This window comes from Callospermophilus lateralis, unplaced genomic scaffold (genome assembly GCF_048772815.1).
Source record: "Callospermophilus lateralis isolate mCalLat2 unplaced genomic scaffold, mCalLat2.hap1 Scaffold_182, whole genome shotgun sequence".
Classification (NCBI taxonomy): domain Eukaryota; kingdom Metazoa; phylum Chordata; class Mammalia; order Rodentia; family Sciuridae; genus Callospermophilus; species Callospermophilus lateralis.
The window spans coordinates 1,373,141-1,517,319 of NW_027512854.1; the positions used below are offsets into that span (position 1 = coordinate 1,373,141).

Below are 144,179 nucleotides of genomic sequence, written 5' to 3' on the forward strand. Positions count from 1 at the left end.
GCTCCTGACCCCGCCCTCACCTCCGCCCCGCCTCCTTAGTCGAGCACACAAGTACGCATGCTCCGTTTTAGTCTTCTTAACGTGATGACACAGGCGACGTTGACGTGGTAACGTAGGGCCAGTGGAAGCGTAGATTGCAGCGGAGGGGCGTACTTTTGCTAGTAGTGCGCGGCAGTGGGTCGTGTGGTCCGCCCAGGCGCGCGGTTTGGTTTTGGCACTTGCTGAGTGTGCCTGGAAGTGGGGAACAGAGACGGTCATTTTGTAGAGCTGGGGGCTGCAGCGCCTGAGGACAGGGCTGCGACCGTGTATAGGGGAACAGCTGAGAAGGAGGGCCGTTGCCGGCAGGATCCGAACCCGCTGTGGCCGGGGCTGGTCGCGTGGTGACCTGGGGCGGCCGCGAGATGCTCCGGGCCCGGTGTCTGCTTCGAGCCCTGCGCTCCTGCTCCACTGCTCCCTGCCCCAGGCATAGGCCTTTCGCCAGACTGAGCGTACGGGACGCTCTCGGGTCCCAGAACGTGAGTGGGGAGCGCGTTAAAGTTCAGGTGGGTGTAGGGAAAGGGATTTTTTTTCTTTATTTAGGGACTTATGTGGCACATCCACTCCTAGCGTTACTTTGTGTTGTTGGGTCAGACAGAACGACCAGCAAAGAAAAGTTAGAAAGTATAGGTATAGCGCGAGTTCCTATTTCTCCATTTCCTTGGATACCTGCCGTTACTTTTTGCAAAACTGCTGTAATGACTGTGAACTTGGTTTTCAAGATACCTGTAAACTTGTTATTCATTCAGGAAAGTGTAAGCGAACAAGGCCCCTTTCTCTTTTTACATCTCCTGATATCCGCGGGCATATAGTGGTTGCCTTGCCCTGGCCCCTTGAGGGGAGAAACTTTGTCTTACCTGACTTGATGTTGACGTGACTGGCAGTAAATATTCGTTCTAATAAATCGAGGCTTTGATTCAGCTTTTAGCCACCTTAGTGCCTAAAATTGAGCCTGCGTGTAATTTATGTTTAATAAATTAGGAGAAAGAGTGGAATGTAGCAGTTAGAAAGAGCCCTGGGGTGAAGGTGTGTAAGTTTAAAGCTCTCCCACTAAGTAACTTAATTATGAGCATGTTAAGCGCTTAAAACTTAAGTTTCTTTTTATGAAAACAGATAATGGTCCCTACTTTATGGGACTATAAAGAGTAGCCCACAGTCAATAAATGTTAGCCACTATTATTTCCTTCACTTCTTAAAAGAGCAGTTTAAGCAAGGTAGTTGATTACTTTTCATTAGATTACTAAAACGCATTGATAACAGTGGTTTTGATATCATCATATATCCTTGCTGTTATTATGATCTGCTCCTCCATACATTTATTGGGTTTCATATTCTTTCCATGATCCAATTCAAAAAATTGCATTTATCAGTTAATTTAGAATGTATAAATGACACCTTTTGTGTGCTGGTCAAAAGAGAAATCAAAGATGGAAAGAACAGAATTTAGTGCTTACCATCTAATATGGTAGATATCAACCACTTGTGGCTTCGAGCACTTGAAATGTGATGAGCCTGAATTGAGATATGTTGTAAGTTTAAAATACATAATAATTTTGAAGAACAAAAAAGATTGCAAAAATCTCTATTTTTTTCTCTCTAAACACACATGTGTGCATGTGTGTCTATCTATGTATGTACATCTGTGGGGCTTGTGTTTTTTATTTATTTGTTTGCAGTACTGGGAATTCAATTCAGGGCTTCACACAAGCTATGCAGGCACTCTACCACTGATACACCAACCGTTTTTAAAAAATTAATTTGCCCAGGTTGGCCTTGAACTTGTGATCCTCCTGCATCAGCCTCTTGAGTAGCAGGGATTATAGACAGACATGTGCCACCATGTTTGGCTTCAATATATTTAAATATTGATTTCATGTTGATAGTATTTTGGACATAATTGGTTAATAAAATAAATTATTAACTTCATCTGTTTTTTTTTTTTTGTTTTTTTTTTTTTTTTGTTTTTTTTTTTACTTTTAATGTGGCCCCTAAAAACTTGAAAATCACTAATGTAGCTCACATTATGTTTCTGCTGGACAGACCTAGTCTTCAGCAGTGTGATTATTATTAATGATCAACATAAGAAGCTATGAGAAAACAGAGATAGAATTCCTCCTATGAGTAGGTAAGGAAGACTTCTTATATGGAGTGACATTTGAACTATGTCCTGAAGGATGTATTCCCCAGATAGAATAATCTAGGATGGAGTGGAAATTGTACAAGGATGTGTCCCCCAAACAGAGGAACTGGGAATGGGGTAGAAATAGCATTCCAGAAAAGTTCATTGATAAGAACATAAAGTTGAAGTATAACTTGTATTTGAATCCCAGCTGAACTTGTGTTTTAACTTCTCTAAATGTTTCTTCATTTCCAAAAAAAGATAATTATAGGGCTGGGGTTGTAGCTCAGTGGTAGAGTGCCTGCCCAGCACAGTGAGGCACTGGGCTCAATCCTCAACACGACATAAAAATAAGTAAATAAAGGCATTATGTCCATCTACGACTAAAAATAAATTTTAAAAAGATAAATATAACCATGTCATTTACTTCTTGCGATAATTAAATAGCATAATATTTATAAAGAACTTTGCACATTAAAAAGTGCTTAATGAATGTTGAATTTTACTAACTAGTAAAAAAGAAGAGAGCAGTGCTTTGGAAAGTACTGTTGATTGAGCATGCCCCAAATGCAGGTGCCTTTGGTAAAGTGTGACGAGGTGAAGTACCTTGTGCATGAGGCGGTGACAATTTATACTTCATTCTATGGAGCCCTCACAAAGATCAAGGGCTTTCTAATCAAATAGACTTGGGTTCAAGTCTAACCCTTACCAGCAATCTTCAACAAGTTACTTTCTCTGAGTCTCAGTTTTCTTGCTTGTAAAATGGGTATGACAATCCTTAGAGCTATTATGTGAAGGAATGAGACACTATATGGTGGTAGTAAAACATTTGCAGAATTTCAGCTGTGTACTTGGCAATCACTTCAAAATAAGTAAACAGTTTTCTTTCCCTTAAAGCATTATGGATATGCAAGTAAGTGATAGAGAGCTTTAATAAAAGCATCTGTAGGTTATGGCTACAACAGAGAATGGTCAATAGTTTTTCTGGTTAGAATCAGCTCTTGCTTTTCCTAAGCATGAATGTCAACCTGTATTCATTTACTTTACATTTGTGGGACACTTCACAATTGTTTGGTGTCTACTAGAAAACTAGTTATTCCCTCCTAACTCCTATAGTAGTTAAATTTAATTTTGGCATATCTGAGAGCTGTTTTAATGTTACTGGCCTACTTAAAAGCATCTCTCATACTCTGATGTACCTGTCATTTAAATTAAGACTGTCTTTGAATGTTTGTATATTACTTAATATGTGTTTATAATGAGACATTTGGGGGAGTTTTTTTTGTTTGTTTGTTTGGTACTTTGTGAAAGAATAAAAATCCTATAAAGATATTTCTAGTCTATATTACATAATCTGGGAATTTGATAAAAGGGAAAAGGCACCAAGATGTAAACCTTGTTATTTGTCATTGTCATTAGAAAAGCCAATATTGAAGAGATTGGTTATATAAATTACATACATCAACTTGATGAATATTTGGCAAAAGTTGAAAATGATGAGCTTCATTAACAAAACAGAACAAAAGGTAGAATGGCAAAGGGTGTATTTCCCTATAAGAAAAACCATTTAAAATTATTTGTACATATTGGTAAACTGAAAGCAGTTCATTTTACGCAGCTGATAATGTTAAGGCAAGATTGATTTTTTTTCTTTCATTTAGCTTTCTTTGTATGTATAAAGAAAATATAGAATGTTTTAAGTATTTTAAGCTCACATATAGAAATCTTTCTCTTTTTTAGGGATGGGTTCTATCAGTCCGATCCCAGAAGGAAGTCTTGTTCCTACATGTAAATGATGGGTCGTCTTTGGAAAGCCTTCAGGTTGTTGCCGATTCAAACTTTGACAATAGGTAAGTTGTTAAGTTTTGAGTCCTTTGATTTTTTTCTTCTTCTCTACTGTTCCCCGCTTCTCTAATCCAATATTCACATTGCCCCTTTGACCTATCTTCCTAAACACATCTATGAAAAATAGCTTTGAAGAAAGTCCAAATACTTGGAGTCAATATCCTTAGCTCAGGCTTCTCTTTCTCTAACATCTTCACATGCCTGTATCCCCTGCCTCTACTTTCCATCTGTTTTCCTTCTCTTCTTGCAGCTCCTCTAAGCTGTTCTGCTCCTTTTTACATTCAGGCTTCTAGTCTTGTTGCCACTCTGCCTAATAAACCTCTTCTTCCCTGTCTTTCCAATCCAGTTTAGCCATCATCATATGATAGCCATCATCATCCCACCCCTTGACTGTGGTAGGTGACTCTCCTCTTTGGTCCCATACATTCTGTGCCCAGCTCTGTCCTGAAATGTATTTATCAGATGGTAATCAACTGAATTATTATTGGATTGCTTCTTTGACTAAGAACTCCTTGAAATTATGAATGGTATTTCATTTGTTTTTGTGTTCTCAGCTTCTGACACAGTGCTGACAAAGTTACCAATTATTATTTGTTGGATAAATTGAAGAAATTTATATGATTTTGTTGTCAGATGTTAAAACTAACACAATTTTTTTTTCCTCCTAGTACTGGGGCCCACTACCACTGAGCTGAATCCCTGACCTTTCTTTATTTTTTATTTTATTTTATTTTATTTTATTTTTTGATACTAGGGATTGGACCCAGGGGAGCTTTACCACTGAGCTACATCCCCAGTCCTTTTTATTTTTTATTGTGAGACAGTGAGTTGCTGAGGGTCTCACGAAGTTTCTGAGATTGGCCTTGAACTTGTGATCCTCCTGCCTTAGCCTCCTGAGTCACTGGGATTATAGGCATGTACCACTGCACCTGGCTATTCCAAACCCTTTTTATATATTTATTTTTATTTTGAGGCGAGGTCTAGTTAAGTTGCCTTGGCTGGCCTTGAATTTGCACTCTTCCTGCATCGGCTTCCCCAATAGCTTGGATTACAGGCATGTGTCATGGTGCCCAACAAAACTAACACCATTTTCATGTTAGGGTATAAGTTATGAAGAATAGAATATTATACTAATTTGTTAAAATAAGAGTGCTTTGGTATTCCAAACATGGTTAGGATTAATTCCACATATTGAATAGGCTCATGGGTCTGAGACAATAAAATTGTTCTGATGTGAAAAGTTTGTAATTTTTTTGATAACATATATCAATATGGCAATTAAATGGGTATGTCTAATAGTATCTAAATTTTAGAGATTCTGGAGGATGACTACCCACCTCTTTGAGATATTCTCAGTGGCCCCCAGGAGAAAATTCATCATATCAATTAGTGCATATGTGAAGTCAGAGCGTCTTAAAACACTTTCAGGTTTGGTGAAAGATTTATCAGGTTTTCTCTCCTTGATGTAATGGTGGACAATCTTAGTTATATAAATTACATATGAATACATTTTAAAAGGAAACAGTTATTTTGCTGAGAAAGAAATCGGAAAAACCATTTCATTCACAATGACCTTAAAAGATAAAATACTTGGGAATTGATCTAACCAAGGAGATGGAAAATCTCTACAATGAAAACTATAGAACACTGAAGAAAGAAATTAAAGATGACCTTAGAAGATGGAAAGACCTCTCTAGGTGGAGTAGAAGACCGAGATTGAGAGGAGGAAGGAGGGATGGGAAAGGGGAGGAAATGCAGAATGATTTAACAAAATCACATATGTGCATATATAAATGTACCACAGGGAATTTGGTCTCTCTATGTGTGGAAAGCACCAGTCAAGGATGGATAATAGATGAGCAAGGGGAAGATTTTAAAAAAATAAATTTTAAAATATTAAATATAGCCAGCAAACAAAACTGGGGAATTTCCTGATAAATTTAGTTTGATACAGTTTATTGTATTTATTGTATTATATTTTTATATACAGTTTATTAAGGTTTCAATTTATTTTTAATACAGTTTATCACAGCTTTATAAGCATGCCCAGTCATCCACAATGCAGAGCCATACCAGAGCATTTATCATATTTATTGTAATTATGAAATGTTAGAACTGGAATAGATACATAATCACTTAGTTCACTCTCCTTCTTAATAGATAATTCTTAAAACAAATGAGTGTTCATCACTTTCTCTAAGAGTCATACAATAAATTTGTGGATAAACTTGCACTAGAACATAGACTTACTACCCTGAAGGTGGTCTGTGTGCTCAAGACCATCAGCTGGGTAAATTAAAGTAAATAACTTGATTAATTTTAAAAAATACATTGTAGAAAAAGTACATGTACTTTTAATTGTCTTAGAAATAGTCTCATGTAATTTTTACCTGGCTTTCCCAAGGATAACATGTTGCTATAGTGTGTTCTCAAAACCAGGTAATTATCAACAGAACTACAGATCTGATTTGGATTTCATCAGACCTTACATGTAATCTACAATATGTTAAAAAGCATTTTGACCAACTTACATTTGATACAGATAATAATATAACTTCTTAATTCTAAATAGCTATATGTAAATCCTCAATTTCTTTATTCCCATTTAAAAATGTATGGAATTCATTTTTAAGATTTGGGTATACCACAGAGCATCCATAAACTTTGAAGATTCTTTAACTCACTTGAAGGTAAGTACTCTATCATTAATGTTCTAATAGCAAGATTTATATTAAGACAAAAGTTATACTTAATAGCAAGATTTTTATTAAAAGAAAAGTTATATATAATAATATCTTGATTTCTTTGTTATTATAGAGAATTGACTTTTGGGAGTTCTGTAGAAGTCCTCGGGCAGCTGGTACAAAGCCCTTCCAAAAGGCAAAATGTGGAACTGAAGGCAGAAAAAATTGAAGTTATTGGAAATTGTGATGCCAAGGTATGCTTTTGTTCAGGCTATTTAGGCTTAATTTAAAATATTAACAATCTGTTTTAAGTGGGATTATTGGAAAGATGGTACTTAGAACATTTTTCAGTTATGCTTCCCTGATAATTGAAACAGGGCATAGATCCTGTAGAGATAGTAGTAAAAGTATTACAAAGATGACTTAGTCTTATGAGAGCTGAGCATTAATCTGTGCATCTTTAGTGCCTGTCACAGTTGAACCTCACAGCTTTTATAAGCATGTCTAGTCATCTACAATGCTGGATATAGCCCATACCAGGGATAAGAAGTCCAGTTCTTCAGTGGCATTTTAAAAGGAAACAGTGAATTTGCTGAGAAAGAAATCGGAAAAACCATTTCATTCACAATGACCTTAAAAGATAAAATACTTGGGAATTGATATAACCAAGGAGATGGAAGATCTCTACAATGAAAACTATAGAACACTGAAGAAAGAAATTGAAGATGACCTTAGAAGATGGAAAGACCTCTCTAGGTGGAGTTGAAGACCGAGATTGAAAAGGAGGGAGGAGGGATGGGAAAGGGGAGGAAATGTTCAAATGTTACTATTGTCTACCGTATTGGACAGCATAAGTAGAGAACATTCCCATTTTTCACAGAAAGTTCTACTGATAGTGCTGACCTGGAATGTTGTAGTGCTGAACAGACAAGAAATTCTATATTAATGCATGTTTATACTTGTTTTTGAAGACTGTGTTAGTGCTTTATATATATAAGCCTGGTAGAGAGGTTAGAGGGAATAAAATAAAAAGTCATCAATCCAGTTCTTTAAATTTACAAAGATGGAGAAAATAAGGCCCACCCTAGTAAAATTGGTGGCACATCTGAAATTTATATTCTAGCTATTTGACTCCTCCTGTCTTTGCCATAATTACCTTCAAATGTTCAATATGCAAAAAATGAGAAATTTTAAGAAAATTGCATCATTTAAATTTATTTTGGTATTTTAGAATAATAGGAAAAATTAAATGTAAGGAAGTAAGAAAGAAAATGCACTAATTTTCTTTTAAAATGTCCTTCTGAATTATTTTCCAAGAAATTACAATTGAAAAATTGTGAAATAATTTAGAAATCGAGAGGAATAGAAAAGGTAAATATTTTTGCTTTTGCTTTCTTAGAAGAATCTATGATTATTTAAAATTTACTATGTGTTTTATTGTTCTTGAATTATTCTCCCTTGGCTTCTGTTGCTGTTGTTACCTTCTCCTTGCCTTGTTTTTTTTTTTTTTTTTCTTTTTTTCAAGTCACCAACTGTTTTATTAAGTAATTATTAGAACCAGAAATCTATAGCCATTAATTACATTACTAAGGCTGTTTCTTAGCTGTTTTTCTTTGCATATGAGAATTTATACTTGAAAAAATATAGGCTTTATTGAATAAGATGTTTCTGAATTGTAAAAGTATTTTTTATGCATGGTATACAAATGAGTTTATTTTAAACATAAATAAAATTGACAATAGTTTATGTTTCTAGTCAGATGCATTTGTGGAAAGGAATTATAATTCATCCAGAAAATTATTTAGGAGTTCTCCATTAGTATCTAGTTTAAATAATGAGATAAGACATTTTATTTATGTATAAATTTAATTTCAGAACCTTATTAAGTACTTTCTATCCCAAAGACACTTTTAAATAAACTTTTATAGGCAAAGAAACTCCATGATATTGTCAGATTTTTCTATGTCAAATTTTTTGCATATGAATACCAAACTTTTATTTTAGCAAAATAAAGTTTAATGATTTAATGGCTTCTCTCAGTCTATAATGTTTACAAAGTAAAACTTTTAGGCAGGGTATGATTTTGTAAACTCTTTACCTGGAAATAACTTAAAATTTTATGTCACTAAGCTAAATTTCTTTCAATAAATAAAGATTAATAACATATTTAACCACTTGGTAACACCTAGTTATCATTACAATTCAGATCTAGATAGGATAGTTTCCTTTGAGGTAATCATATTTCTAAATTTCTGATTTGTTGTTTGCAAATCTCACTATCACAGGTTAAGCAAAGCTTATCAGAATGATGAACACTCACCTATTAGATACAGATATTTCCATGTTAGGGTTTCACTTGCATAACTGTATTTTTTATGTAAACTAAACCAGTGTTTTTAAGGAACTATCTATACAAAATAATCAAGGATATGAAACAACCTCCAAGGAAACAAACTTTGGGTTCTTACAATTGCATGATGGGGAAAAAAAATTGAGAAATGAACATTTTAAAATAACATGGACTACAATTAGTACTTTATGCTTTCCTCTAGGACTTCAAATGGAGATTATTCATAAAATAAAAATCAGACTTTTATAAACACTAAAATCTGTCATAGATTGGTAACAACTAAGCTTTTTTCTTATTCTCTCAATATAAATAATTAATGAATCAATAATTTTCTTCCTATTCTGAAAACCAAGACAATGCAGTTGATTTTAGATTTAGCATTTATGTTTTTTAAGAATCACTCAAACATATACAACACTAATACTTTCAGAGACTCATAGGAATATGTTTAATTATCGCAGTTTTTACCTTTAGAGAGTTCTAAGACTTAAAAAGATGGTTTTCTTTTTCATCAATATAATAATAATAATGTATAGAAAAAAAGATGAGAGATTTTTGTTATGCAAGCAAATAATTGTGCTTCAGACCGGAATCACTTTTGAATATGTTGTTTTTCCTCTAATTACAACCAGCAAGAAGGCAGTTTTGTGAACTAAAATATCATCCCCATACTTTCAGACAATTCTTTTTTGTATGATGAAGCCTAAGCAATCCCCCTATAGACACAGCTCTTTGGAGCAGTTGAAATCTGTCTTTCACCACTCTTCTTCTGGTAGACACAGTGAAATCAGCTGTAGAAGTCTATATCTCACGGGAAGGGACTTCATGAATGGAGAGGCATACATCTCCTCTAAAGGCAGTTGTATCTGTGCAGTTTTCTTCTCAGGGCCAAATTAGCTGGTGTCTGTCTGTTGATAAGGAGACTCATCATAAAAATTTAAAAACACAAAATAATTTGTTGAAATCTCATTTTCCTGCCACACGCAAGTGGAGCAGTTGCTCTTAAAGTAAACAAAGCAATCTGTAAATAGTCTCTGCAATCTGTGTTTCTGTCCTCACATTCTAATGACAAACCTCAGAGAACTGCCAGCTGCATTTTCCAGAAAGGTTAATGATCACAGCAGACACAGTTACGGTACACTGTGCTGTGGTCAGAGGCTCCCTCCTCCTTCCCTTCTTCAGTTCAGTGTCATTTAAAGTATTTAGGCTTTAGGGATTCTGAACCCCCAACAATTCCAGTTATATTCTTGTGGCTACATTTTCTTCTTGGCAAGCATGGTACTTGTTTCTGCGTACTATAAAAATCAGTGTGTGCACCAGACCTAAAAAGACGAGACTAAAGCAGCGTGCATGTGTAGCTCTTATTCAGCTTTTGTATTATCTTTCTTTTGAGTCTTTGGTTTCTGTCTAAAAGGATATGACTTTTTAATCTTGTAATATAAGTGTGGACATGGAGAAATATTTCAGGTTGGAGCCTTAAGTTCCTTTAAACTTTTTTTGTAGATTTTTAGTACTCTGCTAAATGAAAGATAGCTATTGACTGTTCCTCATGTTCTTAGACCCAGTGACATGTTGATAAACAGTAATAAATTGGCACTAGCTGATATGATTGTGGGTTTTCAAGACATTTGTGTGATTTTAACATTGAACCCCAGCTGTGTGTGTACAATGGTAGAAAACGTAATCTTTAATATCTACAATATTCTTAACTCCTGTGTGTCAAACAGTGAATTGTTTTGCATAATTATATGCTTAACCTCTCTATTTGTAAGAAGTCACAGACAGCTAGTGGATAGAAACTTGGTAAATAATAGATAAGCCTCAGTGATATTAATTAATTTAGCTAATAAATACTAAAATTGGCTTTAAACCCACATCTCTCTGAATCCATCCCACCATTCTTCTACCTGGTAAAAATTATGTGGACTATATAAATCTGTTATATTAAGAAATAAAGGAGGAAATCTTCTTATTTTCTCTGAAGCGCTACTATTTAGGAAATGCTCTGGAAACTGGTTTTATAAAACAGGTTTTTTTGTTTGTTTTTTTAGCTTCTAATTTTTTCCTTATTTATTGGCAGGCATTCCCTACCAAATATAAAGAGAGGCATCCTCTGGAGTACATGAGACAATATCCTCACCTTAGGTGTAGGACTAACACTCTGGGTTCTATATTGAGGGTTCACAGTGAAGCCACAGCTGCTATTCATTCCTTTTTTAAGGTAAGATACCTTACTTCCAGGTATTCTGTCTTGTGAAGAGGTTGGATAATTGTAACACTGGAACATTTTCCTGAAAGTTCTGTTGTTTGTTCCAAGTACCTTTATTTATTTGTTTCAGGATCAAATGTCACAGGTGTACATATATAGTTTAAGAGCTTATTAAGGAATAAATACTGTAAATATTTAAAGTATATAATCTGATAAATTATGAACCTATGAAATCTTCACCACAACTGAGATGATGAGCATATCCATGACCTTGAAAGTTTATGTGTCTGTAACATCTTTATTTTATCTTCATTTTTAAATGATACTTTTTCTGGATACAGAATTCTACATTGACAAGTTTTTTTCTTTAAATACTTCAAGGTTGCCATGATACTGTCTTCTCATTTGCATTACTTCCAATGAGAAATCTGATGTCATACTTATCTTTAATTCTCTATGCACACCTTGTCTTTTTTTCTTTTCCTGACTTTAAGATTTTTTCTTTATCATTGATGTTTTAGTCAGCTTTTTTTGCTACTGTGACTAAAAGACCTTACAAGAAAAATTTTAGAGGAGGAAAAGTTTACTTGGGGTTCACAGTTTCACAGATCTTGGTCCATAGATGGCCAACTCCATTGCTCTTTGCCAGAGGTGAGGCAGAACATCATGGTAGAGGGTGTGGCAGAAGAAGGCAGTTCAAAACAGGACAATCAGGAAGCGAAGAGCTTTACTCGTCAGAGAAAATATATACCCCAAAGCTGTATATGTGACCAGTGACCTGTCTTCTCCAGCCACCACCCTACCTGCCTATAGTTATTACCCCATTAATCCACTTAAATGGGTAATGCACTAATTTAGTTAAGCCTTTCATAGCCCAATCTAAACTTTCTTGCATTGTCTCACATGTGAGTTTTTGGCGAACACCTCATATCTAAACCATAACAACTGTTTTTTTTTTTTTTTTAATCAATTTGTGATGTGCCTTGATGCAGTTTTCTTTGTTTTTCATTTAGGGTTTATTGAATTTCCTCGATCCTAAGTTTATCATGAAGTTTTTGGTTTTGTTTATGTTTTTTTAGCAGTATTGGTACAAATATTTTTCTGTTACTTTCCTCTTTTGGGAACTGAAATTATCCATATATTAGTGCATTGATGCTATCCATAGCCCACTGATGTACTTTTCTTTTTTTAAAATCCTTTTTTCCATGGGGCTGGGGATGTGGCTCAAGCGGTAGCGCGCTCACCTGGCATGCATGCGGCCCGGGTTTGATCCTCAGCACCACATACAAACAAAGATGTTGTGTCTACTGAAAACTAAAAAAAAAAATAAATATTAAAATTCTCTCTCTCTCTCTCTCAAAAAAAAATCCTTTTTTCCTGTGTTTATTTCTTTTGGATGTTTTCCCTCCCTTTTTGATGGTTTCTATTGGTTTTTCTTTATGCTTACTAATCTTTTTTCCTATCCAGTGTATTTTTTCCTCTGAAACATTATACATTTCATATTTATTTTTATTTATTTATTTTTAAATATTTATTTTTTAATTGTAGTTGGACACAATATCTTTATTTCACTTATTTATTTTTTTGTGGTGCTGAGGATCGAACCCAGGGTCTCACATGTGTGAGGCCAGCGCTCTACCGCTGAGCCACAACCCCAGCCCCTACATTTCATATTTAGAATTCACTTTGGGCTTTTTTATTATTATTATTCCTTTTGTGTCTACTTAACTTTTTGAGCATATGGAATACAGTTTTAATTTGAAAACCGTTTTTATGTCCTTTTAATTTTAACATGTCAACTATGGGTTAGTTTTGATTGATGGATGGATTAGTTTCATGGCTTATATTTTCCTGTCTTTTTGCATATCTGCTGATTAATGCCAGACATAATGAATTTTACTTTGGGTGCTGAATATTTATAAAGCTTCTTGAGCTTTGTTCTGGTATGCAGTTGTTAGTTGAAAACTGTTGATCCTTTTGGGTCTGCTTCTGGTTTTTGTTTAGCAGGTTTGGAACAGTGTTTAGTCTAGTACTAAGTATTTCCTGCTATGAAGTACTATACCTAGTGCCTTATGAACTGAGTTTTTCTAATCTGGCTTGTGAGAACATCCAGCCAGCATGTAAACACCGTGTGCTGTTCCCTCTAAATTTTTCAGTTCCTTCCCCAGTTTTGGATAGTTTCCTCCATGTAGGCACTCATCAGTTCTCTACCTAATACTCCTGGGTGACCCTCTGCAGATCTCTGGAGTTCTCTGTCCAGTTCTCTCTTCATTGATACTATGTCCCATGAATTTCAGCCACATTGGTCTCAACTGTCTCTCCTCAAATTAGGGAGTCTTCTGGGCTTTACCTTATCACTGTCTCCCTATGCTGTGACCTGAAAGAGCTCAGTATCATAAGCTGGCTGACTGGTAGGGCTCAACATTCGCTTCCCATCCCTCAGAGATCAGTATCTTTTTTTTGTAATATTTATTTTTTTAGTTGTACACAATACCTTTATTTTGTTTATTTATTTTTATGTGGTGCTGAGGATAGAACCCAGGGCCTCGCATGTGCTAGGCAAGCGCTCTACCACTGAGCCACAACCCCAACCCCAGATCAGTATCTTTTATTGTCTTATATCCAGTATCGTGAAAATCATTGTTTCATCTGGGTTGCTTTTTATTTTTATTGTTTTTTTTTTTTTTTTGCTTTATGATTGTTTCAAGTGGGAAAGTGAATTCAATTCCTGTTTCTCCATCTTGATCATAGATCATAGATATGTATTATGTGAATATTAAGCATTAATTTTAGGGTTATTGGTGTTACTCTAGTGGGTTGCTGTAATGAATGAAGACATTTTGTCTCACCTCTGCATTTTAACCATTTCCCTCCACCTGGGAAAGCCAAAGGGGAATGTGGTCAACAAATTGTTGAGTTGAAGGGCCCCTCCTGTCATGTCAGTGGGAAGGCACCAAAAGGCCAGGATGATATCACAGAGAATACTCAGTGTTATTTCATGTGGTTTTGGAACTTGGCCCTTGCTCCTTCTTTGGATTCAACTAATTTCCCCTGGTTGCTTACCAATGTAAGCTTCCCCTGGGCTATATCCAAATTCATGCAGTCCCAGTACATCTGTAGCTCACCAAGAGAGTTCATGCTCTTTAAAAAGCTCCATCAGCTGGGCACAGTGGTAAGTCTTAAGTTTGAAGTCAGCCTCAGCAATTTAACGAGGCCCTAGCAATTTAATGAGACTCTATCTCAAAATCAAGAAATAAAGCTGGCACAGTGGCACATGCCTGTAATCCCAGCAGTTAGGGAGGCTGAGATGGGAGGATCAAGAGTCAGCAAGGGCAAGGCATTAAGCAACTCAGAGAGACCCTGTCTCTTAATAAAATATAAAATAGGGCTGGGGATGTGGCTCAGTGGCTAAGTGCCCCGAGTTCAATTCCTAGTACCAAAAACAAATACATAAAAGTTAAGAATAAGAAGCTCCATCAGAGTTAATTTCTGTTGAAACTGACAAAGAACACCATGCCTTTAAGGCACCTACTTAAAGAAAAATAAATCACATTATACAATGTTATCCCATTGTAATTTGAAAGGGTCTGTTTACATATGCTCTCAGACTTTCTTATGCAACTTCTATATGGCTTTTCAGTAGTGCTTGAACCACACAAACATAAAATCTGTTCAGATCTAAAAATATAGTGTTTCAACAGTTGATAAAGATTTCAACAGTTGATAAAGTGGACCTGCTTTAATACTGAAACAATTTTATGGATGTTTTTGGCCACAAGGTGGTAGTATTGGCAATCCATTAACAAGTTAGACTTCACCTCCTTCGTACATTTCTTTATTACTTGTAGCCTTAATAGATATAAATAAATAAGAGAATAAACTAGAAAATGTAAAGTAAGAAAAGTGCTTGAAAATAATTTGAATTTTAACACTATTGGTGATAGTTATAAAGGTAGATACTTTTTGCGTGCTATAAATGCATTTTTTAATTGTTATGCCCTGAAAAATATAATCCTGATGTGTCATTCTATGTTATCCACTTGTATGTGAGACATTTAGAATTGACTTGTTTAAAGTAGTCACTTGTAGCACTCTAGGACATATAAAATAATAATTACATATCATCTATTTGGTGCAGTTTCTTCTACTTTAAATTCCCTAAAAGATATTAAGCTTTAAAATATAAAATTTTCATACATTTCAAATTTATCAATAAAAATTGAGAAATGTAGGAAGAAATAGAAACTTGAGAGGTACTTTAAGTTAGGATGTTTTGAAAATCTAGAGTTATCTTTTGTTTTAGTATTGAAAATATTTTGTATTTAACTTGGTTTGCTCATGAAATTGACACACATGCCATGTGCTAAAACTTGGCTGTCTATGATCCTCAAAATGAGTCATTTAGAAGAGCCAAATTTTTCAAATAACTGAAGTTTTTCTCTTTGGGCCCATTTTTTTTCTAAGTGTTCCTAGAATGGATTGCATGCTTGCTTATCTTTTTCAAATGAAGCAGTAAAAGACTGCTGTGCCTTTCAGGGCTTGTCTCCTCTGGATGGCAGTCCTTCAGAGCCTGCCATGGAGTGGAGTGGTTTTAAACCCCTGTGTTGGATGGCCTGTGTTTTGGAGTGCCTGTGACTGGTTTTTATGTTTGTTTGTTTTTTTTTTAATGGGTTTTTTTGGACTCCTCTTGCTGTTGATTTTTGTTGCCAGTGGCATGCTAGTGTCTAGCAATTACTGTCACATTTCTGTTGATGGTGATTAAATAATGATATTTATTTAAGTTAAGTGTAAAGGGAAAATATCCACTAGTTTTCTGAGTGATGTGTATGGGCCTTAGTATACGAATTTTGTATTTTTTGGATACTCAGAACCTTCTAAAATACCTGTTTCTAGAATGTGTATCAAATTGTTTCAATCTGGAGGTGGCAGGTGGAGTCTAACAATTGGGTAAAGCATTTACTTCCACTTTTGGCTCCTTTTCTGGCCTTCATACCTCTATTTAGAAACCTCTTTGCTCTGGAGTGGTATAAGTACCTAATACTGGTAGCCTCTCTGGAGCAGATACTGACAACATTCCTCCTTTCCTTGCTCTTGACTTTCATTTTATCTGTTTTTCCTCCCACTATCTCTTTTTTGGACTTTGTGTACACTGCTTTATTGTTCTTCCTTTGTATTCTCATGCATAGCTCTTTGGTAATGTTAGAGACTTTGATAAGCTTTGCTAGCAGCATTAAAGCTTAAAAAGCTATAGTGACCCATTTTGTAAAGGTTTGACGTTAAGTATTAAAAATGGTTCCTACTCCTGTGTGACTTTTGTTTTGAATCCCATAATTATTGACCTCAGGTTTACAGTGCTGTTCCTGGTGGCATTTGACCAGTTCTAACTTTGATAATTACATTCAGCCATTAAATTTTCTCCTCTCGCTCTACCTCCCCTTCCCCACCCTCATTTCCTTTGAATTTTTCACTTCCTTTCTTTGTTTACTTCATTCATGCTCATAGTTGCTTACATTCATGTGGAATAAATGATTCATGTTCATAATTCTTGGCTACTAGGAGATAAAAATTTTATGAAGTAATGTTATTGATTGTATTTCCATGGTTCTCTATAATGTGCTCTGTGCAGCACTTCTAGGCACATTGCTCTCAGGTTAAGTACATATTTGAATACTTTCTGGGGCTTAATTTATAGCTTGACTATTTAATCAGCCTATATCATAAGTCATTGGCTTAATATAATTATAAAAGTTCATATTTGGGAGATCCCTGACAATGCCTGGAGTTGTTATATTCTACTGGTGATAGGCAGAATCTAGCATAGTTGTGAGTGTATTGTATTGATTTCAAGGCTAGAATTTTGCGTTAAACACATGCTATTCTGGCTTTGTATTACAAATTTATTTTTAGCTACCTTCTACATCTATACTGACTATAACCTTTGCCTTCATACATAGTCACAATGAAAGAAGTGTAGCCTTGAAGTTGATGGGTTATTTCAGTCCTACTAGCAACAGCTTTTGTGGTTTACTAATGGAAATAGTCTCAGTTTTGATGGGAAGAACTGCCGTTGGGCGCCTTGGTGATGGATGGACTTGATGCTGCTCAGAATACTCTTCAGGCCAAGGAAGTACACTGTCTGTGCTACATGCAGTGCATTGTGCCATGGATCGAATGACAGAGACTTCCCACTAGTCATTTCTGCCTCTCTTGTTGTGCATTTCTTTAGTCCCTATTAGCCTTAATTTTTCTTTTGGATGGTTTATCACCGTTGAGGTTTTATTCCCACATAACTGAACTTCATATTGATTGCTTTGTATTCCCTGAATAATACGGGCAGCATTGCTATGCATTAACCTTGATTGAGTGTGTGTGAGTGTGTGTGTGTGTGTGTGTGTGTGCGCGTGCGCGTGCACACGCACATGCATGCATGTACATGTGTGTTTGTTGAACCAACACCAGTAACTTAGAGAAGTAGAAAATGAGGGAATAGCAATACAGAGCCTGAGCACGGGGTTACAACCCTGGCTTAGCCACTGACTATTTATGTGGCTTTTGGCAATTTACTAAATCTCTCACGTACTCAGCTTTCTTATCTTTGAAATAAAGATATTGGAGAACTTAATTTCTAAGTCTGTTCCAAATCTAAAAAATTTTGTGCTTCTGTGCATAGTAAAATACTCAACCATCTTTCAATAACCTCATATTTGGAAGGTTGGGGGGATTTGATGTGGCATTCTCAGTTCCATTTTAATAGTATAACAACACAGTGTATATTCTTGGAATTTTTTCATGTGCAGATATATTGAAAAGAGTGTTTTTTCTTTTCCTTCCAGAACAGTGGTTTTGTGCACATTCATACTCCAATAATTACATCCAATGACTGTGAGGGGGCTGGAGAGCTTTTCCAAGTTGAGGTGAGTTCTGTTTCCCATCTTGGAAAAATATTGTTGTTTGATATTTTTCTCCTGAGGGTTTGTTTCAATTTATTTATTTATTTGTTTGTTTACTTATTTATTTATTTATTTTTGTAGTGCTGGGGATTTTGCATTCAAGGGAAGCACTCTACCAACTGAGCTATATTCCTAACCCCTTTTTAAATTCAATAAGAAGACCATAGGTAGCATCTGAAATTGATTGTAGAATTCTTAATACTTATTACAACTGCTCTGACTCCCTATCCCACTAGCCATATTACTAATACTGTGACTAAAAAGAGTGAATTTTTAATTTAGTACTCTACTTGCTTTCCTTAAGCCACTGAAATGGTTAATTAGAGAAATTTAGAGATTAATAAGGATTATAAGATATTCTGCAAATTCAACCATCAGTTGATGCTTGAACATAAATCATGTTTTTAAAAATGGATAAAAGGGCTGGAGTTGTGGCTCAGCAGTAGAATGCTCACCTAGCATATATGAGGCACCAGGTTCCATCCTCAGCACCACATATAAATAAATAAAATGAAGGTATTGTGTCCACTTACAACTAAAAAAAGTATTTAAAAAGATAAATAAAATAGAAAAGTATACATACAAATATCATTTTCTTTTTCAGATTCTTTTTTAAAAATTACATTTCCATAAGAAATGATTTGTGTGTATACCCCATTAAGGTTTTTATTTTAATTCTTTGTTTAACAACCATTTTTGGATTTCCTACTATGTGTCAGGTACTGTCAGCCTGCCCTTCTTGCAGGAAAAAAAATTTTTCCAACTTTTCTTAGTCAGTTGAAAGCCTTTCATTTATTAGTTTTACAGCTGAAAAAGTCATTAGCTAGTCACATACTGATGGACAAAGAGAACTAAATTGATGAGTTGTGCTTTTTGTATGTTTTTTATTTGCTGAATTTTTTAACTCTAGTAAATATCAAGGTGGTTCTTTAAACATTCGGTTGATTTTATTAGCTGACAAGATGTGTATATAACTGCTTTCTCAGTGTTAGGGCTTTCTGGCTCTTGATAACCATGCTTTCTCTTTATATTTTTGAACAAAGTTTTCTTTGGAAACAGTTGTTCTGACGTATTGAAGTCATTATTATTAGGAATAGTAATCAAATGTTGTCTTTCTTCATACTTGAAGAAATCTGGATGGCAGTTAACCTTCTGGAAAAAGCAGAATTAAAAAACCTGTTGAATGTTTAAAGTGGAAGTGTTAGCATCTATATATGAGTTCAAAGAAGTTAGCAAATGACAAAATAATAGTGTATTGTAAAAAACATTATTTTCTAGGTGTTTATTTTCTCTTTGTGAATATTGAAGTGAAGAAAAATTACTTAACCTTAAATGCATTTCATGATCCTTTCATCTAAACTATGGAATATTAAAAAACAGAGAAGCAAAAGTATAATTTCAAGGAGTTTTTACAAATAATAAGGGAATTTTAAAAGAGATCCAAATTAAACAAACTTAAATAATGATAAATTGGGAAATAATTTCTATACTACCAGGAAAATCTAAGTAGATCTGAGTGATTACAGTTTGTGTATTTTGGTTGCTAAACAACCAAAGGAAAGTTACTGCATAAATATGAATAGAAAGAGAGAAAAATATATTTCTGAAGCTAAATAAATGAAAAATGAAGTTCATATCATTTCAGGGCCAGAGAGAGGAATTTTACATAATGGGATTAGAGTACTAGAAAGACATGCTCTTGAATTCATTGATCCTACTATAGTCAGGGTCTAGATCAGATTTCAGCATCTGTGACTTTTGTGTTATGTATGGCCTGCCATCTTTGTTGTTTTCAGAAGTTCAGATACCAAGACTCACCTTTTGCTCTGCCTTTGTAAGCAGTATTTTTTTCTTATTCTCACCTCATACACCTTACACACCTGTGTCCTTACAAGATTCATTCTTAATTTCCTCCTGGCTACTAGTAGAGGCATAGGGGTATGAATGTTGGCAACCACTTTTTAGGAAGTAGGTCTGAAAAAGTGGAACTTTTGTATTTAAATTCTTGAATTCTTGCTTCTCTACCAGGTGTGGTGGTGCACAGTTGTAATACCAGCTATTTGGAAGGCTGAGGCAGGTTCAAGGCCAGTTTGGACAATTTAGCAAGAAGTCCCTGTCTCAAAAAGAGCTGGGGACATAGTTCAGTGGTTGAGTGTCCTGGGTTCAATCCCCAGTACCACCCTGCCTCAAAAAAAAAAAAAAAGAAGTTGATGAGGAATAGGGGAGACTACATATATTTGAGGTTACAGTGTTACCAATTATAAATGATATGAAATCTATAGCAAAATGTTGTCAGGGAGAATTGAGTTGGTCAGGAAAATCTTCAAAATGAACATGTGATTTAACTATATCTTAGGGAAGGTATTCCCAGTAAGGGGAACAATGTGAGAAGAATTGGAAAGTTAAGTTGAGCTGAAGGGGTTTTATTAGACTCTGAGTGAACAGATTTGAAGGTTCATATTGGCAAATTATAGAAAATAAAGGTGGCTAGCTTTAAGAATGAGGTTATGGAGCAGTTTGGGGTTTTTGTTGTTGTTGTTGTTGGTTGGTTGGTTGGTTGTTGTTGTTTAAGGAAAAAAATGTTTTGAGACATGTTTTACATACTATAACATTTACCCACTTATATCTATACCACTCCCTGGTTTTTAGTATATCCAGAAAGTGGTGCAGCCATTCACCACTTTCTAACTTGAAGGCATTTTCATCACTCCGAAATAAACCAATGTATTTATTAGCAGTCTCTTCTCATTCTTACTCCCAGCTCTGACCACAATGCTACTTTCTATAGATTTGCCTCTTCTGGAACATCTCATATAAATGGATTCATATGACATATGGTCTTTTGTATCTGACATCTCTGATTTAACACAGTTTTTGAGGCTCATCCATGTTGTTTGTGTTTCCTTTCTTCATTCCTTTCTATAGCAAACTGGCATTTCATTATGGGGATGTACTATTTTTTTAATCCATTTATCAGTTAATGGACATTTGTGGTGTACTACATTTTACCTGTTACGAGAGTAATACTGCTGAGAACATTTATGAAAAGATTCTATGGATGGAGATAAACATTATCTCGTTTCTTTTGGAAGAAATTTAGGGGTAATATGGTAACTGTGTTCAACATTTTGAAAAATTTCCAAACTATTTTCCAAGGAGGCTATACCATTTTACATTCCCACCAGCAGCATATGAGAGTTCTAATTTCGTTGTATCATTGCTTATGCTTGTTATCTTTTATGTCTTTGGTTTATAGTCATCCTAATGAATGCAAAGTGGTATCCCACTGTGGTTTTGATTTGCATTTGCCTAATGACTAAGGGTGTTGAGCATCTTTTCACATTGACCATTTATATATCTTCTTTGGAGAAATATCCAAGTACTTTGCGCATTTTTTAAATTGGGTCCTTTGTCTTTTTGTTGTTGATTGAGTCACAGGAATATTTTTATGTATTGAACATACAAGTCTCCCCAACCCTCAGCAGTGTAAAGGCTGTAATGTTGCCCTCAGACACAGGCTTGGTGTGCCCACAATCACCCAGAAATGGCACTTCTTTGGATAGGGTTTCCTTTGGCTGTTTCTTCCCCTGACCACATGTAGTATGATTGCTCCAATGCTTTAACAGTGTCCTAGAGCATGAAACTTTATCTCAAACTGATCCAGTCAATTTCAAACTCCTTTAAGGGGATAGTTTTCAAAATCAGTGTGTGGGATTTATTGTGACCTTGAAAGCGCTCTTCTAGCTTTTCCAGTATGTCTCTGGCACACCAATAGATCTACAGTTTAACCTTTATCTCCAACGGATCTGCCAATCTCTGATTATCTTTTACCAAATCACCAGTGTTGGAGAGAACCCTTCAGTTAGAGAAGTTTTCCACACTCTTTTGCAAATAAAGTCAGTGCCTTTGAGGAGAGATCCAACCTCTATTTTATGGCCTGATACCCTGCCCAGGCAAAATCTTAGAGCCAGAGCTCTAATGCTAGAAGCATGGACAATGGATGATTCTCTGCGTGACATCTTGATTTAGAAACTGGATACTCAGTGGAGGGGGTGACAGCAGCCCCAGGTCTCTTGGGCTTGCCTCTGCTGACCTGGAAACCATAGCCCATGCATGGTCTGGGGACAGAGCCTTCCACCTGGGATTGGCGTAAACAGAACCTTTGTTCTTGGCTATATCATCCTGGAGTGGAGTTTCTGTAATGCCATGCTGTGAGGGGATTAGGAGGGAATGGGCTCTGGCTCAAACAAAGCAGACACCTTAGTCTTTATCAAGTTTAAAAACTTTTACCAGTTTCACAGAGGAATGGGTCTAAGAAGCTTCCCACACAAACATACCAGAAATTAATGGGTCAAAAAAACTAGTCAGTTTTTGAGCCAGGTGAGGTGGCACATACCTGTTACCCCAGCAACTCTGGAGGCTGAAGCAGGAGGATCACAAGTTCAAAGCCACACACAGTGAAAGCAAGGCTTTAAGACAAGGCCCTCTCTCTAAATAAAATACAAAAACAGGGCTAGGAATATTGCTTAATGGTTGAGTTGAGTGCCCCTGAATTCAATCTCCCACCTCCCCACACATGCACACAAAAAGACTAGTCATTTTTTGACTTATTTTTACTACCAGGATCCTCAATTTCCTCAGTTGCAAAATGTAAATAACACTGTATTTATAGGTTGTAAGGTTTAAGTGGTTGATATGTATGAAAATTTCAAAGAGCTAATTAAAAATAAGGAAAATAGTATACAAGATCAGGCTGATGTAAACACTAGCATTTCTCCTTTCTAAACGAGTGTGCATTCTAGAAATGATAGTAAGAAGTTACCACCCCTCAGGAATTTGGGTTGTTGTAAATTTTATGGAACATATCATGTTTTGGATTCTGCTTGATGTTTTCACTTTTTAATTATTCTAACCCATTTTCTTTTAAACTTCCCCCCACCCCTCCTCTGTACTGGGCCTTACACTCTTAAAAACTTTTTAGATGATATGTAGGCTAACACAAGTCAGACCTCTTCTGAGAAAAACAAAACAAATAAACAACTTTTTTCAGCTAACATTAAACTCTTTATCTCCAACTCCTGTTGTACTCTTGTATTCAGTCACAGTGGCCTGTTTTAAGATTCCATTGTTTTTCAAAATGTTTCTTATTCATTACTTTGTTTCCCCATCTAGATTTTATATATGCTTCTTTGGGGGAAAAGCTGAGTACTTCCTAGAATATATAATATATAAGTACTTACTGATTGATATCTCCCCCACCCCACCCACGTGTCTGGCCTTGAACTTGGAATCCTCCTGCCTCAGCCTCCCAAATCACTGGGATCACACACGTGTGCCACTGTGCTGAGCTAATTAATAATTTCTAAAGACTGTTTTAGTTTTGCAGAACTTTCAACTTTAAGATTAGTCATTTTCAATCCTGTTGAGATGTCTGTTTCTACTAAAGAGGTTCAGATTCTACATGTGAAAAATGCCTAACCCTTGAACATGTTGAGGAAGATAGACTCTCAATTACATTAACCTTGGGGCATGGGGTCTGCTCTTTTATATTCTTTGAATTTTTTATCCTATTCATATATTACTTTTAAAAAAGATTATATATGTATAAGGTACACAATTCAAAAGTGAGGAAAAAAAGCACAAAGTGAAATGTCAGATTCCTCTCTTCCCAATTCCCAGCTGTCCTGTTCCTCCTGTAAGTAATCATTGTTAACCATTTCTTATTTAGTCATCCAGATATATTGTTTGCTTACACAAAGATATACAAATATTTTCATATCTTTATTTATTACATATATGGTAGCTTACTAATTACAACACTCTAGGCCTTCCTTTTTTTATTTATCAGTAATTCCTATTGCTCCTTCCAAGGGTGTGTTTTGTTCCAGTGTATCAAGACATGTGTTTTAATGCATTGACCATATTCTTTTACTCATGGAATTTTGTTTCCATTCTTTTAATATTATCAGTAATGCTGCATTGAATATTATTATATATACTCAATTTGCACATGAGTAAATATAGTTATAGGGTTCTAGAAGTAATTACTCAGAAGAGATATGTATTTTATATTTTGATTGACAATTTGTTCTTAATAGAGGTTGTACTAGTTTTTATTACTGCCAGTAATACATGAAGGGGTTATTTATATGAATCAGCTTTCAGAGTATGTTACCAGTTTTTTAAATTTTTCTCAATTTTAATTTGATACGTTACGTTTTAATTTTATTTATTTATTTATTTTTGTGGTGTTGGGGATTGAACCCAAGGCATTCTGCATGCACCGCAAGTGCTCTACTACCTGAACTATATCCCCAGCCCTATTATTTTTTAATTTTAAAAAATTTAATTAAAACAGGAAAAGAAAATACCACACTGGATTCAGAGAAGCAAGTTTGTTTTCTAGGACACTGAAAAAAGAACTGACTCAAGAAGCTATTGTGCTCCTGACCATGTTGTGTTTTTGCCAGTTCCTCTGTGAAGTGAGAATCTTGTGATTTAACACCGCAGCTAAAAGAGAAAAAAGCCTCAGATTGTGAACTGATAGAGCCTAGGGCTACTTCTTTCCAAAGACTGAACTATTTCTTCCATTCCACATATTCACCAAGTGGAGTACATTCTTAAAATGATTCAGCCACACAACTGGACTAAAATTATAGGATTGATTCATCCTATAAATATTTGTTAAGCCTCCTTTTTTTTGTAAAAAGTACTGTGCTAATGCTCTTTGATTTACAAAGTTATTTCCATTTTCCCTCTCAACAATGTGAATTTATATTTTTAAGAGAAAAACAAGATCCCACTATAGAAAATGTCACCCAAACAATGTGAATGTGAAAGCTAGCCATATTAAAACCAAACTGTGAGCATTACAAGGATATATTTTAAGTCAAATCCTTATAAATATAAAAGATACTATGAAATCTGAATCTATTTATCCTTGGGTTCATAATTTTAAAGTACTTCTTATTTTATTTAGACACCAACATTTAACCTGAGAATAGACCTAAGCTAATAGCAATATCCAACATTGGTATAGTATGTTATTAAGTCAAGTAATACTTGCATATAATTTTGCTATCATTTATGTTGCTTCACTCATGTGTATGTATATTATACATATCATACATAATATGTAATAATATATAATGTGTATGTGTGTGTGTGTGTGTACCACTAAACAGAAGGAGCTTATTAGCTGTCATAACTCAAGGAGAAAAAAGAAAGAAAAGTAACATTTATTAAATACCAAATATATTTTAGGTACCATGTCAAGTTCCTTTATTTTACAGATAGATAGTATGTGATCTCTGCAGCAAGCCTTTGAAGTAGGAATTATTTGTCCTTCTGGGGGAGCAGAAACAATATATATTCCTTATACATCATACCTAGTATACTGGTAGGTGCTATAGGTGCTCCATAAATATTCATTGATGGATTATCATTGTTGTTTTAGATGAGGAAACAAGGTTCAGAAAAACTTATCAAAAGCCATGCAGTAAAGGGCACAACTGTATTTTAAACAAAGTCTATTGTCTGTAGAGTAAATAGATAATAGACAACTCTGAAGAATGAGTGCCTCACTGAAATAAAGCTTCCTTGCTCTTTCTTTTGGGTCACTCTTTACACATAGCCTTTTATATTCCCAAGGGAGAAAAGATAACATTTACTCAGCCTACTGATGGCAGCCACTATACAGTACTGCTTTTGTTTGGTTTCGTTTTTGTTTTGTTTTGCACAAGTAACCTATTATTAATGCTTAATTCATTTGTATTAAATATTGTAGATCTCTCAAATAATGCAAACTGTGTAGACAGTTTAGAGTGCATACCTATACCAGTATTGAACTTAAGAACAGGGATATTATTAGTACCTTTGATCCCCCCACTTCCCCATTCCATCTCTCTTCTCCCACTATCTTGAATTTTGTGTTTATTTTTCCCATGCTTTTTCTTATTTTAAAAAGTTTTATCACATGAATGTACCCCTAGGCTAAATATTTAGTTTTGCACATTTTTTAGTTCATACAAATGGAATCATAGCTTTTGTGGTGAGGTCCCCCCCCTCAGTACTATGTTCTAATTAAATCAGAATCTCTGGAAATAAGACTTAGGCATTAGATTCTGGGTGATTTCAGTATACCTTCCATGGTGTACACAGGGTGGGGGAAGTGCATGTTCTTAACTTCAGCTTTACTAATAAATAAATCCAAATTTTCACAGGAAGGGAAGAAAGAATTTAAACTCCCACCAGTAGGGTATGCTGTTCCACATCCTTCCCAACATCTGCTATTTTCAAAGTCTTTTAAATTTGCTAATCTCATGGGTAGAAAAAGGAACCTTAGTGTGGTTTTAATCTGTTTTTCTTGGATTACTATTGAGATTATGAATCTTTTCTTATAAATATTGGCCATTCATTTCCTCTTCTGTCTGTTGGGTTGTCTTTTCATAGAGATTTGTTTTCATATTCTGGATATTACTAATCTGTTGTTGATGGTGTTATGGCAGATGTCTTCTCTGAGTTTGTGCCTTGCCTTTTTCTCTATACTATCATTTAATGAAAAGAGTTCTAATTTTAAATGTAATCAAGTTTTAGTCTTTTATGGTTTGTACTTTATTTAAGAAAACCTTTCTACATTACTTCCTAAAGTTCTGTAGTTTGTATGAATATGAATACATAGGTCTTCCAGTTTACCTAGAATTGAGTTTTGGATATTATAAGTCTAATTTTTTAAAAATGGATAACTAATTATTCAATTATTTATTGAATAGTTCACTTCTATCTGGTGATTGGAATGGCCAGCTGTATCACAAATCAAAATTCCACTTATAAAATATGTCTATTTCTGTATGCTCTGTTCTGTTCCATTGGCTTATTGGAATATCCCTGTGCCATTAGCTTACTGTCTTAATTGTCATAGCTCTTCGATAAGTCTTGATGAAAGGAAGACAAATCTTCCCTCCTTATTTTAGTAGTTTCTTGCCTATTCTTAATTCTTTCCCCTCCATATAAACTATGGAATTTCTTGTCAAGCTTCGAAAAACCCTATTTGACCTTTAACTGGAATAATATGGATTGTATAGAACAATTTGAAAAATGTGGTGTTTTAATGGTAATGAGTCTTCTATCTCTGGACATGATATATCACTTTGTATACTTAGGTTTTCTTTAGTGGTTTTTCAATAGAGTTTAATAATTTTCTTTATCAAGATTATTAATATCTTTATTATATTTATTTTCAGGTACTTAATATTGTCTTTTGGTATAAATGTTCTGTGTGCCGGGTACAATATTCAATATATGTCTATTAGAAAAAGGGTATTAATTGTATGATCAAATCTACAATGTGCTCACTGATCATTTTTTTAAATATTTTATTTTTTAGTTACAGTTGGAAACCTTTATTTTATTTATAATTATATGGTGCTGAGGATTGAACCCAGGGCCTCACACATGCTAGGCAAGTGCTCTACCACTGAGTCACAACCCCAGCCCTAATTTATTTTTATTTATTTATCTGTCAATTATTGATCTGTTATAATCCTTTGGTATGTTTTTTAGTTTTTTCTCATAGTGTTTGCTCTTTATATTTTTGAGGTTATGTTATTAGGTAATGCAAGTATAGAATTGTTTTTTGATTAATCATCCTTTATCATGTAGTGGCCCTCTTTTTTAGCAATATTTTTTGCCTATGGTTTATTGTCTGATATTCATTTAACCATGCCAACTTGTTTGTTTCTACTGTGCTAGACAGCTGAACCCAGGGCTTCATGCATGCTTAGGCAAGTACTCTACCACTGAGCTATACGCCTAGCCTCCAACTTGTTTTGATCAGTATTTATCTGATAATTTTTCACCATCATTCTTACTTTTCTTGTAAACCTTTCTTTGTCTTATGTTGTAGATATGTCCTGCAAACAGCATATAGCTCAGATGCTTTTCAAAATTAAATCTGAATCTTTGCTTTCTTGTTGGTTTAACTTAGTCCTTATTGTGATTGCTTATGCATTTGTTTTTTTAATTTAGCCATCTTATTTTGTGCCTTTGTTTTAAAATAAATGCCCCCTCCTTTTTTTGTCTCCTTTTAAGTAAATTAAAATCTTTTTTTAACTTCACTTCCTCTCCCCCCTCCCCACCTTAGAACACTAATGATGGAGATAAGGGAAAGGGAGAGTTTAAGGCAATGATTCTCAATATTTTTTTGGTACTATGGTTTGAACTCAGGGGCACTTAACTACAGAGTTACATCCCCAGCCCTTTTTTTCCCATTTTACTTAGAGACAGGATCTCACTGAGTTGCTGAGGGCCTTGCTATGTTGCTGAGGCTGGCTTTGAACTCGTGATCCTCCTGCCTCAGCCTCCTGAGATTACAGGCATGCATCACCACACCTGCGGTTCTCAATCTTTTTTTCTTCTAATCAGTTATACATAACAGTAGAATGCAGGATAGTAGAATCAACTTGACTGCATATTAAATTTACCTAGGAACTTTAAGAAGTATGAATACCTAGATACCACCCCCCCAGAAATTTGTATTTAATTGGTCTCAGATGCAGTGTGAGCATGAAAAATTTAGAAGCATACTAAAATGCTAATAGAAAGTCAATATTGAAAACATTAATGAATTAAATTGAACAATAACTAAATATAGACACAGAATTTATAGGCTAGGTGATTGTGATCAATACCTTTTTTTCTTCTCAAACTTCTAGCTTCTTTGCCTTTACCAATGAAGAGAATTAATTAGCTAGTTGATTTTTTTTTCTATTACATAGTAGTATGCACAAATGAGTATTGGGTCCTCTGTTGAAGTTTATAGTTTTTTTTTGTTGTTGTTGTTTTTTGGTGGTGCAGGGGATTGAACTCAGAGCCTTGTGCATGCAAGGCAAGCACTCTTCCAACTGAGCTATATCCCAGCCTTTGAGAAGTTTATTTTAAAAATTGTTTAATTAAAATAAGCTGGTCCTCAAGAAATGTACAGTTTTTTTTATCCACACAGAATAATTAAATATTTAATTGGGTTTTACCTTTTATAATAGTAATTATACAGAATAATTTATACAGAATAATTAAATGTCAAATCATGATTTGCTTTTTGTAAGTGCTTTAAGAGAGCTTCCTGACAAGGAAAAACTAGGTACTGGGGTGATCAGAGAGATGTCCACAGGACCCTTTTTGATGTTTCCGTCTTTGATTTTTGTCTCAATTTTGTCTTTTACTATCTGTTTCCAGAATTAGCCACATTTACCCCAAATCCCTTTCAGAAAGTTAAATTAGTAGGAGTTTGGATTGTGGTGAGAAGCAAGCAGATAAAGTGAATTATTGATGCATATCTAATTCAATAGTTCTAATTAATATTGAGTATCTAATATGTTGAAAATATAGTACTGAACGAAGTACACAGAAGTTTTTTTCCTTGTGAAATGTACATCCTTGTAGAAGGAAAATAAAAAAATTAAAAACTAAAATAGAGAGTATGATAGATTTTGTGGTCACTATCTTCAAAGATAGCTTCCTAGCTAGCATACTATGCTTCCTAACATTTGTACTCTTCTCTTGTCCCCACCTACACTTAGGTTGGGCTGGTTTTGTATATCCTATAAAACATGGTAGAAATAAAGTTTCCTTGTCTAGGTCATAATCCCCACAGCTTCTTCCTTTGGTCTTCTGCAACATGAGTTCTGGGAGCAAGTCACTATCATATGAGCATTCTGCCTATCGTGAGGCCATCATCCTTTGAGCACACTCAGAATAGTCATGTGGGAGGCTGTGTGGTCACATGCCTGGCTAGCCACCAACTGTTTGAGCTCTACCATCTGAGGTAGTACACTTATTATGGGAGAAGTTACTTTGAATATCTAGCTCATTAGAGGAGCCTCAGATGACTTCATTACCAGAACTCATTTGAGTAACCACATACAGAGAATCCATGCAAGAACCTCCTTGCTAAACCCAGGCAATCCACCGAATTGTAATATTGTTTTAAAGACAGTAATATTGTTTTAAACCACTATTTTAGGAAGATTTTGTTTTACCAGGCGGTAGGTAATCAGAACAGATAAATGAGTAGTACTGTAGAGAAAAGTATACTGGGAAAAAGAGATTGAGTGGGGAGGGCATTCTAGTTTAAATTGGGTGGTCAGGGAAAGCCTTGCTAAGATGTTCAAACAAAAACGTGATGATTTGAGGAAGTAAGTAGTGTTGGTAACTGGGAAAGAACATTCCAGTTAAAAGGAGTAGCAAGGGGCTGGGGTTGTGGCTCAGTAGTAGAGAGCTTGCCTAGCACCCATGAGGCCCTGGGTTCGACCCTCAGCACCACATAAATAAATAAAATAAAAGTATTGTGTCTATCTACAACTAAAAATATATATATTAAAAAACTATTTAAAAAAAAAAAAGGAACAGCAAGTACAAAGTCTCTGTGCTAGAGCTACCTGAAAGTTTCACGAAATAACCTCAAAGGCAGGTGTAAATGGAACACAGCGAAGGAGGACAAGAACAGTAGGAGCTGACGTCACACAAGTATGGTCATACACCACCTAGTGATGTTTATGTCAGAGACATACTACATATATGATCTCATAAGGTCTCATAAGATTATATTGGAGCTGAAACATTCCTATCACCTGGTGATATCATTTATGTCAAAATGAATCCTACTGTTATGTATAACTAAAAAGAACAATAATAAAGATTTATAAAAATAAATGTAGGGGGCTGGGGATGTGGCTCAAGTGGTAGCGTGCTCGCCTGGCATGTGCGGGGGGGGGGGCACTAGGTTCGATCCTCAGCACCGCATAAAAATAAAAATAAAATAAAGATGTTGTGTCCACTGAAAACTAAAACATAAATATTAAAAAATAAATTTTCTCTCTCTTAAGAAAAATAAAAATAAATAATTGTAGGAAGGCTATAGTTTGGTGATGCACCCTTCTCCGTATTTTTAATCTTGACAGGTCTTATTGCTTACCTGTATGGAAATAGCTGCTACCAGCAAAACTCATTTTGTGCTTACATTACCCACCTCTTTCTTGCATTCCCTTGGCATCTGGACATCCCTATTCCTTCTTTTTCACTATATAATCCCTATATTGGATTTTTTTCAATGTGCTACTTCTACTGATATCTTCTAATGATGGAGATGGGAAGAGCTATAGAATTTCTCTGAGAACAGATTTCTCTTTTTACCCAAAAGGAATTATTAACTCAGAGAAGTCATTAAACTCTATTGACACAACCATACCATGATCATAATAGCACTGCATTCTGGTTCTTCTAACTTTAAATCAGTTTTCTTTCTCCTTCCTTCATCCCTTGTTGCATAGGCAAAACAAACAGAGTGTCATGTGATCTATTATACAAATATATTCTTAATTATGATGTCATACTCTTTTAAATTGAGAATTGAGTATCTTAATTCCTCCATCTCCCACAAGGCTAGTATAGGATTCATTAAGAAGACATTCATTGAGAAGACACCTCTCTGATACCTATTATTTACCACCATTTAGAAATATTTGTCCTAGAAGAAAAATATCACATTTTATTAAGGATGTTGTCTATTTAGTGACTAGAGCTCAACAAACAAATTTGGTGGCAAAATCAAGTCATAAGCATGCAGTTAACTTCCTGAAAAAAGACAACTTGGAAAGGGGAAATTTTCTCTTAGGACCCAGTTTGTCTTAATAGAAAATACATTATCTCACAAATAGGAGTTTGTTTCATGCTTTCTGCTAAAAAGGGAGCCAATGTTGGAATGAAGGCCTAAAGATTGAAAAAATGAGTGGGACAGTTCTTTGGCAGGCTACCTGAGGGATTTGGCTTCTTAACAGTGAAAATATCCTCAACTATATAAATTATTCAGGTTGGGACAGCCTGAGTCTTAGGCTTCCTTGATGGAGTCATATGGGAAACAATGTCTAGACATCAGAAATCAAGATTTTGCTTTTACAACTCACTGTTTGAAAAACTGCTAAGAGCAATACCTTCAGTGGACTCTAATGTATCATTTTTGTAACATCTGTCAAATGTATGTCAGCAGTCATACCAAGCAGAAATTTTGACCTGTTGGAAAAGAGCAATTGCTATAAATGGCATCACCATTTGGAAAAGTACTACTTCTTGTTTGTTTGGAAAGCATAGACTCTTAAAATAATGCTTAAAATAGGAGAAGAGATTTGTCAGACAATAAGCTCACCTCTGCTATGCCTGAGCTCTACGGTCATAAGCCTTCCCATTGTCCCTCAGGAAAATAGAGCCTCTCTTTAGAGGTTTCTGGTATCCATTAGAAGCATTATGATATGCAATAAACAAAACTATGGGCTAACATCTGCTTAAAGTGACTATTATAGTTAAGAAAAGCAGTGAATATTTTGGATGGAAAAAATTTCTGAAGAGAATTTAAGGTCTGCAATAACAGATCCAAAATATATTCAGTGTAGGAAGAATCAATGCAAAGGCTTGCATTTTTGTTCTAAAAGTCAAAGGCCCAAACACAGCCTGAGAAAGGCTTGCTTCAACAAAAGCACTTCTTAGTTTTTCAGTTTACTACAAGAGCATCAAATGCAATTCCCCATCTAAACCTCAGAACACAGAAAACAATTTCAATGACACTTAAATGGTATACACGTGGTACCACTCCAGATGCATAGGAAAAATGTAAATTCACTGCATAAAGTGAATGCATTTGGGCACTTGGACTTGATTCTTTCCTGGAATTCCAAATGAGAAAGATTGCTAGACTCTGTTGTAGACTAAACTTTGCCCCTACTTCCTCCCTCATTGGCACAATTGAGTACAGTGACCTAAAAAGTTGCTGGGATTTAATAGCATTCTGATTTAAATTCAGGCCTTTAACTAGAAGATGAATCATGACTCTTCACTGTTTCTTCACTGTGTCAATTGAACAAAGGGGTACAGATTCTCAGGAAATATAATGATGTGTTTAATTCGCAAACTAGGAGATACTTCCTGAAGGCAGCACTTTGTAATTGAGTCTTAACTATATGATATTATTTTTATTCAGATGAGAAAGGGCAGGACTGGTAAAAATAATTGAGATGCATCCACACCTGTATTATACTGAAATCAAAGGCTTATCAAGGAAGATCAGTTGTGATAATTTGGCATAGGAGTTAAACAAATCTGAAACATTTGGGAGGCAAAAAAGAAATCATCAGAAATGAGCATTGGAAATTAAACTTTCCAAAATATTGTTGCATTGGGTGAATATACAAGAACATAACACATCCACTATTAGGTATAATTAAAATGCACCAATAAAAATATATAAATGTTTTAAAAACCTCCATCATAAAGAAAATCAAAAGCTAGAAAAAATAAAGAGCATTGGGATGAAATCTCCAAAATTTCTATATCTAATAGATTAAATGACAATGACTTAAGCATCTATGATATCATTCAGATCACAAAAAGCTATCACACACCTGTGACATCCTTGTCAGGGTTATGGCAAGCAAAAGTGGATCCGCTTAGGTCCTTCCTAAGGGAATTGATATACATGGGAAAGCAATAAAGTCTTCTGTCTGAGAGCAATATCTGCAGTCAGATAGTCTTGAGTTCACATCCCTACTTCACTGCTCACTGCTTGTGTAAACTGCTAATTGTGCTCTCGGCCTCAGTTTCTGTTTTAGCAAAATGGGTTTTAAAATACCTGAATTAAAGTTATTTTTAACTTTTAAATTATATAATGTGTGTGTGTCTGTGTGTGAAGCCCAATATATTACAACTTCTTAATAAATGATGATGATGATTAGTCATGGAGAGAAAAGGAAACAGAAATGACAGGCACAGGATTGGGTCATTAATAAACTTGCCATAAGATAAAATGGAGGGGTTAGGAAAACAGGTTGAGAGGGCAGTCTAGCTTAGAACTTTCAAATATATGTAGCTGTGAAAATGAAAGTTCCATTAATAGATTCAAAGCCACTAGTCTATGACATACTCAGATTTGAAATGGAAAAGAAAACAAATTTGGAGACTTTAAGAGGGCATGATATCACCTCTCCAACACACAAAAAAATCAGTGCCATTTAGTCCATCCAGAAGAATTCAAAGTTCTATTACAAATGTAGTTCTCCAGCCTTTGGCAGCTTTGAACTTTCACTGTTCTCCAACGCTCTTTGCTACTCAAATTCAGTCCACAAATGAGAAGCATCTGAGTCCTGTAAGAGCCCCATAAGAACTTGCTAGAAATGCAGAAAGTCTAGCTTCTTTAAAGGCCCTCTCAGTCAGAGTCTGCACTGTTACCAGAGTCCAAAGTGATTAGAGGCTCTGCTTCAGTGAAAAGTTGGAGTAGGAAGAAAAATGTCAGTTAGTTAATTAGATGACTTAACTTTCAACTGTAAACTATTTATACTAATCTGATTAAAGAAACGTTGCTGTGTTTGTTGACTACATGAATGGACTAAAGAAACTTATGACATAGCTTCATTCTGCCATGTTTTTTTCCCCATTTTTAAATTTATGGGTCCTTTACAGGTCTGGAGAATAGACCACAAACAGGAGATGTTTGCATTTTTAGACATCAACTCACTATGGAACTGAAATATTCACAAAGTTAATAAAAGTTATTATAAAGTTATAGCATTTTTCCTCATAAAGCAAAGATGGCTTGGCTCTTAGTATTATGCTCAGCTTTTAAAATAAAAACTCTTCTATTTAATTTATTCAAACCATATGTTAGATTTTATTTAGCACATTTGCCATTTAAACCCCTTAAGTTTTCTTCTGCATGGTTTAGGTGTAATGTATCCTAGAGCTGTATATAAAGCAAATTATTTTTGACAGTGGTGATTTAGAAGAAGTGTTCAAAATTATGCCACATTAAAACATCTGGAATTGCTCAAAGTCATAGAGGAAGTATTTATTTTTATTGTCACAGTAAATTGTCTCTATTACACATTTTGAAATGCATTAATTTTGATTTGAAAAATTATTTCAGAGGTAGTTTAATGCTTCCCCCAAAAAAACCTATAAAGAGAAAAGTTTTAAATATAGACATGAAAAACTTGAATAAGATTTTTGGAAACATAAGAGGTTGACTGATATTTATCTTTTCATACTTTTGTTTCCAACAGAAAGGGTTAAGTTATAGCTCAGTTATAGAGCATTTGCTTATCTTAAATGAAATCCTGGGTTTGAGCCTCAGCATGAAAAACAAAAGAAGTCATAAATTATTACCCATATTCATCTAATGTAACTGAATACTTCTAATTACTCATTAAGGAATATTTATTGAGTACCTATTATGTGTGAAGGTACTTGATCCTGTTTTCTGCACACTTAAAAAATAATACTGGATAGGAAATATTTTCCTTGAGGGAGCTTATAGGAATCACAAATATTGTGCAATTATGAAAACTGTCCATGATGCAGTAAGACTATATGGTATGGACATTTGTAATTTTCTGAAGGAGATATCCTGAGGCAGTTATGAAACTGGTAATGGATGGAAGGAACATATGGCTTTAAATCTAGGTGTTGAGGATGACAGAGAGATTGGCCAGAGAGGAGGAAGCAGTCAATAAGCAATGACTAATGTTGGAGGTTGGAGCCATCCCAAAGGTTAGACCAGCAGGGTATTGTGAACCATGTAAGGGTGTTACTCTTCCAGCTTGAGGATCAGCAAGCTTGACTTAAGCAAAAAGATGTCATTTGTTGTATGTGTACTTATGCAGAAAGAATAAGGAATGAATGAGAAAAGACACTTTAGGAAGCTAGTGCAATAGGACCCATGAGTACTCTAGAATCTAACCCCCCAAAAAATCAGTGTTATGACAGGTTAACCTGTGACTCCTTCCAGAGATCTTTTTTTAACCTTGTCTTTCTGTTACGTCTGTTACTGATGTCTATCTTAATACAACCATACATCTTATCCTTACCACTCTTCCAAGAATGTCACATCTTCTTTGCATCCCAAGTCTTCACACAGTGCTGCTTCTACCCAGAATGCCACTGCCTTTCTTCAAAGCCCCCTTGACAGTCTCCTCAGGAAAAGCTCATTGTCCCACCTCCCTGCTGGCATTAACTCCTGATTACAACCAGACGATGTAACATTTACTATGTTTTGCAGTGATTATTTTTTTATTTTTCTTCACCAACAGATCAATGGATTTGGAGCTGTTTATTTAAACCATCCAAAATAATCCAATGCATGTGAAAGACCAACATATAACACAGAACTAAAGGGTTATTATTTTTTCAACTCAGAGGCAAGGGGAGTTCTGGTTCCCCTCTAGATTTTCTTGGAGAAGAATAAAAAAAATCCCAAGTTTTCAGCACCTCAAGTCTAAAATAAATGAATAAAACACACATTGTAGCTCTTATATTGGTGAAATTACTTTCCACCACATCTATCCAAAGATGCCAGGAAGCCAGAATCTATTCTTTTTTTTTTTTTTTTTTTAATTTTATTTATTTATTTATTTGTTTTGTTTTTTTTTTTTAAATTTTTTTTTTTTTTCAGAATCTATTCTTACCTTTACAGATTTCTAGGCATAGGTCTAGCAATCATTTCTCTACCTGACAAACTCCTGGACTAGGTCAAACTCCCTACATGGTTCTTTTGAAACCATTCTTACTTGGCTAGAGATGAAAGGTAAGCTGCACACTCCACCCAACTCTGTTCAGAAGATATGGGGACGGAAAAGAAAAATAGAATTTGAAGTCCAACAAACATCTCCAAGAAGTTATTTACAAAAAGATGCCCTCCCTCTTGGTATCTGCAACTTCTGAAGTATCACTGAGGAATCTGTTGAACTGAGAATTGGAAAACTGATTCTCAATTATTTCCTCTGTTGATCTGCATAGGTGATCATTATCTCAGTGATGTAGGAGTGCTTAGAATTTCTGACTTTATCATTAGTCTTTATAGTGTCAACCAACACTAGAACAAAGAGTGTCATTATACCATTCTGTTGAATATATAAGGCTTATTCTCTGGTAATAAGAAAATGATGTTGTTCATGTTCAGGAACAAAACTGACATGAGGCTTACATTGCATTGCATGTAATTGACAGTCCATAAACAAATAAATATGTGGTGATAAGTGTTCCAAAATTAAAAGAAAATAAAAGAACCCTAACTATTGATTAAAGAACAATATAGGGAGAGAGCTTGCTCTTTAAATTGAGTGGTCCATCAAAGCCACTTTGAAAATATATTTGAGCATAAATCTTTAATAAAGTGAGGGGGAAAATCTGATGATAACTTGAGGCCTTCCTAGAAAAACAAAATGCATGAGCTGACAGCAGACCTGGTGTGTCCAAGAAGCATCAGGGAAACCAGAAGACTCACTGAGTAGCCTAGAAAAGAAGTTGTAATAAAAGATGATTCAGAGAAAAGGTGGGAGAACAGGTGAAGCAGAGCCTGTAAATCTGGCTCTGAGGAAGACAAGGCCTTAGAATGCTATGAGCAGGAACAGTGGCATGATCTAACATTTTTAAATTGTCATAATATTTTTACATACATATATTTTATGAATAGTTGACCCATGCATAAAATATGTAATAACAAAATCAGGGCAATTAGCACTTCCATATCCTTAAACATTTATTGTTTCTGTGAATTGGGAAAATTCAGACTCCTCTGGTTGTTTTGAAATATATAATAAATTGATATAGACTGCAGTTATTCTTCTGTGCTATAGAATACAGAACTAGCTCTTCTTAGGTGGTTGTACTGTGGTACTCATTATCAAATCTCTCTTGATCCCCTCTCTCCTTTTCTTTATAGCCTCTAGTGATCACTCCACTCTTCTATGAGATTCAACTTTTCAGCTTTCACGAAAGAGTGAGAACTTTCAATGTTTTTCTTTGCCTTGCTAATTGTATATAATATAAGACCCTCCAGTTCCATCCATGTTGCCATGATGACAAGATTTCATCTATTTTATGATTGAATAATATTTCTTTTAAATGACTGCCCTAATTTCTGTCTTAAAAAAATAGCCTCAAAAGGAAAAGTTCTTTAGCAGGAAGATCAATCTAGAAGTGCTGCTATAATCTAGGAAAGAGATGATAGATTTAGAAGCCACTGAAGGAGCCATGGGAAAGGGCTGGATATAATTTAGGAAGTGTTGATATATACTGTAGGAGGCTGAATAACAGTTATCCAAAATATCAGCTCTTAATCCTTGAAACCTGCTATATTATTTGAAAAAAAGGATCTTTTGCAGATCTGGTTGAAAATTTTGAGAAAAAAGGTTATCTTGCTTTATTGGTGTGGGCCCTAAATGCCATCACAGTGTGATGAGAAAGGTACAGGTAGCCTCAACATGAAAACAGAAAAAGAGAAGGCAATGCCACCACCAAAGTAGAGGTTGGTTCTAAGTCAGAAGTCAAGAAATGCAAGGACCCACCTGAAGAGACAAGGAACAGATTCTCCTCCAGATCCTCTGGCACCTTAATTGGTCTGTTAAACTAATTTTGGACTTCTAGACTCCAGAACTGTTAGAGAATAAATTTTAAGGCAGTAATCTTGAGATACTTGGTAACAGCAGGCTCACAAAACTAACAAAGGCTTGATGTCACATGTGAAAGTAAGAGAAGAGCCAGAGACAACTGGAGGCAATTTTGTTTAAGTGAAGATGTGGTGTTTCCAATTCCCAAGATGGAGACATCTGGGACAGGGACAGCTTTAGAGGAGAAAAATAAAATTATAGTTTAGACATGTTTTGTTTGAGATTATTATCGGCATCTAAAGGTAGCAATTCAGAAGACTGTGAGTCTGGAATTGAAAAGACGATTCAGGGCTGGAGGTGGATGTGAGAGTTATTAACAACACCAAAAAAAAAAAAAAGAGTCATTAGCAGTGTATAAGTGGTAATTAATGTCATGATACAGAATGAGCTCACTTAGGAAGCACTGGAGACAGGGAATGTGTTCAATGACTGAGTTCCAAAAATTCCTCGTTCGGACATCAAGAAAATCAGAAGGACCTAGCAAAAGACACGGAGAGTAAGCTGTGACTAATCTGTGAAAAGAACCAAGAGAAGATGGTGTCCTAGATTCCAAATAAAGAAGATTTATCACAATGCTGGGAGCAATTCTGTCAAATGCTGTGGAAAGAATATAGGTTGGGGAAGTTTAGACAGCTAATAGGAATTTTGGGGGAGTGGAGCTATAAGTGAAGGAAATAGAAAAAATAACAGAGTATCAGGTAGGAGTACGTTTTTAAGATGAAAATTGTCCTAGCAATAACATCATGGTCTTAATAGGGTCAATGATCAGAGGATGATGAGCATATGAGCTGAGTCAAAGAGGATTATGAACATAATGTTGGGAATGTATTCTGCAACAGGGAGAATTTAATCTTTGAAATCTAAGAAGATAAATCAAGTCTGACATGAAAACAAGAATATATATATATATATATATATATATATATATATATATATATATATATACACACACACACACACACACACACACACACACACACATGAACACAATATCTTTATATTCTTTATTTATTTTTATGTGGTGCTGAGGATTGAACCCAGTGCCTCACACATGCAATGCAAGCTTTCTACCCCTGAGCCACATCCACAGCCCCTAAAAAGAAGTTTTTAAAGAAAAAACATTTGAGAAGGATGACATGATAACATGTTTAACAACAATAAAAATAAAGAAAATATATGTTTATAATAATTTGTAATTTGTAAGGTCTTTCCTATGCATTATCTTTTTTTCCGTTATTACAACTTAATTGTGATGTTAAGTGGTGTTGTAACCACATTTGATAGAGGAGTGAAATAGTGGAAGTGATTTGGACAAGACCTAGGAAGCTAGTAAGCCAAGACATGAAAATGTTTAAAGAAAAACAGTTTTGAGTTAATGTAGCACATACGTCATTAGGAGAGAATAATAAATAGAAAAAGGAAAAGAGAACGTCATAATCCAAATAGAATATATTAAAGATCCAATAAAGACAGTGGGTGCCAAAATGAGCAGAGTGTGTTTATGCATATATGTGTGCAAGTGCATGCACTTATTTTTTTAGTCTTGGGCCATGGTTTATTACTGGAGTGTGATTTTGCATCATCACCATCACAATAACACACTCCCTTTCATATCTACATTTTGTTCCAAATTCGTTTCATATTTATTACTTCATTTTACAATTGTATCTAAAATGAACTGTAGATCACTGATATAGATACGAGAATCCAATTTTCACAATGTACAACTTGACCAAAATTATGAGACTGGAATATAAATGAAAAGTTACTCAAAATTCAAATTTATAACTCTAGACCCAACCTAATGTGTTTTTTTTTTAATGAGGAAAATAGAAGAATAAGGAAGAGAAGAATTAAAGTAGACTGGAGAGGTCCAGGGGCATTTCACAATAATGAGTCTGGAATCATACCTACCAATTAGGTCAAATATTTATTGGAAATAATATCCTCAAGTAGCAACTACATGTGGGAGACTCAACTGCTCCTAAGTAGATCTATCCCAGAGAGCATTCCTGGATTTTAGACCTATATATCCACTCTACGTGAAATGCAGTGTAGCATCTTTAAATCAGCATGCCCTAAATTCCCTTCCCAATCATGCTTATCTTTTTGGATTCCCCATTGGGATAAATGTTAATCCAACAGAAGTCTGACACAGAAATCTTAGAGTTATCTCCAGCTTTCCTTTCTTTACTCTCTGTACCTAATCAATTATGAACACCAATGAAATGTATACCTCCATTTCTCTTGTCTGAATCCTCGTTGCTACTCTTTATTTATAACATCTGTCTTTCTTGCTTCCTTTCTGCAGTTTCCTCCAATTTGTTCTCCTTGATGCTGGTCTTTTTATACTACAGTAAAATCTCTACATTGATATACTTGTAATTCTAAATTGAAAATAATATCATATCACTCTCTCAACTTAAACTTTTCAGAATTTTTTTTTACAATCTATAGTTCAAGCTCAAACCCATCACACAATATACAAAAACTTGTCATCTTACTGCTATCTACACTTCATCTCCTTTCAATTCATGTAAACATTGCATAATGTTCAAATCAGGTTAATATATTATCACCTCATTTATCATTTCTTTATGGTAAAAAAATTCAAAACTCTTTCTTCTAGTTTTTGAAATATACAGTACATTTTTGTTACCTATAGTTGCCCTACTGTGCAAAAACAGCATACTAGAATTTCTTACTCTTAAGTAACTCCAACTTGGTACCCATTGATCAACCTTTCCCAAACTTCTGCTTTCCCCAGCCTCTTACAACCACCATTCTACTCTCAACTTCTATGAGATCAACTTTTTAAAAGTCTGCATATGAGTGAGATTGTGTGGTACTTGGCTTTCTGTGCCTGGCTGATTTCATTTAATATAATCATCTTCAGTTCCACTTGTATTGCTTCAAATGAAAGGATTTCATTCTTTTATGAATACTATTTCACTGTATATATATATATATATATATATATATATATATATATATATATATATATATATATATACATCATCTTTTCTTTATCTATTCATCAGATGATGTTTAGATTTTTTCCATTTCTTGGCTATTGCAAACAGTGCTGTAATAATCATGAGATCACAGGTGTCTCTTTAACATGAAGATTTCATTTCATTTGATATACATACCCAGCGGTGGGCTTGTAGTTCTGCTTACAATTTTTTGAGACACCCTAAGCTGTCTTCCATAAGGTTTGGACTAATTTACATTCTCACCAACAATGTACAAGAGTTCCCTTTTTCTCACCAGTTCTCATCACTACTTGCTATCTTTAGTCTTTTTGATGAAAGCCATTTTTACCAGAGTAAGGTAATATCTTCTTGTGGTTTTTATTTGTAGTTCCCTGATGATTAGTTTTTTTAAAAATATATATATATACCTTTTGTCCTTTTTTACATCTTCTTCTGAGAAATGTCTATTTAGGTTTATTGCTCACTTAAAATTTTTCTTTTGTGGCATTGAATTTTTGTAATTCCTTTCAACCATTGTCAGATATAATCCCATTTGCTTAAATATAGCAACTTTTTAAATGTTCTGTTGGGTTTGCAGTTATTGTTTTTTCTTCACCATGTTATTAAACTCCTTGAGTATAAAGGTTTTCTTATATGTCTGTCTTTGTATCTCCAGTAGGCTTGGCACACTGTATGTACTAAATAGCTAACTGATAAAGAATGGAAAATGATATATTAATGGAATGCAATGCCTGAAGAACTGAAACTCAGAAGAATGAGATCAACTCACAGCATAAATCTGAATATCTTTCTTTTATTTTCAGACGTTGGTTTTCCTATCTTTAAAATCATGCCTCTTGACTAAATACTCTGAGGCCCCTTCAGCTCTCCAATGTTCCAAGCATGTCTGTTTGAAATTGGGTTATGTTAATGTAGTTCTATTTTTTCTGCAAAGTCCCAAAGCATGCCGAACCCTCTAGCTACCTGAGAAAGTCAATTGTTTTCAAAACAATGAACAATTTATTTCCTAACCATTGGCTGAAACACTGCAATCTTTTATAAAAAGAAATCTTCCAGTAATATAAACATAATAGATTGAACCCAGAGATTGAGGTTTTGGAAAATATGAACAGCTCCCTCATCACCTTTGGAAGATGAATATGATTTTGAGAGATTTCTTCTGAAGTCAGCTTGTACATGAAAATCACACTTTGGATGTAAATGGCACTCAGGCTTGGATTCATTCTACTTAACCTCTAAAGTCCTTTGCTAATTTCAAAAATGTTTAGCAAAATAAGGATTTTTGGCAGAATCTGTGTTTTTCTAATGTCATTTAGAACTAAAAAAAGTCTTCTAGCTAATGCTTATGATACCCTGGGTGCTGTGGCAGTGTGGGGAGCTCCCCCACAAACCCAGGTTAGAGGAGCCTCCCCCCTAGAGGGGGTAGTGCCCCTCTACCCTGGGTGTGGTGGCTGTGTGGGGATCTTCCCCCCAACACACAGGTTAGAGAGGCCTGCGCTCTAGAGGTGGGAGAGCCCCTCTACCCTGGGTGCTTTGGCCATGTGGGGAGCTCCCCCGACACCCAGGTGAGAGGGGCCTCCCCCCTCGAGGGGGGAGTGCCCCTCAACCCTTGGTGTGGTGGGGAACTCCCCATGCCACCCAGGTACAGGGGCCTCCCACTTGAGGGGCGAGTTCCCCTTTGCCCTGGATGCTGAGGTGAGCTTCACCAGACACCCAGGTTCCAAAGGGCCTCCTATTTGGATGGGGGAGTATCCCTCTGCCCTGGGTGTGGTGGGGAGCTCTACAGGACACCCAGGTTTGAGGGGCCCTCCCCCCTCTGGGGAGAGGGCCCCTCTACCCTAAGTGCGTGATGGTGGTGTGGGGAGCTCCACCCGAAAACCAGGTTCAAAGGGCATCCACCCTTGAGGTGGGAGTGCCACTGTGCCCTGGGTGCAGTGGGGAGCTTCACTCAACACCCAGGTTAGAAGGGCCTCACCCCTGTACAGTGGAGTTCCTTTCTGCCCTGGGTGCATTGGGGGGCTCCATTCTACACCCAGGTTAGAGGGGCATCCCCTCTGGAGGGGGGGAGTGCCCCTCTGACCTGCTCACCCCTGGAGGGGGAAGGCCCATAGAACCTGGGTGTTGGGGAGAGATCCCCACACCACCACTGCCCCCAGGGTAGAGAGACACTCCCCCCTCAAAGGGGGAGGCACCTCGAATCTGGGTGTTGGAGGAACTCCCCACTGCACCAAGGGCAGAGGGCACTCCCCCCTTGAGTGGGGAGGCCCCTCTACCTGGGTGTCCGGGGAGATCCACACAACACTTGGCACCCAGGGTGGATGCCACTCCCCACTCCAGGGGGGAGGCCCCTCTAACCTGAGTGTCAGGGGGAAGGTCCCCACACCACTACCGCAACCAGGGTAGAGTATTGTCACTCCAGCAGTAGAGAGGCCCCTCTAACCTGGGTGTCCAGGGGAGTTCCCAACAACACTACTGCTTCCAGGGTAGAGGGCACTCACCATCCAGGGGGGAGGCACCTCTAACCTGGGTGTCAGGGGGATCTCCCCACACCACTAGCGCAACCAGGGTCCAGGGTAGTGCCCTGGAAGTAGAGAGGCCCCACTAACCTGGGTGTCCAGGTGGAGCTCCCCAAACAACTACTGCACCCAGGGCAGAGGCCAATCCCTCCAGGGGGGAGGCCCCTCAAACCTGGGAATCCCAGGGGAATTCCCCACACCACTCCAGCACCCAGAGTAGAGGCCACTCTCCCCTCCAGGGTGGAGGCCCCTCTAACCTGGGTGTCAGGGGGAGCTCCCCACACAACTATGGAAACCAGGGTAGAGGCCACTCCCCCCTCCAGGGGGGAGAAACCTCTAACCTGGGTGTCTGGGGACAACTCCCCACACCACTACCACACCAAAGGTAGAGGCCACTCCCCACTCCAGGGCAGAGGCCCCTCTAACCAGGGTGTCAGATGGGAGTTCCCTGCATGAATACTGCACCCAGGGTAGAGACCAGTCCCACCTCCGGGGGAGAGGCACCTCTAATCTGTTTATCAGTGGGGGAGCTCCCCACCGCACCCAGGGCAGAGGGGCAGTCCCCTCTCCTGGGGGGAGGCTTATCTAACCTGGGTATGTGTGGGAGAGCTCCCCACACCACTATAGCAACCAGGGTACAGGCCACTCTCCCCTCCAGGGGGGAGGCCCCTCTAACCTGGTTGTCAGTGGGGAGCTCGCCACACTACTACCACACACAGGGTATAGGCCACTCTACCCTCTAGTGGGGAGGCCCCTCCAACCACGGTGTTCAGGGGAGTTCCAGCAGGAATAACACACCCAGGGTAGGGACCACTCCCCCCTCTAGGGGGGAGGCCCCTTTAAAGTGGGTGTCAGGGGGACCTCCCCACTGCACCCAGAGCAGAGGGCACTCCCCTCCAGGTGGGAGTCCCCTCTAATCTGGAGCTCCCCACCAACACCCAGGGCAGAGGGGCAGTCCCTCCTCCTTGGGGGAGGCCCCTCCATGGGGAAGCCCCTCTAACCTGGGTGTGGGGGGGCGTTCCCCACATCAATACTTCACCCAGGGAAGAGGCCACTCCCCGGTCTAGTGAGGAGGCCCTCTAACCTGTGTGTGGAGGGGGAGTTCCCCACACCAATACCTCACCCATGGTAGAGACTACTCTTTCCTCGAGGGGGGAGGCCCTACTAACCTGGGTGTGGCGGGGAGCTCCCCACACAACCACTGCACCCAGGATACAGGCCACTCCCCCCATTAGGGGGGAGGCCCCCTAACCTGGGTGTGTGCAGGGGGAGCTCCCTACAAAACTACCGCACCCAGGATAGAGGCCACTCCCCGCTCCATGGGGGGAAGCTCCTCTAACCTGGGTGTCAGGGGGGAGCACACCATCCCACTATGGCACCCCGGGTAGAGGCCACTACCCCATCTAGTGGGGAGGCCCTTCTAACCTGTGTGTGGAGGGGGAGTTCCCCACACCAATACCTCACCATTGATAGAGACTACTCTTTCCTCCAGGGGGGAGGCCCCTCTAACCTGTTGTCAGGGGGGAGCTCCACATATCTCTACTGCACCCAGGGTAGAGGGCACTCCACCCTCCAGGGGGAAGGTCCCTCTAACCTGGGTGTCTGGGGAGAGCTCCCCACACCACTACCACACCAAGGTTAGAGGCCACTCCCCCCTCCAGGGGGGAGGCCCCTCTAATCTGGGCGTCAATGGGGAGCTCCCCACCGCACCCAGGGCAGAGGGGAAGTTTCCACTCCTGTGGGGAGGCTCATCTAACCTTGGTGTCCGGGGGGAGCTCCCCACACCACTACCACAACCAGGGTAGAGGCCACACCCCCTCCATGGGTGAGGCCCCTCTAAACTGGGTGTCACAGGGGAGCTCCCTACATCACTACTGCACCCAGGGTAGAGGACATTTCCCCCCTCCAGGGGGGAAGCCCCTCTAACCTGGGTGTCTGGGAGGAGCTCCTACACCACTACCTCACACAGGGTAGAGGACACTCCCCTCTCCAGGCTTGAGGCCCCTCTAACATGGGTGTTGGTGGGGAGCTCCCCAAACCACTAAAGCATTCATGCTTTAGCTCACTCCCCCCTCCAGGGGAGAGGCCCCTCTAACCTGGATGTGGAGAGGGAGCTCCCCACACCACTGCTGCACCCACAATAGAAACTTCTCCCCCCTACATGTGGGAGGCCCCTCTCCCTGGGTGTCGTGGGGGAGCTCCCCACACCACTACCACAACCAGAGTAGAGGGTAGTCTTCCCACCAGTAAAGAGGCCCCTCTAACCTGGATGTCCAGGGGGAGCTTCCCACACCACTAATGCACCCAGGGTAGAGGGCACTCCCTCCTCCAGGGGGGAGGCCCCCCTAACCTAGGTGTCAAGTGGGAGTTCCCTGCACCAATATACCACACCCAGGGTAGAGACCACTCCCCACTAAAGGGGGGAGACCCGTCTAATCTGGTTGTCAGTGGGGAGCTCCCCACACCACTACCACAACCAGGGTAGAGGGTAGTCTCCCCGCCAGTAGAGAGGCCCCTCTAACATGGGTTTCCAGGGAGAGCTCCCCACACAACTACTGCACCCAAGGTAGACACCACTCCCCCCTCCTGGGGGATGGCCCCTCTAACCTGGGTGTGTGGGGTGAGCTCCCCACACCACCACCACAACCAGGGTAGAGGGTAGTCTCCCCACCAGTAGATAGGCCCCTCTAACCTGGGTGTCCAGGGGAAGCTTCTCACACCACTATTGCACCCATGTTAGAGGGCACTCCCCCCTCCAGGGGGATGGCCCCTCTAAACTGGGTGTGTGTGGGGGGAGCTCCCCTTACCACTATTGCACCCAGGGTAGAGGACACTCTCCCCTCCAGGGGGAGGCCCCTCTAAACTGGGTGTCAGGGTGAGCTCCCCACACCACTATTGCACCCAGGTTAGAGGGCACTCCCCTCTCCAGGGGGAAGGCCTCTCTAATCTGGGTGTTGGGGGAACCTCCCCCCAGCACCCAGAGCAGAGGGCACTCCCCTCTAGTGGGATTCCCCACTAATCTGAGTATTGGTGGGGAGCTCCCCACAACACCCAGGGCAGAGGGGTAGTATCCACTCTAGTGAGGAGGCCCCTCTAACCTGGGTGTTGGTAGGGAGCTCCCCACAGCACCCAGGGCAAAGGGGCACTCCCCACTCTTGGGGGTTGGCTCCTATTACCTGGATGTCTGGGGAGTTCCCCACACCAATACTGAACCCAGGGTAGAGACCACTCCCCGCTCCAGGGGGGAGTCCCCTCTAACCTTCTTGTCAGGGGGGAGTTCCCCAAACCACTACTTCACTCAGGGTAGAGGCCACTCCCCCGTCTATTGGGGACGCCCCTCTAACCTGTGTGTGGAGGTGGAGTTCCCCACACCAATAATGCACCCATGGTAGAGACTACTCCTTTCTCCATGGGGGAGGCCCCTCTAACCTGGGTGTGGCAGGGAGCTACCCACACCAAGTCCGCATCCTTGGTTGATGCCACTCCCCGCTCCAAGGGGGAGGCCCCTCTAACCTGGGTGTAGTGGGGGAGTTCCCCACACCACTACCACACCTAGGTTAGAGGCCACTCCCCCCTCCAGAGGGGAGGCCCCTCTAACCTGGGTGTGGGGGGTGGGAGGGAACTCCCCACACCACTACTGCACCCAGGGAAGAGGCCACTGCCCCGTCTAGTGGGGAGGCCCCTCTAACCTGTGTGTGTGTGGGGGGGAGTTCTGCACACCAATACTGCACCCAAGGTAGAGACCACTCCCCTCTCCACGGGGGAGGCCCCTCTAACCTGGCTGTGGGGTGGAACTCCCCACACCACTACTGCACCCAGGGTAGAGGCCACTTCCCCCTCCAGGGGGAAGTGGGAGCTCCCCACCAGCACCCAGGTCAGAGGGGCACTCCCCACTCCAGTTCCTTCTTGCTTCTATCATATTATGCTGCAACATGGCTGAGTTGGTGGATTTCATGTGAGACATTTGGAATACACGAAGATATTTTTAAACTATTATTTAGTCATAGTCAATATATAAGAAAAACTGACAATTCAAGACCCTGAACATGATAACCTTGTGAATTCCACAACTCTAATTACATGTGTCTCTGAGACACAAGCAGCTAAGTCTCAGAATAAAGTCACTGATGATGTATGGCAGAAATTTATCTTGCAGGGGATGTAATTCCAATTGTTGCCTGCTAAACATAACCTTTGGCCACCATAATGTCTGCAGCTGGTGTATAGATGTGGTTCGTGTCATAATTAATACAAAAGCAATTTAAAACTTGCTGTAATCCAGTTATTTCTAAATGATAGTTTTTAAAAGGAAAGTTTAAGTTAAAAACATCCTAATGACCCCAATTTATTTGTGTAAAATTTGTATTTAATTTTTTTAAACAAGGATAGGTTTCAGTACAAGTCCCCTTTATACACACATAAGAAGTTTGGTAGTTGATCAGTCTGTTTTTCTGGTAGGTATCGTTTACACTGGCACAAAGTAATAATTTGGAACAATGTTAAAAGAAGTTGGTTGGTGAGCAGTTTGAACTATAAAAACCCTATGTAATTTAAAGTAATAAATGACTATTTGGATAATTTCTTTCAGTGGTTAAGAAGCAATGTGTAAATTTGGATAAAACAATGCTCATTTTCTCATTTTGGATGCTAACATTTGTTAACATTTCCCTGCCATGTAGTTGAAATGAGTAATTTCAATTATAAAATATTAAGCAGAAAGGATCTGAGCATGAGTGCCATTTACATCTGAATTGGGCTTTTCATGTACAAGTGTAAATATGCTTTACCCCGAAGCACTTCTATATATTCCTAAGGAAAATTAATGCACTTACAGCACAGAACTATAAAGGGGTATATATCTTATTTCTAAGAGTGTATTGGCCCATCTTCCAAAGTAAAAACGAGTATTTTCTTCCCCCTTCATTGCACAGTGACTTTGCCAAGGCATTGTGTTTATGAGTATTAGCATGGAGGCAGCTACTGTAACAACAGAGGCCTCCTACCAAATCCAATTCCTTAAGATCTAACAGTGTGGATGATGAGCATGAAAAGAGAAATGTAAATAAGATACAAGTGTTTGGGTTTTTGCTTGTGAAAGAGAGGAAAATCAATGATGTGTTCAGAAAGAGCATGTTTCCCAGGAAGCAAAAATAGAATTGCTCACTGTATAGGTTAACTCTGCAAGAGAAACAGATGAGTTCTTGCAAGCTGAAGGTTCCCAAGTGCCACAATGTGTTCTGCCCAGATGGGAAAATGAGAGGAAACTGTCCAGCCTCTTGAACCTGATTCCTGTTTTCTTTCTCCTTGCAAAATGTTCACTCTTCTTTCTTCCTCAGCTTCTCACTTCTTTCTACTTGCTTTCTCGCTCTTTAATAGTTATTGCTCTTCTGCCCATTTTCCAGTTTCGTCCATACCTATTAGTTTCAGGCACTGTTCTATACAATGCAAAAATAACTAAATTAAAATTTAAAACTCCACAGACTTATATTTTATGATGTCAAAAACTTTTGCTGAAAATGAGAAGGCATGAAATATATCTTCACCAACTACAGCCCACTAGCTTATTACATTCAAACTCAAGATTTTAATCATTTATAAATACACATAAATAAACCATTATTAAGTAATTTCTATCTTACATATTTAAAATTAGAAGTGTTACCTACAAAGGAAATTTCTCCATGTTTGTACTGTTATCAATAAGATAGTTTGCCTGACATTGTAGAATATTTATAAGCACCTGACAGACAAAAATAGCATTGTATGTCAGTGTCTCTGGGTCATTTCCCTGAAAATCCTTGACAACAACCAACATGATACTGAGTTGTATACTTTTCATCAATGTTCTTATAGCTCCTTGTGCATTGCTATCTTGTGACACATAGCACTGATGACAAACTTGGTGTGAAAAATAGTCTCCTTATATTAGTAAATCTAAACATTCCCCTATTATGAATATCTATTATCAATGTGTTGCGCCCATATGCCACATAGCTAATGAAATTCTTTCTCCATCATTTTGGGGCATGCTTACTCTTATAGTTTGAATGTGAAATGATGCCCCCTGAAAAATTCATGTTTTAAAAGCATGATCCTCAATTTGGCAAGGCTCAGAAGTGGGACTTTTATGCAAAAATTGAAGCTTTGACCTCATCAATATATTAATGCATTTTCTGGATTAACCCATTGATAGATGAACTACTGGACAGTAATGATAACTGTGGGCATGCAGTTCATGGCTGAGAACTATATCTGTCCTTGACTCTTTTCTTTCTTTCTCCCTGCTTCCTGGCTGCCATGAGGTGAGCAGCTTTCGTCCATCTTGCCTTTCCTCCATGACGTTCTGCTTCACCTTAGGCTCAGAGCAATGAAGTTGGCCAACCATGGATTGTGATCTCTAAAACCATCAGCCAAAATAAACTGTTCGTTCTCTAAGTTGTTCTTGTCACGTTTTTTTCTCACAGTGATGAAACCCTGACTAGAACATCACTATATCTAGAATCCCAAATATCTATGAGTTTTATGGGATGACTTAACATTCCCTCAAATTCATATGTTGAAGTTCTTATCTCCAGTTCTCTTCTCCTCTTATCTCAGCATTGAGGCTGTATTTTGAGATAAGTTCTTTAAAGAGGTAATTAAATTGAGACTCTCAATGTGAATTTCAATTCAGTATTATTGGTGTCTTTATAGGAAGTAGAGATTAGTACACATGTACTCACACAAAGAAAAGATCATGTGAAGTCAGCCATCTGAAAGCTGAGGAGACAGACCTGAGAGGACACTAACTCAAGCAGCACTTTGATCTTGGACTTAATCTGTGGAACTGAGAAAATAAACTCCTGACCTACTTGCTCCAAAGTCTGCCTTATTTTTGTGGCAGCAGCACTAGAAAACTAATACAACATGATATGTTTCCCAAAATGCGGGAAGAAGTATTTGACCCTCTAATATGTCATGGTCACAACTACGTCACACCAGGGGTAGATCTTGTGATACTTTCTTTAAATATGAAAACTCCACTACCATGTGGCAGCCCCAAGCCAAAGGTTATCCAGCTCTTTGGCTCTTGAGATTCACAACATCTCTAATCTTCTCAAGTGGAAGCAATATTTTTTATTAGATATGATGTCCTTTAAAGATGATTTTCCTCTCCCTCTCTTATAAACCTTAATTATCTGTTCAGAGGATTTTACTTCTACAAAACTTAGAGGCTTGAATTTTAAATGCTTCTTTTTTCTTCTAAAATACCTGCCAGAATCATGGCATTACCATTATCAATTATCCATATAAGAGTAGAAATATGAGAGGTGAGAAGATTGTAAAAATTATAGAAACAAACACCAATCAATTTATCCCATAATTATTCTATTCAGAAACCAATATGGCAAAAATCTAGAGGCCTAAATAAACTGGATTTATTTAAGAGAGAACAAAAATATCACTGCAGCTAGAGTGAGGCAACAAGAGCAGGAGCAGGGCAATCCACACAGTATTGCTACAGATGCTCAGAGAGATGATGGTGGCTTGAGGTGGATGAGAGGTGAGGCAGGATGATGTGCCCACGGTTCAGAGATACTGTAGGGATCAGGTAGTCATCATCATGAATCTTCACTCTCTTTATTGGATGAAGAATGATAAAGGATAAAAGCCTAGCCCTTCCACTTCTGGATTATACTTCCCAGGAGATAAGATGATGGTAGGATCATTGAAAGAGTGCTACAAATGTCATTAAATCATCTGAATTTAATTATCATCAGAATTTGGGTGATCATTTACCTTCTCACCTGGGTTTCATCTCCTATCATAGCTGTTACATTAAAAGGAGTGCTGTTACATTTAAAAAAGGAGAAGGAGAAACAGAAAGAAAAGGAAAATAAATAAAGACATAGATTTGCAAAACTTCTTTATGTTGGCAGGGTCTTTGATTTTCCTTCATCCTTTAGCCTGATTTGTAGCCATGGTTTTGACAGTTAGACTCTGACTTGGACCATGAACCATATCTGAAGTGCCCTCCTATACTACCTAGATTCCATTTCTGATCCTCCTGTTAAACTTTTGCTAGTTTGTCCTCTAATTACTGTCTTTAAGCATCCTGTGTTCCCAACTCACATTTAATAGTCCACCATGGGGCTGGGGTTGTGGCTCAGTGGTAGAGCACTTCCCTATCATACATGAGGCACTGAGTTTGATTCTCAGAACCACATATAAATAAGTAAATAATATAATGGTCCATCAAAATCTAATAAAAATATTTAAAAAATAGTCCACTATGACTGTTACTTTTTAAATGGTATTGTCCCTAATATAGGACTTCTTTTTCATTTCATAGATAAAATATAAGCATCTTTTCCTTATTCTCCTCTCTTCTATGGCTCACTTTTAGGGATTTTTGCTTTGGAAATTTTCTTCTCAGACATGGTGATGTTCTCTCACCAAAGGGCTGAAGTGGGAGATCATCTTCTTTCTCTTTATACCCATGGTTCTCTGAGCCCAGGCCTGCAGATTGGTTGATGACACTTGCTGTGTGAAATTAACAATATAATGAGACTAAAGCATTTATAGAATTAGATGATGATATAAAGATAAATAGAATTATTGTCATTTGTATAGTACTTACATATAATAAAAATACCATATATTTTAGGAATAAACATCTATCTAGAAAAAAGATGTTTAAATCTCAAGGCAGGTATAACCTTCAGCATGGCCCAGGTGTTAAATAAATAAAAATATCAATTAATACTATATTTCAAATCTTGTGAAATTTTGGATTTTTAATTAGAAAAATTATATGTATTTGTAGATCTACATTTAGCTTTTGTGTTGAACATTTATTCATTTATTCATCCATCCATCCATCCATTTAAAATATTTATTGAACACTGATCTTTGTAATGCACTGTCCTGGGCACTAGACAGACACTGCTACATGTGGTAGTTAATTTAAGTGTCAACTTGACTGGGCCATGTAATGTCCAGGTATTAGGTCAAACCTTATTCTAGGTATTTTGAGAGTGGATTCCGATGAGACTCACATTTAAATCAGTAGACTTAATAAAGCAGATTGGCCTCCCCAGTGTGGGCGAACCTCCCCTAGTCAGCTGAAGGTCTGAGAAGTACAAAAGGCTGAGCCTCCCTGAGCAAGAGAGAGTCCTCCGTTAGATGTCTTTGACCAGGGACATCAGCTTTTTCCTGCCTTCAGACTTGAACTCTTGAAGAACACGGGTTCCTCCTGGGTCTTGAGACTGCTAGCCTTCAGAATACAACTTCACTATCAGCTCTTTTGAGTCTTCAGCTTGCCGACTTACCTTCAGGTCTTGATACTTGGCAGATTCCATAATCACATCAGCCACTTCCTTATAATAAATTCTTACAGACATATATAGATGATAGGTAATAGATGGATATTGATATTTATATAAAAGATTTTGTTTTTCTGGAAGATCTGGATTAATATACTATGCTAACCTATCAGTATACACAAAAGTCAGAAGGACCTAGTTTCTCAAATCTGGTATATAGAACAACTTAGCTATGGTCTTCAGTACCCTACCAGAGTTTTCACAAGATGATATAATGTTGTTCACATAAACATATTGGGCCTAAAGTTTTAAAAAAACTTTGGCAAAACCTAAAAAGTTTTTATTTGAAATTTAAAAAATTACAAATATTAGAATCTTCAGAGTTACTACTCTAAATTTAAAAAGACCACAGAACTAGAGGACACTACAGGACACAGAACTACAATACTTATAGAGCACATGTGTGTTAGTTCATTTTCTGTTTCTATAACAGAAAATACCAGAGGAATTTGTGAAGAAAGGAAGTCTACTTCACAGTTTTAGAAGCTGAAGGTACAAGATTAGAGAGCCTCATCATCAGCCTTTAGTGAGGGTTCCCTCAGCTGTGTCACAATGTGGTGAAGTGGAAAGGCAACTAGCTTCATACAGAAGGAGCAAGCACGTGGAGTGGATTCACACTTTAACCATCTGCTCTTGGGAGAACTCCCTCACTTTGTGAGACCAGCATTAGTCCCTTCCAAGAGCAGTGCCCCTAACAGTCTAACCAATTCTAGCTAGGCCTTACCTCTTCAAGATTCTACCACTTCTCACACTGCTACTCTGGGGACCAAGCTTCCAGCCTGTGAATCCTTAGGGGACACACTCAAACCATATCTAAAGAAGAGCACTAACTCGCTAGCTCAAACTTTTTTTTTGTCCCACGGAGTGAGGTCTGAATGCAGGCAAGACTAACCCCATAAAGAAGGATTGACTAGAATCCACTCAGACATATGCTTTTAAAAAGTGAAATTTTGTAAAACTTATCAACAAGCATCAGTATCTTATTTCTTGTCATATTTCATATTTGCTCAACACATGTATTCTAGGACATTCCAAGTTTAAAACCAACCATAGTGTACACGATGATTTGTGAACATAAAACAAAGAGTTATCCTCTCCTACAGCTACTAGGAATGATCAAACTTAATGTCAATGTCGATGGTCTAAATAACTTTCCAGTTACTTTGTGTCTACAATAACTTAGCAGTTTGCTTCCTGCTTACACATTCTAACTATTGTTCAAGGGTATTCCAGAGCTTTTGGATGTTCCAGTTTTAAACTACAAACATCCTCTACCCACCCACCCCCACTGACCAGCAGTGTCCTATGACCCCTGTTGCTATTTATATGACTCTCCTGACTAAACACAACTTAATTTCCATGTGCCATAATGAAGTTAGTGGTGAATTTTCCTGCCTTTCAAAGTCATCTGCACCTGGATGCATTTCTTTAACAGCACCCTATTAAATTATATTTCTCCAAAAACTACCTGGAGACTCGGCTGTAACCACACCTGTGATTTATAAACAAATACACCATAACACATTTGGGAATTTAATCTCTCCAAGCTTTATTTAATACCTATGTGCAATTTACTCTGAGTAAAATGCTATGTTTGACTGCAATAATGGTTCTTGAGGATCCAGGGTTTTTTAAAGAGGAAGACTTGATTGATGTACAAAATAAACTTTTCTGAAATCTAGAAAATGAAATTGTATAGCTTGAAGCACACAATAGATTTACAAAAATCTCCCCTAAGCATGAAAAAAAGGGTTTCTGATTTGCTTGATTATGTTACTTAAAGATTCTAATATTAGAAAGAAAAATAAATACTTTGCATTACAAGAAGTCCTACTTTTGCCATAATGAAAATCCTACTGGAGCCAAAATTAGCCACTTGTCCACCTGTTTCAGTTTTCCTCTGCCCCCTCCATTTTTTACCTGTGTCTCTTCCTGTTTCTCAAATTGCTCAAGAGGGAAGGAAACCCATTCTGATTTCCATAAAGAAATGGGCACATTTCACACCCACTCACCTTGATCAGGGAGTGGGAAACTTTTCTATTCTGGAATTTGCCTGTGTCCTGGTTTTACCATTAAAAAAGATAGCAGTTCACTTCTTTGGAGAAAATGACTCTATATGTCATAAATCAAGTGGAGAAAAAAGTCCTAAGTGTTTAGATTTGATTGGCTACAAAATGCCTAAAGAATTAAGAAATGAAAATTTCAAACACAATTGGAGGGGGGGTATTATGATGCATCTCTGCAGAGTCATTTCTTTTTTTTTTAATTTAAATATTTATTTTTTTTAGTTTTCAATGGACACAACATCTTTGTATGTGGTGCTGAGGATCGAACCCGGGCTGCACGCATGCCAGGCAAGAGCGCTACCGCTTGAGCCACATCCCCAGCCCTGCAGAATCATTTCTTAAAGGTTTTTTTTTTCTTTCTTTCTTTCTTTTCTTTTTTAAAAACAACTTGAAACAGAGGGGTGGTAACACAGACCAATATCCTCACTTTCTGGTACTTTGTATCCTGTCCAACTGTCAAGATTTTGACTGGAATACAGGACACAAGGCCCATTTCCATACTGAGTATCCAACTGTGAGAGACAAGAATTGGTAACTTTGGAAAGAGCAATTGCAAAGAAGATTATTTATTTTGTAATGAATATGCAAATTATTCCCTTGCTGTTTAAAGTCAAGAGTTTAGGCACTTAATGTAAATTAAATATAGAAAATCCCCAAACTTATCTTATGCTTTGGAGTAAGCCTTATTTGTTTGGCTTATTTGTGGGAGTGGTGGCAAAGGGTATGGGAAGTGGCTCAAAATTATCTGAGAAAATGAAATGGAAATTAAAAAGAAACAAAGCATGAAAATAGCTTCTAATACAGAGTGAGCAATAGTACATATCCAAGAATCCTCAACACTGCAACTGAACCTGGTTTTCAGATCATAAAAAATTTAGGGTATAAATCTGAAGTCAGGTAAAGTGTATGTGTGTGTGAGAGCTGATACTAATAATCAAAAATGGTATTTGCCTATGAAAAATCACTCTATTTTCCACTAGTTACTGAATAGTAGATTTTCACAGTAGGCAGGTATTCAGTTAACAGTCAGAAAAGAAATAAATGAAATAATATAAGAGTCTTAAACCTAACTGATAAGCACAATAAACACTTATATGTTAAAAAAGAAGAAGAAGAAATAAACAAGATTTTTTAAATGTAGTTTAAAAAATTGGAGGCTCTAAAATTCAAAATCAGGCTGCACCCTATGAACACCAATAGCCATGGAGAATTTGGAGCTGCACTTTTTCTGGCAACTTCCGCCAGCTGTGGAGAGGGGCATTAAGCTCTTGCAGCACTTCTTGATGGCAACTGGCTGTGACTTTTTCCCGTCTGCCTGTCCAGGAACACAATCAGTATTAATTCTACTTGGTTATAATATTGATTTTTGTTAATAAAAATGAATTTATAAGAAAGAAATACCATAAACAATGTTATCAAAAGTTTCTGTTATTTCACTACCAAATAGGAACCATAAAAACCTCTACCATGTATATTCATTAAGAGGCTGTGCAGAGCCATTGTTTCTAAAGAATTAACTAAATCAAAATAAATTCAAAGTGCACATGTGTTTATTCTAAATTAGAAAAATTTGTTACTTGAAATTAGAATCATAGACAATCTTTAATTGTCATTTTTCATCAAACATATTTTAAAACTATTAAGCATTCTCATTTTAATTTTTAATTTAATTGTTGTACACAGAATTCTTTTCACTATTCATTATGTTATGGAATTGTTATTAAGATACAATACTCCTAAAATTGGATCAGAAGAATAAGTAAAATTATCCTCATATAATTTTACTCACACTCATGATTAATTTACCAATAGAATTAAACATATTTTACTAGGAGAAAAGATAAAAGCATTTGACAAGCTAAACATATACAGAGATGCAAATGTATGTGAGCCTATACATATGTATATACATGTGATAAAATATTAATTTAATGTATTTAAAATAAAATTCACTACCTTTTAGTTTTATACCAGGATTTTTTAGAAATATTATGTTTTGTTGAATAGACAGTTTCGTGGTTAAAAAAACTTGACCTATATCTAGGGGTCTTGAGTTAGAATTCCTCTCACACTACTTTCAGCTATGTGTCCTTGGGCATGTCATTTGATCTTTCTGCAATACATTTCCTTCAGCTGCAAATTGAGAAGGTTGTGGTTGAAAAGCTCTAAAGTTCCATCCTGTTCTGTGAGTCTCTGAGAGAGAAAGTTCATAAATATTCCATAATCTTCCTTTTACCAAAATGTTACTTCCAAAATAGATAACCTTTCATGACACAAAGCAACTGTTATGACAAGATACCTTTCAATTAATGCAAATTTTAAAGTTACCATTTAAAACAATTCAAAAATAGAGAAGACTCTATCAAGATGTTGTGATTTCAGATTTTTTAGAACACAACATGGGCATCACATGCCAATCAAAATAAATCTGAATGAAGCAAATTATTAAGTATGAATGTTAGAGTTCTGGAATACTTCCAAATTCCTGCTATCATTTTCAAAATAAGCTTTTCATAAAAAGAAATATAGCCTAAATTAAGCAGAATCCATTAACTATATACAAATTAAACATTATTTCTTGTATTCCAAATTCAGAGCAAATGCTTAAAATGACAACAAAACAAATTTTTTATCAGTCATTTTTCATTCTCTCCTAACTTCCAGACTACGGCCTATCACAGAACCTCAAAATGAAAATTTTAAATTCAGAAAAATATTCACCCAAATTAATGCACAGTCCCTTAATTAAAAATATAATGCCATTCATTAAGTTGTCATAATAGCAAAAGTATCCTAATATGCTTCATACAGATGTGTAATAATCTTTATAAGAAAATAAAATAGGTTTCTGGTTAACCCTACATGACTTAATTAGCCAGGAAATACCACTCTACAATGTTGATTAGTTAGTTGAGAATTCACTATAAAATCCCCCAAAATAGAAATTATAATTAATGGGAAATGAAGAGAATGCATTCATATCCTCTCATGATATGACTTTACTCCTATAGTTTATTCATAAGTTCTCTATCCTGAAATTGTGAATATGAGATTATTAAAAATTTTAATTTCCTGCCAGTAGTCAGTCACCATTAGCAAATATGGGATAGGAAAGTATAATATCTATGTTTTGAGAACCATCTTACTTAGTTTTGTTTTCCTCTCGGTGGGATGGTTTGACCTTACGTATTCATTAGAAAAGGAAAATCATCACCTAGGTCACAAACTTCTAGATATGAAAGAATAAATCAAGTTCTGTAACAGGTAATTGATCAACAGTGAGGAAGCCCACAAAATGAGCTACTTGACTGTTTCTAAGTTTTAGGGCATCTGCCTCTGCTAGTGGCCTCTTGCTTCTGACTTTACAACTGTTAGTGAAAACTCTTTTAAAACATAATGATAAATATGTATCAGCACTTAAAAATCAATTCAGGCTTTTATAATTTTGGTTAAGCATCTCTAATTAAGTCTAATTTCTGTCAAAGATAATATGAGATACTTTTTATAGTTACACAAATGTTGAGTTAACATTACTCTGGACATAAGAAAACTGAAAAAAAATTAAAGGTAAAAATTATGTGCAAGGGGGAAACTAAATCCAGCATTCAAGACATGTACACATCAAAACTAGGCATCCATTAACTAATCCCATGACAAATATTTTTGAGAAAATAAATAATGACAATAACAAAGCTGAAAAGCTCTACAAGTTTGAGAATTAAAAGCAGGCCAAACTAAAATGTACTACTCTCTAGTACATTTATCATAGAAATGTTTTAGAAAAAATCTAGCTTACCACACCACAAAAATCAAAAGCTCATCATTTCAAGGACTTTTGAAATGTAAATAAAAAATAAATAAGTAAATAAATGTAAAGAAATATTTCCCTTATAAAAGAATAATATATTTTCTGAAGCAATGCACCTAAAGTTAAAAAGCAAATCTAGACTTACAACATCTCACATCTAATACCTACAGATATTGTGTTTAAAATCTGGATCTTTGCTGTGATGGTACAGAATATGAGATGGTATGAATATTCAAAATGGAAACTGTCCCATCGGTGATATGATATAAAAGACTCTAGAAACACTATTACCTAGTCACTGAAAATGACAAAGGACTAAACCATAAAGAGCCCAATGTGGGAAACACACGAGGAGAATTGAATAAATGACTTAATAGGTGTGTCACAATATGCATGCTATCATGTTGATACATACTAAAACAATCCTGACTTTACAAGTACAATTCATTTCCCAAATAGTTTAAGAGTTGCAAATAAACATATTAAGGGCTCTTCTTAGTTTATAAAGAAGTCCTTGATAAAGAGGATAGCAGGGGAGGGTGCGCAAAGGCAAAAAATGAAGACGTCAAAAGAAATAAGTTTTCCTTTGAGGGAAGGAGTTAAAGGTTTTTGTGTATTTTAATTAGTGTGCAAAAAAAAAGGAAGGAAGGAAGGAAGGAAGGAAGGAAGCTGTGAAAACTATTAATTAACACCTTAGCACCACTATCTAGCCCCCACTAACACCTTGTGCTCTAGCAAAAAAAAAAAAAAAAAAAAAAGATAAAAAGAAAAAGGCAGATGGTTGTAAAAGAAAGAAAGAAAAGGAAAAGGCCCTTCTGATTCTTACTCCAGGCCATTAAAAAATTTTAAAAAAAAAGTTCAAGCTTCCTCTAGCATTATTGTAACAACTATGGACAAGATTTATCTTCAAAAAACTTTCTTGTTTACAATACAAATCTCCCCCTCTGTAACAAATTAAGCCCAATTATCTGGCTGAACAGTTTCCATAATAAAACCTGGTAGACATAGGAAGCAGTAACCTTTCCACTTTTTTTCCTCTCCATTTGATAGCCTGCAGATTTCAAGGAGTGAAAACCACTCTTACTTATCCCATTAACACATAGGTGTTGAGAGGGCATGGAAACCCCTGGAAAGATAAATGGCCTCATTTTCTTTGGATCAGGCTTTGGAGACAACTTCCAAAGATCTGAAAAAGTGCTGAAAACTCTCAGTTGCTTATTTGATCCATAAATTTAAAAAGTGCTATGGGAAACATAACATTCCTCAGAAAAGCATCATTAACTCTTTTTTTGATCAATGCACTCTACAGACATTGGTATATCTAGGTATTGCTAAAGGACAGACTAGGAATAGTCAAAGAAACAGATCCATCTGTTAAGATAGGAAGTAGATGAAATGCAATCACATACACTTGGGTCCTGGCCAAATCTAATTCACCCTGACAGACTGGGGCTCAGCTTTTAATCAAATAGCTGTCAAAGACACATTCATGTCCCTCTAACAGTCAAATAAAGAAGCCATCCAAAGAGGAATTTCAGAAAATCAAGTTTATTCTAAGTCTTCAAATCACATGTGTGCAATGTGTGCCTGCCCAATAATATATGCAAATTTTAATGACAAAATTAAAAATTCTAGTTTTTTTTCCTATGACACTATATTTTGCACTCATCAGATGACCTACCCAAGAGTTTTAACTAGCCACTTTCTGTCCATGTGAACCTCACTTTGCAAAAACTCTCTTAAGTCCTTTTTTTTAAAAAGCAAACAAACAACAACAACAACAAGTCAGAACAGAGCAGCCTTTCCCAATTTTCTCAACCTGACCTATAAGGAGTAATATCTAAACAAATAAATACACTTCCCTTTTCTATCCCTACTCTGTAGAATTCCATTTACCTCGCCAGTCAAGAAAGGCAGAATAATGAAAAGTTGTGTCCACTCATACCTCAATGGGCTTTGTTCACATCAGCCGTTAAATAATACTTTGACAGAACAATAGCACCTTCTCCAGTACTAAAAGCATTATGATTAATCTTATTAAACCAGATTCTGAACCATGGCCAGAATAACTAGACAGCTAATGATATAACTACTGTACCTACAAACTCATGCTACTGAAAAAATAAGGAGCAGAAAAGAATATTCATTTTTACGTGCCCAATACAAATTAATGACATTTTCCATAGAAACAAGATACCTGTTGCTACAAAATAAATAAATAGGTAGACTAGCCAGTGACCTAGGTAACTTTTCTCTTTTAAAAAAGAATCCAATACTCTTATGAAAGAAAAAGCACTTTACTAATTTACATACAATTAACAAACAAAAAAGAAATGTCATCATCCTACTTAAAAGTTAGTCCTACTGTAAGTTGGTGGATTTCTATATCCCCACACATTTAGAAGTAAAGTCATGATTTCCTCCTTCTTGCACAGTTCAGGAAGGATTTCGGGAGGAAGATCATCATTAAACATTTTGGAAACTTAAAGCTGAATTCTTTGGCCACATCTCTCTTTAGGTATTATAATAATAAATGAACAGACAATATGAGGAGCTACATATGGAACAACCATACTTATACAACACTTTGAACTGTTATTTTCAAGAACTGAAGAATGATTTATTTTTGCAAATTTCAGTATCGTTCAAGTCAGAGCCAATTATTTGCTTCAAGGTGATTTCACAAATAACTGATGTCAAAAGCTCTTTGATGCTTTCCTAGGCTACTCAAGAATATGAAACTTAAAAACAAAAACAAACAACAAAAAAAGAGACATATCCAGATAATCTGAAGATGAAGAAGAAAGCTTTTCTTACTGTTTATAAAATCATGTATCCTTATTATAACTAAAAGCACATAAATAGTGTCAACACTTCCAAGGGTTGTTACTTCCTCTTTCATATGCCAAAATAGTATTTTCAAAAAGGCTGGTTAACAAATGGTATTCCCTTCACTTTTGGAATGATCAGCCAAGAATTTACATACCATACTTCTGGAGAAAATCATTTTTGACAGAAGGAATTGTCATGGCAAGAGCATACAAATACAGGGCCACATGGTGTCCTTTCTTGAGATAAGAGGCAATAACCTGACACACTTAGGGCTTTATTCCATTTCTGAATGAAGAACTTGGTGCTACCCACGTCAACACCAGAAAGGAAAATACCCTGGCACTGTACTAATCACACACAGGGACCTCTGCTCTTACCTCCCCTGTTAAGCACTGTTCTGTGGATTAATTCTTCTTTGTTTTAGTTGAAGCCAAAAACTAACATCACAAAACAGTGTTTCCCTACATGGGACTCTCTGTAAACCACATTCTTTGACTGCATAAATTTTTTCTTAAGAATTAACCTGGCCCCTTTGTGAGATGCTGAATTAGGGCCAGGAACAGGGAGAAATTTCTGCACCACTTCTGCCAGGAAGTCAGTCAGAATCAAACTTAGGAAAAGGGGACTAATAAGGACAGAACCAAGAAAAGAGTCAGCTGACCAAGACCAAATGCTCACAGCAACAGTCACCAGGGTATTTTCCCATCACAAAAGCTTTGGCCTTTGTCCCTCAAGTCTGAAATAATAAATTTTGTACTGAAAACTAGTGGGCTGATGCACCTAAGCAACAACTATTGTTATCAGGAGACGGCAAAGGAATATTCACGCTCTTGAGGAAGTAGAGTAAGCACACCTTTCTGCCATGAAGAGAAGGAAGGAAAAGAGCATGAAAGAAAGAATAACCTTATTCTAAAGCAAATATGTTATTTACTACAATGAAAGTTCAAAGGAGAAAAGTACCCAGGCCCACAAGGGATGCATTTGAGGACAGAAAGAGGTGGCAAGACTTGGCCAAGGGTCTCCAGCAGAACAGGACAAAGCTGCTCTGGAAACCCAATTTGCCATTTTCTAAATTGTGGGTTCTCTTCACCATGCCCTCCTCTTTCCAAGCAGGACTTAGGGTAAATCAAGCTGAATGAGGTTAACACAGGAGAGAAATGCAAAAGGATTAAAAAAAAAAAGAGGGAACACGCCCACCCAGCAACTGGTCAGTGCAAAGCCACAGAAGGGGAGCATTCTTGCTTACTGTTGCAAGAAACAGAGTTCTTATCATCTTCCAAGGCCGACCTGCAGTGGCTCTCTGGCCTACTTACAGGCCTTGGAAACAGGCAAGACACAAGCTGCCAGGGAAGAAAAGAACAGAGCAGGACTTTTATTATCAAAGCTCAAAAGCTTGACAAGTTGGTCTTAGCCTCCATCTCAGCCTCTCTCTTAGAGCCTGTGTGCTGACCTATATGGAAAGATCTCAGAGCCCATGTTGCACATGTGTGTGCGCACGCACATTCATCCCCACCTCCACCTCCAAGCAGTGGGAATTTCATCTGGATTTTTTAAATGTCCCTTAACATAACCTTAAAATTGAAGTGCCTTTATAAAAGATTGAAAACATATGTATTTGAGGTAATAACACTGCCCGCAGTTGTTTTTTCATTTTTAAAGGAAAGACCTCATGCTATAATTTGTGTGAACAAAAAAAGAATCTTAGAAATCATCTAAGACCTATCATTTTATAAATGAAAACCAACTAGGGATCAGGGAGACAGGTGTTGTTTCTCTGAAATTAAAAGTAGTTAGTTCTTGGATGTTTTGTTCCAAAATCTTTTTGAGTGGAGAAACAAACTCTGACAGAAGGAAAACCTTAAGAGATTCAAACACGGGTTAACTCATGCTATCAGTGTGTTAGCTTCAGAGACTTGAAAGTCACACAACTTCCTTAAACAAAATCACAACCTGTTAAGATTAAGTGCATGGAGCAGATGATCTATAAGGTATTTTCTCCCCAGATGTAAAGTTGTATGATACTGTTCCAGAGCCAAACACTAAACAACAAGAGTAACAAGCAGTTTAACAGTAGTTGAGATGATTACTTTTAATGTACCCAAGATTTAAAAGTGTACACTGTTTTAAAAATAGATTTTCTTTGCTTTCCTCTACCACTAATTTGTATACTTATATATACAAAACTGGAAGGACGGTTTGACCTTAGCCTTAAAGGGTAACAGACAATGATCCCGACAGACAATTAGCTGTTAACAGTTAGATATATTTAGCATTATCAGTGTACTGAAAGTATTTGGAAAGTTCAGTCCTCAGTAGACAGAGCATGAATCATGTCCATGTCACCAGCAGACCACTTATCTAATCACTCCCACTATAAATGCAAGACTCTATGGCTCCAGAGCTGGTTTGTTTCATATTTCAGCTCCACAGTCACAGACAAATTCCCTGAGCCAAAATAAAACCTTTGACTTTCTGCATTCACCATCCCAAAATGGGTGAGTGGCGTCTCAGCCTGTGGAATTCCACATTGTGATCTTAATAAGCAGAAAGGGATTCTGACTGCTCCAGCTGAGATTGTACCAAATGGCTAGCCAAGAGGCTAGGATTCCAAATTCCTTTGAAGGAGGCATGAAGGTGATGGATTCAACAAAAGGCTGTGAATTTCACTTAAAACTTCAATCACGTTTTAAAAAATTAACAAGCTAGTTTAAAAAAAAATGGTTTCTAGAAACCACATAATAGCATTCTTCTGGTCATCTATGAAAATCCAATAATTGTTAACTCCCAAGAAATAAAAATATGTAGCCTCTTATAAATACATTTTAATTGGTAACTCAAGCTTTATTTTAAAAGAAAAGGAAAAGCAAAAAAAATTTACTGAGGACCCCTGCCCACAAAGTAAATGATTTATAAACTCCAACATGCAGATCAAAGCCGATACTCAAAGCCCCTTATCTACACAGGCTGGCAAGCAAACAAGGCCCAGGGCCAGTGAAAGAGCATACACTAATTCTCTCAAGGAAGAAAGGCAATCACAACAAGAGATGAAATTTGTGGAACAAAAACGTAAAAAGGGTTTTTTTTTGTGTGTGTGTGTTTTTTTTTTTTGCTAAAATTTAAGAAAGGTACAGTAGTGAGAAGCATACACAGAATATGATCATAGCAAATATTCTTTCAATCAAACTGAAATAGGTCTTCAATACTGAATGTGGGTGCTAAGGTGCAAAGAAACTATGGGAAACAGAGCAAAGTTGCCCAGTGGCAATATTAGGTGAGCTGCATGTGTAATTTCAAATATTCAAGAAATCATACTAAAAAGGTAAAAGATGTATGTGAAACTGATTTTAATGGCATATTTTATTTAACTCAACATAACCAAGATAGTATCATTTCAAGGTAATCAAAATCTAAAAGGAAACAATTTATTTCATGGTACTTGGTATTCAAAATCTGGAATGATCCACATTGCAAATGATCCATAGTTACAAGTAGCTGCTGGATACCCTTTTGGACAGAACATTTAAACATCTATGTAGTTAATTATCCAGAATTCAGATGCATCAAAATACTGTGGTTAGAAAAGGAAATGGAAAAAAAAAGATGAAAAAAGAAAAAAGAGAAAAGAAAAGATATGTTCATCAAAGGTGATCAAAAATTCCCCAAGGCCTGAGAAGAGAAAGTTAAGTTGGATTACACATAAATGAAATAAAAATAATTTAGATTTAGACATCAAAACTTCAGAGCTGATGAGACTAACACAGTTCTACTGTAGGCATCTGTACAGAGTCCTTCTCTTTGAAAAACTGTATAAAATAAGCATGAATTTTAAAAAAAAATAACATAAAATTACCTCTGGAAAAAAGTACAGGGAAAATATAAGATCTCTGCTATATATTCCTTTAAGCTGTTAGTGACAACTCCTCCACAAAAGAATTAGTAATTTATATAAACTCCAAGAAAGCTGAGTGAAGATATACATTTTAACTTTTAAAAACACTGAGGAAGGGTTGTGGCTCAGTGGTAGAGCAGTGGTCTAGCACATGTGAGGCCCTGGGTTTGATTCTCAGCACCACATATAAATAAATAAATAAAAGTCCATTAACAACTAAAAATATTTTTAAAAATACTAAGGAATAATGACAGTATCTGGAAAAAGAGAAAGTAAGAAAACTACAAGACCAGTCATTTGTAAAGAAATTATTTGTCACAGTGTTCAGTAATGTCACCCTCTACATGTGAGATGTTAGGTGGGCAAAAGCACTGAGTCCCTAAACATTTTCAGTTTGTTCCAAGCCTGTATGCACATATGACAAATATTTTTCCATTGGTCCTCATATAATTGATACAGAAACATATTCAATAAGAACATGTTCAATTGGATATTTCATGTCTGGGTTACTAAAAGTTTAATTTTACATTATTCCCAAAATGACCTAATGGCTGAAGAACAATAAGATGGGCTTTAGATTGATTTACAATATGTTGTTCTTTAAATTCTATGCCATAGAGCTGTCAAAGATGGTTTTTCATAACGACTCACATATCAAGCTACACCACTGAGTCGACATTATCTGGATTTGGTGTCGGTAGAATACTTAGGTTATTATGCCATGAGAGATTTTAGGTATCCAGTCTACAAATTCTGAGTCTGTTATTAATATGTCATAATCTTAGGCACATTGTAATGCTTGGCTAGACCTGTTCATCTTCTTAAAAAAAAAAACAATGTACCACACTTGATCTGAATTGTAGGTTGGTTTCAGAATGGAAAATAAATTTTAGAAAAATATCTTCTGATGAATAGTATCAAGGGTTAGCTCTGTAGACACCAAATGGTTCTCAACCATTTTCTTGTCTAATCCACCTATGGGATATGACAAATACCTAAGAGTGACAGGGACTCATAAGTGAGGTTTCAGAGACCTCCCAGGGGAAGAAGATCATAGCTGGTCTACTGAAATTCTCTGAGTCAAGAACCATGGGGAGGACTGGGGATTCAGCTCAACGGTACCTCAGTGATCTAAGTGATACCCTGGAAAGACCTAGAGTCACTCACAATGTTGGCTCCTCGGGAGGAAGTTATGGCTGAAGGATTTTATGGGAGACATTTCTGACAAAGATTCCCCTACCCACAAAGTGCCACAGCAATTATTACATGAGAAATGCCTGTGGGAAGGGGCCATGAGTCATATCTTTTTGATTTTTGCCTTGTTCATCAGACCCTTCAACGGGAAGAAGATGCTGGAATGTCCCCAGTATGAATCACCATGCTCCTCTGGACTGACCGTTTCAATGCCCCATCAGTGACTTGGAAGAAGAATCCAACTAGTCACCTTTTAAGGGATGCTCAGTACAGGCCAGGGCAGCTGTTGTCTCCTGGCTGGTGACAAAGTTCCCACTGATTCCTGGTATCTTTCTGAAAGAAATTCCTGATATGAGGGTCCCCAAGTGCACAATCCTGAGGATAAGCAAGGAGATGTCTGCAGACCTCAAGAGAACCACACCAGAACCACTACAACCGATTAATCACAGACCAGCTTTCACATGCACCCAGAATATTCCAGAGTCAGGAACTGATGCTAAAATTATCACCTCCATTTATACAAACATCCCAGATAAATTAGAATTTTTACAACTACTTCTTCTTTTTCTTTTTTTAACAGAACAAGGCAGGGAGCTGAACTCTGCTTTACCTTGTACTATCTGGTCTAGATCTGCCAACATGTATCAAGAAAACAAGTCAATAAATCTCATAAAATTTTAATAATGCATTTTTATTAGGTCAGCCTAACTTTGCCACGGTATCCTATCTATCATTTTTGGTGTTAAACATTGGTAATAATTATTTGTTTTTTAATGCAGTGGTTCTCAACAAGGGGTGATTTTGCCCTCTATGTAACATTTAGTAAATAATGGAGATATTTTTGGTTGTCAAAACTGGAGCACCTAATGGACAGAGGTCAGGGGTGTTGCTAAACACCCAAAATGCACAAGACAAGCCTCACATGTTAAATAATCACCTGTTTAAAATGTCAATAGTGCTGAAGTTGAGAAACACCAATTTATGCCTTAATTAGATATTTGTTTAAAATTTTCTTGTTTGTAATATTCACCTGGCTTGACATGGCTAGGCTAAAAACGACAATTTGTTAGCAGGGAGACCACTAAGTAATAAGGACAGGGCTGAAAAATAAAAAAAAAAATTTGGACTGGATAACTTAGAAACCAGAGTACATATTAATAGTAAGAATAATAACAGATGCCATATTTCAATAGTGTTTTAAATTTTTCTGAATGCCTTAGCACAATTTATGATCAAACTTTATTATTTTTTGTGCAAGATTTAATAAAAAACAAACAAAAATAGGAATGGTTGCTTCCAACATTTTCCAGGTTGTGAAAGGTTTGCCAGGGTCATCTGGGGCGTGGTTCTAAGCTGCATTGGTGGAACAAATACCAAATGCTGTCCTCCTCCCAGGCCAAAAGGCAGCGCATGCAGGCTGCACAGCCCGCAGGGCCTCTTCCTCCAGCAACCAGGCAGGGGAGGCACCTCTGTAAAACCCGACCATCCAGGTGGCTCCTCTCTGCCCAACAGGACCTGCCCGCCTGGTGGTGCCCGGCTAGTGGGCAGCAGAGCTGGGACAGCAGCCAAGTCCCCATCCTGCACTCTGAGACAGGGCTAGCTTATCAACAGGCCGCTGAGCCTTATACTGACAGTGAGTGCGGTGGGGCTGTGGTGGGCATTCTGCTCCGACGCCATGGGACAGCCCTCCCCGCCCCACTGCTCGAGCTTCACTAATTTCAGATACCATGGAAAAAAAGCTGTGACGGGGACAAGAAACCAGAGTCAGCACGGCAGGGAGTGTGTGGACAACCCAGACACCAGTCTCTCACGCATCCATACCCACAGTTAATGATGACAATGACAACAAACAAAAGTACGGACAAGAAGCTGCTTGGGTCGTGCCGCCGCCAGCTGGGAAGGGTGTGAAAAGTTGCGTGGGACGCAGCTAGTCTTTCTTCAAGTCCCTGGATTCAAAGAGCTTCAGCCGCTCCTGCACTGTCAGGCCTTCCTTCAGACTACGACAGGGGACCTGGAAGCGGGCGCGAGTCAGTTATCCCATGAGACCTGCTCAATTACAGACTTGGACCTAATGCTTCTGAGCTGCCGGGTGACACAGGATCTGTCTTTCTTCAGGAAGTCAGGGTTGCTTTTAGATTTCATTATGTCATATCCTGCCACAGCAGGGCTCTCGGGGGACTTTTCACCCAGGGCTTCTGTAGCTGCTTTCAGCTGCTCTTTCAACTTGCTGATGTCGCAGTCTGCCTTGGCCTTTGCGATGCTGAGCTGTGTAGATATCTTTGTATGTCACTGGCATACTTCTTGTCCCGCAGGGCTGTCTGGAGCTCATCCTTGAGAGAGCTGATCTCCTGTTTCAGGTACTGTATTTCTGATTCCTTTACCCACAACAAGACCTCTAGCTCATAGGCATCCTTGCCCTGCGTGAGGGGCGACCCTGAGGCCTCTCCACCACCGTCCCCGGTCAGTAGTGTCCGTAACCGTGTGATTTCTGCAGCCAGGCGGTTATTCAGTTCCTGGTTGTGGGCATTGAGCTCCTGGTTCTCACGCTGGCACTGCCGCAGGGCCTGCCGCTCGGCCTCCAGGACCTGGGCCAGGTGGGCATTCTCCAGGCACTTCTGCGAGTACTGCTCTGAGAGGACCTCCAGCTCCCGCTGCACCGACTGCAGCTCCTCCAGGTACTGTCGCCTCAGGGCTTCGATGTCCGAGTTGATGCTGCTGATTTGAGACCGCTGGCTCTTTTCTAGCTCGCGTTCCATCTCCTCCCGGTGGGCATTCTTCATGGCTTCAATGGCTGAGATGGTGGCGGCGGTCTCCTCAGCCAGGAGGCGGTCTTTCTCTTCCCTCAGCTTCTCCAGCTCCCTCTGGTGCTGCCTCTGCAGATCTTCAATCTTCTTCTGGTGTGTTTCCTCCATTGCAGCAAAGCCCCGCTCACATGTGGCCTGGAGCACATAGCCCTCCGGGGCGCTCTGCTCACGGCCAAGGGCTACTCTCAGCTGATCCTGTAGGAGCCGGTTCTGCTCCAGAAGGTCCGAGGCCTCCTTCTGGCTCTGCTCCAGCTCCTTCTCCAGCAGGGATGTCAGCTCATGAGTGGAGAGTCGGTCACTTCTATCCTCGGAGGACAGGTGCAGGGGGGCAATGGGCACCTGCTTTTCCTCCCGGAGAGGAGTGGTCTCCACCTGATGCCACCGCTGCTCAATCTCCACATGGACATTCTGTGTCTTGAGGTCAGTGGCCACTGGCAACCCTGGGCTCCTATCAACCTCCATTCGCAGAATCATGTCCTCAGCACCTGGTCCATCTGCAGTGTCCAGCATCCCAAATCGCTTGCGGCATTCTTCCCGCCGCCGTACACTTTCCCGCTCCAGCTCCCCTGGCTCTACCTCAAGGTGCCCCGGTTCATGGGCATCAGCAGGCCCCACAGTGCTGGCCCTTTCCTGAGCCAGGGCCTGCTGGATGGGGCGGAACTCAGCCCATTCAAAGGTCTTGGAGCGGCCCTCCCGCCTTCGTTCACGTGCACGGCTCCTCTTCTGCTCAGGATCTGGCTCCCCTGGTTCTGTCTCAAGCTTCTCACTTGGCCTTGAACAGGTCTCAAAAGATGTGCTGCTCTTGTTCTTTTCCTCAGGCAATGAGCTGGTCACATCTGGGGCAGTGGTTGGGTGAACGTGCTTCATGATGGTCTGTATCCAGTTCCTCCGGATTCCAGAAGTCATGGCAGACAGTGTGAACTCGCCCTCCTTTGTGTGTATCTGGAAGCCATAGTTCCTCTGGACTGGATATTCTGTGACGTCATAACATGTGGACAAGTCAATTTCCCCATCCAAGTCAGCTGCCTCCTCAGCTACGGAATCCCTATAGTACCTCAGGCTCTGATCTGCCAGGACAAACCAGTGTTTCTTCCACTGGCTGTCCTCGTACTGCTTGGTCAGCCAGCCTTTCTTGAAATTCAGCAGGTCAGGCGTCATGGAGGACTCCGTGGACCTCCTTTCCAGTGACTTGGCTCTTCCGTGTGGAGACGGGGGAAGCTGAGGTGTCCGATAGAGGCGCTGTGGGGATTTCACTGGTGAAGTCCCGCTTCCTGGGGAATGCCCTCTTCTCGCTGCGGCCCTGGCGAGTGTCGCTTGATGGGGAGGGCACTGCCGAGGCATTGGTCTCCATGTGCTCTGCCTTCTCAATGTCTAAGGCCTCAAATTTCTCAATTACCTGGGATCTCCTGTTGGGGGTGCTGGGGCTGGGGGGCGAGAGTGGCGGGGGCAGCTGCTGCTCCTCAGCCTTCAGGTCCTGCTTGGTCTTCTCCAGGGAGAAGTAGCCACTCTCCACCCACACTTTGCGGCCACAGTCCATGCGATCACTACTCATGCTGCTCTCCTCTTCTTTGCCTTCCAGCCCTGGTTCCCGCAAAGAGCTGGCAGCAGGAGGCTGGCTCTGGCTAGGACTCTGAGTTGGGCTCAGGCTGCTCCCATCGGGCTGGTCCTTGGCCCTCATTTCTTCCTGCCAGAGTGTGGATTTGGTGGTGGGGACTTTTTCTGCACTGAGAATGCTGCTGCTGCTGCTGCTGCTGCTGCTGCTGCTGCTGCTGCTGGTGACAGCCACCTTGGCAGGTCCAGGCTCCTGCGGGGTGGGTGGCTCTACTTTCCTTTTCTTCTTCTGTTTCTGCTTGTTGGTCCTGGGATAAACCATTAGCATTTCTAGCCACCCGTTGATGATTTCCTTGGTTTCTGCCCTGATGAAATGCTCCTTTTCAGGTGTCAGGATGCACAGGGAGAACTTCTGGCCAGTATGGCCCTCCCCATCCACCACATCTGTGCACTGGTTCATGTTGATAGTGCCCTGTGGGAGGGTTGTGGGCATCTCATCCAGGGCGTAACGCAGGAGGCCATGCTCATAGAGGATGAAGAACCGCCGCTGCCATTTCCGAGACGGATGCATTGGGTTGTCAAAATCTGTTCCATCTGGAGCCAGGAGCAGCCAGCCACCATAAATGGGTTTTGCCTGCGTCAGGTCTTCGTCATTGAGCAGATGCGACTCTCGGGGCTTGAAGCAATTCTGACACTTGCTCTTGTTGAAGATGTTGGCCTGGAATTTCCTGCACGGATTCTCCTTGGCCGCCGACATGGTAGTCGCAGCGGCGGCGGCGGCGCCGCAGGCCCGGCCCGCGCGCTCCCGGCGGGGTCGGGGCTCAGCGCAGCCGCCGCCGCATCCCCGGCCAGCCGCCGCCGCAGGCCCGGCCCTGCCTCTCCCGTGGCCCGGCTCGCCACACGCCGAGGCTGCCGCGCCGCCGCCGCCGCCGCCGCTGCCGACGGGCCTCACAGCGCGCGCGCCGCCCCGCGCCCGCCCGCACTGCCTCCGCCCGGCCGCCTCGGGCCCATGGACGCAGCCCCCTGACTCCCGCCGCCGCGGCCGCCGATTGGCTGGGTTGCATGGGCGGAGTCAAAAAAGTCCCCCAATGAGCAGCTCTGTGGTCTGAAAGGGCAGGGAAACAGCCCAATGAGCATCACCGCAGAGGAGCCAATCAGCTAGTTGTTGCTGGGGCTGCTGTGAGCCAATCATCAGCTGGTAGTCTGAAAGGGCAGGGAAACAGCTCAATGAGCATCTCCACAGAGGAGCCAATCAGCTAGGTGTTGCTGGGGCCGCTGTGAGCCAGTCATCAGCTGGCAGTCTGAAAGTTTGCTGGAGCCCCTTCGGCTGTGGCTCTCAACACCCAAGTACAAAAGCAGTCACTGTGGTTGACTTGGCAATATATCTTTCTGCTATAGTGTATTTAGGTAAATGGACTTACAGAATTCATAGATATAATTATAGCATGATATTCAGCTTTAAGGTACAGAGACAGCTTTGGATTATCATCCCTCTGAAAACTTCAAAAAAAAATACAAAACTTTAATAAAACCGAAAATCATTTTTAACTCACAGTTCTCCAAAAGAAGCATTAATTGGTGACAACAGTCTTGGAAAGAGAAATGGTGATGTTCCCCAGAGCTGAAGTAAATTCTCTTCCTTTCAAAGTTTCTTTTTTCCTACTAATCAATATTTTTAAACAGAATGTTTTAAGTTTTAAGACACTGGTGTCCTCTAACATCTTCTGAGAATGATTAAAAAAAGTAATGGTGTGTCATCTGGAAATGCTACCATACAATCATACACACGTCTTACAGTGATGGCTAGAGCTCAAGTCAAAAATATTTTTAATCCATCACATTTACAACTTCAGCAAACCTCTGAAGTTTCTAGGTTATACTAAATAGATACTGGCAAGAAGCTATGCCTGCTTTCTACTGTTACAAGCATCGTCTAAAACTTAGAATGTAAGCTATCACGTTCAAAACTCTTCAAAAGTCAAAGTCAATCTAAGTCAATGGTTTCTAGTGATAGACCATATGTTTATTTGTAATCAACAAATTATAAGCTTTTAGAAAATGGAATTACCCTCTTAAAAATTATTCCCAAATGTATATTGCAAAATGCGAAAGATCCCACTGAATTTTTTTTATCTGCCTGAATTATTCCATAGAATCATACTAATATATTTTGCAATTCAAACACTATTTACACATCCTATAGGTTCTAGGAGGCCTCCTTATAATTTACAAATTTAAAGAAAATGACAAGCAGGCAGAACATCAAGATTCACATTGAATTAAACAAACTTTACACACTGTGATTTGAATTAAACCACCATCAAGTGGATCGTTACCCAAGAGATAAGATAGCAATTCCATGTTTAGACAGACTAACTCAAACATTCACTCATTAAAATACCATGTAATGAGGCAATGACAGGAGGCAGGCTTTAAGAAAATTAAAAACCAACTTCAGAGAGATCAAATAGGTGTGAGCCCACCATGATGTAAACAGAAATTAAAATAAAATGTAAGTTCCTCCAAAGAACTTCAGTGGCTAAGAGGCCATTTGCATTGCAAAGTCCTCTGTCTACTGCATTCTTAATAATTGTACCACTAAGATTTGTCAGTGCTATGGAGACACTTCAATTAAGGCTATGTGGTAGAGCTCTGTGTAAATTAATTAGTTGAGGTTACACAGACTTTCTAAATGAGGCTCTCTAAAACAGCCTCAGAGATATGCAAGATTTGCAAGGAATTAAAATTTAAATAGAACTTACTAATCAATTCTTCTTGCTTTCACATTTCAATGACATTTGGTGTAATGATAAATAAGTCCATGAAAATACTACTAACCAAAATTTTATTTGCTTCCAATTGGAGCTAAAGGAAGGGACTTTCAATTTTACTTCTGATACTCAAGTTTTATTCCAGATTTTATCTAGACTTGTTGGCAAGAGTTTTCATATGATAACTATAATGAACTGGATCCATATTTACACGGAAAATGAGTCTACATTTGAAATTCACATATGCTACAACTAAATTAGCTATCTAGTAATTTCTATAAACAATGTCATAACAAAAATACAGATTTCATGCTCCTGCACTGAGACATTACTTTTTAAATTTGTTTATTACAATTCAGCTGAATAATAAAGTTTGACATGTTTTATTAAAGATAATATTATAATAACTTCCTTTCTTTAATTCAAAATACTAAGAAGATGTTTGCTGCAAATAATTTTGAAAACTATCAGAACCAAATGTCTGATAAATATTTTTCTTCAAAATAAGCAAAATGCATGCAGAAAAATTGCAAGAAGGTTGCATAATGGATCTTACTGTAAACTGAAAAAGGAAGAAATCTGAAATTTTCAAAATACCAGGAGCCTTCTAATTATGTACATAAGAGATACATGAGCTCTTCTGTAATCCTAAAATAAAGTCCCTACAGTCTCATTATAGTGATTGTGAAAAAATTCATACTTGTTATACAGTGGAGATGATTCAGACATTTTTTAATGGCTAATTTGTTTCAAGAGCATGGACAGTGTATGTACAAATATATCTTTTGAGATTGTACCATTGAGAAGAGGCTGTCCTTCATGCACATCCTTCGATAAGATGGCACTGTAAACATCTTCAGGAAATCCAGTCTTGCATAATGCGATTTCACCAGAAACCTCTATAGAAGCCTGCAACAGAAGAAGAAAAAAAAATGTTGCTACCTCCTTCAACTGAGAAACAGTTCACTTGGCATCCAGCCTCATTTTTTCAACTATCTTGTACAAACAGCCCCTTTGTTTCTGAAGGGTTACAATTAGAATGTAGAGGGCAAAGGGTTAATCTTTTTGATAACTGGAGTAGATGAAACAAATCCCACTTGTCAGTCCAGTCAAATCTAAATAATACACATTCCAGGTTCTTCTAAGGACTGACTATTTCCATTAAAATGGCCATTGTGACTGAAGAACTAGCAAGTGGGAGTGGAGTTGGGGGAGAGCCAAACAGCCTGGGGGCCCCATATATCCCCACTACTAACTGAAATTCTCATAAAAAAGTGTATACATTCAAGAATGCAAGTTTTTATATCCTCACCTGATTCTCAATGAAGTCTGTTTCAACATGCCCCCTTCATTAAAGAATGAAATTATACTAGACTTACTGCAGGATATAGGTTATTATACATACCAAGTCAAGCCAAACAATCAAAAGTTTATGTTCTTCTAATTTGAAGGACAAGGTTCTATCAAGCAATATCTATTATAAATAAAGATCAGTACACTGGTGTTTTTTCTCTTTTCACACTTGAAATTAGAAAGTAACCAAGAATCTCCTGCTGCCATATACAATCTCCCTGCACTTAAAACTGCCTTACACTAAGTGCTATTGTGCTAACCCTCCAAGTCACTATTTCTGGCCCTACTAACTGGAGCACAGGACAATTTGCTTCAGCAGAACTCCAGATTCATTTACATTAATTACAGGAAGGACTCCCCCTGCAATGATGGAGTTCCAAACACAGGAGGAGAAGGGCCCATGAAGGCCCTCCCCAGGAGTCATTTCAGTGGCCTCATAGGCAGCACTACAAATAGTGCACTGAATTGAAAATTGAGAAAAAGAAAAGGAAGCTTCAGAAACAGAGATAACTCAGAACAGGTGTGTGGATGAAGCCATACAGTACAGCTTCATAATTAAAGGAACACCCAGATTATACATGTGAAGTTTTGCAAATATGTCACAAAAACATCCAGACTATTCTCATAGTTAAATTGTTCTTTTCCAACCTGAGAAAATAAAGAAAATCAATTTCAACTTTATTAAAGATCATACAATAGTGGCAGTGAGGCACTAGATCAGATCCATCAAATTTGTGGGCAGTTTTTAGTCAGTTAAATGTGCAAGAGCAGATTATAAAAAGTGAAGGATACAGAGAAATCAACCCCCATACACAGGGGTGAGCAGAAAGTGGTATAGCCCCTTCAGTACAATTTGGCAAATTTCAGTGACAATGAGCGTGGGTGTGTCCTACATGGTAGGCAAACTCCTGGGGAAACTCTCTGGTGAGCGCTCCAGGAGACACGTGCAGGATGTTCAACAGAACATGATTGTAACACCAGGAACCTAAATGTCCATCACCGGGAGAGTGTGCTAATACATTTTCACAAAGACATAAACATGGAATATCCAAAAACATTCAAATTGAAGAATTGGGGCTACATTTATCCACAGGGCTACCTCTCAAAAACAAAACAAATCTAAACAAACAAAAAAGTTCCTTTAAAAGTTCTGTGTAAAACTGAAAGAGCAATTTAATTTTAAACCAACCTAGGAATGCCTATTGTTTTTAGTAAGTTCAAAAGCCTATTTCTGTGACATTCCAAATTCAAACTGAAAACAAAGTACACAGCATAGGAATCTTGCCAAAAAATAAAAAGTATGATTAATGATTCCGTTTATATAAAATTTAAACACGAAAGGTAATAAAATGTTATGGACACATACACATGTAGAAAGAATATAAACACACACAACACAGTGATCATAGCTACCCCTGGGAAGGGAAAAATAGAGAAAACATCAGAAGGATTCTACAAAGAGCTTTAAATTTATCTGTAATAATTCATTTCTTTTCAAAAAAGAATCTGAAGCAAACAAAGTAAAGTGTGAAGGTCTACATAGGCACAGGGTTATAAATCATATTACTCTGTACATGTCTTATTTGTTCTCTATATTTCATCATGAAAAAAGAAAGTATTAGGAAACAATTGAGGAGTAACAAGTAAGGCTTCCCATGCCATCAAGTTGGGGACATGACCAGATGTCATGATACTTGGCACCTGCAATTACCCAGGCATGACCACCAGCCTGGCACAGAGCAGGCACTCAGTAAGGGAAAGTTTTGCACTTAGCTGACCAACACAAATCCAATAACGGGAAGGCCCCCAGTTTGCCATATTACATTCACAGATGGATCGTAAAACTGTGTTCTACTGCCATATTAGGGGGTCTGCCTCTTCTCTAGCAGGGGACTCCCAAAGAGGAAAGCTATGCCAAGGCCTAGCCTAAGGAAGTAGGTGACAGCAGAGCTGGGCAGGGCAGACTGCCAGAAGCAAACAATGGCAGGCAAACTGCAAAGAGGGGTCACATTTCAACCTGGGCATGATATTGGGGCAGCCTGCTGTTTTATAGGGAGGCACTGAGATCAATGAAACGTAAAGACTGAAGGAAGACCTGAGGCTTCCCTTCAACCACAGGACTGGCATCTATCTGGCTTCCCAGCAGATCTGCCCTGAGGAAGGAATTAGCAGCAAGGGGACTCTGGTCCAAACCCACAGGAAGGGGATTTCCAGGCCACAGAAAGACCATCAGGAATAAGGTGGATGTTCACTTCTGATGCTCAATATCCCCCTACTTTCATAAAAAGGAATTTCTATCAACATGTTACCTGTTACCTATCCTCCCTGTGCTCATTTTCCTCACAATACAAAAGGATACCTACCTGCCTAGGTTGACCATGAGAACTATCAAAACAATATTTGTAGAATACATCTCTAACAAATCTTATCTACTCACCATAAAGACGCATGGAGGCTCTGTATTACTTTGAGATTTTGATAATCATTTTATGTAGCCAAAGACTTTTCTTAATTCTTCTTCCTCAAAACAAAAATGGATCCACAAGATAATATGCTATTATTCGTCTATAACGTGTTTTCAGTCTCCACTGAAGCATTAAAATATTTACTTCTCTCCACTAATTTTTTTATAGTATCTCTTCTTAGTTTCCAAAGTAACAAAACTAATAAGTTCAACAAACAGGAAGAACTCAAATAAATGAACTCTTAAGAGTAGAGGTACTGAAAAAAAAAAAAACTGGAGATAACGGAAAGCTCACTTTATGACAACCACTGTGCTAGTAAGTCCATATCTCATTTAATTCTCCCAGCCTGAGGCTGGTACTGGTACTAGGTCTGAGATTGGCAAGGAATCACAGAGCTGGTAAGCAGAATCTATGCAGGAATGTTAAATCCCCTCTCAAAGCTTCTGATGGTAATTGGCTTTGGAACATAGAAAAGTTCTTGAGGCAAACCAATAGCTACAGTTCAAATACTCTACAATAGTAGTTCTCAACTAGGAGGGGGAGTCAACCCCAGGGAACATCTGGCAGTATCTAAACACATTCTTGGGTATGTTGGTGAAGGCGATCCCCCACTCACTGTCTTGACAGGGTCACAGTGAGAAAAAGTGTTGGCAAAGCCGCTCTCCCACTGTCTTGACAGGGTCACAGTGAGGATGAATGCTGGCAAAGCCACGCTGGTTGGTGGGTAACCGAAACCATGAGACCCTTTTTTATGTAATTGGGACTTTGCATTTTCATGCTTATGTTTCTCACAGGATGCATGAGTTTGTTAAATGCCAAACAAATTAAATTTCAGATGGCTAGAACAGAACAGGTAGTTCATGCCTTGGAGGCTGTTCTACTACCCCTCAGCATATCTAGGACAAAGTAAAAGGCTTCTCTTTTATCTCAGTACATTGTGGACAAACCTAATTACGGACAACAATCATCCTCTGATAGGTCATGAGAACTAGTGCACCTTGACTGAGAAACAAACTCTTTGAGAACTAGTGTACCTTGACTGAGAAACAAAGAAACTCTTTGAGAAAGCAGCTCAACCAGTTTTATGAGAATAAATTTAGGAATTAATTAAAATAGCTTTATAAGACACAGTTTTAGAGTAATGTTAGAAATATTATTTTATTTAGATTCTTAAGTTTAGAAATTCTTAAGTCTTTAGTTGTATAGGTTTCTAATATGTTTTAAGGATGATTCATAAATTTTAGGATATTTTAAGTATAAGATTTAAAGGGACTTTTTTAGATGGGAAATTTAAATTAGAAATAAAGTACAAGTGTACTTTAGGTTAATGATTGGTTAGGAGACTTAGAGTCTGGTTATGTAGTTTGGCATTAGTTAATAAGAAAATAGTAAATCTTGGGAAAATCTGAAAAATGTAAATTAGTGACATATTTTATTAGTGATTTTGTACTTTTAATAATTATATAACTGAAGGTCACATCCTGGAAATATGTAAATTAATATACCCTCAATCATGGTTAAGGAAATGTCATGTCTTGGCAAAGTTTTAAATTATATAATTAATGACGTATTGTGAATCTATAATGATGAGAAAAATTGTAATAAAAGGGGACCCAGAGAAAGCTGCTTTAGCTCTCTCTCTGGAGATTGCTCGAACAGAACGACTCCTGTCTCATCCTTTCGCCGACGCCACTCATCCTTCAGGACTCCCTGGACCCCGCTAGGGCTGGACCCCGGCAGTATGTGCTTTGGAGTGGGGTGCTAACTGATTTCTAGTGGGTGGAAACCAAGGATGCCGCTGACCTTTATACCATTCCCAAGACAAGATCCACAACAAAGAAGAATCCAGCCTAACATATCAATACAGCCAAGGTTAAGGAATAATGTATACAGTGACTTAAGGAAAAAGAGCATCCATCTCACCGTTTAACAACCTGCATAGGTGAGAAGCGCACTATTTTTTCAAATAGCCCATAAAATTCTTGCTGGGACAGCTTCCTTTCCCAAAAGCCAAAACTCAGCCCCTGTGGTTTATTCCAACATTAACTGATCACTCTGCCAGGCCCAGGATGCAGCTCTAGAAATTGAAAAAAGAGGAAATCTCTCCCCTCAGCAAGTTCACAGTGGACATAAAGAAGAGGTTGTAAATAACACACATTTCCCTATATCCAAACAGCTGGTCACCTAGCTTTTGCTGTAAACATAATAAATAGTATCTCCTATTTTCTATAAAGTAGTAAATATTTTAGGCTTTGCAGGCCATGGGGATCCCTATTGAAAGTGCCCAGCTTTACTACTGAAATGCAAAAGCAGCATTAGACAACCAGAAAACACGTGAACATGGCCATGTTCGCTCCAATGAAATTTTATTTAAGAGCACTGGAACTTGAATTTCACTTAATTGTGAAGTGTCAAAAATATTATTTTCCTTTTAAAAAAAATTTGAACATTTAAAAATGTGAAAATCATTCTGGACCAAACCAAAACAGGCCATAGAACTAGAGGTTACAGATTCTTGGAATAGTATAAATTTTATATAACGTTGCAATCTCACTTAATTCTTACAAGAGTCCCCAAGGAGAGAAAAATTATCAGCATTTTAGAAATGAGTCAATAGGTTCTCTCACACAATGAGATACCGTCACATCCAAGGAGAGGAAGAGGAAAGACTCCGTAGTCTTTCCAAGTACAACAAATAATTACGATTCTCTCCAGAAACATGTACTAAATGTCCATGGTACTGCAAAAAGAATAAGACCCAGCCCCTGCCCTTATGGAGATCAGGCTGAATGATGCAGAGGTTATAAGAAGGGCCCAGGGAAGAGGGTCAGAGCACCCCAAGCAGATGCCTGGTGTAGCAAGGTGGGGGAGGAGGTGGGGGCAGGAAAGCCATACCAGGCACCCACTGCTTAAGTTAAAATGAGGCAGCAAGAAACAGGATAGCGCCCGGGAATTATAATGAGCACAATGTCGCTCGAGTCCAAGAAGCAAGGCAGGAAGTCAAGAGTTGAAGCTGGAGAGTTAGTTGGGGTTAGATGGTAGATGGCTGGGAGCTTGGGGCTATTCCTCTGGTTATGGGGCGAGGAAAAGAAACCAGGAGAATACAGACAGATTGTATTCAAGAGAGAATCCTCTGACTGCTTTGTGGGAAATAGGGTGGGTGACAAGTGACAGCTAGGAGACAGCTTAGGACACAGACTTAAATCAGGGCAGGGGCTGCAGGGATGGAGAAGGGGCAGATTTTTTATCAATATGCAGACAATGAACATCAATAGGGCTTAGAGCAGGGAGTCACAGTGGGAGAGAGGAAGGAAATGATGTTCTCCCCCCTATTTCCAGCTGAGTGACTGTGAACACGAGTGCCACAAACTAGAAAAGATAATCGCAAAATATTAATGCCAGGAACAAAGTGCTAAAGAAGCAGAAAGAAGGGGATGATAAATCTGCCCGTGGAAGTCAAAGGAGACTCCATAGCTAAAGTGACATTTAGGCCCTGACTTTAGAGATGATTAAAAATTTGCCAAGAGAAAGAAGAGGAAGTTGAAAAGAGCATCCCAGGCAAAAAGGTACAGCAGAACAAAGCCCCTGTTGATTTACGTGGAGCTTGCTGTTCACCAGAACAACGCCCATGTCGCCACTTCATTCGCTGCCGATTTGGGGTCTCTAGGAACAATGATTTTCATTTTAACCCTTGGAAATTTGACCTCAATAATTAGTAATTCTAGCTTTTTTTTTTTTTTTTTTTTTTTTTTTTTTTTTAGTTTTTCCTCCCAGCTTTCTGCATCGTGAAACTCTAATGAGACAATCCAGTGTCTTCATAAAACTGCAACTCAGATACTGAAGACTGGGTATACCATGTGCCAGATGTGACACTTCCAACAGACTCAGAGCTGTATGCTGAGCGCCTGCCTGAGAAGGGACAGTGGAGTGTTTGGCGCTTGGACTTCTAATATTTCCCACTGCCTGATGCTGAATGCCAGCCATCAGTACTGTCCATGAGACTCTGGAAAAGCCATGGTTCCCCCAACTGTACAAGAAAGATAGCACGTAGGCATAGGGCAGCTCCAAGGATTCATGAGTTAACATGTGTAAAGCTCTCAGAAGAGTGCCTGGCGCCAGGTCTTTCAATGTATCAGCTATGAGTCACAGTGGTCCCAATACCATTAGGTCACCAAGGATCTGGCTTGTGGTATGTCTGTCACGTACCCTAGCACACCACTGGGGACATTTGTTTAAGATACAGATTCTTGAAACCCAAGACTCACTACCAAAGAATCTCAAGGAATGTGGTAGATAAGCCTGGACATTTAACAAGTGTCCTTGTGCATGTGGGAACACACATCCAGCTCTCATCTCCACCTCCAGAAAACTATCTAAACTCCAAAGACAGCGCTCCAACATTTCAGCCCCAGTCAAGTCTTAATAACTTGGCAACAAAATGGAATAAAGAAAACATGACTTACTGGGCACAGTGGCACATACTTGTAATCCCAGCAAGTAGGGAGGCTGAGGCAGAAGGATTGCAAGTTCAAGGCCAGTCTCAGCAACTTAGCAAGACCTTGTCTCATGATTAAAAAACAAACAAAAAAACAACAAAAAAGGTCTGGGAATGCAATTCAGTCATTAAGAGTCCCTGGATTCACTCCCTACTACTCATTCTGTCCATTCTGTTACTGGAAAACGATGCCTTTTGATTGTGTGGTTTTGTTCTTAACGGGGACATCACCCCATCATTGCCCATCCTTAAAGTGATTCATCCTTAAAATGACAAGCAGTGGGTAAGTCCTTGCAGACTACCAGGGCAAAATTCCTGCTGGTCAGAGGATCTGAACTCATTTAGTGCCGCTCCCTGCTCTTACACAATCAGCTCACCTATCTTGAGTTTCAATTTCCTCTTACAAGTATTTGCTCTACTCTTCCCGGGCTGAAGACTGACCTCCTTGTCTAAAAAGGCAGGAGTGTAACAGGAGTTGAGGAGTTCTGCTTGCCTGTTGGTATTAGTCTCTCTAGTTCTGAACTTGGTGGTGACATGGTTTTTTGTTCTTGTTAAATTTTTTTTTCATACTCGATCCTGTGAGCTTTCAAGCCCTGAGTCCATGACTTTTTTAGGTTCCTGTTATGAGTATTCTTTTTTATACTCCTCCTTGGTCACTGGATCTTGCTTTCCAATTTCCTCCAAGTCACTCCTAAATCCAACCTCTTAAATACTCCATGTGAAGCCCACAATGGACTGGCTCTTCAGTCCACTTGCCTCTCCACTTTCTTCTTGATCAAGATCGTTTATGACTATTGGCTAAAAAAATGTCAGCGCACACCCAAAGAGAATCATTATCTTTTCTTTCTAGTCGAGATGACTGCTTAACTAAAGCCTAAACTATGTTATCACACCTCTTCATCCATCACAGGTTTTCCAAAAAGCATCCTTCTCTTCCTTTTTCCCTATCAGATATTCTATGGGCATAATCTAATAATAAGTAGATTATCCTGCAGCAGATGATCAAATGCAGGCAACAAAGCTGAAGCCAATTTCAATGTGTTTGCTGTCCTTCCTCTTTATGAAAAGAAAGGCAGTTCTATGGGCACAGAGTTAAGACTGAGGGGGGTGTGGCAAACCTGCTTAGGTTTAAATTCAGCCCCCTGCCCATGACCTGTATGACCTTGACAAGCTATATAACATTATCTATGCCTGGGCTTATTCCTCTACAATAAGAATAATAACAAATAATAGTTAAAAGTGCAAACTTTGCACAAAGTCCTGAGTTCAATCCCCAACACCACACAAACACACACAAAAAAAGGTGCAGGCTTTGTAGGATTATTGTAAAGAGTATAAAGGGCTTAAAAATAATTCCTGATTCACTGCAAAACAAGTATAACTATTATCATGTTTTTGCTGTTTTTGTTATGGAGACCTTATCTTTTTGCTTTGTAAGTGCCTGAGAAATATTTTAAAAGAAAAAAGGTAGGGGGACTGGGACTGTATTCGCTTAGTGGTAGAGCAATGCTTAGCATGAAAAAGCCCTGGGTTCAATCCCTAATAGCCCAAACAAACAAAACAAAAAGTAGGAAGATTATAAAGAAATCAAGTTTCACAGGAAAGTAAAAAAATCAGTTCACACACCTGAATTAAAAAAGCACAAGTGGGATTCTTTTGATAATATGTGATTTGTGGGTTACAGTTAGGGGGCAGCAAAGGGAGGGGAAATGACCATGGCAGTACTTTTATTGTGCAGGGATATCTTCCAGATGATGTAGGCAAATGTAAACAATTAACGAAGGCACTGTTGAAGTGGTTAGTTGGGTGCATGGCAACAGAATAATGGAACTTTTCAAAACCGATTCCGCATGACTAATTTTTTTTATTTTTTAATCCAATTTATCATCATAAAATTGCATTTGCCAAATTCTCTAAATTTCACAGGATTCCATCCATGATGGAGGTTGTGCTAAGAAGATTATTCAAGAGCTCCTGTCACTCTTTAAAGATTTCCTCTGTGTCAGTAATGCCATTGATGACACTTTGAATTTCATATCCCTGAAAACACACTTAAAATGTGCAGCTTAACCCTGAAGGACTTCAATATTTTTGTTTTGTCATGTACGATTCTGGGGGGAGAGCACAGCATTTTGCACAGGTTCTTTGACACTGTGCCTTCCTGATGCACTCTAGACAAGTTTAGGTGCAAAGAATACCTATAAAAAACCTACCTAGTGATTTCTTATTTTGCTTCCACTGTATGACTTGGATGTATACACAGATATCTCAAGTATTCACTTTTTATTTTTAAAGTTGCCATTGCTTTTATTCAAGTAGGGACAAAGAAACTAGTCAAATCATAGCATTGGTGCTGGCACAGGAACCTGACAACTCTGCAGAAATTAACTCTCAGTCAATAGACAGCACTACAACACCTCAATGGACAGAAGTCTGAATCCAACATATAAAATGTGGTTTAGAGTGGAGATTACTAAAGCTTAGAATGATATGTAAACCTACATTAAATGCGGGTCGGGTCTGGGAGATCTGTGAAATGCTATACCTAATCTGTCTACATAAAAGGAGGCTTCCCAGGCTTCCAGGCTTCATGGAGAGGCCTCAAAAGACAGAAGTTTAACATGAAGAGTAGTATACGATTAATGGAACGGGTAGCAACAATGCACCTACAGATTCAGCTGGCTTCAATGAAAGTTTGACACAATCATTAGATAGTGGTGCAGACGGCTGTGCTATTAAACTTCCATTAAAAGTTCCAGAAGTGCCTATGGCAATTCCAGAAGAGATGGTCAAACCCTACTTAGATTGATTCTGTCCCATCAACTCATTACACTGCCAGAGACTGCAACATGCTTATATGTAATACTCAAAATGTCATCAAATAGTACTTGGCATTAGACTGCACTTACGATCAACTTGGGAATTCTTACAACTAAATACAATAAATATCAATATGTGCCAATATTCATTGAGTATTTATGATGGCATGAAGGTATCTACAATGCCTTCCATGCATGATAACCTAAACAAAGCCCCTAACAACCCCATGAGGTAGGTACAATTAGTAGAGCCATTTTTCAGGCAAGGAAACAAATGGAGGAAATTGCCCTTAGTCATTTTAGCTAGTCAACATGGGGATGGTATTCAACCCACCACCAAAGGACTCTATCACCTTTAACTCTGCTTAGCCACCAAAAAATGTCACCAGGGAAGCATCCATGAATAATGACACCTAATACCTAATTGGCTGAGGGCTAGTCATCATCCTTTGTGAAATCAGACCAAGTGAAAAATCTGCCTTCTTCCATGATTAGCTGTTCCCCGAATACAATGATCACATACAATGTGTCATGTCACATAACACAGGATATATGACAATAAAATACTTTCAATATTCGTGATGGAAAGAACTGAAGTGAAAAGGTGATCTGAACCAAAACTTCTAAAACAGCATCATTTTTAAGTGATCCAAATCAAAGCCCAAAGCCCAAGTCTCCTTACACTGAGATTCCTCTAAAAGTACACATAGAAAATTATAAGTATCTGTCATGACTAGTGTATTAATTTCCAGTGGCAATTCGGATGAGGGAATAATTACAGTCTGTGATAAACTCCTTGTACACTTTCTGTACTCTGGAGTTCCTCACATTCATGTAATTAGGCCTGATTCACAAAACCTGGAGCATGGTTTCACTTTTTTAAAAACAGTTGCAGATGTTTATAGTCCCCAAAACTCTGATTTAATTTGAATAGCTAGCCATAGTGATGATTTACTTAATTCTGGGTCCTTGATAAGATAAGCACAACACAATTATAACATTATTCTTATGAGAAAATATCTTTTATGGCACAGCTTCCAAAAATGCACTTCAGTGAAAGGAGGGCAGTGTCAGTAACTTGGAGTTCAAAACCATTCCTTAACTTGCTCCAGAAGCAACATCCTGTCTAGTGGAGTTCTAATAGATCAAGCCATAAGAAACAAATGCACAAGCCCTGCATGCTAACTGAGGGGCTGCGGGGCTCAGAGCTTAACCTCCAGTTTCAACAAAATGGCCAAGGACTAGCAGTTTCCATCCATGGATATTGTGAATGACTTAAGTCTGGCATTTCTGAATGGCAGTTCTCAAAATATAGGTATGTACCTCCAGGAGTCCCCAAATCCTTCCAGGGGATCTGCAAAGGCCAAACTACTTCCATAATATCCTAATGTTACTTTAGTTTTCCACTCTCATTCTCTCGGAAAGATAAAGTAGACTTTTCCAGAGGCTATGTAACGTGTGATACCTTAACACAGTAAATGCAGAAGCAGATAAGTTCTGCCTTAACATTTAGCCAGACAATAAATAAACTGAAAAATGTAGAAGCACAACATTACTCCTCTTCCTCCTAATTTTATATTTCTGGACAGTGTAGTCATTTTTTTTTCATAAAAATTAGTACTTACATAATGCAGGCAATGGGTTTAATATTTTTAAATGAATTAATAAGCACCATAATTTCTCTATAGAAATTGATATTGATAGACATTACCCACATTATAAAAATTCACTGGAGAATTCAATAATTTTTAAGAGTGTAAAAGAGTCCTGAGACTAAACAGTTTGTGAACTCCTGCGCTAGAGAACACAGGGATGGACTGAATTTGCCTGAAGGCTGCATCTGAAAGAACAATCTGGACAGCTGGTGCCCAAACTGTCCCCTATACCTCCCACTTGGGAGTCACAGACCCTCTGAAAATAAGTGTGGTGATCTCATTTTCCATGCTGGGAGTTGGCAGATCCCCTATAGTGTTTTGGAGGAAGGGCACATTTGGGATTCTGGGATTCAGTTTCAGCAAGATGTGCCCACAGGGCAGTGACCATGCCCTCCAGCCTTGCACTTATCCAAACCATGGTGGTATCTGCCTGTCCTGTCTCCTGACTCTTCTGACTTATTTTCACTTGCTTCAAAACTCAGGCAGGGAGGAGAGGTCCTATTCAGTGGGCCCCTTCAAAAAGACTCCAGCATTTGGTGAACTATCTGGGGATAGAATTGAGAAGAAAAGAGGAAGTCCAGTAGTGGAGGAAAGACTGGAACTTCTGGCAGAGGAAAACGGGTGCATGACTCAGGCCCTACATGTTTTTCAACTTGGTGGTTTGCAGCCTTGATTGTTTGCACTGCGGCTGGTTTTTATAGTTGGGCAGGTGGCTTTTAACATCAAGAGACTTTAATTAGTAAACCACAGGGTGTTTTGATCTTTATGTGTGACCACAACTTAGGGTGGTTTATTCTTCATAAAAGTGGCTGTTAGAGAAGTAGGACCTAGAACAAAAATAGTGGACTTTGGGATAGGCCACAGGGTCTCAGAAAAAGAGTCAGGATGCACAGTAACCTTAGCCAATGGTACACACATTCGGACAAGAGCTGCTGCAGCCTGGCCTTGACAAGGATCTGAGGGAGTTCAGACTTCTGGAGTTGCCCCCAACCACATTAAGCAGGGGTCAATGAGGTACAGAAAAACAAGGTAACTTCAATATCTACTGCCTAAAGACAAGTGAGCAATACAGTATTTACAATATTTTAAATGATAACGAGCTCAAGAACCCTAGCAAGAATCTCACTGTAAATTATTTCTTTTTTGAATTTTATTTTTTAAATTTACTTATTTATTTATTCTAATTAGGTATATATGACAGCAGAATGCATTTTGATTCATTGTACACAACTGCAACACAACATTTCATTTCTCTGGTAGTATAGGATGTAGCGTCGCATCATACGTGCAGTCATACATGAACCCAGGGTAATGATGTCCATCTCATTCCACCATCTTTCCTGCCCCCTTTGCCCAATCAAAGTTCCTACATTTTTTTCATGTAAATTATTTCTGACAAGTCTATGAGAGCTGCAAAGCATTGGCCTGCCTCAGCTTCAAATGTCACTCTGCATTCAGGAAAAGGAGCTCACATCTTGAATTGTCATGGCTTGACCACAGGCTTAAGGTCCAGCACCCACCAAGTGGTCTGGATGGCCTTTATAAATGAAAGAGAAATCTAGTCTTGCAGACGGCCTGCTTTTGGCCAAAACAAGCCCATGAATGGCATGGAAAGGGCCAGTATGGCAAGAAATTGAAAACACCCTGCTCCAGAGAGAGCTTATCACTAGTCACCCACAGATGGAGCCCACACTGGTGCCAGCACTGCTGTCAGACTCAAGCGGCTTGAAGGCAAAGGAGGTCGGAATGGGCTGGTTGTGAACTGAAACTCAACTGGGAGAGACATCCAGTGGGAGGTCAAGTTTAGCACCTGGGTTGGGTGAGAGGAAGGGGGAATCCACATGTTCACACCATTCTCTTTCAGAAAGGTGACATTTGGGTTACTTTTACCATAGTTCAAGGTTCAGAAATGACTGATGGTACCCATCTTCTCAGATGCTTAGACCTTCCAGCATCCAAGAAAGGCTGAAACAGAGAACATTTTCTCAGCCCATTCTCAGCCCTTCCTCCAGATGGCATAGCCTCTCTTTCTACTAAGATCTTTGAAACATGTAGCATAGGCTCCAGAAACCAGTTTTGTGTGTGCTAACTGTTCCAAGAGCAGGTACTGGTTTGCCTTCTAACTCTATAGGCTGTCAAGATGATTGCTGTGATCATGTGACATGCCCCATCAGGATCTGGGACTCAAGTGAAGCTATAGCTCTTTTAAGACATCAAGAAGTTGAGAGTAAGACAATCTTGACAGACATCTCTACCTTTGGAAGAGTCATCTTGCTTTGGCATGAGCCCACAGGTTAAAAATCATGGGCTCAATGGCTATTTCAAAATCTGGGTTCAATGGCATAGAACCCTTATTCTCTACTTCCTTGTAATAGAAATTACACTAGCAACAATACTTGTGAGCTCTATCTACCTCATTGGTGAGTTTGTATAAAACAATCAGCATACAGAATAAAGTTTCTTCATCAGATTTTGCTGCCGGGAGCAGCCTACAGCCAATCAGTTCAAGTATTATTAAGTTGCAGTTCTTAAAGGGCAACACACCCGGTAGAAATGGTCCAAATCCTGCACTGTCAAAACTTGAAGATAATGGGTAACTGGAAACATCTACCCCACATTCCCCAGCCTTGTCCTTATCAGAAAAAAAGTTATATTTTTGTTCTCATTTGAATTCAGATGGATGAGAAGTACTATTTTTATATCCTTTCAAAGACAACAAAATTATTTTAAAAAATCACAGTCTTACTTAGTGCTCCAAGGCTCAGGCTAAACGATCAAAAGGAAGTCATGCCAAATAGCATGGCTGTGCCACCAGCAAGGCCATGGCCATGAGCCCTTTAGGCTGGCTTGATGTTCTGGGTCTGAGAGCAAACAACCAGGACTTTATAAGAGCCTGGGGAAGCCAAGAGCTGAGAACAGAAAGTTACATGTACTCCTGAATTACTGAGTGAGTACAGTTCTGGGACAAACTACTGTAAGATCAGGAGGGACAGTAATTTATAGAAGGAACCACAAACCACTCATTAGATACTTGCATCTATTTAAGTCAGCACCAAAGAGCTATATGGCCATTCACAAGAATCACTTGCTTCCATGGTAATCTATCTTGCACTGAACTCAATCTGTTAGATCTTCCCATTCATTAGGTTAAAGTTTTCTCCCAGAAACTGAGATCCTTTCAGTCTTCATTCTAAAGTTCAAATTCAGTGCTGAGGGAGTGGTGGGGGATCAATCTAGCATGCATGAGGTCCTAGCTTCCATTCCCAGCACCACAAAAACTAAAAAAGCCCAAATCCTTTTGTTTCCATTGGGTTTAGTGTTTGCAGATTTCCAAGGAACTTCTTGGAAGGTGTAACTCAGTTCAAGCCCTCTGCCACCTCTTTGCTAGCAGTGTGTTTTGATGTGAGTGGTTTTAACCTGGCTCCAGTTCAGATGTTTGTGAAGCAGATAATGGTAACAATGACCATCTATAACAATGCCTACCTATCTGCAGGGAAAATAGGTGAGGTTAGATTACGTAAAACAATGCAGGTGAAGGGCTTATTCTGGCACACAGTAAACACAGTGAGCAAATACTAGATTCAATCAGCTTTCAAGAAGATTGGTAATCCTTGGAAACACCTTCATACAAGCCATGAAGGAAGATGCTAGGCAAAGGGAATGGCCAGCAAGGCCAAGCTACAGGGAAGCTATGAATTTTATCCAAGAGGCGAGTGTTCACTCGACTGAAGGAAAAAAAGCCAAAACAAACATAAACCCATCTTCAAACTCAATAACCAGGAAAATTCAAATTAAACATACAAACAAACAAACAAACAAAAAGAGCTACTACTATACAGTCCATTAAAAAAATTATTTTGATTATAATGAGTATCTAAAATTATGGGGAAAAGGTATGCATGAAGTGCTGGTGGACCAATTCAGAAAACACTCTTTCACTGGCTAGGAAAGATAAACATGGGGCTGGGACTGTAGCTTAGTAATAGAGCATTTGCCTAGCATGTGTAAGGCACTGGGTCTGATCCTCAGCACCAATAAAAATAAATAAATACATCTACAACTAAAAATACAAAAAAAGAGATGAATATGTGCATGGCTTACCATCCAGCAATTCTACTCATAGATACAGGTACAGAGTAGAACAGTGCTCTCACACTGGGGCTAGACACAGGAATGCTCAGAATACTGTGGACTTACTGAATCAGAAGCTCAAGGAGAAAGGTTTGTTTTAGAAAGTTTTCTGATGATTGTAACATAAGCTAAAGTTTGAAAAACACAGCCCCAGAGTATTCAGGGCATTCTTGGTATACCAGGTGACATGAATAGGAATGTTGATAGCAGCAAAAATCTGAAATTACACACCCAGGTCCAGCGACAATAAACCAAATAAGCAAGCTGTACCATATCTATAGCAAGCAATGCTCACTCTGCATTAAGGAAATGAACAAATTATAGCTTCAGGACTCAACTGAATGAATCTTACTGGCATAATGCTGAACAGAAAGAGCAAATCACAGAAAAATACATGACTTTATGTACATATATATACACACACACACATATGAGTTTGACACATTTATACATCTATGCAGGAGATATATACATATATAAAACATTTCTCTATATGTACATATTCAAAGAATTATATAAATAGATGACTAAGCTATAAAAAAAATAATAAATATTAGAAAAATCAGGATCATAGTTATCTCTGGGAGGAAGAAGGAAAATGGGAGCAGTATTCTGGGTACTTCCAAGGTAGGGGAAATACTCTATTTCTTAACCTGACTGGTAGTTAATATGAATATATTTGTATAATTTATTCTCAAATGTATATGTGTGCCTTATATATTTTTACTGTACAACATTTCAAATCAAAGTTTTCAAAAAGGGTTATCGTAGAACATACAAAAATGAATAGAAATAGGAATCAAGTTATTTTAGTTTTTTTTTCACTTGAATTCAAATACATATTAAACCTGGGAAGACAAGCTCTGACATCTGTCTACTTGCATGTGAATTCCAGCACTGTCACTGAACAAAAGAAACATGGACACATGAGCTAACCCATCCATGTTTGGTGTCCTCATATATAAAAATGGGTATAATGCTTTAGAAAATTAAATAAATTAATACATGTTTGCATGCTTAGAGCAGTACCTAGAACATAGCAATATGGCAAAAATAATAGCTATTATTAGGGTGGAATTATACAAAGCTAAAAGCAACATCTCCTTTATTTAATTACCAATAAATCAGCATCTATGAGAAGAATGACTCCACCTTCACTTTTTGCAAATGCTGTGCTGATACCATCTACTCAACCCTCTCCTCTATGGGGTCCTCAATGTTATGTTAAATGTATTCAGAGATTGCATAACTCCGGTTCCAGTCTAGCCTCAATACAAACATACATATACATGTGTACATGCATACATGAGTCCATGCCAGGATATTCAAGAATTAATTCAAAAAAGGAAGAGATCTAGAAGAAGACACCAGAACAGTTCCTGCCCAATTGCCTACTACTTCCAAATCAAATCACTAGCAGTATAACACTCTATATACATTAATGCTTTTACCTAATTATATAGGTAGTGGCATGTATCAACCTAGGTAACATCTGTTAGAATTTAAGGATGGTTATTAAAATATGTTCCTTTCAATTATGGTTTCCAAGGGTGGTCCAAGGAACACTGGTGGTAGATCATCCGTGTAGAGCTTAAGTCAGCTTAAGTCAGATATAATATTGAGTATAGAACAAAGCCTTCACACATTAAGTCCTTAAATTTACCCAAATAATTACATTTCCCTTGACTATGTTTGTGTAAAACAAATGGTACTGACCAGGTCCCCAAATTTTCAAAGATCTAACATGTCACTCACTGCATTAAAGTACTTTTCTATCACACATAGACCCATTTACTTACATTGTAACCCCATGGTAATACTGATTATCACCACTTCATAAATGGGCATACTAAGTGACAGAAATGTCTTATATGTTGACAACATTCACAAGACAAACAGATGTCAGAGCCAGGGAACCAATGCAGGAACTCTAGCTCTAGAGTGCTCTTTCTTTACCACTAAACCACACTGCCTCTCTAGACTCTCACATCAGGTTAACTGAATAGAGAACAAACGCAGTGATCCCAAAAGACATAGAAATCTTATGCTTCATAAAGAAAGTTTTCAGTTAAAAAAAATAGAAATTTTATTTGATAAATGAGAAAAATGTGTTGTTGTGTGTATGTATGTTATAGATATATAAAATCTTAGGGAAAAAAAATAAAGCAAGACTCCCTACTTCACACCACATGCAAAAATAAATTTCAGGGAAGTAAAATATCTAAATGTGAAAATATAAATAAAGTAAAATTTGATATAGCATGAAGTTTCAGAAAGCTGCCAGTTTATATCTTGGCTCTCCCACTAGAGTAGTATTTCAGAAAAACATTATATATATATTTTAATGATGAAGAATCAACATTAAATAACATATCAAATTGAAATCTTGACAATCCATTACACATGCAAATACAGTAATAAAAACCATAACCAATTTTCAAAAACTATTTTAATTTCATCCTAAAATATTGTAAATAATCTGCAGAGTAATCCATTATTATCTACATTTAAATATACCACAATTTCCCTTTAAAACAAAGCCCCATTAAGAAGGTTTCAAATAAAGGGAAAGACCATAAACCAAACCATGCATTTAACTCAGTTTCATTTACAAGGTACTGAAATCAATTTATAAATTAAATCAATAGTTATGACATTTGTCCCCAAAGGTTTTTATTTACCTGTCAGAGAAGATAGAACTGTAAATAAAATTTTATACTGAAAACATACACGCTGTATATAAACAATTATTTCTATGGTTAAAAGAACATAAATAATATGTACAGGCTAAAGCAAGCTTAAATAAAAACTATATATCAATAAGCTAAGTCCACAAAAGAGTACAATCTTCTTAAATATAGTAAAATAAAGTTCACGCATGTAAGAAAAAAATAAATTAGAGCTGTCTTAAAGCAAACAAACCTCTGGTGGGCAATTAACTGTAGAATTTAATTTCTTCATCATTGGGCACAGACTCCTCCATCTACCCTCTAGATCTAACAAAGACCCATTATAAACAAAGAGAAAGGCCTCAAGAAAGAAGGATCTCTGCCAGTCGTGGTGGTACACATCTGTAATCCCAGCAGCTCAGGAGGCTGAAGCAGGAGGATTGCAAGTTCAAAGCCAGTCTCAGAAATTTATGGAAGTCCTGAGCAACTTGGGAAGATCCTGTCCCTATAAAGGGCAGGGGGTGTGGCTCCACAGTTAATGCCCCTGGGTTCAATCCACAATATCAAAACAAAAAGAAAAAGAAAAGAAAAAAAAAGAGATAGATCTCTGGACAAGGATGAGCACTTTGCAACCCTCCCAGCTTCTCAAATCTTTTTTTGCTACCCTCCTCATGCCCCACAGTTCTTCTGGGGATTAAACCTTGGAGTGCTTAACCACTAATGTACATCACCAGCCTTTTTAAATTTTCTATTTTGAAACAGGGTGGCACTATGTTGCTGAGGATGGCCTGGAATTTGTGATCCTCCTGCCTCAGCCTCCCATGTCTCTGGATTATAGGTGTGCACCATTTCGCTCTGCTAACTCAGATCTTAAAAATAAAAAAAAGCTACACAAATGCAAAAGAGGGTCAACTGTACCCAAATGTATGCTGAAAAAGCCAGAAAACTAACAGTGTGGGCATTATAAGCCCCTTCGTGGAAGCTTTATGAAATTAAAAGCCTGAATAAAACACTGGGTAGGCCTTTGCTCAGTCTGACTATTCAACCTTCTTTTACATCAAATATTGGACTTTGATTTTATTATTTGTACTAAGGGTTGTAAGGATTGCCATTTAGTTTTTCCCCCACATCTGCAATTTTACTGCATTTCACAATATATTTTGTATTTAGTAGTTGACAGTAGGTCATTTGGGTAATTCAGAAGAACACACATATCAGAAAACTGTTAAAAGTTTAGATATTTGCTGCCACTTCAGAACGTTTTAAAAAACTACTGTTAGTATTAAAGCTTAAAAATTAAATATATTTAATTTCATGTTATTTCAGTTTATCATTTCTATAACCCTGTGAGATAGATGGTTCTATTTCTGTCTTAGAGATGGTGAAACTGGAAATTAGACAATTTGGAAATCCAAACTGTCATAGTAAAGTTGAACTCAACTCCAGAGCACAGAATTCTTCCCCTTCGTCATGCTACAGCCCTTTTTATCTACTACTTAGGGAATGGATATTACATGAACAGATTCAATTCCTTTCTTCTGAGTTAGATGTTTTATTTTCTATAGGTAATTCTTGAGTTACACTCTCTATTTAATCTTGACCTTAAATATTTTGCTTTCTTTTGGTGTTTGAAGCCAAAACATAATGCTTAAGTAACTGAAGTTAATTTAACTTCAGAGTGCTCTAATGATAGTTTAGGTCATCATGAGCTTATTTATATTCTTCTTCATTTTTCTATTCTTCAGTTACATCCAGTTTGTTGGCATTCAGAAGCCTGAAACCTCACTGATTATTTTGGCTGGCCTCCTATGTTGTCTTTCTAGGTACACAGCTATTCTCCAAACATGGGATGATTTAATGAGCAATTTTTTTGAAGGCAAAGTAGGAAGTCTAAATGTGCCATTCAGTAGGAATTCTCAAATCTGGATGGACATTACACCATATTTTATCAAATCATTTCTAACTGATGGACATTCAGAAATCAACTAATCCAATCTTGTGATCAGAAATAATGCCTCAATAAATATTTCCTATAGGAATACCTGTAGAAAAGTAACTAGAGAAGGACTAGGACAAAGGGTGATAGTTTTATGGCTGAGCCATATCACTCAATTCATTAGGCTCGACGGAGGCTATCTTCTCCCAAACATAGAGCCTAAAAGCAATAAAATGTGTAATTTTTATTCTCAGTAACACTACTTTCTTTAAATCTACCTCCCTTACCCAAAATAGTTTAACTTTTACTGATAAAAGCAGCCCAGTTAATAAAGAAAATTTTAATTAAAAAAATAAAAATACAGATGATTTTTAATCCATTGTGTATGATAAACCATTGTTAATTATTAACAAGCCTTCAAAAAATCACTTTCTATTTCTCCAAGTTTCTGAAAATTCACATATTTTGGGTGCAAATTAGTCATTCCAAAATCTTTGAAGAGATATTTGAGATATTTTCAAACAACACCAAAATCACATAACTGGAAAATCCATTAAGGACCAACTAATCTTACCAGGACCAAGATTTTACTGTTGAGGAAAATTAGGTCACAGGAGTTTAAGAGATCACATCTGCACCAGATTAGAAATCCAGGATTCCTACCCTTAACACTAGCTCCTGCCCTTGAGGAGCAGCTCATTTGCACTAGTTATATTCATAATGCCCAAAATATTTGTCATTACACACACAAAATAATCAATCAAGTACTGACACATGCCAACTGTACTGGATGTTGCAGGAGACACATTTGTAGATACAATCCCTCAATATATGTGTACATATATATAGAAAGGGGGGGGGGGAAGAAACATACCTACATACACATGCAAACCAAGAGCTCTATTCTCATGGTGCCTGTGTATTCTGAAGTGGACCACACATAAGAAGTAGGATGAGTACTAAAGAGTAACAAAAAAAATACACTGAGCAAGACTACTTATGTGTAAACTAAATTCTTTTGAAAAACAAACTTTAACATGATCTTTAAATCCATCTTTCAAAAGGTCCCATTAATCTTCTGAATTTGCTTTATTTTGCCTGCTCTATCATTTTACATATATAGAAGATATGACTCTTAATAAAATATTAATTGGCATATGCCTCTTTTCCAGCATAAACAGTGTTGTTTAATTAAAATGTTTCCTGATATCTCACTAAACATAAAATTAGTAGTTGCTTAAATAGATATAATTTCTCAAAAATATTAAAAATAAAATTTTATTAGGAAAAACACAAATACATGGGACATAAATAGTGACTTGTTGCTACAAATTATGTTTTAATTTGTAGTTTTTTACCCAATCTGAATATATTTGTATATTTGATTTCTAAAAGGTGGACTAATGACAGATATAAAATACTTATTCAAATAACAAAATCCAAATTTCCAATTCCTCATACTTTTAAATGATTGATAAAATTCACTGCCAAGTCTAAGAAGTGCTTAAACTTGATTACTTTTTGTATTTGAGCCAAAAGAACAAATTTGAATAATGTTAACTTGGGCAAAAATGGTAGCATGTATACACAAACACTACACTTCTCAAATAACAGCTCTGATTTTCCCTGAAAAAAAATCCACTCTTCTAACTTGAAAATATCCCCTTGAAAACAGGATGGAGATCTGAGTCACTTAGGATTTAAAAAGAAAAAAGAAGCAGCAGCATTTTACAGCAAGATTAACTGTTGCTTTAAATCTTGACATTTTCCGATTAATAACCCTAAAGCTTAATGGGGCACAACAGATTTAAGAATTGAAAATTTTTTAATGAAAAAGAAAATTAAAAATACTTTGGTACAGTATACTGTCACCAAAATAATCTTCCAGGAAGACTTATCTATATGCAAAAATTGAAAATTTAAAAAAGAATTTCCTCTTATAAAGTCTCATTTTGAGTTTCTGGAAGAAGTCAGGGCAGACTTCCATGCAGGTACAAAAATGAAAAGGTATACTCTATAAATTCTGAACTTGTTTTTGGAGAGTGTGTGTGTATATATTCAACTACTAAACATCTGCCCATAATACATTTTAGGGTATGCTAATTATTATTTTTCAAATCACATCTAGTGAATTTGTACTGGACCACCTGTTAGGAATAAAGACATGCACCAAGATATGAAAGCATCAAGATATACATAACTACGTTCTATAAGTAAAATAAACTATGACTACAAACTAAGTTAATTCTTCTTAAGTTAAAAGACAGATGGAAAAACAAACAAACACTGAGAATGAATAAATGTTTTATACTTCAAATGATTACTGAATTCCATATTTTCACATCCTAAAATAAAGCTTCTTTCTTTTTAATGTGTTCCCTGTGTTAATATAGCAATCACTTTATAGTCTGCACATAACAGGTGAAAAATAGGTATGATTTATGCATCTTCTTTTTTATGGTACTCAAAAGAATCAAAACCAAGGTTTATATAAGACTAAGAATCTAAAATTTCTATGAATATTGTATTGTCCTAGTTGTCTCACACTCCATTCAAGTGTGTTTAGATTAGAACAATGGGCTAAGCAATTAAGATGTGAACTAGAAAAACAAAACAAGTTTCTAATATATTAATTACTGGGTTGGTAGTAGAAATAAAACTGATTTTTTTCTCTAATGATAAGCCGATGTAAGTATTTGAAAGTCATTTGTATAACTTAAAAAGAAAGCTAAGCATAACTTTGTCAGATAAAGTTTTATCATGTAACCAGTTAAGTTTAACATTCAAAAAAAATTAATGTAAAGGACAATGGTAACATCTTAAGTTAAAATGAGGAAGAACATAGGAAATATTGAAGCTGAATATCAAATGTAAAACTGACTAGAATTATGTAAATCTAGATTAACAATAAACTAATAAAGAATCTCTCAAAGTGAATCAAGGATCATGGACACTTCCATTAGAATTAAAAGCACAGAGGTCTCTGAACATTCAAGTATGTTTAACTTGTCTGAGACAAAAAAAAAAGGTTGTTTTTTATCTACACTAATAACCTGCCCATTCTCTTTTCTAAAATATTTGGCTGCTTAGTCTGGACTGAAGAAAGGTAGACTTTAATAGCAGATGACTGCAGAGGAGCCACGTTCACCTTGCAGATAGATCTGCATAGTGCTCGGTTATAAAGCAGACTGTTCACTTAAAGTCATTTCTAATCTGAGTTTTACAAACCACATGGTGCACTTAACCCCCAAACTCACCTTACATAAACTCTCTTGCCTCCATTCTTAATGACCTTTCAAGCTATTCAATGTTACTGCTCACCCTGCACTCATGATAGAAGACTGACAAGAGACTTGATGACCAAGTTAGAATGTCCTCCCTTGTGAAGGTTTATAAAAGTCAACAGCAGTACAGAAGAAACCAAGAAAGAATATACATGGGAATATACTGTTTTCTAATGTTTATATATAACATTTTTAAAATACTTAAAGAATTATGTCCAAAATTCACTCCTGACTTCAAGGCAAATACATAAAGAGGAATTGAGATTGTTTTACATTTTTACTTTCCACAGTATTAACGACCAACAAATACCTCCTCCTACCCTAACTTCACGGCACAGTATTCAATTAGAACCTACACTTTTGATGAAACTTTTGGGAAAATAACTATGTACTGCTGGACTCACACTCAAGGTCTGTCGTTTGTAAATAAGTAAGACCACTCGAGGTATGAAAAATCGTTTCTTGATTTATTACATGTCCTTTGTTAAAAGAGAAATATGATCTACATAGAATTCTTAACTTTGTCTTGCCTTCCCTTTAACTTAAAACATTCTGAAGTAGCACTTCTTTCTTTCTTCGTCCAGAGTGTGGGTGCTGAGCCACCGGCCCGCAAACACTCCGTGGGGGTAGGGGGCGAAGCTTTCTTTCCAGGTGGACCAACACATTGAATTGTGAGGGCAAAAGAAGAAAAAGAATAAGAGGCAACTCTGGGTTGGAGTAAAGACAATAGGACAACAGAGCCCTTGGGCACCAGGCTACGCACGGGTGCCAGGGTGCGGTGGGGTGGAAGCAGGTCCCGTAACTAAGACACCAGAGTGAGAATTCCTATTGCAAACGCGCGAGCCGTCCCTTAAGGGGAAAGATTTGGAGCAAAGTGCAATGCGAGGGGCGAGAAACACAGAAGACTGCAAAACCTGGGAGTTATCCTGCCTCTTGCTTGGGCTGCCTGGGGACATCCCGCTCGAGCTCACCGGGCCCCGAAGGAGAAGCAAAGGGGGCCCGCGATCCACCCCGCTAGCCCTGCCTGAGAAGGCGCGTGAGAACAGCTGGCCCTGGCAGCTCTGCCCCTGCACCCGGCCAGAGCCTCGTGCCTGCGCAGTTCCCGGCAGCGCGGTGTGGCACCTCCCTTCCCGGGTGCGCAGCCCAGCCCAGCAGAGGCGCGGGGAACAAAGGGACCCGGCGCCGCCCTCCCCACCCCGCCTGCAGCCCGACCCGCGAGGACCGCCATGTACCTGAAGCAGGGCCGCCAGCAGCGGCAGCAGGGTCCGCGGCGCTCCAGCTATCCGGCACATGGAGGCGTCGGAGGAGTCGGAGTGAGGAGTCGGAGGCGGCGGCAGAGGCAGCGGCAACACCAGCAGCGGCGCAGAGAGACTGCTCCAGGCAGTTTCCACCCACTTCCCTTCCCCTCTCCTCCCCACCCCCTTCTCAGCTCCTCTCCTCTCCCCGCCAATGGAGAGCGAGCTGATGACAAATAGCGGGCCGCGGAGTCCGCGGGACTCGCACCAGGAGTAATAAAACAGACCCAGAGATCAAGGAGCTGGGGAGGGGGCGGGGGAGAAGGGCGGGAGGGGGTGCGAGTGTGTATGAGAGAGAGAGAGAGAGAGAGAGAGAGAGAGAGAGTGTGTGTGTGTGTGTGTGTGTGTGTGTGTGTGTGTAGGCGGCCCCGGTGGCAGCGCAGGCGGCTCTGCTTCAGCCCGGCGGGCAGCGGAAGCCGCTAGGGATGCAGCGGCGGGGACCTTGGCCAGTGTTGGATGCGGAGGTGGAAGTGGAGCGGATGGCGCTCCCCAGGAGCTCCTCAACGCGAGGTTTCCGACTCGTGGTTTTGTTTCCTCTGGGTCTCCTCTCCAGGGCCGCTCACTGCCACGAAGATGCGGGGGAGAGCGCCATGGGGAGGGCGCTCTGGGCCCTGCGCTCTTTGCCCACAAATGGCAGCAGCGGCTCCGTCCCGCGCAGCTGTCGCTGCGCCCGCACCCGCCCGCGGACCCACTCCCAACGCCGCTCACTCCCGCGCGCCGCCCCCTGCCGCTGCCAGCGCACCCCGCTCGGCCTCCGCCAGCGTGATCTGGGCGAGCCGCCGCCGCCACCCCCACCCCTCTCCCGCGCTCGCCAGGCTGCGCGGCCCACTCCTCTCTCCTATCCCCTCCCGCTGCTGCCGCTGCCGCCGCCGCCCTCGTCCCACGCCTCCCGCCTCCGTTGCGTCTCCCCGCCCACGTCGTGGCCAATGGGAGGCCACCAAGCTGTGGCGGTAGCTAGCCGGATCCGCGGCAGCTGCCGGCCCCCACCCTGTCGAAATGCCCCGCTTTTGCTGCAGCCCGCGGGGGGGTCGCCTGAGGGATGCCTGAGGTGCACCGAGCACCGCCAGGCAGGTGGAGGGGCTGCGGGAAATAAAATAACTTGCGCAGGAACTTGATTGGTGGTGGGTTCATCTTTGGTCCCTGATGGGGAATCTGATGGAGGTTTGGAATTGGGGGGAGGGAAGGATGTTTCCTTGGTAGCCTAACGCATGCTTCTTTATTTTGTCATTCTTTTGAGATAGGTTATTTTTTCCGGGCAGGGGCAGATGCAGCTAACTAGCGACGCAAGCAAAGCCCATCCTGGCCATTGTTGTCTGAGGCGTTTGCCAAGAGCAACCTGCTGGCCTGGGAAAGCGGAGGCCAAGGCTCTTCGCAGGCGCTCGCACCTCTCCAGTCCCCCTACCCTTGCGGATGTACTGGAACAGTCCAAGTTTTTGTGTTCTTGTTTTGTTTCGTTTTGTCCCCTCTGGGAGTTTGAGAGTGCGTGCTGATTTATTTGAAATCTCTAGTTTTATATTTTTATCAATTTGTGGTATTGTTCGCATTTTGGGGACAGTTTTAACGACTTTGACTCCCCATGCACCACCCCCTAAAAAAAATGCTTCCATTCTTTAATGCACATAGAAAAGTATTTATACTTTTTTTTCTCAGTGGGTGTCTACTATTTGCATTATTTTGGGGTCGACACATAGTAATTGTACATAATTATAGAGTACAATCTGGTATTTCAACACATGTACAGTGACCAAATTAGGTTAAGTATATCCATATCTCATATATTTATCATTTCTTTGCAATGAAAGCATTCAAGAATCCTCCCTTCAAGGTATTTTAAAATATTCAATACCTTATTATTCATATTGTGGAAAGTGTTTATATTTATAAATTTACTTTTTTTGTACTATGCTTTGATCTTTTTTAAATACTTTTTTAGTAGTGGTTAGACACCATACCTTTATTTTATTTATTTATTTTTATGTGGTCTTGAGGATCAAACCCAGTGCCTCATATGTTCTAGGAAAGTGTTCTACCACTGAGCCACAACCCCAGCCCCTTGCTTTGATCTTTTTGTATATGATTTTTTTATCTCTTTCTTGGCCTGCCAGTTATTTTAATAGCTGGGCGCTTACTCTCAAGTGTTTAAATCTTGTTTCTGGTAACAGAAATGTGTGTATTTTACATTCAGTTATTGACAATTCATAGGGTGCATGATTCCAGGTGCTCTGGATTATTGACTTTGCTTTGGGTTTGGTATCAATTTTCATATGTGATTTTTGTGGTATCTTACATAAAGATTGTTACTGCTGAAGTCAAGAACTGGGAAAGCTGGATCTTTATAAGTTAGCTTCCATGGCTGAATGGAAGACTTTGACCCAATTACTAGGTCAAAGGATTTTATTGCTCACAGTAATAGTTGTAGCTACAGTATCACCAGTTTTGTGTCAGTTCTCCACACACCAGTATTCCCACCATGGGTGAAGAAGGACCAGGTGACACCAGCACACCGAATGGATATATTACAGGAAAAGTATCCTGAGCTGAGGGAATCTGAACCTTTTATAAAAGGCAGTAAGCCTGCCTGCATTTTGTTCTGGAAGGAACTATTACCTTTCTTATGTTGAACAGCAAGAATCTCTGATCTTTACTATGGATGTAGATAGCACCGCTATCTTCTAAAACTATAAGCAAACCAGCTCTTATAGGGAAACATTATTTCTCTTCTCAAAGCTTGATTTCTATACAAATATAATCTGGAATAAAGAAATGCAGTGCCTTTACTTGCAAGATGTGCAGAAATCCAAGAGGCCTGTGAATAATTGTGTCCCAATAGGTGGGTAGGGTATGAACTTTCATATGCACATGTATATTAGCGTATACATAAATATAGGTACATATAGTATTTTTACTTTATTTCAATTCCTTAAGAATGTTTTTTGTCAGCTTGATATAGAGATATTTGTTATCTGTCTAAACATCTACATGTGTATCTATTTATAGCGCTGTTATGTTTAACAGTATGGAAAGATTGGCAGACAAACAGACATTTGATAGCAAGGTTTTGTGTTTTAAATGCCATAGTTTATGTTTCCAATAATTTTATACATTTTAAATTATTGGCTTTATTTCTTTTATTATTTGTGATTTTTATCAATATCTAACCATCCTTTTTAGTCCCATTTATATAAGTTGCCACATCTGCTGCTATTATTATTATTTAGATTTCTCTCTTAAAGTAATAAATCAAGATTGTGTTTCATTCAACCTGGTACATTTCACCTATTTAATAGGGGAGTTAGAACTACATTCCTTAATCATTGGTCTGACTTAGATAACTTTTTTACCTGTTTTTGTTTGTTTGTTTGCTTACCATTTGGCCTCTCTTCTGAGGGTCATTTTGTTTTCTTTCGTCTTTTCATTGCTTTACAAAACAGACATCTTGTGTATAATTTTGTTGGTGGTCACCTCCTGATTATTAAGATATATCCGTAATGATTTATTTACTAATCAAAATGGTACAGAAGAAGCTCTTGTTTATTAATTGTGCTTCCTTTACACATTTATTCCTGCTTGGCAGTCCTTAGTGATTAATCCAGTTATGTAAACCATAGCTTCAATCTCTATATTCCTCTTTTCAACAGAGTTTTTGAGATATCGCATTGGTATGTTGCCAGTTGTTCTGAGTTTTCAGCTTTCGTCTTTTTCTCCACACATTTTGCAACAGCTGTTAAAATAGTGCTGTCACAGGTAGAAGGTCAAAGAGAAATGTTTCCAAATTCTTCCATTTGTTTGTGCTTTGGAGCTAAAGTGGAAGTGAACCATAATTCCACTGGGGCTGGGCAACCAACTCTGGGGAATGAAGTTCCCTCCTGGTAGGCAGAATGATGGAGGAAAGAGGGAGGCTCTTGATTCTCTGTGGATGCTGAAATTTCTGACATGCTTCCAAGCACCCTAGGAGTGGCCTTTTCTTTCCCCTTATCCAAAGCTCCTGTTGGGGTTGGGGTCTGTTTCTATTCCCTGTTTCCTTCTCTCTCCTCTCTTACTTCCTTACACATCAGTACTATCTCATCCACTACAGGCTTCAAACTCAACAGTCTCTAAGTATACTTTTTAAGTAACCCAAACATATCAGGGCACTTAGTGTGCTGGGGCTGCCACAAAAAATACCATAGACTGGGGAACTTACACAATAAAACTTTCCTTTTCATAATTCTGGGAGTTGGAAGTCTGAGATCTGGCCAGCAGCATGGTCAGGTTCTGGTAAGGGCTCTTTCCTGGCCTGTAGATGCCACCTTTTGCTGTGTAGTGTACATGGTCTTCTCAAGGTGTGGAAATGGAACACTTAATTGCCTCCTAAACTATAGTTATATTAGGAGATAAGGATTCATGTATGAATTTTGGAGATACTATAAGCCTGGAGGACTTCATCATACATTAACTCACGCCTAAAATAAATAAAATAAAATAAAAATATAAAATACTATAGTTTTTCCTGAAATGGAAAACTTGTCTTCCTTCATCAGCACTAATGCAAGGGTCATTGCTGGGAGCCATTAGCCAAGTAGGTATGACAATTTCCTTGCCACGGTACCCCCATGTTCCTTAGTGGAAGGACTTCTGGAAGGTGACCTTGCTCAAAGACCAGGGCGGATCCGTGTTTAGGGCATTCCCGGGTTTAAAATAATCCAGGTTTAGGGTGTATCCTGCTGGGATTAGGGAGTATCCTGCTCCTTGAGTTTAGGGTGGTTCCATGTTTAAGGTTATTCCTGCTGGGAATAGGGCGTATCCTGCTGCCTGAGTTCCTCTTGAGTTCTCACAGGGATTCAGACAGTATTTTTGGGAGACAAAAGCCCAGTGGAGGTGTGGATTTGGGCAGAGAATGTGGATTTCCCCAGAACGTGTTTGTAGAGGGCCGGTGTGAGATCCGGAATAAAGAATTGCTGTTTGAATCTACAAAGCTGTGAGTGGCTCGTGATTTGTGCCCAGCCAGACTGCAGCAGGTCATGCCCTCCAGTAAGCCATGATGAAGCCCTAGTTGAAACTGCAAGTTCTGGTGTGATGGATATGGTCCCACCCTGCCTTGGGTAGTTCTCCCTAATCTGTTAGTGTTGAGAATAGCCCCAGTTTAAAATAAACTCTTCTAAAGAAGGGCCAGTTTCTTGGTTACCTTGGGACTCTAAATTCCTTGAGCACGATCAAGATCAGAGGAAGCCTGAAAACAATACTGGATAAACTGGAAATACAAAAACTAGATCATCCAAGTCGGAGAATGCATGTGAAAATTTAGGAGAAGCAGGAGGAAGAATGGTTGGCAAAGAGGGAAAGAGTGAAACTCATACCTGAGCCCTGGGTGATTGAGCTCTGCATCCTACTTTTTGAGCCTTTAGGACTTTCTAGGCCTCTTGTGATGTCGGGAGGTGGGTAAAGGGAAGGGTGTGGGATCCACATATTTGTTCCAGTTGATGTCAACCGTTTTCAGAAATAAATATTTTGTGAATTAGTAAAAATTGACCACCAAAGATGCTGAGTCTGCCCTCTGACATCTAGAATATTCTGCTGCATAGCTAAGTTGTCCAAAGGACATATACTTCATAAAATAGTAGAAATCAGTAAAGCAAAACTCTCAGGGGTCTTTAGGGAATAATGTAAATCTCCCTTGCAGGCTTTTTTAAAATAAATTCCTTTTTCAGTAAAGAAGGCCTCATGGTGATAAGCATGCCCTTTATAGATGAAATGGGGAACCATGACCCTTGAATTTAGCTAGAAAATAATAAATTTTAAACTCTTGTATGATCAAAAAGATTTCATGTGCCTTTTAAGAGCATAAAGAGGAAAAAATTATCAGCAGCCTAATTATCCCCACCATTGTTTTGCCTGCTATGCACATGCATCTTAGGAAAGAAAAAAAGTTGGGGAGGGTCAGATCTTCTAGCAAGACTTTACCTTCTTTCTGGAACATACCAAAATCCAAGTACCATGCTCTTTTATGAATTAAAAATAACACTAAACCTTTGATCAACACCTTTTCACAAGATGCTAAACATTTGGGGGAAATGAAACGTTCTTGCATCCACTTCCCAGGGATGCTCTTTTGGTTGGCTTACAAGATTTATTTTTGAAGCCTGAACTGCCTGCTAATTTCCCAATTACAAGCTCCTGGGATTGTCACATTAGCGGCACTTCCGCTTCCTCCTCTAGAAAGCTCTCCTGCTCTCCCAGCTCCTATGGTGACCTCCCTGTGAATGTTTCTTCACTCCTCAGGATTCTGACCCAGGACCATGTTGGTCATTGGTCACCGGGCCCCTCTCCAGTACTGTGTGTCTGATTGTTTCAGTAAAGTAAAAGGAACAGCAACTAGAGCCCTTCCTGGGGTGTCTGCACAGCCCCACTCTGACTTACCCTTGACCTTTCTTCATCCACTCTAGTTCTACTCCTGAGCAATGTGGGGTTAAATAAAGCTCTTTCTAGCCAGCAGAGTATGAAGAAGGCTTTATCCTGGCCAGGACTACTGTCATTGCTTGCATTGACAATCTTGAAGATTTAAATAATTTTAACATAAAATATTAATATTTTTTAAAAGTATTCTTTTGCACTTTAATATTTCCATTTACTCCTCTTCTTTCTTATGGTGCTGAGGATGTATTTTCATCAGCTTTAAAATTTTTTTTTACTTGTAGTTGACACAATGCTTCTATTTATTTATTTTCATGTGATGCTGAGGATTGAACCCAGGGCCTCACATATGCAAGGCGAGTCCTCTACCCCTGACCCACAACACTAGCTCTTAGTCAGCTTTTTCACTGCTGTGTCCCAAAAACCTGACAAGGACAACATAGAGGAGAGGAAGTTTATTTGGGGCTCATGGTTCAGATGTCTCAGTATATAGAAGGCCAACTTCATTACCCTGGGTCCAAGTTGAGGCAGAACATCATGGTGGAAAGTCGTGGAGAAAGAACACAACTCAGGAAGCAGATAGAGAGCTCTGCTCACCCCAATGACCCATCTCCTCCAGCTACACCCTACTTGCCTATACTTACTACCCAGTCAATCATAACAGTGGATTAATTCACTAATCAGGTCACAACTATAATCATTTGCACTCTGAAAATGCTTTTGGGGAACACCAAAATATAGTTATTTCCAAACTATAACAGTTGGAACCCAGAGCTTTGAACATACAAGGCAAAAGCTCTACTACTGAGTCTCTCTAGGTCTTCAACTTTTTTTAAGCCAATGGCCTAAGGGTTATAATTACCCAACTCTTTTTATAATGGGGAGGTATATTTGTTTACATTAGAAATGATTTTTTTTTTCTTCAGTGTCTTCTCTCTGGTGAGCCTTGGTCCCCAGTGGTCGGTGGAAGCCTGGTAGCTGACCGTTGGGTGGGGGTTGTGAGCATAAAGATAGCGGGCCTCCGCCGGCAGCCGCTGCTGAGGAACTGTGGGCACGATGACTCTGCACCCGCCTCCTCAGCCTCGGTGACCGTCAGGTCTGGGACTGGCCCCCGCCGGCCGCCGTCGGGTTACCCGGCCCGGGGCCGCGGGACAGTGCAGGGCACCGGGCTTAGGTGGGCAGGTCCTAGTGGTCTGTGCGGCTTTGGTCCCCTGAGTACAGTACGTGAAAGCGCTACTGGATGTCCCGGTGACCTCAAACTCGTGCTTTGCCCGGCGTCAGGCTCGGTGATCTTGATCCTGCCCCCCGGCAGGTCTTCTGTCTTTGCGACCTCCTGTCTGCTCTTGTCTGGACCACTCTTCCCATGCACCTGCCTATCGGAACCGCACTCGTGACTAGTTACCCTGCCTTCAGCCTCTCACCAGCCTCAGGTCTTTCTAAACTGCCTGTCAGTTCCTGTGGATTTGCGACTCTTAATCATTCGGTGGAATTAAGAGATAAAATTCAGTTTTTACGTGGGCCCTTGAGATACCTGCTTACTTTTCCAGTCTTAATTCCTAATATTCCGGGAATACGGGCTTTGGATTCTGAGGAATTATATAAAGTTCAGAAACCATGTCTCGAAGATATGACTCCAGGACCACTATATTTTCTCCAGAAGGTCGCTTATATCAAGTTGAATATGCCATGGAAGCTATCGGACATGCAGGAACCTGTTTGGGAATTTTCGCAAATGATGGTGTTTTGCTTGCAGCAGAGAGACGCAACATCCACAAGCTTCTTGATGAAGTCTTTTTTTCTGAAAAAATTTATAAACTCAATGAGGACATGGCTTGCAGTGTGGCAGGCATAACTTCTGATGCTAATGTTCTGACTAATGAACTGAGGCTCATTGCTCAAAGGTATTTATTACAGTATCAGGAGCCAATTCCTTGTGAGCAGTTGGTTACTGCACTGTGTGATATCAAACAAGCTTATACACAGTTTGGAGGAAAAAGTCCCTTTGGTGTTTTGTTGCTGTACATTGGCTGGGATAAGCACTATGGTTTCCAACTCTATCAAAGTGATCCTAGTGGAAATTATGGGGGATGGAAAGCCACCTGCATTGGAAATAATAGCGCTGCAGCTGTGTCAATGTTGAAACAAGACTACAAAGAAGGAGAAATGACCTTGAAGTCAGCACTTGCTTTAGCTATCAAAGCGCTAAATAAGACCATGGATGTTAGTAAACTGTCTGCTGAAAAAGTGGAAATTGCCACACTTACAAGAGAGAATGGAAAGATGGTGATCAGAGTTCTCAAACAAAGGGAAGTGAAGCAGTTGATCAAAAAACATGAGGAAGAAGAAGCTAAAGCTGAGCGTGAGAGGAAAGAAAAAGAACAGAAAGAAAAGGACAAATAGAACCAGGAATGTTATAACCCATTTGGGGCACCATTTAAGTGTGAAGGCTGTCCTACTCTTCCACCCTGAGAAGGCTTTTTCAAAAACTTGTGCAGGGGGGGAAATAGGACATTCCATACTGAATTGGGTCTTTGTTATTTCTGCTCAATTGAATACTTTGTTGTAATGATGATGATTACTCTTTATGGACATCTTAAATTTCACACTTTTTTGGAATAAAACTTGAAAAGAACAAAAAAAAAGAAATAAATTTTTAAAAATCATCCTTTTAATCTATGACTTCTTAAATAAGCCTATATATTTCAATTTATAATTAACATCACTAAATCAGTTATGCTAGATCTGGTAAGTCTACTGAATGTGTTGGTTGCCTCTTTTAAATTTAAGTAGATTCTTTAGCTTTAATATGTTTTTTCTTGGAGCTATAATACTAAATAAATATAAAGGCCTTGGGGTGAGAAGGCTGCTTTTATTTCAGACAGCAATTTAAGCTGAACAGTGAAATGGTTTTTGATGAGATACAAGACTTATAATTGTGCATTTGGTTTATGCATTTGGTTTTTGTTTTCATAAATAAAAAGCATAAATTCCTTTAAAAGTTCCTGTCACAATATCAGTTATATGATGCTATATTCTTAAAGCATATCAGAAAAAAATTTAGTAGTTTTCTAAATAAAGGATCAGCAAAAAATTCAAGAGTAGGTATGTATTCTTTTCTATATTGCTATAGTAATGACAAAATCTGGACCATTTAGAAATACTTCAAAGTATGAATGGATGCCCAGGAAAAATTGCCTTCAGTGACAACTGAGTTAATTATGGTAGTTCTGTTATTCAAAGCCCCATTATTTGGCTGTAAAAAATCATTGCAGGTTAAAAATGGACCTACATTAGCTTCTCTATAGGTGTAGTATTTTACATACTTTAAAAAGGGCTTGATTCTTTTCCAAATTCAGTGAATACAAATACTCTAAAAATATGTCTATTCAAAAAATGGTTCTTCTGTGACATGAAATTTGAGTTGTTAATATTTTAGGTACTACAATATTTTTATTTCAGATTTTTTAAAACAACCTTATAAGAATTAGCATGACCAGAACAGAAACACATTTCATAAATTATGTTTATAAGAGAGTGTTAGCTAATTTATGTCTTCATTTTCCATGCAGCTCTCTGGGAGGCCAGAGTGTGGCTATCATGGAGCCCTTCGATTTTAACAGAGATCCTTTCTCTAAAACGAATTCAACACATGACTATATGGGTAATTTTGAACAAGTGGATCTTTCTCCAACCTGAAAGGCTGCCAGGACAGATAGTGAGTGAGAAAAAGAGGGTTTCAAAAGGAGTCACAGAGAACCACAAAACAACCATGAAGCACCACAGTATTGCCACAGTCCCCCCACAGAAGTGCATTGAGAGGTTGGGACATAGAAGAGGGAGGACACATCATTAGAATAAAATGGGACACCAGTTGGAAATGATTTTGTCATCAAATGCAACACCTGAAACTGTAGAAAGTCTTACTATATCTTTTGGAAGGAATTTTTAAAAGAATTATTACTGCTCTCTCACCCCATTCTTTTATAGAATTTCACTTAGCAGTGAAATATGAAATACAGATTAGAAATGTAAAATAGGAACTGCCATTGCAAACTTCGTATATCACATTTAATGAAAAAAAGCCCTTTTTGATAAATATGACATTATACAAGTGTATAAATTATGATTAGTTATTCTAAATTTAGATATGACTATTTAATTGAATCTAAGATATTAGAATAAATTATTAAAGAGAGCTCAATATTGCAGCCCTATGAAATCCTGATAAATGGAACACCTTCTGGATATTATCATAGCAACAATATTGCAAGAAATAGGGAGAATTTGATTGTGTGAATGACAATGGAAAGACTTTTATAGTTCTAACGAAAATTTTAAAAAGAACAACAAATTAAAACTATATTTGAATACTTCATACTTTTTTTGAATTTCAGCAAAAATAAAAAAATTAATAAATCTAAGCAAGTTACCATGGGAAATATGGTAAGGAGTAATTCTTGGGAATAAAGCAGGAACCCTATTATAATAACGTGACTTATTTCTGGGTCTAGACCTTTGATCTAATGGTGCTTAAGTTTTCTTTGTCAAATATAAAATTGATGCTAGACCTTGGAGTCAGGAAGAATACACAAGTGGGGATCTATTGGGAATATATTCCAAAGAGATGGAGTAATATCATAAAAGTTCTATATTTTAATGTGACTATCTTTTCATATTAATTAGGCTAAATTTAATGGAAATATTATTAAATATAAAGTGAAGTATTAAGGCCAGAGATGACATTTTGGAAATGTAGAAGTCTATGTTCGTAGCCAGGATATTTTTTTTTTTCTTTACTCAAGAAACAAGAGACAAACACTGAGCAAAATAGCTTCTTTATTTGGGGGGAAGAGGAAAGGACAAATATAGAGAAGGATGGCAGAATAAGTTATACCCACATAACTTATGTGTGTGCCTATAGGTGACCAGTGAGCAGAAGAGGACATTTCAGCCGTGGATGTGATGAGGTAGAAGCCACACACCAAGGGACTAGCAATTATCATACTCTCACCTGTAACCAAGGTGGGAGGCTGCTGATGGTCTCAGATATGTGCTTCATAAAGGCAACAGAATCACATGGAGGCCTTTTGAAAACACAAATTCTTGGCCCCCAAATTTTTGACTCAGTGGGTCTGCAGTAAAGTCCAAGAAATTGCATTTCTAAAAATTTTTCAAGTAGTACTGATGTTGCTAGTCCAGGACCTCATTTGGAAAATCATTATTCTAGGTGGAATGGTCTGATAATATGTACACACTGCTTGCCACCCCAACTACATATTTACCCAGCACATGGATGGCCCTGGGAGAGAAGGAAGAAGGAATACACCCTGATAGCTGGAGAAGTTACTCAAAAGAAACTGAGTTTACACCCCAAATGACTAAATCATTACTAGTTTAAGAGAAAGAGAGAATCTTGGTTTCCACATAAAATTTACTACCATCAGCAGAAATGGAGGCTTTGGGGCTAAACTCAGCTGAGTTCTAGAGAAGTAAATAAGTTTACCATTTACACACCTAAATTTCATTATGGTGAGAATTAGTACTCAGTCTTATTCACTATAAACATTGCACTGGAATTTAAATACAAGTTTAGCAATCCTGGCAAGAAAATATTCAAAAAGGATATTTTCATTCTCTGTTACAATCTCTGTTGAATACACTTTTTTTCTTCTCTTTTTCTCTATTTTTTAATGGATCATGAAAACCCATGGTCTTGATTTTATCTTGGTTATAAAGGACATTCTTGAAATAATTGGCAACTATGACTATATTTTATAGGTTAGATATTAATATATACCCAAATTTGAGTGCTGATATTGTGGCTCAATGGTAGAGCAGTTGCCTAGCATACGTGAAACACTGGGTTCAATCCTCAGCACCATATAAAAAAGGAACAAAATAAAGGTATTGTGTCTAAGAAAAAAAATTTAACCAAATTTGATTTTCTGATTTCGATCATTACACTATAGTTACATAATTTCTTGTTTTTAGGAAATACAAGTATTGTCATAAGGAGATATCATGTCTGCAACTTAGAAATGGTTGAGATAAAATTTTCTTTGCTATATACTTATATTTATATTTATCTAGAAAGACAGGAGGAGAAGAAAGGCAAAGGTAGTAAAATGTTAACATTTAGGGAATGTTTTCTAAAAATTCTTTTTAGTAATGTTACAAATCTTCTAATAAGGTGAAATTACCAAAATAGAATAAGAAAAATAAAAATTTAAAATTATATTAATAAGTAACATTACACTCCAATAAAATAAACCATAGACCTATATAAATACTATTAAGTAAATAAATGGAAAGTTGGATGAGGCAGAGGGATATATGTAATAGTCTCAAATCATCTTCCTATAAAAATGCTAAATAATTACAAAAGGAAAAGGCAATATTACAGAAGAGAAACCCAGAAGGTACCATCTTTAGTGATCAATGTTAATATCATCAGTAATGGGATTCAAAGAGAGTCACAGAATCACTCCTGTGACACTCTTGCCAAATAACATGTAATCTGGTTCCAATCATAAAGAAATCAGAAAAAAAATCTGAGCCACATTTTGTGAGGATTCTTCCTTAAAATCTTTTGCTTTGTAATGTACCTGGAAGTAAGAGGTTTCTGTAGCCCCACGAGCAGCATTCTGTTGTGCATTCTCTGGACGTCTATGGAGAACAGAGAAAATAGGAACTACATCTGAGTGGACCTCCCTTCTGACCGCTTTGAGAAGGCAAAACATCTGTGTGCTTGGGAACACTGCTCCCATGTTCCTGTTTCTCCATCTGGTCCCTACGAGAGCAGACTTAGTGTACCATTCACAACTTGCCCGGGAGCCTCATGTACCCATGAAAAATAACAATATTCAGTGGGGTGGGATCCTCTCCTTTCAAGGGTCCGGCGCTAAAAGTAAGAGCCCATTAGATGGCATTTATACTTATACATATTGTAGGGCACATCTCTTCAATTTAGCACTGGCTTGGCCCAAAATTTGACTGTGCATCTTTGATTTTTGCATTTACTCTATATGAATAAGATCTACGCCAGTAATTTATAACTCTCACCAAGCAGAGCACACATTTACGAGATTTAGGTGAAACAAAGCTATTATGCACTCCCTAATGTCTCCACCTCTTGAAGTTAGCCATCCCTTGGCTGTGTGAACTTCCATCCCAGAAAACTGAAAGAGGACCAGTGGCTTTCTCATAAGCGTAAGAATCCTGTCATGGGTACAGAGTGTATGCACCTATATATGCAGTATTATCTACACTTTTTCCCCCACTTACAGATGTGTTGTTGTGCACCTAACATTCTTTCCTCCTCACACTTCATCCCAAGCACAAACAGAACATCTGTATACATTTTCAAAAGCACCATAATGTCTTCCTTTTACCTATTTTTTCCCCTATTGCACATTGACGATGTGCTAGGTGATGTTTTAGTCCGTGAATACAGCCCGGACTAAAAAAAATTGTAAGTTTACTGTTGTGATTTCTACAAAGTATGAATTTTTTTTTATCTATAGGAAGTTAGTGGATGAAGTTTCTAGCAAGAAGTAGTAAACAACTTACTTTATTCATCAGTATCAAATGTCAGGACTTCTAAGCCACAGAGATTCCCTTTATGGAAGCTATCTTTTGGAGGAGCCCAGCCTCCTGCTTTGTCCTTAACTCATGACCTTACTGTCTCAAGAGGTCTTTCTCTGAGGTAAGGTTTCCCTAAGTACAAGAGGCTGCCTAGAACTTTTCTCTATTAAGCTATGAAGAGAAAAATGGAAGGTTGATTTTCAAAAGAACAGAATAATTTAGCTTCTTTTATCTCATTTTAATACCAAAGACCCTATAATTTTATAACTAAAAGTCCCATTTCAGTATTTTCTCAAACAAGAGTCAAGTGCCTTGAATAGGATTCATCAGAGGTTAAGAGAAGCCTATAGAGATCAGCTTGCATCTTGATGGAAAATGGAATTTCCCACAGTTGTCAGTGTATTGAACCAGCAAAATGACCTATGTGGTGGCTGAATCCTGGTCAATTAGATCATGGTAGAAGAGACAGCTGATATTGTCCTGAGGTTAAAGGGAGGTAAAAACATACTGTTGTCCCTACAAGGCAGAATCAAATGTCTTTATGCATTTTAAAAATAATACCATACAGAAACCAAAAAACATTTTTCCTGATCAATAGCTGTATAACGGATCTCAATTTATTTAGAAGGGATAGAGAGAGAGAGGAGGGAGGGAGGGAGGGAGGGAGAGGGAGGGAGAGAGAGAGAGAGAGAGAGAGAGAGAGAGAGAGAGAGAGAACACATCTGGGAAAGCAGCTGCAATTGAGTTCTTCCTGATTGTGTTTACAATAATTTGCTGTCTTTCTCCAAGGCCATCTATTTCCAGCCTTGGTCAAATAGATTAGTTAAATGCAGACATGATAGGAATCCTATATCTGCATATTTCTAGTTTTTTTTTCAGAGGCATGAGTCTGTGCCATCACCAATTTAATTTACTATTTAGGAAGGGAAGCAGTTCTGAGGGCTAAGAATCATCCCTTCCTAATAGCTCATAGGTCAAAGGACCAGTATGGTATTTTGGCATTGGCTGTCTAGATTTGTTCACTATGCATTTAAAAAAAAATGAGGAAATGACCTCTTTTTGTAAAATGCACACTCACATTGATCATTGATTATAGTCCCTTTGAGATATCTCTAGGAAGGCATAGAGTTTATTATTTCAGCAAGGATATGGGCACTTCCTCAAAAGTTTTCTTTTCTTCCAAGGAAACTGGCATGCTCTTCATCCTAGATGCTCTTGATCTGGCAATGGGATGAGAAGCCATGATTCTCTATTGTGGCAAAAACAAATTCTAATGATACCTAAAATATTTCAATTTATGGAAATTGGTAGCACTTCTATTTCAGCCTAATGGTAAGAATTACCTATTTGCCAATACCAGTAAGCTCTGTGGTGTATGTAAGTCATACACCATTTTGATGACTGTTTTACCTGCGGTTCCCTTAGCAATCATGCCCATCTTGTTCCTGGCCTTCTTCCTAAGTGTCATCACTTGGCCTCTGTCACTCTCCAGATCCCATTATCCCACTGAATTTAGGAAGCCCATGTCAATGGAGTTACCTCCTCTATTCATTCTTGACCTCACTCGGGTATTTCCTTGGGGTCTTTCTGGTTATATAGTGAGGGAATCGGGAGCAGACCTCCCTTTCTTGATACATCAGCAAGAGATTTCTGTCTTTCGTTGTAGCTCTTCATTTACATGATGCCATGGAAATTTCAGTACATCAGTTTTATTTAATCTTGTCTACCATGGAATCTAAGTTTCACTCTACTAACAAAATAACCCGGTGAGCCATGATGTCAGGTATCAAACACCTTGAATCCAGAATATCTGCAAAGTGTAATTATATTAATAAATGTGGTTTTATTTAATCTTTTCTTTTTGTCTCCCTGATCTTAGAACCTTAAAATCCATTTCTAGCATCCCTTCCCAGGTTTCTGTCAATATAAGTTAGCAAAACCTTTCAACTCTTTCTTTGTGTAAGTATTTCCCCCACAACCCCTGCAAACTCTGACTTCCCACACATTCTCCTGTGACTTGACCCTAGGAAAAGATCTGAAAGCAAAGCAAGGTAATGAGTGCATCTTGTCAAAAATCATAACCCCACACAGCATAAATGTCCCAAGTACAGACCCTCCAGCTTCTTCTTGAAAGTTCCATGGAATTCAGAAGTTCAAATCTGTCAGGATCCACCCCAGATGCCCCACTTTTCCCAATAAGTGTCTTAACTTTCCCATTCAATACCAAATGAGGCTATAAATGCAATGTGCTTTTTTTTAAAAAAAAATCTTTATTCTTAAGTAAGAAAATAAGCTGCTTAGGTCTTCCTCATTTTCAAAGTCTGTTCCTTACATCCCCATTTAGTGCCAACTTACTTTTTCCAAGGGTCCCACCTGGAAAAATAACAGTTATTTAAGGTATTTCAGACAGGAGAAGATTCAGTGGAAGGTATTCTATCCTTTTCTTGTTTCCAGAATGCCTGTTGAAGCAAGGGTCATGGAATATTTCTGTTAAATCTCAGGTTCATCACTAAATTACAGAGGGGCTGGGAATTTTCAAAGCTACAGAAAAGTATTTGCAGTGATCACTACCATCATGGGAACCAAAGGCAATTTACTAGGAAACACTTGGAGGCCATTGCAAAACCTCAAATTGCTGAAGACTACCTTTCTACTCACCACTGGCATAGGAACAATAATATGGATTGTGCTTTCTTTTTTCCATTTTACAAATGCCTCTCATTTTCAAAACAGTCTGAAATCCAGCTGGTGAGGGATTTTGAGAAATGCAATTTCCACGCTTCCAGCCACTGGGAACAGGGACAGTCAAGGTGAGGAAGTGATGCTGGCATCCACAGACAGAACAGAGAGCTGGGTTAGGTGCTGACAGCCTGATGAACATTTCTGACATAGTCACTGAGTTTGATTTTTAAAAATAATTCAGCATAAAAAGAAACAATGATAGGTATTTACTCATTACATTTTTATTTATATGCTACAAAGTTTGTATTTCAAACTAATGCAAAACAAGAGCCCCCAGAGTCTACAAACATTCATTCTGAGGTTGTTTTTTGCTAATATAAGTTTGTTGTAAGAAATAAATGTAGAATGATTCATATATTGACTGATTATGGTAATTAAAAAATATATATTGTAAATAACAAAAAGTAAGAATGGTGTAATATGAGCAAATAACTTTGAAATTTATTTATAACCTTTTAAAATATGAAAGCAACATAATAGAATAAAAATTAAATATTTCAATCTAAACAGAATAAGTCCTTCACATTCAAGATAAAACTTGTTTCTAATCAGTGAGATAAAGTATCTTTTGTGTGGATATAACCTGAAAGTGAATTAGTCAAGGTCTTTTACAATTCCATTTTTCCTTCCTACCTCTCTAGGGAAAATAAAGTTGAAATATATTTTAATAATAAAATTAAATCACTTAATGATTCTTTCACAATTGCTAGTGTTTCTAACATATGGATGGCTCTTTTGCCAGTTTATAATCTATTAAACTCTATTACATTATCTAATATAGTACCTAGAAAGATAGGTACCAGATAAGTATTTGTTGAATCAATGAGTAAAAATGCAAACTGTACATTTTAAAGATTTTACAAGAAAATGCTAACTAGGCATGCTAATTTACTTAAATACAGAGCTAAAAAGCAAGAAGGAGACAGTTAATTTTAGCCTCCATGAGGCATTTCATTGTGGGAATTTGGGGAAATCATTTCAAATCTTGTGGCTTGTTTATTTTCATGATAATGAACTCTCTTGTCTCCTTCACAGAAATACACCTGAGAAAATTACTTTGGTTTGAGCTCTTTGGAGGAAACATGAGCTATGGAATTGCAATGTATAGAGTTGCAACATACATTGATAATGAGGCTAAATCTTTTAGTCGTAAACAAACATGCTATTTATAAGTGGGATTTCACTGGTAACTAAGTCCAATTATATTGTACTATATATATTATATATATTATATATATATATATATATATATTATAGTATGTACATATTATATACTATATATATTGTACTAAAAGGGAAGTTGAGACTATAACAAATTTCAAATGCACAGGCATTATTATGGTTTGGATCTGCAATGTCCTCCAAATGCCCATGTGTGGAGACCTTGATCCCTTGATGCAGCTAAGATTAAGATGCAGCTCGGGATTCCCTGCTTCAATCAGGGTACTTTTGGCTGAAAGTACATTAGCTTAAATATTGAAGGAGATTTATTAAGCCATTTGGCTAAAATAGAAGCATCGTCTTGCTTCTCTCTGACCCCTTTGTGTCTGCCTTCTGCTGTGAGACTGCTTTGTCTTAAGGAAGGCATAAATGATGTGGCTTCACTGATATCACTAAACACTAGGCATTATTCAGGTCCACGGAAGAAAATACCTGACAGCACCAAGGTCTTAGGTCACATGTTCACCCATCCACATGGTTACAAGAAATACCATGCATGACCTCATTGGTGAAGGCTAGCGGAGTCCATTGCAAGTGGTGCTCCCAGCTAAGCCTCACAGCTACCACCTGGCTGAAAATCATCATTGTCTGATGATTCCCAGTCATGAGGGACTTTTCCTTTATAAATAAACAAGAAACTGTGCCCTAGCCTTCCTCAAAGATCTGAAGAATTCTGTCTTAGAAAAGCAGGTTACCTCCTGTTTTAAAAGGTCTCTTGTAACTGATCTTATTTCCTTACACACCTGGGGATGTGGAGCTCACATACATTCAAATTGGCTGAATAAGGCCTGGACCAGAGTTGTTTTCTCCAAAGTTTTATAATGTTTCTTTCAAAAGATTAGATCAACATGTCATATTGCATCCACAATTTAGAGCTCATAAAGATTTTAAATCAGTTTTATTTATGTGTGTCAAAGATTTAATGATTATCCTAAGCAATAAAATCTGTAGGTGATTTTTGCCTGATTCTGGTTACTTTGATATTTAGTCAACATATTGCTAAAGTCATGGCTATGGCTGTTTGGAATTGCTCCTTGGATCATACTGACTACAGTTCAAGAAATCTACTTTATTTGGTTAAGATTTATTTGGTTTTAATTAATTAATTGATGTAAACAGGAACCTGAGGTAGCTTCATATAAACAAAATTAATATGATGATTTCTAGTATGGAAATGTGGGCTTTTTTCTAAGAGTATCAGAAGCTTAAATATATATTCAAGTTTCTAGCTATAATTTTAATGATATAAAATATAATACTTAAACTATGCTTCAATCATACTTAATTGAAAATAAGGTGTTTCTTAAAATTGTAGGGCTCTTGTTTTTTAAAGCTGTGATCTTTAATAAATGACCCTCTTAATTTTGGAAAAGCATTTTCTTTGAGAGGAAAACTGCTTTTTCTTAACATTTTTTTTTTGACACCCCAGATTTTGGTGGTCTGATTTCTCTGAACTTTTCTTATTCTTTATATTGGCTACAAGTTAGTATGAAAGCATATAATACTGAAAGAAAAGGGGAGGAAAAAAGTCCACTAGAGGAAGATGCACTCCTCCCGGGCTGTGCGCTTTATCCGTGTCAGCTGCTTCAGTTTTGCCGTGCGACTCCAACATGTGCGGGCTGAAGAGCGAGCGCGCTCGGCTAGGCGTTAGCTGACTCACCCCCCGATGGCAGGCTGCTGCCTCTACCCCGGACTTTCCTGGCTTGGGACCCGAGGTCCTGAGCAGGCGCCTCTGAGCGTCGTGGCCACGGAAGCGCCTAGACTTTCGCCGCCGGGCTCGGCGGACTCATCCCCCCAGGATCGCCACGATGCGAGTGGCAACGGGAACCCGCGCATCCCCCACCTCTCCTCGGCCGGGCAGCATCTTTACAGCTCCGCACCGCCGCTGTCCCACACTGGAGTCGCCGAATACCAGCCGCCACCCTACTTTCCACCGCCCTACCAGCAGCTGGCTTACTCTCAGTCGGCAGATCCCTACTCGCATCTGGGCGAAGCCTACGCTGCGGCCATCAACCCCCTGCACCAGCCTGCGGCCGCCGGCAGCCAGCAGCAGGCCTGGCCCGGCCGCCAGAGCCAGGAGGGCGCCGGCCTGCCTTCGCACCACGGGCGCCCGGCCAGCCTGCTCCCCCACCTCTCCGGGCTGGAGGGAGGCGCCGTGGGCGCCCGCAGGGATGCCTACCGCCGCTCGGACCTGCTGCTGCCCCACGCGCACGCCTTGGACGCCGCGGGGCTGGCGGAGAACCTGGGGCTCCACGACATGGCTCACCAGATGCAAGAGGTGCAGAACGTTGACGACCCACACTTGCTTGGGCCCGATCAGACTGTAATCAGGAAAGGTCCCATTTCCATGACTAAGAACCCCCTAGGTCTCCCCTGTCAGAAGGAGCTGGTGGGAGCCGTGATGAATCCCAGTGAAGTCTTCTGCTCGGTTCCAGGAAGACTGTCCCTCCTCAGCTCCACGTCCAAATACAAAGTGACGGTGGCTGAAGTGCAGAGGCGATTGTCACCGCCTGAATGTTTAAATGCCTCACTGCTGGGAGGTGTTCTCAGAAGAGCCAAGTCCAAAAATGGAGGCCGATCTTTGCGGGAGAAGTTGGACAAGATTGGGCTGAATCTTCCGGCTGGGAGACGGAAAGCTGCTCACGTGACCCTCTTGACATCCTTGGTGGAAGGCGAAGCTGTTCACTTGGCCCGGGACTTTGCCTACGTCTGTGAAGCGGAGTTTCCTAGTAAGCCAGTGGCCGAATATTTAACCAGGCCTCACCTAGGAGGGCGGAATGAGATGGCAATGAGGAAGAATACGCTGCTGGCAGCTCAGCAAGTGTGTAAAGAATTCACGGACCTCCTCAATCAAGACCGAACACCCAATGACAACAGGCCCTCCCTGGTCTTGGAAACGAACATACAGAACTGCTTGTCTCATTTCAGCCTGATTACCCACGGGTTTGGCAGCCAGGCCATCTGTGCCGCTGTGTCTGCGGTGCAGAACTACATCAAAGAAGCCCTGATTGTCATAGACAAATCCTATATGAACCCCGGAGACCAGAGTCCCGCAGATTCTAATAAGACCCTGGAGAAAATGGAGAAGCACAGGAAGTAAAATGGGCATGAGCAGAGGGCGGGAAGGGAAAGGACTGAGGAATCCTTCTCCATTGGGACAGACCAGGACCCCCCTCCTGCTGGGGGAGGAGCTTCCAACCTCCCCTATCCACCTATCCAAAGGCCTGTGTCCCTTGAGGCTTGCAGGATCTTGACCTGCCCTCCTGGATCCCTGTGGCTTCTCCAGTGCTGCAGTGTCTGACCTTTGACACAGGATCCCAAGGTGACAAGTACTGGTTTTTGTTTTACTTGTTGAGCGTTCATTTTTTGGAACCCCATCCCCCCTTCCTCTGAAAGTGGTGCTACAAGTTTTAGAACCTTCTCATATGTTCCCCGGGGCTGACAAGAAGCCATGCGCCTAGCTGTTGAAACATCCGATTGATGCGATTCAGATCAACGATAACTTATTTCCTTCAGGGTTAAGATATGGCTGGTTTTTATGCCCACTAAATATTGTTTTCAAAAATCAGTCTTTATCTACCTTCTTCGGCAATCGTGCCCCCCAGGAGGAGGCAGAGGTACCGCGTGCTCGGCGGCCAGTGAGCAGGTGCTGGGTGGTGCAAACCTGTGCTCACAGGGGCCTCTGGTTTGTAGGAAACTTGTAGAAACAATGCCTGCTGACGATTTCATTTTTCTTTTGTCTTTTTTTTTTTAATTTTGAAAGTTAACTCTTTAAGTGGATGACCCTTTGAAACGACAGGTTCCTGTAAGGTACTGAAGCTTTATTTGCATATTTATTTCAGATCTTGATTTTTGAGTAAACTTGAAAAGGGTGAACACAAGCGTCTGCTGCCGCCTGTCACCCGCAAGTCCCTGTGGAGGCTCTGTATTTTGAGGCACAGTGTGTTCAGTGTACAGATTTTATTTATGCATAATTTAATGGGGTCTGTAAATACAGGTACACTTCTTACAAGTTTTTGAGAAATAGGATTCGATTTTAATATTAACTTTTAATGGTGGTGGGGTAATCTATAACACGTCTTTAGATTTTATTCATCTGTACACAGGGTATGAAGAATTAAAAAGCATACAGGGCTCTGTTCTTGGTTTGGAAGATTCTATTTAATCGGAGCTCTCTATTCAGAAAGCAGTAACTTGGCATCTCGTTCCTGTGGGGCTCATTCACCCTACAGTGAATGTGTGTTATAGTTGGTGTGGGTGAAATGGAGGTTTAGAATTGAACTCCATGCCTGTAAATGTTTCCCCAATCATTGTGTGCATATAATACCTGTATAATAAAAGTATTCTGGATAGAAAAAAAAAAGTCCACTAGATCATTTCTAAGCTACAACTGAGCACAACAGAGATCAGAATGAGTTTAATGTAGGCAAATGTAATCAGCCACAGTATAAGAAAGTTTAATTTATTATATCCTCAGGGAGAAACAAAATCTAAATCTAAAGATCATTATAACTATAAAAGACATGATGAACAAATTAAAGCAAGCAAACAAACAAAACTCATTTTACAACAGTTTATTCCTTAGAAAACCAATATATTAAAATTTTTAATCACCAGTACTTTTCCCTTGAATGTTACACTGAGAATTATCTATGAAACTGAGCTCATTTAATCAATTATACTATTTTACACTCCACTTTTGCTTTCATTTATAGTATAATCAGTGAGTTTTTACAAGTTGATCTATACATTCAACAACATTAAATTTATTCATTAATTAGCTCAATGTTTTTTCTCCATTGTCCCATACTTTGGCTTATTCATATGGTGACATCAGCAAAGAAAGAGCAATTAGTTTCTCATGGGATCAGAGACAACCTTATGCCTTCAATATTAATACTGATAACCCACCTGGTAGGCTGCAAATTTTCATTAATTCTATAAAGGATTCATTAGTAAACAGGTCCTTATATTAGAAATTCTGATGTTACTCATACCTGACCTTGTTTAGCTCTTACAAGAACCTTGGTGACACAGCAGGTATTACCCCCATTTTATAGATTAGATGATTGAAGATTAAAAGATTAAAAAATTTCCCATGTTTACATGTACAACACAGGGCTAAGGTTAAAACCCAAGTATGCTTAATTACAAAATCCTTGTTCTTTCTATAACACTTTACAATTTCTTTCTAGTTATATTATTATTTTAAAGTAGATTATTGATTTTACTTTTCCAGTCTTAATTTATTCCTAGTCATATAATCAGGTTTTCATTCTGATCCAGAATAGATTTGTAGATTAACTAAAGTGAAGAAGATCTAAGTGGGAATGGGATTGTGTAATATTTCATTGATAATTATATATTAATTTGTTTTCATTTTAATGTCTCTGAAATCATCACTGCCTTATATTTGATAATCAGCAGGTGTTTATAATTGTTTAATTGTGGTAGTTTAACCTTTCTTTCTTAGTGACTTTTAAACTAATGGAGATTTTTCAGTTTATGGTTTCTTACACTAGACAAAATGTAGAATTAGTTCTTCAATGAAACTCAGTGATATTGGGGAAACCAGTCTAATCCTGACTCATACCCAGCTTCACTTCACAAGAAGAAAGATGCTCTATTTAAAAGTGGGTGTGGAGTTTGGGAGTTTCAGCTTTTGAAATTCCCTTGCTCTATTAGGAGTTATTTCCCTCCTGCGTAGTCCAGTTCTAACAATGAAAATTCTTTCTGTTTAAAATCTGCCTTTGGAACAGACACTAGTATAGCAATATGTAAAACAGTGGATGTGTAACGGATGTGATGCTGCAATATGTATATGGGGTAAAAAATGGGAGTTCATAACCCACTTGAATCAAAGTGTGAAATATGATATGTCAAGAACTATGTAATGTTTTGAACAACCAACAATAAAAATTAAAGAAAAAAAATAAAAATAAATAAAAAATAAAATCTGCCTTTGGATAATTGAAAATGGTATCTAATTTCATTATAATTTCATTATCTATGCTCTCTTCCTCCTATCTCTTTTGTAGACATGCTAATCAAAAGTTGTCTTTTTGTTAAGTTTTTCTTCTTAAGAAATTTAGAATTCCTTAACATATACAAATATGTGTGTAGGATGTTAAGTGATTACAGTGTATACAATGTATTCTAGTTGCTCCCTCAGTATCATCCATTTCTATATAAATATATCAGATTTTTTCATTATGTAAATTCCCATTTTTACCAAAAACCTTAATAAGGTATTAAAATTGATATGGTTTTTATTGTGTTAGTTATTATTTTTTTGAAGCTACCTCAAGCCCTGCCCACTCCTTTACCCCTTCTGAAAATGTTTCATTCACATTTCTTGAAGAAATTGATCTTTTTGCCCTCAGAATATCTTTACCGGTTATGTTGTAGAGATGTTTCATTTATTTATGTGTAAAATAGGAAGTAATGACATTGCCTACCTATCATGTTTATAGAATAAATGAGCTAATACATATGAAACTTAACAATAGATGTGTCACCTAACAATGGATCATAAATATTATTATTAGAAACCACTGTAGTCTTTTTTTCTGAACTATTTTATAGATAATAAGTTCCTAGAAGAAATAAGACATTGTATACATCTTGGTTTCCCTTATAATGCCTAAGATTATCCTTAACATATTCTGACACTCCCATTTTTTATTAATGAAAAAAACTTCCCACTCAGCATCCACCCTAATTGAATCAGACCATGTTACCCAATACTTGTGGGAAACAGGCTCATAGATTTCCCAATTTAAGCTGGGAATCGTGAAAATAATTTAGACTTTGAACACAGGCCCAAATTTAAATTCCAGCTGCCTTTTTGTTTTGATATTTGGGATCACATGGAACTCTCTGAGGCTCAGTTTTCTACTTCAATAAAACATTAAAAATATTTATCATGTGTTCTGTGAAAATTAAAATTATTACCTAGGTGATACATATATCACCCAGCACACAATTCCTGATAAGTAATCGGTTTTCTATAAATACAAACCACATATAACTATCATTCTTGCTATTTCAAAAATGAAAATTCCTGGGGGAATATTATTTAACAATCATTAAAGCTCTATTTCTTTATCCATAAACGGGGCCCATGTTGATTTATTCCTATAATTAAAAAATGATTAAGTCATTCACATAAAGCTCCATGCAAGGTCTTCACTGAGTAGATGATGTTAACCTCAAATCCTGCCCACTCTTTCCCACATCTCATCCCTTAATATAACAAAGGGAGCAAGTATATTGTTCTTTAAAATGAGATATTTCCTAAAGTTCCTTGAGTGTATTGTGCTTATGAAAACTTTAGCAACATGAAAGCCTCCAATCTTTGCGTCTTCAGTTTAGAAAAGTTATGGGAATATTGGTCTTAACCTTCACCCATCTCCCACCAGCATTACCATAAGATTTTCAATTGTACCTGGAGTACTGGCCCTTCAGCTTTCAAAAACAGCATTTCTGAGGAGTCCTGTTTCATTATTAAGTTTCTGTATTTGGTTCCTAAATATTTTTTTAAAGAGTTGTGTCTCCTTTGTCTGAACAAAGTGAAAACAGAGACAGTAATTGGCTCCTCTCTTGACCTTCCACAGGAGAAGTTTAAGACAAAGCCCTGGACACTTGTTTCTCAAAAATTCCCCAAATAAGATGAGAATTCTTGTGTAGGTCTGCAGACTTGCACTAGGACACCACTGTTATAGGGGATGCAATTTTATATTGGTAGCATAATTTGACAGCAAATTGTTACCATTATCTCTTTATTAAAACATCAGGATTCAGAGCACAATTGTCATGCTTGCCAATTTGACCCTGGAGTTCTTAGCAATACTGACAGTCCAATTATATTCATGCATATTTCTTTACTGATTGGAGTCATGGCCATTTCTTCAGATGTGGAAGCACTGAGGTACCTGTAAATTGATTGGGTCTGATAATAGTCTCCCACAATCACAAGGTTACACAGTGGGAGTGTCCATCTAAGACCATAAGGCAGGACTATTGAAATTTTTGGATGGTTAACACACCACACTTGAGAACTATAATGTTTGCCCACATATAGAGTAAACAGCTCTAACTATAACCACAGCACCAGTGAATTTCTTTTTTGTATTCTGCTTTAGGGAGAAAGAAGCAAAGCACAATGAAATTAACCAATATCTGGTCAGTTCAGATTCAAAATTCAATATACTACAGCTTATTACCTCAATAATAATTCCTACTGACCTCAAGGCACTGCAGAGTCATCAATCATGGAGAAAATATTAAATTAGCTTTAGTATACTGTACTTAGCAAGGCTGTAAAGTAGACTAATGCATTTTGAAAAGATTTTTTTTCCAGCCACTTAGTTTGACACAAAATTGTTTTTTCCATCCCTCAGTTATCCAGAATATTCTAATCATGAGGAATGAACAGAGGTTCCCCTCATACTGCTAAAATGGGTAATGTCGGGGGTTTTTGTTTTGCCAATTGATACAATGTGCAGAGTAAAATGTGGAAAACACACTCTTGATGGGTTCACCTTGCAGCATTCATGATGCTGTCCCTATGTCACATTTGGATACTGAAGAGAATGTCAAGTATCCAAGTTTTTTATACAAGCAATGCCAATGTAAGGGTGAGGGACATCATTAAAGGAAAAGGTAACCCCATTCCCCTGTCAACCCTGGCAATGAGAATATAATTAATCACTCCCAAGTCTCCCAATGTTGCATCCATAGCCCCTGATTTAAGCAGAATGTGCCTATTATTTATCTCCATTACTGGCCAGCAACATTAATAAAAATCAGCTTAAGTTCTGAGCATGGAATCACTTCCTATAGATTCCAAGTTAATTTAAGAATGCCTAAATTGAAGGAAACATCCTTTCTCTGTCTCTGAGAAATGAGTTGGTTTTTCTGTGATACCCAGCTACAGCAATAAACAAAGATGATGCAGACATGAAGGTCCACAGCTAGTTCTTCCATTGATTACCTCCAGACATTAATTTCCAGTCTAATTGCTTTGGTTGGCACTTTCGCCTCAGCAGTACTTACATATGCCTACAGATCTGTTTGATCACAACTCTTGGGTTTTGAATTATTTAATACCCAATCAGTTCTAGAAATGTCCTTCACACCCCATCCAGAATTTCTGCAAAGGAATAAATATAATGTGATATTAAATAAAATGAATTCCTAACCCACAGATCTCCTTAATAGTTTACCATCTTTGTAGTCCTGAATTATTTTCTTTGTTCATGAAACAATTGCTTTAGTAAGATCAAAATCACAACACACTTCCACATTTCATCTGGGTTCAATGAGCAATAAGAATATATTATACATAAGAGATGATAAAATTATATTTGCTTCATCATGAAAATTATAGCTTTCAGAAATTTTCTTCTATCTATTTAGCTGCATTTCTGTGATTCTTTAATTTTTAAGTGTTATTTTATACATTTTAAAAATAGTGCGTGCCAGCTTTTTTAAATGTTCAAATAAATGTACTACTTAATTTAAGACTGAATGTATGATGCTGTCTAGTTCTTTCAGCATTATGTGGGCATGGGCTTTGGATTGCTTACTCTTTGCACTTTAGATATATCAAACATTAGTATTTTAGGTGTGAGATCTCATCTACTCAGCAGTTTTGTTCTCCCTCCAAAACTATTTTAATGGCAACATGTATTTTAATTGATTTATCAACTATCTTACAAGATATTAATCTTACTTTTTCTTGTTGAAATTGCTAGCTTTTAGAAAATGATTTTAAATTTAATACATATAAGCATGCATATCTAATATATATAACTCTAACATATACAAATGTATGCATACTTATGTATATACATAGTAAGTCAGACCAAATGGAAGTTTAAATATTCTGAGAAAACCACATTTTTTAGGTCTCTAAGTGACTGCTATTTATACAAAAATGACCAGTGCTCACATTTATCAAACAGAATATTACTACTAAAGTGATTGCTTTACAGAGAAATTAAGTTGAGAATTATCTAGAGAATTTGTTGAATGCTTTCAGAAAAACAATTCTCTTCCCTTTTTGTTTTTTACAAATTGAAGCTACTTCAGCCTGAGTTACCAAATAAGTTTTTTAAACTCTTCATTCCACCATTCCTATAAGACAGCCTCATATATTAATCAGTTTGCAATGATGGTCCTTTGAGAATGTTATCTGAGTGTGTATTTAAGTGCAATAAGTAAACCTGACATTTATAGGAATAAAAGAAATAGATGTAAGTTAGGTTGGAAACTAGCTGAGTAGCCACAGATCCAACTAAAAGGCAAAGAATGTTGCTGTTAAAAGGAAGAAAGGAAGAATAGTGTAACTGCTGTGTGCTCAGTCCACTGCTGTGTTCACTCAATATGCCCTGTTCTTCCTTTTCTCCACAGAGAACACATTCTCATCCTAGCCCTAAACAAGAAAGACCAGAGTCTCATCCAGTTTCTGAATCCAACTGAAAGTCCCGGATCAGTGGGTGATGTGTTTTACATTCCAGCAAGTTCAGAGGCCCATCAAATATCCTTTCCTGCCTCCTATACTATACCTGATAAAGAATGGTAGAATATGATCAGAATCATCCTAATACAATTTTTTTTTACTTAGAATATGGAAGATTGGGGGAAAAACCCCAAAACTCACTGATCCAGAGCAAAACTCTGTAGGTTAGAAACTGGAGAGATTTCTCCTCTCTTTGAGGAATTTGTCTATTATTTCTATGGTGTCTACATGATCCTTTAGGAATTTTTTCTTTCTGAGTTTTTGGGGGAATTGCATTATCCAAAAAAGAGAAACACAAGCTTGAATGGACAAAAGCTTTAGGGTTGATTTGTTGGCCCCTAAATCAGTCCTCAGCCCCCTCCTCCAGCCTTTACTCTGTAAGGAAGTAAGCTGTGACAGCTGCATGAGCCCAGGAAGGCAAACCCATTGATGCCAACTGCTCTCTAACATGCACACATGGGGTCAAAATCTTCACATCAGTTGTCAGTTCCATTTGAGGATAATCATCATTAAGGATTTCTTCCTGTCTTATTTCTTGGTGTATAAACTTATTATTATTATTATTATTTGCTATTGTTTACCATCCCTCAATTTAAGCCCTGCCACTTTGAGACCATTTGCAAAGGTGGCCATTGTGAGAACGCAACTGCCTTTGCCACTGAGTGGCTCATGTTTTAGAATATTTTTTCTGAGTCTCCTGAAAAGGGCTCTACGCAAGTAATCATATTTCCGGCTGTTTGGGGAGAAGAGCAGTTGAATTTTCCATTGTTGCGCTGCCCCAAATTCCTGAACTTACAGTAAATTGACAGAAAGTTCCCTTTAGCAAACTTTTTTCCCCCACCTTGGTTGTCAGCTTTGGAAATGGGAAGTGATTAATTTAATTAATTTATACTTGGCTGATCTCTTTTTTAGCATGTTGTTACATGGCATGGACAGCATATACCAACACCCAGACTTTTTCAAACACTCTCCTGGAGCCAGAGTCTTAATATGTAACAGGTCTGACTTTCAAGTTATCATGGATAACAGGTTTGAAAATTCTCATTATGACATAATTACAATAAAGTCACTAGATTCATTACCTTACCATTTCACCATTGCCACCACCTACTTTAAGATTTTGTTAGAGTCCTGGCTGTGGGAGTCGAGCCGTCGCCGCCGCCGCCGCCAGCGGACGGGGCGGGGATCGCGGTGCCAGGTCTTCGTCAGCCCGCCCCCGCCGCCTCAGTCAGCCGTCCCAGGCTGGGCCCCGCCGTCATGGAGCGGGGCGGGCCTCCCTCTTTGCCGTGTGAGGTGTGCCGTCGCCACCGCCTTAGCTTTCCGAGGCCTCCGGAACCTCCGCCGCCCGAAGCCCCTCGCCCTTGGCAGGCTGTCGCCGCCCTCTGGGCGGGCCTGAATGCGCGTCCGGTGAAGGTGCAGGCCCGGCGTCGCCGCTGCCGCAGCCGGGAGATGGTTCGGGCCTAGCGGAGCCGGGACTGGAGCAACATGAACCGTGAAGACCGGAATGTGCTGCGTATGAAAGAACGGGAAAGGCGGAATCAGGAAATTCAGCAGGGTCAAGACGCCTTCCCACCTAGCTCTCCTCTCTTTGCTGAACCATACAAAGTCACTAGCAAAGAAGATAAGTTATCAAGTCGTATTCAGAGTATGCTCGGAAACTACAATGAAATGAAGGATTTCATAGGAGACAGATCGATACCGAAGCTTGTTGCAATTCCCAAGCCTACTGTACCACCGACAGCAGATGAAAAATCAAACCCAAATTTCTTTGAACAGAGGCATGGAGGCTCTCATCAGAGTAGCAAGTGGACTCCAGTAGGACCTGCACCCAGCACTTCTCAGTCTCAAAAACGGTCCTCAGGCTTACAGAGTGGACATAGTAGCCAGAGGACCAGTGCAGGTAGTAGCAGTGCCACTAATAGTACTGGCCAGAGGCATGACCGTGACTCATATAGCAGTAGCTGGAAAAAAAGCCAGCATGGATCAGAACACTCCAAATCACGATCTTCTAGCCCTGGAAAACCCCAGGCTGTTTCTTCATTAAGCTCTAGTCATTCCAGGTCTTATGGGAATGATCATCATAGCAAGGAACATCAGCGTTCCAAATCACCTAGGGATCCCGATGCCAATTGGGATTCTCCTTCCCGAGTACCTTTTTCAAGTGGGCAGCACTCAAATCAGTCTTTCCCACCTTCATTGATGTCAAAGTCCAGTACAATGTTACAGAAACCCACTGCCTATGTGCGGCCCATGGATGGACAGGAGTCCATGGAACCAAAGCTATCCTCTGAGCACTACAGCGGCCAATCCCATGGCAACAGCATGACTGAGCTGAAGCCCAGCAGCAAAGCACATCTTACCAAGCTGAAAATACCTTCCCAACCACTGGATGCATCAGCTTCTGGTGATGTGAGCTGTGTGGATGAAATTCTTAAAGAGATGAGGCATTCATGGCCTCCCCCTCTAACGGCTATTCATACACCATGCAAAACAGAACCTTCCAAATTTCCTTTTCCAACTAAGGAGACTCAGCAATCCAATTTTGGCCCTGGAGAACAAAAAAGATACAATCCTTCTGCTAAAACTTCAAATGGGCACCAATCTAAATCTATGTTAAAAGATGACTTAAAACTAAGCAGCAGTGAAGACAGTGATGGGGAACAGGACTGTGATAAAACAATGCCAAGGAGTACACCAGGAAGTAATTCTGAACCTTCACATCATAATAGTGAAGGAGCAGATAACTCCAGGGATGATTCTAGCAGCCACAGTGGATCTGAAAGCAGCTCAGGATCAGATTCAGAGAGTGAAAGTAGTTCCAGTGACAGTGAGGCAAATGAACCATCCCAGAGTGCATCTCCTGAGCCTGAACCACCACCAACAAACAAATGGCAACTTGATAATTGGTTGAATAAAGTGAACCCACATAAAGTTTCACCAGCGTCTTCTGTAGACAGTAACATCCCATCCTCTCAAGGCTACAAAAAAGAAGGCCGAGAACAGGGCCCTGGGAATAGCTACGCAGATCCAGGAGGGCCTAAGGAAACAAGTTCTGCTACTCCTGGACGAGACTCCAAAACTGTCCAAAAGGGATCAGAAAGTGGGCGTGGTAGACAGAAGTCTCCAGCACAGAGTGACAGCACAACACAGAGGAGAACTGTAGGCAAAAAACAACCCAAAAAAGCTGAGAAGGCAGCTGCTGAAGAGCCTCGTGGAGGCCTGAAGATAGAAAGTGAAACCCCTGTAGACATGGCTACCGGCATGCCCTCCAGCAGACACAAAGCAGCCACCAAAGGCTCAAGGAAACCCAATATAAAGAAGGAGTCTAAATCTTCCCCACGACCTACTGCAGAGAAAAAGAAATACAAGTCAACGAGTAAATCTTCCCAGAAATCGAGGGAAATCATAGAAACAGATACCTCATCCTCAGATTCAGATGAAAGTGAGAGCCTTCCTCCTTCTTCTCAAACTCCTAAGTATCCTGATAGTAATAGGACTCCCGTTAAACCCTCCTCTGTGGAGGAAGAAGATAGTTTTTTTTCAGCAACGAATGTTCTCTCCTATGGAAGAGAAGGAACTCCTTTCACCCCTCAGTGAGCCTGATGACAGGTATCCACTTATTGTGAAGATTGACCTGAATCTCTTGACTCGAATACCAGGAAAGCCTTATAAAGAAACTGAACCACCCAAGGGGGAAAAGAAAAATGTGTCAGAAAATCACACCCAAGAGGCTCAGAAGCAAGCCTCAGAAAAAGTTTCCAACAAAGGCAAGAGGAAACATAAGAGTGAAGATGATAACCGAGCCAGTGAGAACAAAAAAACCAAAACAGAGGAAAAGAACTCATCTGGCCACAAGCCATCCAGCAACAGAGTCATCAAAGCAGAGCGCTGCAAAAGAAAAGGAGTTGTTACCTTCACCTGCTGGACCTTTTCCTTCAAAAGACCCCAAAACAGAGCATGGCTCTCGGAAGAGGACTATTAGTCAGTCATCTTCCTTAAAGTCAAGCAGTAATAATAACAAGGAGAATAGTGGCAGCAGCAAAAACAGTTCCTCTGCAGCAAAACAGAAGAAGACAGAAGGGAAGACTTCCAGTAGCTCCAAGGAGGTTAAGGAAAAGGCTCCAAATAGCTCCTCTAACTGTCCTCCATCTACACCGACTCCTGATGCTTCTAAGCCTCGGAGAACAAAGCTTGCCTTTGATGACAGAAATTATTCAGCAGACCATTATCTACAAGAAGCAAAAAAGCTCAAGCACAATGCAGATGCATTGTCTGATAGGTTTGAAAAAGCAGTATACTATCTTGATGCTGTGGTATCTTTCATTGAATGTGGGAATGCATTAGAGAAGAATGCTCAGGAATCCAAATCCAAATACAAATTCCCTATGTATTCAGACACAGTGGAGCTTATCAAATACACTATGAAGCTAAAGAATTACTTGGCACCAGATGCCACAGCTGCAGATAAAAGACTCACAGTACTTTGCCTGAGATGCCAATCTTTGCTGTACCTGAAGCTCTTCAAACTGAAGAAGGAAAATGCTCTGAAGTACTCAAAGACACTGACAGAACACCTGAAGAATTCTTATAATAATTCTCAAGCACCATCACCTGGTTTGGGGTGCAAAGCCGTTGGGATGCCTTCCCCTGTTTCTCCAAAGCTGTCACCAGGCAATTCTGGAAATTATTCTTCTGGGGGCAGTAGTGCTTCAGCAAGTGGCTCTTCAGTGACCATTCCACAGAAGATCCACCAGATGGCAGCCAGCTATGTTCAGGTTACATCTAACTTCCTCTATGCCACTGAAATTTGGGACCAAGCTGAACAGCTTTCCAAAGAATAAAAATAATTCTTTGCTGAACTGGATAAAGTAATGGGCCCACTCATCTTTAATGCAAGCATCATGACAGATCTAGCTCGTTATACCCGGCAGGGACTGCACTGGCTTCGCCAAGATGCCAAGTTGATATCTTGAACTGAACACATTCTTGTTGCCTCTGATTTTTCCACAACACTGTGTTACATCACGAAGGAAAACTGCCATTACACCACCTAGTCAACACTAAGAATGAGGAATGGTTTTCTCCTCCTTGGTTCATGTGTTGTCTATAACCCAAAGCCATCATATCAATTGACCCCTTTAATATTCCCAATGTGAAAAATTATTTAAATACTTTTAAATCTGCAGCATATTGATAAGATGGTTTTAGTGATCTATAATAAGATTGAAATTCCAGTTGCAATTCGTAACTAATCAAGTGAGATTCTATTTATTTTAATTTTTTTAAGTTCCCAGACTGGGGCTTGTTTAAAACTTAGTTATTTCTGCCTATAAATTTACTCTGTTGAATATTTAGCATAAATTTAATGTAGGTGTTTTTATTTATATATTTTGGGAGCCTTGTTACCTATTGTCTTTTTGTGGTAGCTCTTCTATGAGTAAGAGTTGGTTCATCTAAAATAGGAACATGTTCTTTCTCTACCTACTACCTGATATTATTTCAAATCTTAACTGCAATTTTATTATTGTAAAATTTATGCTTAGTATTAAGCATTTCTTTTCTAACACATGAAAAGTCACTTAAAGATGAGAAGATGGCATTTCATGTGGCTATAAAATGAAATGTGTCTGATTTGGTATGCATTATTTCAAAAACTGTGAATATGTTAACACTACAGCAATCACAAGGTGACCATAACTTGCATTTAATGCATTACAAAAGAGTAGGCAAACTTTCTAGGAGAAGCACATCATATTGAAGGGTTTCATAAAAAGACACTCTTAAGGAGACCCTCAGGGGTATACAAAATTACATACAAGAGGAAGTGAGGGGAAAGGAGGAAAAATATAAGGGGGGATAAATGAATTACAGTAGAGGGGGTAGAGAGAGAAGAGGGGAGGGGATGGGGGAGGGGGGATAGTAGAGGATAGGAAAGGCAGCAGAATACAACAGACACCAGAATGGCAATATGTAAATCAATGGTTGTGCAACTGATGTGATTCTGCAATCTGTATATGGGGTAAAAATGGGAGTTCATATCCCACTTGAATCAAAGTGTGAAATATAATATATCAAGAACTATGTAATGTTTTGAACAACCTACAATAAAAATTAATTAAAAAAAGACAATCTTAAACTTTAAGAATTTTATTAAAACCATGTATTCTCTTTTGTTGCTTATTCTTTGACACAATTGAAGCAGATTAAGTTAATCTTGAAAAAGGCATGATCCAACTCCTGAGGGTTTCTGCCTATGTCTCTTTAATTGATAATATTCAAAGGTTAAAATCTTTCTGCAGATTTTTCCCCTATACTAGATTGTAATGCTCTGAAGTGAGCATTGGTAACTGATGTGGGAATGGCCTGCAGCTGTGGTGTGTGTGGTTTTGCTATACAAGTTACAGTTCTAATGCCTGATGTAGAGATAATGAATTTCTCCTTCTTAAAGGCCCTCATCAGTGATGTATTTTTCTGATAGGATCAGAAAATTCATACTAGAAAAGTGCCACCTAACTTGGTTTAATATCAGCTCTCTTGGAAAAGGGAGGAGAGCTGGGATAGAGCTTAAGATGCCAGCTCTGTAAGAATTGTATATCAATGTTCCTTCCCCCACAAGGTGCATATAGGAGTTGAGGATGAGAGATATACCCTCTATACTTTGTTTTTACTGCCCCTATCATGTCTGGTGTGCCTTAAATATTACTTTTAAATGAAGACTCTGTGGATTGTTTACAGAAGAAGTTTTACACTAGGACCAGATTGTCAATACATGGTTGGTCCTCTGTAGTAATAATGTTGAATTCTTTCATTTAAAATAAAACTTCCTTTACGGACATAAAAAGATTAATTCAGAAAAGCTAATATGTTGGTACATGACTTAGTCTAACCAATTGGGTAATGCTGCTTCAAGAAATGCTTTGTACTCCTTATTCCAAAAACAAATACATCCAACTCTGGGGGTGGGGATGGGGGAAAGCTTGCCCTACACTTTGTAGATATTGCTAAGGTTTGAAATGGAAAAGGGGAAAGAAGGGTTAGAGAATCTCCCAGTGAATCCTCTGCTTGGGTCTCTCTTAACGTTTATTTCTGAAGCTAGTGAACTTTCATTGTCCTGTGGCCTCATATTTATAGAGCTTCTTAACTGTTTTGTACCTCAAGTTATTTTACATATCTTTGAAGATTGAGATTATGAATTATGTTGAATTTAACCTTTTCTCTTGGAGAATTTGCCTCTGATATCTTTCAAATTTAATCTTAGTGTATTCTAGGAATAGTTTTCCTTATGGACAACTTCTCAGCCATTGTGATTAGTAATTTAGTAAGAAATAACACATGTTAATCAAGTATGTGTGTATTCTGTCCTCCTCTGATTTCTCTGACTCTGATTCCTTAATTTGCAGTGATGTCTTAGAAGTGGAACAAGTATCCTCTGGGCTTTTTGACTTCAGCAACAACAGCCAGTGAGGCATCTCTTAAGTTCCAGTGCATTCTAGTCTCTTGTGTGTCCTGAAAGGTAGCAGGAGCATTTCTGGGGTCACACTGATATTTTCTCAAAGCAGAGTTTCCTATGTGTTATGGTGCTGCTCTAAGATGTTTCTTTTTAAAACTGTTAATTCTTGGAGAATGACTTGTTCAACTTTTTAATGTGGAGGGTTTTTTTTTCCTTTTCTTTTTTCTACCATTTGGTAGTGGGCAATGGATCAAAATCCTATCCTAAATAATTGAATTTTTAATGTCATAGTCTGAGGAAATACCGCTCCCTTTCCTCAGTCATTTCAAATGTTCTGTGTCATCTGCTCTAGCACATACTTTGGACTCCATTACAGGTGACCATTTCTCCCTCCTCAATAGGTGAGGCATCCTCAGTGTTTTCTAATCATTTTAAACTGAATTTGACAAGCAGCTAAAAACAAACTTAGTCTGAGACTTTTGCTTAATATATAGTTATAGAAGTAGCAACTATTTTGAAAATTACTGTTGACTGCTCTTTAAGACCACACCTGTATGCCAGGAGGCTACAGTTTACATCATTGGACTCTTTATAGGCAACCAACAGACTGGTTGCAGTGGATGAAATTGTCACAGTAGCCTTGCCTGGGCTAGGCTGTGCAGTATCCTTTTCAGGTGATTCAATCTTGCCCAACCCAGGGACCAGTCTGGCTGGAGAACATCTAGCCCTTTCCTTGCTTCAGTGCCACCTTTTTTTAGGCAAGGAGCCAAGAAGTTACTTTATAAAGCAGTGAATACTTCAGATAAATTTACAGCTATAGCTCCTGAAGAGCAGAGAAGATTGACCACCACTGATTTTAATTCTCCAATATATAAGGAATTTAGAGTAATGTGTGCACGTGCCCATGCATGCCTGTGTTTCTGGGGAGCTCTTGCACTAGGCATCTGGGCTGCACTTTGAATGACACACTTGTGGCTTTAGTAGATTTCACTGTTTTTTAATTGTTGTTCGTTTCTTTTCATTAAAGGTTTTAATCAGCTAGACAGATCATTTTGTATTTAATGGCAGAAACTTTGGTACATTAACTTTTAATGAATGAGCTTGCATTGTGAAGCAAGAGCCTACAGAAGGCAACTGTTGTCAGTGAGATTTCTGGCTCCAGAGGCCAGTACTTGGTGGCATTTTCTGAGCAGCCAGCAGTTGCTCCCATCAGTGATGTCTAGCTGTGTAGAGGAGGGTATGCTGTGCACTCTCCAGGTATGAGGGTATGTAACTTTGGCTCTTAAAATTATGTACACATACACACTTTATATATATGTATGTATGTATGAAAACATGAAATTAGTTTGTCAAAAATGTGTGTGTTTAGTATTTTAGCTTAGTGCAACTATTTCCACATTATTTATTAAATTGATCTAAGACACTTTGTTGTTGACACCTTGGATATTAATGTTCAAGGGTGCAATGTGTATTTCTTTAGATTGTTAAAACTTAATTGCTATGATTTGTAGTAAATTAACTTTTAAAATATATTTCAGCCCTTCTGTAGTGTAATAGGGCTCTTACAGGGTGGGAAGAATTTTGATTTTCCAGTAGCTAATTAAACAAAATGGCTTCATTATGTATCTTGATCTATAGGAGTTTCAGTATGATCCCAGGAACATCTACTGGGGATGAATGTTTTAGGCAGATTGTGATGATGCTTTAAAAAACAAACTAACTAAACTAAGTAACTTGGGGAGCCAGGACATTTCAAATCCATACAGATTCCTATAACTTATATATATTCCTTAGTTACGTGGAAAACAGATTTCATTTCAACTTCATGTATCAATGTGTTGGAGAGGCAGACTCCCCCCGCCCACCCCAATTATGTTGCACGACTGAGGTTGCTATTCAGTAAAATGAGTAGAATAGTCAATCATTCAATGGCTTGAATATGCAGTGACAAGAGGCCAAATAAATTGTTTGTGAATAATAAAGAAGTTTGGTTTAGCCTGTTAGACCCTGAAAACCAAGCTGCAAATCACAGGCAGTAAGCTTTTATAAGTTCATCAAGGAATGATGGTCTACCTAGCTCCTATTCACATAAATCCATTCACATAAACCCGATGGTTAATTAAAAAGTACTTGCTAAGCTGGGCATGGTGGCATACTCCTGTAATTCCAGGGAACCCAGAGACTAAGACAGGAGGAACATGAATTCAAGGCCAGCCTCAGCAAAAGCAAGGCGCTAAGCAACTCATTGAGACCCTGTCTCTAAATAAAATACAAAATAGGACTGGGGATGTGACTCAGTGGTTGAGTGCCCCTGAGTTCAATCCCTGGTACTATGCCACCCACAACCCCTACCCCACCCCCGAGAAAAGGTACTTGCTGTCTCCCGAAACGGGAATGGGAATAGCTAAGTCTCCTCTTCTAATGGAATTTGGTCACAGAGTAAAGTATTCAGGTTAGGTCTCAACCAAGTCATGTAGATGTTTAAGCATCCTAAAATAACAGCCTGAGTAGTCATATAAAGAAGTTGATTTTCAGGAATATCAGCATGGGCCTCTCCTTGCCACCGTTGCTCAGCTAAGCATAAATGACCATTCTTTAAAACAAAACCAAGAAAAACTCTCCAAATGAGCAGGGAAACACTCCCACCCAGAAACTCGAGTAATATTTGTTTTTTACTTTTTCATGCTTCCATGTGGTTTCTATCTGCTATGTTCCTCTATGGAGGAACATATTTTCTACCAATTCGGAGATGCTGCCTTTCAAATCAATGCCTTGAGTATCCATATTGTTGAGTTTGTTGTTGCTGTTCAAGAAGTGTCCCCATTTTACAACTTTATGCACACATCTGGCAAATCATTGACATGAGCATTCAACAGTACTGGGGTGGGATTGGGGGGGTGGGGGCAGGGGCTCACCAACAGAGCTGGCCCTGTTGGCAGTGCCTGGGAAGGCACCACCTGTGAGGGCCAGATACGGGGTTGGTAAGCACAGTTAGGGAAATTTCTACCTAGCCTCCGTTTTGAATGATTTTAAGAAATTTTGTATGTGGAGGATGGAAATGCTTATATATTTATTGAAATCCTTTTATCTTATTTGAAATTAAAATTATTTGGTAAACAACAGTTTGATATTTGGGGAGGGTTTTGAAGGGGAGGTAATGCCGTTGATAAATTATAAGCCTGTTAATTCTGCAGAAAGGTACTGTTAGTGACTAATAGGTTGCCTTTGTTTTGTACATGATCCAAATCTTTGTTTTACATTTCTTTTATCCAAAATACTTAGGTATCTGACGTTTTCAACCAAAATTTCAATTATATACTGTGATTTTTATTTGTTGCAATACATTAAAATTTCAGAGGTACTTTGGGGCTCAAAAGCTTGGATTTTTAAGACAGTATGTGCATTTCACATAATAAAACTGTTAATGGTGAGCAAAGTATTATATACTAACTAGATTTTTCCACATCTGTATAGTATATTATATGTATTTTGTGGTATTGAGATTATAGAAAGTTTAGAGTGTCAAACATGCGTTTAATGTGTATTTTTAAACAAATTTATGGCAATTAAAATATTTGGAGACAAGGGTATCACATTTCAATTTGTAAAAATCTTTTTAACTCTGTGTCATTAAGATGCTTTGTATAATGCCAAACCATAGCTGGAGAAACTAAGTTTAATAAATATCAAATAGATTTTCTGTATTAAAGTTTATAAACACTGAAAAAAAAAGATTTTTTAGGGAAGTATCAAATGTCTCCTATTAATTTGTGTCCTCGGAGAACAGATCAGTGTGCTCTAACAAGAAGACCAAAGGTCTCAAATGAGGTGGAGAGTCGTCTCTCTTATTTTAACAGCTCAGGAGCAGATAGGGAGCTCTGACCTTCAAGAACATGCAGGAAGCCACCCCTGCATCTGTTTTCCATTTCTATGTTCTCCAGAAAGAAGAGAAAAGGATAAGGCAGCTTTGTGATAGAACTGTGCTCTGAGAGTTGACCATGTTGATTTGCAGCCCAGTAAAAACTACAGTCGGCAGTTGATTATTTATTTTTCCTAATTTCAACATTCTGGATTTAATATTCTTCTTTCAAATTAAATCTAGACTCTAAAATAATGAGCTCTATAATTACTTGAATGTTTTGGGATATATTTACATAAGAAGTATTTATCTAAGTTCATTACCTTCTATTTCCAAATCAATTTGCATGGAAAGATAGGTGAAATAATAAGGAAAGAAATGCAAGGTAAAGTTCTAATTAACCTACACCTCTAGTAATGATTTAAAATATTAAATACATTAAGAATATCAACAAATGATGTAGGAACAATTGGGTATTTACATGCATAAAATGAACTTTGATCTTTTTTCTTGCATTAACTACACAGATGAACTAAAATAGGTCATGAACACTACATGTTAAAACTAAAGCTACAAAATCTATAAAAGTGAACTAAGAAAAAAATTCTTGTGATCACGGGTTTAGATATAGTTCTAAAAGCACAAGCTATAAAAGAAAACAAAATTGATAAATTGGGATGTCATTACAACCAAGAATGTCTGCTCCTTAAAAGACACTGTTAAGAGAATAAAGACAAGTCACAGATTGAAAGAAAATGTTTGGAAAACCCATATTTCATAAAGAATATCTATCTAGAAGATGTCAGTAACTCTCATAACTTAAGAAAAAGCTAAGTAAAATTTTGTCTGGACACTTCATTTTACCTAACAAGACAATGAATGGCAGGCAAACACATAATGAAATGATCAGCACTATTAGCCCCCAGGGAACTGCAAATGAAGACCACAGGGAGATAATATTATATGCCTGTTACAACCCAAATTAAAAAGACTATGCTAAATGTTAGGGAGGGTGTTGGAGCAGTTGGAACTCTTATAAATTGCTGGTGGAAATAGAAGTAAATGAATGTGATGGGGAATATCATGGAATTTTATAGATAGATAAAACATTAGATATCATCTAATTGAGGCATTTGATTTTGCAAATGTGAAACTAGGCCTAGAGTGGTGGCATGTTTTGCTAGTTATATAGCTAGTTGGAGAAAGGGCTTGAAATAGTATTCAGCATTAGCGAAATCCCAAGAATCTGGCAATGATACCATAACTACTGAGAAGCTAATTTAAATCTATACTGCTTACTGGTTGATACATGTGGTTCTGATATTAATTTAAAAAATTAAAATAGCATACATATTGATTACAATAAAATACAAAAAGCGTATTGATTTCTAGCTGTTTGAGATAATAAAATTGAAACAAAGCCTGTTGAATCATTGGAAGACTTGAAAAGTCATTTTAAATAAAAATCACATATAATTAAGCATCAAAAAAAATAAATTGCTGGTGGGAATATGTAAGCATGAAACCATTTTGAAAAATAATTCTTGACAGTTTCTTAAGAGGTTGACCACATATTCACCATATGACTTAGCCATTCCATTCCTAAGGATTTACCTACAATAAATGAAAATATATATTCACACAAAGATTTTTACATGAATGGTCATAGCAGCTTTATTTTAATTAGCCTAAAATTGAAAACAGTTTTTTTTTGGTAGTACCCAGGGGTGCTCAACCACTAAGCCACACTTCAAGCCATTTTTGTATTTTATTTTGAAACAGGGTCTCACTAAGTCACTTAGGGTCTCACTAAGTTGCTAAAGTGGCAACTTTGAATTTGCCATTCTCCTGCCTCAGTCTCCAAACCCACTGGGATTACAGGCATGTACCACCACGCCCAGCAGAAAACAAAATATTTAAAACAGTTGAATGGATAAGGACATTGTGGTATAGACATACAATGGAATACTGTTCAGCAATTTAAAATACTTTCTATTGATGTACAAAGGCATGGACAAATATCAAATTGATTATGCTGAGTAAAAGAAGCTAGATAAAAAAGAGTGCTAACCGTATGATTTTCTTTATATAAAATTCTAGAAAAATCGCAGCAATCTATAGTGAAAGAAAGCAAGTCAGTAATGAATGAATGAGGAGGGAGGCTGACAGGTTGGGAAGGACCAGAGTGGGGAGTTCAAGGGACACAAGACAACTGTGGGACATGCTAGATATCTTTATTGTTTTGTTTATGATGATGGTTTATAGATGTATATATAAGTCAAAAACTATCAAATTGTTCACTTTAAACATGTATAAGAGTTTACTGTATATTTATTATTTCTCAATAAAATTTAGAATAAAAAAATACAAATTTTAATTGTGTCTTTAGTTTTTATGGTTCATAATCTTAGCAGAATATTTATATTTTTATTTATTTATAAATATTTACCCATTTACAATAATTAACTATGAAAATTTAATATGATTGTAATTGATAACAGTTTTCTATTTTTTATATCATTGTTGTAAAAATTCATCATTGCATGTTATGTTTTGCATGCCACAAACTCAAAACAGATATATAAAGACATTTTTAAAAATTCTTTAAAAAATACAGAAACTTTACATATTATTTAAAAAATAATTGCTAACTCAAGCAAAAGTATGTCTTTACAAAGCTTCCAAAGTCACATCAATCAACTTAAAATAACAAAACAAAGTTTTTTTTTTTAATTTTAAAGAAATCTTTTTTTTAGTTGTTGATATACCTTTATTTTATTTATTCATATGTGGTGCTGAGAATCAAACCCAGAGCCTCACCCATGCTAGGCAAGGGCTCTACCACTGAGCTACAACTCCAGCCCCAAAACAAGTTTTATAGTTTTGACAAATAATATAATTTCTTTCATTACATTTTATGTCATTATAAATTATACATTAAATATTTGCATTTCTAGACATTTTGATTAATTCTTCATAATACTTAACAAGGCTCTATGTGGAATTATTTTGTATTAACTATTAATTCTAAATGAGTTGTTTTTATTGGTACTTACCCCTTCTAAATTTCCTAGAAAATTTACTATCAACCTAAGAGAAATATTTAGGTGAATATTTATTAATATTTAAAATGTCTCCTCTCCCTCCCCTCTCTCCTTTTTCCTTCCTTTCCCTCCCTCCCTCCCTCCCTCCCTCATTCTCTCCCTCCTTCCCTCCCTCCCTCCCTCCCTCCCTTCCTTCCTTCCTTCCTTCCTTCCTTCCTTCCTTCCTTCCTTCCTTCCCTCCCTCTCTTAGTTCCCCCTACTTCTTTCTCTTTGCTTTCATTTTTTTACTCCTCTGTATTTTTTGGTTACTGTTTAAAACAAATTTATTAAGCCCTTATGATTCTGGGTTCTTGAGATATAAGGAGTTGTGAGTGCTGACCTTACATTTGGATATTTGTCTTCTTTTTAGTGAGAAAACACAATGATACCCACTTGAAGGTGGAAGTTAAGGTAGGAGAATGGAGGATACTAGAGGGCCCATATCAAGGGCTGTGGGTACTGCAGATGCTCCAGAAGGGAACAAAACAGTTAGCAGTCATGGAAAATTTGTGGTTGTTTAATGAAGAAGGTAGTTTATCACCCCCAAGCCAGATAAAGCATTATATTTACAAGTGATAATATATAAAGATTTTTATGGAGTTGAAAAAGCAACCATTTTAGTAGTTTCTTTTCTTCCTAGGATCTTTATTTATTTTGGTACCAGGGATTGAACCCAGGGGTGCACTTAACTACTAAATCACATCCCCAGCCTTATTTTGAGAAAGGTTCTTGCTAAGTTGCTTAGGGCCTCACTA

The 144,179-nt window shown here is 38.4% G+C and overlaps 1 protein-coding gene and 5 pseudogenes across 1 annotated transcript; 4 read left to right on the plus strand and 2 right to left on the minus strand.

The window, feature by feature from the left end:
* Positions 1–401: 401 nt before the first annotated feature.
* On the plus strand, positions 402–69,058 carry LOC143640334 (asparaginyl-tRNA synthetase-like). The gene is made up of 6 exons (XM_077108173.1): positions 402–542; positions 3,896–4,005; positions 6,818–6,938; positions 11,115–11,255; positions 18,077–18,157; positions 68,855–69,058. Exons 1-6 carry the CDS (start codon positions 402–404, stop codon positions 69,056–69,058), a joined length of 798 nt encoding a protein of 265 aa, XP_076964288.1.
* On the minus strand, positions 9,843–10,004 carry LOC143640336 (apelin receptor early endogenous ligand pseudogene; annotated as a pseudogene).
* A 209-nt stretch (positions 69,059–69,267) lies between the features above and the next one.
* Positions 69,268–72,463, minus strand: LOC143640333 (myosin phosphatase Rho-interacting protein-like; annotated as a pseudogene).
* Positions 72,464–107,879: 35,416 nt separating this feature from the next.
* LOC143388804 (proteasome subunit alpha type-4 pseudogene) lies at positions 107,880–109,361 on the plus strand (annotated as a pseudogene).
* A 10,812-nt stretch (positions 109,362–120,173) lies between these two features.
* LOC143640335 (transcription factor AP-2 gamma pseudogene) lies at positions 120,174–121,607 on the plus strand (annotated as a pseudogene).
* An 8,883-nt stretch (positions 121,608–130,490) lies between these two features.
* Positions 130,491–134,097, plus strand: LOC143388802 (AF4/FMR2 family member 4 pseudogene; annotated as a pseudogene).
* The last annotated feature ends 10,082 nt before the right edge of the window (positions 134,098–144,179 follow it).

Bases quoted from the DNA above. Each gene is read 5' to 3' on its own strand.
- LOC143640334 (XM_077108173.1), top strand. From the start codon at position 402: ATGCTCCGGGCCCGGTGTCTGCTTCGAGCCCTGCGCTCCTGCTCCACT. The intron at 6,939-11,114 runs GTATGCTTTTGT...ATTTATTGGCAG, and splicing joins TTGGAAATTGTGATGCCAAG to GCATTCCCTACCAAATATAA. The intron at 11,256-18,076 runs GTAAGATACCTT...TTTTCCTTCCAG, and splicing joins CTATTCATTCCTTTTTTAAG to AACAGTGGTTTTGTGCACAT.